The sequence below is a fragment of the Hemiscyllium ocellatum genome, chromosome 45 (assembly GCF_020745735.1).
Source record: "Hemiscyllium ocellatum isolate sHemOce1 chromosome 45, sHemOce1.pat.X.cur, whole genome shotgun sequence".
Classification (NCBI taxonomy): Eukaryota; Metazoa; Chordata; class Chondrichthyes; order Orectolobiformes; family Hemiscylliidae; genus Hemiscyllium; species Hemiscyllium ocellatum.
This window is the reverse complement of record NC_083445.1, coordinates 21,450,468-21,551,716: the sequence shown is the minus strand read 5'-3', so window position 1 is coordinate 21,551,716 and position 101,249 is coordinate 21,450,468. Positions and strand designations below refer to the sequence as shown.

At 45.6% G+C, this 101,249-nt stretch overlaps 1 protein-coding gene across 1 annotated transcript; it reads right to left on the bottom strand.

Annotated features, from left to right (window-relative positions):
* Positions 1-23,938: 23,938 nt before the first annotated feature.
* samd1b (sterile alpha motif domain containing 1b) lies at positions 23,939-90,774 on the bottom strand. The gene is made up of 8 exons (XM_060855150.1): positions 90,289-90,774; positions 76,188-76,635; positions 72,311-72,396; positions 71,648-71,708; positions 46,398-46,547; positions 33,347-33,440; positions 30,669-30,780; positions 23,939-29,104 (listed from the first exon to the last, which is right to left on the bottom strand). The coding sequence occupies exons 1-8, from the start codon at positions 90,679-90,681 to the stop codon at positions 28,955-28,957; spliced, it is 1,494 nt and encodes a 497-aa protein (XP_060711133.1). The 5' UTR covers positions 90,682-90,774; the 3' UTR covers positions 23,939-28,954.
* Positions 90,775-101,249: the final 10,475 nt, after the last annotated feature.

The following is a 101,249-nucleotide window of genomic DNA, read 5'->3' as shown; positions in this document are numbered from 1 at the left end:
TTGATGTTGAGGCTGGCTAAAGTTGTTTCCATGTCGGAAGCATTGTGCAACCACCACCAGTACAGTTAACAAAAACTATATACATATTTACTGGGAGGATGAGAGAGGGGCACAGAAGTCCCTCGCCCTCACCAGGAGTGCTCCCAGGAAGTTCCTGACACGCTTTCGCTCGTTTGCGTCGAGCCCAGGCGCCTGGCATGCAGCGTGGGCCACCAGTAAACTCTTTCAAAGGAGCTCCAGTGGTCGAGCGCCAGTTGGGCTCTATCCCGGCGACTCCGAGTTTCCTCAACAAACTCCTGGAGTTCCTCGAGGGGGATGAGGGGGAGATCGGTGGGGGGCACCTGGGACTTGAAAATGCCGCTAGAGACAGATTCCGCGTCATCCCCAGTGTCCGCCACCGATCTAGAACCCTTCTCCGGGAGGTCGCCCTCGGTCACTGACCCCTCCCCCACCGAGAGGATGGGGGCTGGTCCGGCACCGCCAACTGGCCTCAAGCCTCCAGTGACTCCACCCCTAGGGTCACCAGCAGTACCTTCCTCAGCACACCCCTTCCCAGAAGGCCCCGAGTTCGGGTCGTCAGGCGGCAGAGGCTCGGGACACCCGGCTCCTCGGGGAAAAGGTCCTCCCCCAGGGCCAAGGCCCCCAGAAAAACAGTCTGTGAGGGAGGAGCAAGGATAACACCTTCCTCCCCTCCACCGCTTGACAACCCAGCAGAGAATATAACACCATTATCTGCACCACAGCCCGTGTAGTTATTAAAATCCTCCCCAGGGGCTGGAGGGGTTATGGCAGCGGACAGTCCCGCTATAGCCCCTGGGGTTTGGGTAGGTCGGGCCGCAGTACAGGACAGTCAAGATGCACCATTAGCTCTTCCCCTGGAGAGGGGCAGCACCATTGGCGCGCTGCTGGAATATCTCTTTCTTCTCCCCACCCCCCACCCCCCAAGGGCTGGTGTCTCTTCCCCAGAGAGACAGGGGGGAATTTATGGGCCTTCCCCTCCCTGCCCGCATTGGTGATCATGGGGCCCAAGGTCCCTCCCCCCATCCTTTCCCGGAATATGATTGGCTGGGGGAAGACAGGGGGCGTGGCTAGGGTGGGGCAGGTCAGCCGTGTCACTTCCTGCCCTGCCCCTGGTTTATCAGGTGATGACAGGCGGGACAGGGACCCAGAGACACAGTCGCTGCAGGAGGTAGGGCAGCGGTGGTTCCTCCAGGATAGTGCTAGGGTGTGGCTGGGCTCGGAGGCCTCCGGGCCAGGTGTTGTGGCTCCAGGGGCAGGCGTTGAAGCCCCAGGGGTTTCTGCAATGGGGCTTGGGCTTGGGCTTGGGGTCAGTGGGGCCAGGATCAGGTACAGGTACAGGTTTGGGGGTTCAGGGGTCAGGGTTCCCGCGCCAGGACAACGCTGGCACGGCCGCAGGGGCATTGTCGTGCCGGGGCGGGGTGGGTCATGGGCTAGGTGGAGGGGAAGGGGATGGGGATGGGGATGGGGATGGGGATAGGGTGGTCTCCCCATGGGTGGGCCTGATGCGTTGCATCTTCCTGGGCGCCTTCCATCCGGTTGGACGCTCATCCCTCTCCCTGCCAGAGGCTGAGGCATTGGGAGCCTCCGGCTTAGCCCCCGGTGCCGGGGCTTGTGGTGTTGACTTCGGGGGAGGGGGTGTGGGTGTGGGTGCGGCGGTGCCACCCCCCCGCCGTTGGTGTGGGCTGGGCAGCCTTCTGGGTGGGGCAGTTCTTCCTAATATGCCCCACCTCGCGGCACAGGTGGCACTGCACGCCGTCCGCCGTCCAGAAGGCGCTGTAGGCTTCGTCCTCGTGGAGGATAGTGAACGAGCCCTCCATGACCACCTCCCGGGCCAGGCAAATGAACACCTGGCATCGAAAGGAGTATATGTGCTGGAGGGCGGGGTCCTTAAGACCAAGCAGGAGCGGTTGGACACCTGACCGGATCTCCCCCAAGGTGGGGAGGTGGGGAAGAAGGAGCTCACTGGCAATGAAGGGCAGGACATTGGAGATCACGACCCTCTGGACCCTCACGTCCAAAGGGTCGACGGGCAGATGTGTCCCGCCCACAGTGAGCCCCCTCTCCACGGCCAGGTGGACCGCCTGCTCGGTCTTAAGGAAGAAAACGGCCTTCCCGTACATCCGGGCCGCAGCGACGATGGCCAGTGGGCCGACCACACTAGCCATGGCCTTGCTGCAGACCTCGATGGTCATATTGGGGTGGGGATAGGCTTTAACCCCCAGGCGTTTAATTAAGTGCCTGAAGGGGGTTGCAGTTGCGGCCGGGGTTGGGACGGCCGAGCCTAAGGCAGCGGCTACCCTGGCATAGGTCCGGCTGAGCCCTGCGACCTTCGGACTCGCCATACTCTGTAGGCCACTGGCGGCAGTGGTGGAGATGGGCCTCTGGCAGTAGCAGTGGTGGGTTCTTGGGGAGGTGCCCAAGGCGAGTCCCAGGCAGCGATGGTGGAGACTGGCCTCGGGCAATGGCAGTGGTGGAGGCAGGCCTCAGGCAAGTTCCAGGTAGGCCCTTGGTCACCAGTGGGGGCAGGCCTGTTGGGGAGGGTCCACAAGGCAAGTCCCAGGCAGCCCCAAAATTGAGTCCTGGGCAGCAGCAATGGAGGTGGGCCTCCAGCAGTGGCAGTGGTGGAGGTCCTGGGGAGGGGACGAGGCGAGTCCCAGGCAGCGGTGGTGGAGGCAGGCCTCAGCTTGGTAGGCAGGCCGTTGATTGCAGTGGTGGAGGCAAGCCTGTTGGGGAGGGTCCCCAAGGAAAGTCCCAAGCAACCCCAAAATTTAGTCCTGGGCAGCAGCAGTGGAGGTGGGCCTCAGGTCGCAGCAGTGGTGGAGGTTGTGGAGAGGGGCCTCAGGTGAGTCCCAGGCAGCGGTGGTGGATGCAGGCCTCAGGCTACAGCAGCAGTTGAGGCAGGCCTCTGGCGAGTCCCAGGCAGGCCCTCAGTCCCAGCGGTGGAGGCAGACCTGGTGGGGAGGGAGTCCTAGGCAGCGGCGGTGGAGGTGGGCCTCAGGTCGCAGCAGAGGTGGAGGTTGTGGGAAGGGGCCTCAGGCGAGTCCCAGGCAGCGGTGGTGGAGGCAGGCTCGGGCGGGGTCCCAGAGACCAGCAGTGGCAGTGGGCCCCAGGTCAGCTGAAACACTCACTTGACCTGGGCAAGGCCCAGGCTGCAGCTCCAAATCTAGGCCGGGGACTCAAAGCTCACACGTCCTTCCTCCTCCTCCTCCTTCTTCCTTCCTTCCTTCTTTCCTCTCTCTCTCGAAACGTGGGGCAGCTAGTTCCGGGATAGTCTCCTTCCCCTCTGACACCTTAGAGGAGGAGAGTCCTTGCACAGGTGTACACACTTGCACTGATCCAGCTCAAGTCTGGCAAAACACCCGAGTGGTCCAGTGACAAGCAGTGCCCTTTACATCAAAGGGCAATGCTGTGTGACCAAAACAGTGAAGGGGAGGGCAGGGACTAAATCAAAATAGAGTTGGAGGGGGAAATGATGCACTCCACTCCCTGCGGCGCCCACCTCTCCCTGAACAACTCCAGGGTGTTGGTGGACACCGCATGTTCCTTCTCCAAGGACACCCGGGCCCTAACGTAACCACGGAAGAGGGGCAGGCAGTCGGCCCTAACGACCCCCTCCACGGCCCGCTGCCTGGAACTGTTTATGGCCAGTTTGGCCAGGCCCAGGAGCAGACCCACGAGGAGGTCTTCAGACCTGCCCTCCCTCCGTACCGGGTGCCTGAAGATCAGGAGCGTGGTACTCCTGTTTATTTATTTATTTTTTTCTTAACCCCCACACTACCGCCTAACTGCAGTAGTGCTTATTTTTTCCCCAGCACCCATGTTATGTGTATGTGTGTAGGTGTGAGACACAGTGAGACACAAAGTGTACAAATCTTTATTCAATGTCTACCACCAGGAAAAATAGGAAAACACCCGAGTGGCCAGTGACAAGCAGTCCCTTCACATCAAAGGGCAATGCTGTGTGATCAAAACAGTGAAGGGGAGGGCAGGGACTAAATCAAAATAGAGTTGGAGGGGGAAATGATGCACTCCACTCCCTGCGGCACCCACCTCTCCCTGAACAACTCCAGAGTGTTGGTGGACACCGCGTGCTCCTTCTCCTAACAACCCCCTCCACGGCCCGCTGCCTGGACCTGTTTATGGCCAGTTTGGCCAGGCCCAGGAGCAGACCCACGAGGAGGTCTTCAGACCTGCCCTCCCTCCGTACCGGGTGCCCGAAGATCAGGAGCGTGGGACTGAAGTGCAACCAAAAGCAGGAGGAGGTTTTTCAGAAAATCAAAAAGGGAGTGCAAACGCCCACACCCAACATACACATGGTCCACAGACTACACAGCACCACAAAACAAGCAGTTTGGCTGGCAGTCCGTGAACCATCGCAATCTGCAGTTGCAGGGGACTGCTGCATGCAGCACCCTCCACCCCAGCTCCCCAAGAGAAACGGGGAGGACTCCTGCGTAGAGGGCCCTCCACTGGGGATCCCCATTGCCCGGTGGCAGATGGGCACGCCAGGGTGTGTCCGGACGGTGGATGAGGGAGAAGAGGTGGACGGTGTGAAGCAGCAGTTGATACAAGGCCCGCCTTTTCACCCCCTGAAAAGAAACAAAATTAAAATTCCGGAAGTGGCTCAGGTTGTGGGGCACAGGCTCCCGCGGGAAGTACAGGACCTTGGGGCCAATGTGAAATTCCGTCCGGGCTGGAGTGAGTGCGGACGGGATCCCACTGCACACCTGAGCGTCCTCCAACTGGTGCACTACGTCGGGTCCGAGCACTGCCGTTGAGAGGCGTCGGATGGCGGTGGCCACGTACCAGACGTCTACCACTGCCCTGCTCGCTATGTCTTGCGGCAACGTCCAGCCCAGGCCCCCGGCACCCAGCATGTCCCCAACCCTGGCCACCCTCGCCACCATGGCCCTCCCCTCCAACAGCCACTCGAACCCGCGAGCACGGAGGTGCGGATTCCTGAGCAACGGCTCCCTGACGACAGCCGCTAATCCTGCCGGAGGGTAGGCACGGCGCGATTCAATCATGTTCCAGACAGTGATCAGGTCCTGGTAAAAGACAGGCAGTATCTTGAGGGTGACCTCCAAACCGTTACGGTCGACGAACAGGAGCTGCGTGTCGTAGTTGAGGTTACGCACCTAGCGGAAAAAATATATCGCCAGGGCGCACCACCTAGGAGGATGTTTGACGTAAAAGGTATTGCTGCAAGGTCTGAAGGCGGAAGGTTGCGACCTGGGTGCGGACACACACCAGCGACTGACCCCCCTCCTCAATAGGGAGATTCAGAACCTGCGCAGCGACCCAGTGCATCTTTTTGTCCCAGAAGAAGTCGACCAATGTTCTCTGGATGTCAGCGACAAAGCCAGGAGGAGGGACCAAAGTGACCAGCCGGTACCACAGCATGGCGGCCACCAGCTGGTTTATGACCAGCACTCGGCTCCTGTACGATAGCACTCAGAGCAGTCCTGTCCAGTGGCCTAGGCGAGCTGAGACTTTGGCCTCCAGCTCCTGCCAGTTGGCCGGCCAGGATTCCTCAGTTGGGCTGAGGTAGACCCCCAGGTAGAGGAGATAGGTGGTACTCCAGCTGAACCCCCGAAACTCCTCCGGCAGGGAGTCCACCCGCCACGGACCCACCAGTAGCCCGGAGCATTTGGCCCAGTTAATCCTGGCGGAAGAAGCTGCCGAATACAGGGCCTGACACTCGCGCATCCTCCCCAGGTCAGTTAAAGTGAGGAGCATGTTGTCGGCGTAGGCCCACGACGCGCAGAACCAGCCCTGACAACAAGAGGCGCAGGAAAGGCTCCACGCACAGGGAATGCAGCTGGCTGGACAGGGGGCAGCCTTGACGCACTCCTCTCCCGAAGCGAAGGGGCGCCGTCAGGGACCTGTTAGCTTTAACCAGGCACTCTGCGGCGGCGTACAAGAGTCGGATCCGGGCGACGAACTGCGTCCCGAACCCGAATGCCCGCAGAGTCCCAAGCAGGTACTCGTGATTGACCCTGTTGAACGCCTTCTCCTGGTCGAGAGACAGGAAGGCGCTCGGCAGACCAGCCCGTCGACAGAAACGGATCAGGTCCTGGACCAGGTGGACGTTGTCGTGTATCCTCCGGCCCGGGACTGTGTAGGACTGGTCTGGGTGAATCGTGTGGGCCAGCACGGAAGCCAGGCAAGAAGACAACACCCTGGCGAAGATTTTGTAGTCCATGCTGAGGAGGGAGACCGGACGCCAGTTCTTCAAAGAACGAAGGTCCCCCTTCTTTGGCAGCAGGACAATGTCCGCCCTGCGCCAAGAAAGGGGCAGCTCGCCGGCATTTAGACAGTCCCCCAGGACCTGTGCGTAGTCGCTCCCCAGGACGTCCCAGAATGCCCTGAAGAACTCCACAGTCAGCCCGTCCAGCCCCGGGGATTTGCCCCTCGAGAGCCGGTCGAGGGCGCCGGTCAGCTCCTCTAAAGTGACGGGAGCGTCGAGCCTTCCGGCGTCCTCTGGGCCGAGCTGCGGCAGGTCCTCCCACAGAACTCTGCGAGCGTCCTCGCTGGACGGATCTGGAGAGAACAGAGCCATGTAATAAGTTCGGACGTGGGCCCTGATACCCTCCGGATCCGAGACTAGGGACCCGTCGTCGGCCAGCAGCACAAGGAGCTGCTGATGGGTGCCACGCTTTTTTTCCAGCGAGTAGAAGAAGGGGGAGCCGCGGTCCAGGTCCTGGAAGACCTGAATCCGCGACCTCACGTATGCTCCCGGAGCGCGGCCTTCTTTTCTTTGTACACCCCGCGCAGGGCCGGGTCCGCATCGGGCTGACCGAGGCGTGACTCCGGGTCGAGCGTCACCCTCTCCAACTCCCCGATCCTGGATTTCCGCCTCTTCGCGACCCCCTCGCATACTCCTGACAGAAGACACGGATGTGAGCCTTGCCCACATCCCACTTCCTTCTCCAGCCGGCCCAGAAACGACGAAACGAGTCCCGGAACCGCTCGTCCTCCAGCAGCAGGTTGTTAAAGTGCCAGTACGCGGAGCCGAGCCTGGTGCTGAACGGAAGGAGTTCCGCCCACACCAGGTGATGGTCCGTGTATGACACCTGCCGCATGGAGGCCTTTGGAAAACAGGAGGCGTATGCCCGAGAAACGTACAGGCGGTTGATTCTGGACGCTCCGACCCCAGGCCTCACGAAGGTGAAGGCGATGCAGTCAGGATGGAGATTCCGCCAGACGTCCACCAAGTCGAAGAACTTGACCAAGTCCCCCAACCTCCTCCCTGACGCTGAACTCGTGCGGGCACTGCCGTGGTCCCTGTCCTCGAGGACGCAGTTAAAATCTCCCCCGAGGACGACGCACTGGTTCTCATCGATGGAAGCGAGATGAGTGGACACTTCTTCGAAGAAGCTCGCTTGCCTCGGCCTGGCCAGGGGAGTGTAGACATTCCCCAAGTGAAGCACTGCGCCCCCCAGCCAAACCGTCAGGTGAAGCAAACGGCCTGGCACTGGCTCCCTGACCCCCAAGATCTCCAGCTGAAAATGCGGGGCCAACAAGATAGCCACCTCGCCAGATCTGCGGGTGAGGTGACTCATGTAGACCCTCCCTCCCCCCTCGCCACTCCAGGAGCCAGGTGGCTTCGTCTTCCGCGGTAGCGTGGGTTTCTTGCAGGAAGCACACCGCATACCTCCCATCCCGAAGGACCGAGGGGGTCTGGAATCTGCGCTGTGACTCCCTGCTGCCGTTGATGTTGAGGCTGGCTAAAGTTGTCTCCATGTCGGAAGCATAGTGCAACCACCACCAGTACAATTAACAAAAACTATATACATATTTACTGGGAGGACAAGAGAGGGGTACAGAACTCCCTCGCCCTCACCAGGAGTGCTCCCAGGAAGTTCCTGACTCACTGTCGTTCGTTCACGTCAAGCCCAGGCGCCTGGCGCGCAGCATGGGCTGACCAGTAAATTTTTTCAAAGGAGCTCCAGTGGTCGAGCGCCAGTTGGGCTCTATCCCGGCGACTCCGAGTTTCCTCGACAAACTCCCGGAGTTCCTCGAGGGGGATGAGGGGGAGTTCGGTGGGGGGCACCTGGGACTCAAAAATGTCGCTGGAGATGGACTCCGCGTCGTCCCCAGTGTCCGCCACCGATCCAGAACCCTCCTCCAGGAGGTCACCCTTGGTCACTGACCCCTCACCCACCGAGAGGATGGGGGCTGGTCCGGCACCGCCAACTGGCCTCAAACTCCAGTGACCCCACCCCCATGGACACCGGTGGTACCTTCCTCGGCGCACCCCTTCCCAGAAGGCCCCGAGTTCAGGTCATCGGGCAGCAGAGGGTCCCGCTCCTCTCCCAACACCGGGACACCCGGCTCCTTGGGGAAAAGGTCCTCCCCCAGGGCCAAGACCCCCAGAAAAACACAGTCTGGGAGGTAGGAGTGAGGATAGCACCTTCCTCGCCTCCACCGCTCGACGACTCAGCAGAGAGTGCACCACGGCCCGTGTAGTTATTAAAATCCTCCCCAAGGGCTGGAGGAGTTATGGCGGTGGAAGGCCCGGCTGTCGCCCCTGGGGGTTTGGGCATGTCAGGCCATGGTGCAGGACAGCAAGGAGGCACCGTCAGCTCATCCCCTGGGAGAGGGGCAGCACACTGCTAGATATCTCTCTCCTCCGAGAGCCAGTGCCTCTTCCCCAGAGAGACAGGGGGGACTTTATGGGTCTTCCCCTCCCAGCCCGCCTTGGTGGTCATGGGGCCCGAGGTCCCTACCCCCAGCCTTTCCGGAATACGATTGGCTGGGGGAAGACAGGGGGCGTGGCCAGGGTGGGGAGGGTCAGCCGTGTCACTTCCTTCCTGCCCCTGGTTTATCAGGTGATGGCGGGCAGGGCAGGGCAGGGGTCCAGTTCCCTCTCCGGGGCCCAGAGAAGTGGTCGCTGCAGGAGGTAGGGCAGCGGCGGTTCCCCCCAGGTTAGTGCCAGGGGTGGGCTGGGCTGGGGCTCAGGCCCTCCATGACCTCCTCCCGGGCCAGGCAAATGAATACCTGGCGTTGGAAGGAGTCTATGTGCCGGAGGGTGGGGTCCTTAAGACCGAGCAGGAGCGGTTGGACACCTGACCGGATCTCCCCCCAAGGTGGGCAAGAAGGAGCTCACTGGCAATGAAGGGCGGGATGTTGGAGATCACGACCCTCTGGGCCGTGACCTCCAAAGGATCGACGGGTAGATATGTCCCACCCACAGTGAGCCCCCTCTCCATGGCCAGGTGGACCGCCTGCTCGGTCTTAAGAAAGAAAACAGCCTTCCTGTACATCTGGGCCGCAGCAACGATGGCCAGTGGGCTGACCACACTAGCCATGGCCTTGCTGCAGGCCTCGATGGTCATATTGGGGTGGGGATAGGCTTTGACCCCCAGGTGTTTAGTCAAGTGCCTGAAGGGGGTTGCGGTTGCGGCCGGGGTTGGGACAGCCGAGCCTAAGCCAGCGGCTACCCTGGCATAGGAACGGGTGGGCCCTGCAACCTCGGGCTCACCATACTCTGTATGCCCCCGGCGGCAGTGGTGGAGTTGGGCCTCTGGCAGTAGCAGCAGTGGAGTTCTTGGGGAGGTGCCCAAGGCGAGTCACCCAAGGCAAGTCCCAGGCAGCGATGGTGGAGACCAGCCTCAGGCAATGGCAGCGGTGGAGACAGGCCTCGGGTGAGTCCCAGGTAGGCCCTTGGTCACCGGTGGGGGCAGGCCTGTTGGGGAGGGTCCCCAAGGCAAGTCCCAGGCAGCCCCAAAATGAGTTTCGGGCAGCAGCAGTGGAGGTGGGCCTCGGGTCGCAGCAGTGGTGGAGGTTGTGCCTCAGGCGAGTCCCAGGCAGCAGTGGTGGTGGCAGGTCTCAGGCGACAGCAGCAGTTGAGGCAGGCCTCTGGGGTTCCCAGGCAAGCCCTCAGTTGGGGAGGGACTCCCAGGCAAGTCCCAGGCAGCGGTGGTGGAGGCAGGCCTCAGGCGACAGCAGCAGTTGAGGCAGGCCTCTGGCAAGTCCCAGGCAGGCCTTCGGTCCCAATGGTGGAGGCAGACTTGTTGGGGAGGGACTCCCAGGCAAATCTCAGGCAGCGGCGGTGGAGTGGGCCGCAGGTCGCAGCATTGGTGGAGGTTGTGGGAAGGGGCGTCAGGTGAGTCCCAGGCAGTAGTGGTGGAGGCAGGCCCGGGTGGGGTCCCAGAGACCAGCAGTGGGAGTGGGCTCCAGGTCAGCTGAAACACTGACTTGACCTGGGCGAGGCCCAGGCTGCAGCTACAAAACTAGGCCCGGGACTCAAAGCTCTCACCACCTTCCACTTCCACCTCCTCTTCCTCCTTCTTCTCCTTCTTCCTTCTTTCTTCCTTCCTTCCTTCCTCTCTCACTCGAAATGTGGGGCAGCTAGTCCAGGGACAGTCCCCTTGCCCTCTGACTCCTTCGAGGAGGAGAGTCCTTGCACAAGTGCACACCCTCTCACTGATCCAGCTCAAGTCAAGGGAAAACACCTGAGTGGTCCAGTGACAAGCAGTGCCCTTCACATCAAAGGGCAATGCTGTGTGACCAAAACAGTGAAGGGGAGGGCAGGGACTAAATCAAAATAGAGTTGGAGGGGGAAATGATGCACTCCATTCCCTGCAGCGCCCACCTCTCCCTGAACAACTCCAGGGTGTTGGTGGACACCGCGTGCTCCTTCTCCAAGGACACCCGGGCTCTAACGTAATCACGGAAGAGGGGCAGGCAGTCGGCCCTAACGACCCCCTCCACCGCCCGCTGCCTGGACCTGTTTATGGCCAGTTTGGCCAGGCCCAGGAGCAGACCCACGAGGAGGTCTTCAGACCTGCCCTCCCTCCGTACCGGGTGCCCGAAGATCAGGACCGTGGTACTCCTGTTTATATCTGTCAGCCAGGACCCCCGATTGAACCAGTTTAACAGGTCCGATCAGGGAATTCTGAAGTCCATCTGGCTGACCTTGTTACAATCTGTACACAATACAGACGAATGCTAGCTAGTTTTGAATGTACACATCTGTGCAACAACAGCTTGTATTTGCTCAGTGCCTTTACATTTCTCAATACCATACTCACATGCTCTCCCAATGCCTCTTTCCCAACACCTTTAGTCTCACAAAACCCATCTATTTCTTTCTTTAAATTGTCTTAGCTGCCACAGCATTCTATGACAGAGAATTCTTTGAGTGAAGAAATTTCTTATCTCAGTCAGAAAGACTCGCGCCATATCATGAGTCCAAGCTCCTTGTTCTGGAACTCCAAGACCAGGGGAATCATCACTCTGTATCCAGCTCATCTAGCCCTGTTGGGGTTTTATACGTTTCAATGAGATATGCTCTTGGTCTTGTCAACTCCAGATCCAGATAAGCCAGCCTTATCTCGTACAACAAGCCTGCCATCCCAGGAATCAGTCTGGTGAGTATTCACTGCTCGCTGTTCATGGAAAGCATATCTTTTCTTAGGTAAGTAGACCAAAATTATTGCCTTATTGCAAATACCCCATGCATTTAGGTATAGCATCCTTAAACTTGTCGTCTTAACATTGTACACCACCAGTCCTTGTTTCCTGAAGCTTTCATTTTTGCTTTTGTCTTTTCTACCTTTCTTTTCCAAATTTGTTTCCCTCCTCCTTGTGTGCCTGCTTAGTTCCCAATCAGGTCAGCTGATCAAAACCTTGGTTAATGAAATTCAGTGGTATTATCATAGCTGAATCCCCCACTACCAGCATCCTGGGGGTTACCATTGACCAGAAACTGAATTGGACTCAACTTGTCACATACACTGTAACTACAAAAGCGGATCGGGGCTGGGTATCCTGTAGCGAGTAACTCACATCCTGACTCCCCAAAGCCAGTCCACCATCTACAAAGATTAGATTAGATTAGACTCCCTACAGTGTGGAAACATACCCTTCAGCCCAACAAGTCCACACCGACCCTCCGAAGAGTAACCCACCCCCCTCTGACTAATGCACCTAACACTATGGACAATTTAGCGTAGCCAATTCACCTGACCTGCACATCTTTGGACAATGGGAGGAAACCGGCGCACCTGGAGGGGACCCACGCAGACATGGGGAGTTTTTCCAAACTCCACACAGTTGCCCGAGGCTGGAATTGAACTGGGTCCCTGGTGCTGTGAGGCAGCAGTGCTAACCACTGAGCCACTGTGCCACCCTAAAGAGTTGATTAGATTACCTACAGTGTGGAAACAGGCCCTTCAGCCCAACAAGTCCACACCGATCCTCCGAAGAGTAACCACCCAAAACCATTTCTCTCTGACTAATGCACCTAACACAATGGACAATTTCTGATGAAGGGCTTTTGCCCGAAACGTCGATTTCGCTGCACTTTGGATGCTGCCTGAACTGCTGTGCTCTTCCAGCACCACCAATCCAGAATCTGGTTTCCAGCATCTGCAGTCATTTTTTACCTCTATGGACAACCCACGCAGACACAGGGAAAATGTGCGAACTCCATACAGACAGTTACCCGAGGTAGGAATTGAACCTGGGTCCCTGGTGCTGTGAGGCTGTAGTGCTAACTACTGAGCCACCATGTCACCCTATGAAGCAGTGTGATGTGAAGAGAGGCAATGGCCTAGCTACACTATTAATCCAGAGACACAGCTAATGTTCCACAGATCTGGGTTCAAAACCCACCATGGCAGAGGATGAAGTTTGAACTGAAAAGGAGATTCCAGAATTAAGAGTCTAATAATAACCATGAAACTATTATTGTCAGGAAAAGCCTGTTATACAGGACAAAGCTGTCTGCTTAACTAGAACAACTCTCTCCACCTCTGACACTCAGTAATAGCAGTGTGTAAAGATGCAGTGCAGAAATTCACCAAGGCTCCTTAAACAGCACCTTCCTAACCTGTGGCCTCTGCCAGTTAGAAAAAGAATGGCAACAGATACATGGGAACACCACCACCGTCACCCTCTGAGCCACTCACCACATATACTTGGAAATATACTGCTGTTCCTTCACTGTCACTGGGTCCAAATCCTGGAACTCCCTCCCTAACAGGATTGTGGGTTTACTTGGAGACAGGCACAGAAATCACAGCTCTGGTGTTGTTCCTGGCCTGAAATCCTCAGCTTGGCCTCTAGCACCATGGCACCGACCACAGCCAAAGCTCACCAGTGCTGCACCCCCTCCCCCAACCCCCCCACCAGCACAGTGGCTTTGCCCTTGTGACCTGTGGGTAATTGCCCTGGTTCCCTTGACCCCAGTACAGCAGGCCTCTGCTTGTTGGGCCCTATTTTCCCCCCGTACCAGATGATGGGTTTACACCCCATGGACTGCAATGGTTAAGAAGGTTGCTCACAACCACCTGCTCAAAGGTAATTAGGGATAGGCAAATACATGACATGCAGCTAACACTGCTCACCTCCTGTGAATGAACTTTAGAGTGGTACGATGGCTCATTGATTAACACAGCTACCTTACAGTTCCAGGGACCTGGGTTTGATTCCAAACTCGGTTGACTATCTGTGTGGAGTTTGCACATTCTCCCTGTGTCTGTTTGGGGAGGATTGAATGATTGGTGGAGCTGGAACCTGTAGAGAGAGAGAGAAAACAGCAGTTGGGCAGACAAAGGCATAGATAATAGTGAGCAGGGGAGAAACTAGTGGGGCCCATGAGTTGGTGAAATGGCTTGACTGTCCTGACAGGATAATATTAAGCTGATGATCTGGAGGTGCTGGTGTTGGACTAGGGTGGAAAAAGTTAAAAATCTCACAACTCCAGGTTATAGTCTAACAGGTTTATTTGGAATCACTAGCCTTTGGAGTGCTGCTCCTTCATCAGGTGGTAATGGAGTATAAGATCGTGAGACACAGAATTTATAGCAAAAGTTTACAGTGTGATGTGACTAAAATTATATATTGAAAAATACCGGATTGTTTGTTTTTTAACTGACCATGTTGGTTTCAGTTCTTTCATATGTAAATCCCAGAACTTTTTAAAAAAGTTATATTCTCAAGTGTGCCTTAACAATAGATGCCATGTCGGCTCAAATAATGCATTGAAGGTGTGAGGTGTCTGTGCCCCAGTGTTCAGACTGATTCTATTTCTAAACTAGGGATTTACAGAACCTTAAATGAATTCATGCAATTCTTGAGCAAAATAAAATGTAATCCTCCAGTACAAATTCACCCCACAAACTTATACATGTGTGTGTTTGTGTCTGTTGGGTGGTTTGAGCATCTGTGAGCGTGTGTGTGAGTGAGATTGTTAAGGGGTATAAGTCTGTGAAATGGTGCTGGTGTGAGTGTGGGGGGTGTGTACATATGAGAGAGAGCTTGTGTATGAGAGAGCTTGTGTAGGAGTGTGTGTGTGTATTCATGCAGTTTGTATATTCATGTAGTTTGAGCGAAATGAAATGTAATTCGGCAAGTACAAATTCACCCCACAAACTTGTGTGCGCGAGCATGTGGATGGGTGTGTGTGGGGGTGTATGAGTGTCTCTGAGAAGGTAGCATATGTTAGTAGGAGTGTGTGTCTATGTGTGAGTATATGAGAGTGGGTCTGTTGGAGTGTGTGTGTGTGGTGCAGTGGGCTCACCTATAGTGTGACATGAACCCAAGGTCCCAGTTGAGGCCATCCCCATGGGTACCGAACTGGGCTATCAGCCTCTGCTCGGTCACTTTGCGTTGTTGCCTGTCCCAAAGTCAGCCTTGGAGGATGATCACCTGAAGGTCTGAGGTCGAATGTCCTGGACCGCTGAAGTGTTCTCCAACTGGAAGGGAACACTCCTATCTGTTGATTGTTGTGTGGTGTCCATCCATCTGGTGCTGTAGCCTCTGCTGGGTTTCCCCAATATACCATGCCTCAGGGCATCCTTGCCTACAGCATATGAAATTGGCAACGTTGGTCTCACACCCACCCACATGCGTGCGCACACACAAGTTTGTGGGGTGAATTTGTACTTGCCGAATTACATTTTATTTCACTCTCAAACTGCCTGAATCCATGTAAGATTCTGTAAATCCCTTTTTTTAGATTAGATTCAGTCTGAACACTGCGGTACAGAAAACCTCACACAGGGCACCTCACACCTTCAATACATTACCTGGGCCAACATGGCACCTGTTGTTAAAGTTCACTTGAGAATGTAACTTTAAAAAATGTTTGGGGATTTATATATGAAAGAACTGAAATAAACATGGTCGATTAAAAGACGAGAGTCATAACAAACAATCCAGGTCTTTTTCAATATATAATTGCATCACACTGTAAATTTTTGCTATAAATTTTGTGTCTCACATCCACCTGCTGAAGAAGCAGCGCTCCAAAAGCTAGTGCTTCCAAATAAACCTATTGGACAATAACCTGGTGTTGTGTGGTTTTTAACATTATTAAGCTGGAGAGGGTTCAGAAGAGATTTAGCAGTTTTGGAAGGTTTCAGTTATAAAGAACGCTGGATGAACTGGGACATTTTTCACTGGAGCATGGGTGGTTGAGAGATGATGACCTTATAGATGTTTATCAAATAATTAACTTTATCAATACTGTTCATGTCTTTTTTCCCAAGGATGGAGGCTTTCGCGATTAGGGGACATTTTTAAGGTGATAGGAGAGAGATTAAAAAAAGACATGAGGCAAATATTGTATACATATGGACTAAACCTCCTGAGGAATCAATGGATCTGGGCACAATTACAACATTTAAAAGACATTGAGATAAGTATATGAATAGGAAAGGTTTGGAGGGATATAGGCCAGGAGCAGGGATAATGTTTTCAGCATAGGTTTGGACCAAAGGTTCTGTTTCCATGCTGTATGACTCTATGATTCTATGAAAGTAGCTTATGTCATGTCAGGATGTGTGGGTGTTGGCTAAAGGACTTGGGAGGAGGTGCTCAGGCCCTAACGTTTTGAACTTGATATTGAGTCCTAGAGACTTGCATCTTGTGCTGAGCTTCACTCAAGCACTACAGCAAGCCTGAGACAGAGATATTGGCAAGGGAATATGGTGGTGTGATCAAGTGGCAGGCATTGGGAAGCTCAGGCTCTTCTTTGCGGACAGAACGTATGTGTCCTGCAATGCTGTCAACCAGTCTATGCTCCAAAGTATAGGAGCCCAGATTTTGAGCAGTGAATACAGTAGACTAGACTGAGTGATGTACAGATAAAGTGCTGCTTCACCTGGAAGGCATATTTGAGCTCTTGGATACTGAGGAGGGAGCAAGTATTCAGGCAAGTGTTACACCTTTTGTGATTGAAGGGGAAGGTGCCTGGGCTATGGGAGGAGGTGTTGGGAGTGAAGGAGGACTCAATCAGGGTGTTCCAGAGGAATGGTACCTGTGTAAGGATGAAAAGGGAGGGCAGACAAATATTGGTCTGTTGGGGGCATCCTGCTGGAGGTGATGGAAATGGCAGCTGATGACCCTTTGGATGTGGATGCTACTGGGATGGTAGGTGAGGACAAGGGATGAGGGCAGAAGACGGAGAGAATGGTTGGAAACAGTTGAGGACCCTGTCCGGCATGTGATGGGGAATCCTCTGCTGAGGAAGCGAGTGGAGATTTCTGAGCAGCTCCTCTGAATGGGTGCAATGGAGACAGAAAAACTGGGAGAATGGAAAGGAGTCTTTACTGGAAGCAGGGCGTGATGTATAGTTAAGGTAAGACAGCAATTGTAAAGTGTGTGGGTGCCATTCCAACTGGCAATCTTTGCACATTCTTTAGCATACGCTCAACATTTGATTGACTCTAGGTTAGATTCCCTACAATATGGAAACAGGTCCAACAATTCAACAGCGAACCTCCAAAGAGAACCCACCCAGACTCATTCCCTACCCTTTATTTACCACTAACTAATGCACCTAACACTATGGGCAATTTAGCATGGTCAATTCACCTAACCTGCACATCTTTGGACTGTCGGACGAAACCTGAGCACCCGGAGGAAACCCATGCAGACACTAGGAGAATGTGCAAACTCCACACAGTTGCCCGAGGCAGGAATCAAACCCAGGTCCCTGGCACCATTAGGCAGCAGTGTTAACTATTGAACCATTGCACCACCCTAGACCACCACAAAGCTGTTGCATTTTGTTCCTGACAAGTCGGAGAGAACATATGCGTAAATCAATAATTAGGGGTTAATGATAAATGATTAGGACACGTTCCATAAACAAAGCATGTGTTTATAAGGCTGGGAGTGATCTACCTGAAGTCTTTAAAAGAATAAAGAGATTTAAATGGCATAGACACATGGAGACTTTTTCCTCTCACGGGTCAGACCAGAAGAATGGGGAAGAAACTTAAAATTAGAGTTACATCATTTGGCTTAAGGCAGAAGAAAAGATATTTTGCAATCTGCAATCCCTTTCCCAAGAGCACAAACAACTGAAACTTTCAACACAGGGTTTGAGCTATTGTTGCTAGTTAAGTGGGTATGCAGCAGTGTGATTTTGATTTGCAAATCAACCACTAAATGGTAGAGCACATTTGATAGCCTGAATGGCCTTCATCTTTTCCTACGTCCCTCACTGTCAGACTTTCATTTTCATTTTATCTGAGGCGTGAGGCTGTTTAACTGAAATGGGCCAGATGCCATACATTCTTGGCAAAATATTCAAATGCAGCTAGACGTGGACAGCATCCAGCTGATAAGTTTTTTTTATTCATTCATAGGATGTGGGCATCGCTGGCTGGACCAGCATTTATTGCCCATCCCTAATTGGCTAGAGGGCATTTAAGATTCAACCCCATTGGTGTGGGTATAAAGTTACATATAGACCAAACCAAGTAAAGATGGCAGTTTCCTTCCCAAAATGACATTAGTGAACCAGATTTTTTTTTTACAACAATCGACAATGGATTCATGGGCGTCATGAGACTCTTAATTCCAGATTTTTTTTATTGATTTCAAATCCCACCATCCGTCGTTGAGGGATTTGAACACTACCTCAAAGCAAGTAACATTCATGCCGTCCACATGCCAGACAATGACCATGTCTAGCTAGAGAGAATCCAATCACCTTCCCTTCACACTCAATTCCATTATCATAACTAAATGCCTCCTAAATATCAATATTAAATTCACTTGGCCTATCTGAGACAGCTCTCTCCCCTTTCTTGACCTCTTTGTTTCCATCTCCAGTGACAGTCTCCAGACTATAACCCCCACAGACTCCCATAGCTACCTGGACTACACCTTCTCCCACCTGGCACCCTGCAAGAACTCCATCCCATTTTCCCAATTCCTCTGCCTCCACTGCATCTGCTCAGATGAGGAGACATTCCACTCCCAAGCATCGCAGATTGAACAACATGCTTTTTCCTCCCTCCGTCATCCAGACAGCCCTCCCCTGCATCTCCTCCATTCCCCGCTCCACTGCTCTAATTCATGCTCCCTCTCCAAACGCAATAAAGACATGGTCGCCCTGATCCTCACCAGTCTTTGCATCCAATGTATCATCCTTAAACACTTCCTCCAACTCCAATTAGACCACACCACCAAGAACATCTTCACGTCCCCACCCCTCCCTGTGTTCTGCAAAGACCATTCCCAACTAATCCTTAGTTCGTGCCACTCTCTCCACCAACTCCCTGGCACTTTCCCCTGCAACCGTAAAAGATGCAAATCTGCCAGTACACCACCCCTCTCACCTCCATCCAAGGCCCCAAACAGTCCTTCCAGGTGAGATAGAGGTTCACCTGCCTCTTCTCCAAACTAGTTTACTGTATCTGGTCTTATCTACAAACATAAACTTGGGGCATGTTTCACCAAGCATCTCAGCTGGGTCCACAGGGGCTGACTGGACGTCCCAGTCACTGCCCATTTGAATTCTCTGCCTTCTCCATTGCCACAGTGAATCAGACTGCAAATTGGAAGAACAACCTCTCAGCTTCTGCCAGGGCAGCCTATTGCCTAGAGGACTCAACATCACATTCTCCAATTTCAAATAGCCTTTCTTCCCATCCCCAACTCCCTTCCAGCCCCTCCCCTCCCTTCCATTCCTCTGACTGACCCTTTCTTCCACCTACCAACTGGATTCATTTCTCCCATCGACCAACCAGGCTGTACCCTCTGCCTGTGTTCACCTAAGCCTATCTCACCGCCCCGCCCCCCTCTACCCAAAACTCTCCTCCTCCCCACCCCCTTTATCTGCAGCTCCCCTTACACCCATCCCAATCCTGAAGAAGGGTTACACCCGGAACATTGACTTCCTCACCTCCTGATGCTGCCTCGCTTGCTATTTTCTTCCAGCTGCCTTGTCTATCCTAAATATCAGCATCATATTTGCCATTGACCAGAAACTGAAATGGACTTGCCATATAAATATGCAATTGATGGAGTAGATCAGATGTTGGGAGTTCTGTGGAAGTAACTCACTGCCTGACTCCCCAGAGACTATCCAAACTAAGGCACAATTCAGGCCTTTCTAACTGGATAAGATCTCCAATAACACATTCTCTGCTCTATTACACAAGATTTGGTTGGAAACTGCCAAATGGATAACTGCTCATTTTGGAGAGCTATGTTTGTTTTCTCAGTTATGAATTCTGTGTGTTCTCAACTGCCAAATAGAAAGCACAGGTTCCTAAGCCAATTGCAACTTGCTCTGTATTTACATTTTGCTGCATCTTTAGCTGTTCTTGGCAGCTTCAGCCCATATGAGTACTTCTTCCAGCTAATGATTAATAATCAGGAATCCAATTATCCCTCTTTCAGAATACTCTGAAATCTACTTTGGGCTTAAAGGGCATGTCACAAAGGAAAATACAGACTTGTTCCAGCAAAACTACAGAATTAATATAGTTCTAGTGTATTGCCATTTTAGACACTGTAAAGTGAGTTTTGTATTGAACATTTAGTGCTGTAAGAGTATCAAATGGAAGGTGCACTCAAACATGTGTTTCTTGTTCAAAAATAAGCCACAAATTGCTGGGAAAACTTAGCAGGTCTGGCAGCATCTTTGGAGAGAGAAACACCGTTAACATTGACTCTGTTTTTGTTTCTGATTTCCAGATCCACATTTCGTTGCATTTTCTTTGTTTGGTGTGATTCATGTCAGCCATTGTTACAAAGACACATAACATAAATATTACTTGGAGGACTTAAGTTATGAAGGCTTGTGGAAAATGGAATAATTTCAAATATCTGGGGTGATGTCTTTAAAGGAGGTAATTCAAAGCTCAAGTGGGCAATGAAAGTGTATTTTTTTAATTTGCAAGGCTTCCTGTAAATTCCATGATTGATGATATCTGCTTGTTTTGCACACTTCCCTGCTGGAGCTGCTATGAATATCAACTGGATCAGAGAGGTGATTATTTCATTTCATTCAATTGGAGGAAAGCCTGCTAAGAACAAGCTGTCCAGCTGATATCTCCTTTCTGAAAAGTCCAGGGTAAAACCTATTTGTTCTTTTGAAAGAGTGACCTGGCCACACCAGCTAGAACATTTGTGTGGTACACTCCAGAACATTTCACACTTTATCCTTTTGCCTTTAAGAATAACTTATTGGCCAGTGTTTATTTCCCCTACTCGACCAACATTAGCGGAGAAACCTGTTGTTTATTTCTCTTTTCCTGATGAATGTGTGCGTGAGAGTGTGTGTGTGTGTGTTTGTGTGCTTTTGAGTGTGGGTATATGTGTAGGTTTGTGTGTCTGTTTCTTTTCATCCATTCATGAGGTGAGGCATCAATGGCTGGGCCAGTGTTTATTGCCCATCACTAGCTCCAGTGGAGAAAGGAGAATGTGGTGACCTGCCTCTTGAAACACTGCTGTTGATTTAATGCAGGGACACCCACAATGGGTATATGAATAGGAAGGGTTTAGAGGGATGTGGGCCGAATGCTGGCAAATGGGACTAGACTAATTTAGGATATCTGGTTATCATGGACAAGTTGGACTGAAGGAACTGTTTCTATGCTGTACAGCTGTGACTCCATGATGCATGGTATTCTCAATGTGAAAGTGGATCTTTGTCTTCAGAAAGGTTGTACAGTGGTCATTCTTCCTGATACTGTCATAAATAGATATATCTGTAGACGGCAGATTGGTGAGGATGAAGTCAAGTATATTTTTTCCTTTTGGTCCCTCCCCAATTGTTGCAAACCCAGTCTGGCTCTTATATCCTTTCGAAGCCAACCAACTTAGTCAGCTATCAAGCCACTCTTGGTGGCGGTTATTGAAGATTTCCCCAACCACATTGCATTCCATGATCTTGCCACCCTCAGTGCTTTCTCCAAGTGATGCAATAGATGATCTTGGTGATGGCATGGATGTGACAAATGACTCCATATTTGTAAGTTTGGAACAGTGATGAGGGAATGGTCTATGCAATGCACTGATTCAAACTATTTGCAAGAAATACCATATGAGAACAATACTTACATTGTATGACAAGAGAATGCTGATAGTATATCTCAATAGCTGTATCTCTAGTTAATGATGGCTGACAGTTAACTACAAGCTTTTAAAATCTTAAACCAGGAATGTTGACACTGATTAGTCAAGAAATTGCCCAAAAATAAACCAAGGAATAGCTGTCATCTAATTTATGGAGTTGAAACACGCATCTTTCTTTCAATTTGCAAACAACTGGTTCCTGTGTATTAACATGTGCAGCTTTGGTACACAAAGTCTGTGAGCTTCACTTATCATCTGAAACTGGTTGTGTCAATGTAATGTTTCACACATTCAGGATTGTTTAGCATACATTAGAAATGTTGTTTTCCCTTTATTATTCCTTGTGAACTATCCTGATGAGCGCAAGATGAAAAGCCTCAACAGAATGTGTCTTTTCTTTTCAATATTAAATGTCAACATTAAAGACAGATGATATGGGAATAGGGTTGGGTGGGCACATATTCAAAATGCTTGAAGATGATAGGGCAGGTACAACAATGTTGCTATTTCATCAGGAGGTTAGGGAAATTTGGTGTATCCATTAAGATGCTCACCAATGTTTACAGATGTGCCATAGAAAGTATTCTAGGAGAAAGTGAGGATTGCAGATGCTGGAGATCAGAGCTGAAAATGTGTTGCTGGAAAACCGCAACAGGTCAGGCAGCATCCAGATAGAAAGTATTCTATCTGGATGCATGACAGCTTGGTGTGGCAACTGCTCTGCCCAGGACTGCAAGAAACTACAGAGAGTTGTGAATACAGCTCAAGCCAACCTTCTATCCATTGACTCCGTCTATAATTCTTGTTGCCATGGGAAAGTAGCCAACATCCTCAAAGACTCCTCCCGCCCCGGTTATACTCTCTTCCAATGGGCAGAATATGCAAAAGCTTAAATGTACGTACCAACAGGTTTAAGAACAGCTTCTTTCCCTCTGTTATTAGACTGCTGAATAGACCTCTCAATGTCGATCTTGCTTTTTGAGCACCTTCTCTGCGGCTGTAACATTGTATTCGTTGCCCTGTTCTATCATCCTATCAACTTTGCACTGTGTGACCTGACTGTGTTGCAGACAAAAAGAACTTTGCTGTCCCTGCAAAGGTACAGTGAAATGGCATAGTAGTATTATTGCTAGACTGTTAATCCAGAGACCCAAGTAATGTTCTGGAGACGAGGTTCGAATCCCACCACGGCAGATGGTGTAATTTGAACTCAGTAAAATCTGAAATTAGGAGTCTAATGATGATCATGAGTTGATTGTTGGGAAAAACCCATCTGGTTCACTAATGTCTTTCAGGGAAGGAAACTGCTATCCATATCCAGTCTGGCCTACGTGTGACTCCAGGGCCATAGCAATGTGCTTGAATCTTTACTGCCCTCTGGGCAATTGGGGATGGGCAATAAATGCTGGCTGAGCCAGTGCTGCTCTCATCCTATGAATGAATTAAAAAAATGACAATAATAAATCAAATCAAAACAAGCTAATTTTCAGTCAAAAAAGTGTATCCAAAGCACTTTGCAAATGGGGACTGTGAATATAAAATAAAGGGAATTAAGTGAAAACTTTACACTTCACTAGTTAAGGGAAACCTCTCCACCCAAACAGCAGTGAGACTCTGGAACCCAGGAGTGTTTGAAGTGAATGATCCAAATGTATTTAAGGAGAAATAAAACAAGCACAAGGCAGAAGGGCCATTGGGCTGCAATCGTAGATTTAGTTGAGAAATAGCTGGAGGAGACTCGAGTGGAACACAGAACAATAAGGATTGGTTAGGCTAAATGGCCTGATTCTGTACTTTATATCCTATGAATTTCTATGTAAACCTTTCATCTGAGCATTGCAATCAATTCTGGGCTCCAAATTTTAGTAAGAATGTCAAGGCCTTGGGAAAAGTACAGAAGAGCTACCGGGGATAAGGGAGTTTGGTTCCCTGGAGAAACTGGGGAAGTTGTGGTAGTTCACCCTGGTATTAAACAAGTTAAAGGGAGCTCTCAGAGGTATTCCAAAAGAGGAGCAGGAACCACATAAATAAGAGAATAAGCATAGAAATAAGAATAAATATTTTCACATAGAAATCTGAAAAACTCTCTGAAAAAAAATGGGGAGTCTGGTTCTTTCAGAATTTTCAAAAGGGATAGGTATTTGAAGAGAACAAATTTTAATTTCAATCTTTCAAAAAGAGGAGGGACGAACTGAGTGGCCTTCCGTGCAACCATCTCTGGTTGAATCTTCCAGACAAATTACATGCTCGTAGGTTGGGAACCATTTCCAAGTCCTGGCCTCACAAATCACAGCCACGTGCACTTAGCAGTGTGTTCTGGGAGGTGGTAAATTAACACACTCTCTGCCTAGTTTGGAATGGTGGGATAGTCACCAGGTCAGCCAGATACTAAAATGGACCTTCACTGCCTTTATAGTTTATTTCCTGCCCTCCCATCAATACCTGTCCCATTTCACAGAGCTCAGTGCTGGAGTTTAAAAGGGATTCTCTGAAGCATTTTGAAACATTATGTAATGCTATATTCAATGTGAGTTCTGTTCCAAAATGAACATGCAAAGCCATGCCAAGAAGCTGACCAGAATCGTTTTGAATCAACAAGTTTATTAAACACTTTTCATTTCAACATTGTTACTTATTGCTGGATAACATCTCGTTTAGCAAGAACAAGCTCTAAAAACCTATATCATTCATTTTGTGCATTCGATTCAAAACACATGGCTTTTAGTTACTCCTTTATAATAAAATAATTCAATTTAAACACACAAAATATTCTGTAAAGCGCATTGACAGCTGCTGTTTGCAGGGCTCAGTGTCTCAGCACCAGCCTGGAATGCCATCCCTACACAAAGGGAACAGTAGCCGTGGAAGATTCCACAAAGGTCCAGGGGGCCATGTGGAAAGCCATTGTTGCAGGCGTGTACCTTACTGCTCCCGCCTGCAGCACTCCTGAGCAATGAAGTTCAGCATGAAAGGACATACCTGTGTGAGCACCTGGGATAGAGCCCTGCTACCATAGGAATTCAAGTATGGCAGTTGAGAGCAACAATTCTGAAAACAGCACAGCACACGTGGAGTGCAAATGGAAAGCTGATCTTTCTCCAGCTAGACAAGACTTTAATGCACAGGAATAAATGCAGCAAACTTTTCATTTTGAATCCCTTTTAATAATTCCTAAAATATGAGTGCAGTTTTTCAACTTGCCCTCCTACCTTTAAAACCCTCACCTCCAGCCTGGGTCCTAACTTTGGGTCAGACTGCCCTCATTGATAAAAGTCATGACCACCATGACTACATTCTCTGCTGGCGAATGTCCAGAACAAGGGATTTTGTTAATATCAGAGTGGTGACGTTGAGAAGTAACTCTTCAGACAAAGGGTGGTATAAATTTGGAACTTGCTCCCTCAAAAAGCTCACTGGAGACTGAGACTAAGGAGACATTTGTTGATTAAAATTATAAAGTGATGTGGAACCATGTTGGGTAGATGGGGGTCAAAATACAGATCCATTGTCATTTAATCGCACAGCGTTCTCCTGTTCCAATGCCGTCTGACTAATGAGATATTAGCTGTCCCATGAACCCACCAACAAATAGCCCCTAGTTTAGCCATACATTGCGTCACATCTTCATGTGCTGTACAAGCAGAGTGCTTGCTGCCATAAAGATGCTAAACGGTGTGTGTACCTGAACCCAGTTGGATTACTTTCAAGTCAAGATCTTCCCTGCTCCATCCAACTCCATGAATTCTGCAAATGTACTGTAAGATAACCTGTGGCCCTGACACCACAAATTGGTTTCCCATTTCTGTAGCTTTAAAGAAGCAATTCTCACATAGGACAATTAATGAACAGTAGCCAGTTAAATCGAAAGTAACAAAATACCCTGTAACCTTCAACTTTTACAAGCTTAACTAGCAAAGGCACCTTCTGGTTTAGTAATTTTCAAACCTATTCCTCGGATCTGCAAATGAACCACCGCCGGAGGTAACAGCCTGTGAAAGGGTTCCTGCTGCAAGGCAAGTAGAGAATAAGCCAAAACATGTGGAAAGACTGATGGGGAAAATCAGTGGAAGGTCACAGGATAACCTGTTTAACTCAAGCGTTTAACTAAACAGAAAAAGTCTAAAAAAAAGTCACACTTTCAACTGATCATCTCAACATAGGATAGAAATCCTGCACATGAACAGAACCACTTTGAAGTCAAATTTTGCTCAGGCATAGTATAAAATTTAAAATGGCTCCTCACGCCAAAAATAGACTGACAAGAAATTAATCCGCTAAAAACAATGAAGTGGCTATATCAGTTACTTTCCCAGAGCAAAACTGAATTCAAGTTCATCCACGAGATAACACAAGAACTTAGTTTTCGGTTTCAAACTGAGCAGGATGAGAGTCTAGGAGAAAGTGAGGACTGCAGATGCTGGACATCAGAGTCAAGAGTGTGGTGTTGGAAAAACACAGCATCCGAGGAGCAGGAGAATTGATGTTTTGGACATAAGATCTTCATCACTTGTGGGCTGGGGGGCTGGGTTGAGAGATAAATTGGGGGTGGGGGGGGGGTGCTGTGGAGCATGCAATAGGCAAATGAAGATGGGGGAGAAGGTGATAAGTCGGAGAGGAGGGTCGAATGGATAGATGGGAAAGACGATGGACAGGCCAAGAGGGTGGTGCCGAGGTGGAAGCTTGGGACTGGGATAAGGTTGGTAGAGGGAAATGAGGAAACTGTTGAAATCCACATTAATCCCATGTGGTTGCAAGGGGGAAGTTGAGGCAGTCTTCCTCCAAGTGTTGGGAGGTTAGAGTTTGGCAATGGAGGAGGCCCAGAACCTCTATGTCCTTAGTGGAGTGGAAGGGGAGTTGAAATGTTCAGTCACAGGATGTGGGGTTGGTTGGTGCGGGTGTCCCAGAGATGCTCTCTGAAACGACCTGCAAGTTGGCATCTGGTCTCCCCGGTGTAAAGGAGACCACATCGGTCTCAACAGATACAGTAGATGACATTTGCGGAGGTACAAGTGAATTTCTGTTGGATGTGAAAGGATCCTTTGGGGCCTTGGACGGAGGTGAGGGGGGGAGGTGTGGGCGAATGTTTTGCACTTCCTGCAGCGGCAGGGGAAGGGGTCAGATGTGGGGTGTGGAATGGTGGGGGATGTGGATCTGACAAGGGAATTGCAGAGGGAATAGTCTCTCTGGAATGCTGATAGGGGAAGGGAGGGAAATATCTGCCAGATGAGGAAGGATCCTCTGCAGTCTTGGATGGGGGTGAAGGGGGAGGTGTGGGCGAACGTTTTGCACTTCCTGGAGTGGCAGGGGAAGGTGTCAGGAGTGGGGTGTGGAATAGTGGGGGATGTGGGCGGCACGGTGGCACAGTGGTTAGCACTGCTGTCTCAAAGCGCCTGAGACCCGCGTTCAATTCCCGACTCAGGCGACTGTGTGCAGTTTGCACGTTCTCCCTGTGTCTGCGTGGGTTTCCTTCGGGTGCTCCGGTTTCCTCACACAGTCCAAAGATGTGCTGGTCAGGTGAATTGGCCATGCTAAATTCCCCGTAGTGTTAGGTCAGGGGTAAATGTAGGGGTATGGGTGGGTTGCGCTTCGGCGGGTCGGTGTGGACTTGTTGGGCCGAAGGGCCTGTTTCCACACTGTAAGTAATCTAATCTAATCTAATGTGGATCTGACAAGGGAATTGCGGAGGGAACAGTCTCTCCGGAATACTGATAGGGGAGGGGAGGGAAATATCTGCCGGATGAGGAAGGATCCTTTGCGGCCTTGGATGGGGGTGAGGGGGGATGGTGTGGGCACAGGTTTTGCACTTCCCACCGCCTCATGTTGAACACTTTAACTCTCCCTCCCACTCCAAGGACATGTAGGTCCTGGGCCTCCTCCATCCCCAAATCTTAACCACCAGACACCTGGAGGAAGAACGCCTCATCTTCCACCTTGGGACCCTGCAACCACACTGGATTAATGTAGATTTCACCAGTTTCCTCATTTCCCTTCCCCCTACTTTATCCTGGTCCAAGCCTCCAACTCGGCACCACCCTCTTGACCCGTCCACTGCCTTTCTCATCTACCCGCTCCACCCTCCTCTCCGACCTATCACTTACTCCCCCACCTTAATCTACCTATTGCATTCTCAGCTAACATTCCCCCCAGTCACAGTCCCCTCCTAATTATCTCTCAGCCCCCAGGTCCAGACGTCTCATTGCTGTGAAGGGCTTATGCGTGAAATGTCGATTCACCTCCTCCTTGGATGTTGCCTGACCAGCTGTGCTTTTTCAGCACCACAGGGTGAGCGTCTGGAGGATTAACAGGATCAGAGCACACAGAAGTTAATGTAGTCCCCAATTCAGAGGTATATCTTTTCTCTCTGTGAGGCAAACAGAGGGACAGATACCACGCGTGGACAATAAGTAGCGGGTCTAAGTAATGATTAGGAATCAGTAAAGGCTTAATGGGCTGAAGGGCCTGATCCTTTGCTGTATTTTATTGTATTATAAATTCTTATGCCCACATTTACAATGGAAACTGACTATGTAAACACGTCACATTGTCATCACATCTCCCTGCCAGTGGTGATGCTGCAACACAAGTGCACAAAATGTAACAAAATGATTGGATTACATTAGCCAGGATTCTCTGAAAGCACGGACAAAAGAATTTTTGAATGTAAAAGTTGACCTGAAGTGCAAAGTCCTGAATTAAATAGTCTTTTTTGTTCTGCAGATTCATTTGCCAATATACGAAGTCCTGCAAGTGTGAGCAAGCAGTTAGAACTCCAGCTCACAGGATTACAAGTTAAGGCTTTTGTTGCATCTTGGAACATACAAATAATGTCTCATATAATAAAACTTTTAAAGTATACAACACTCCTAGCACCAGTAACAACTACAGCAAAACTCCCACGAGATTAATTCAAGAGGGTGTAATTGTAATAAGACAGAGCATGGGGACAACGTTTATAACAATCCAACTGTTCCATAAGCTATAGGCCCAACAAAGAGATGACTGGTCACCTTAGGAAGCTACAACTGAACTGCCAGTTACCACCCGATTGCACGGAGCTTTTCAAAAACCTTTGCTTCTTAGTTTCCAATCCTCTGGATGCGTGCAAGAAAAATACATATTCCCTCTTCGTGTGAACCATGGCGCTTCTTGTATCCTGTCAAACAGGATGACGGGCGAGTTTTGCTGACAGCCCCACTCCTATGTTTGAGCAGCACTTCAGTCCCATTGCAGCATGGCACACTCGCGTCACACTGGGGAGCAAGGTCATTTCTTTCTGTCAGACAAGGTGACAAGATCCTGGAATAAGCCCGGCACTCAGAGCTCAGCTACACCAGGGGGGAAGGGAGATTTGAGTGCAGTGTGGGTCAGACAGTGGTAGAAAGGCTTCAAACATGCCCCAGCCCTACTTTATACAAGACCAACACTTTTACTTCTTAAACAAACATCTCATTCCAGCTGGCATTCCTCCGTTCATAATAAAAAAATAAAAAATCAAATGAATTCAATTTGGGAATATGTTAAAGTGAGGCTGCAGTGGAATGTGTGCAGATGGAAGCTGGGTGTGCAGGACATATAATCTGCTACCAAAGGCAGTCACTCATCAGGACGAAGGAGCTTCATTGTTAAAATGCTGTAACTGCAGCACCTTGATGTGATATTCATATATCTTTAGTGCAGGGCCCAGTTTAATCGCCAGTCCCGTCAAAACATCATTCCTCTTCATCAGGAGCAGAGACTTGCCATCAATCTCCTGGAATATGGAAGATGAAGGATTTTCCATTAATTGACATTATTAGTTCACTGGAATCAGCTGCTCACTAACTTCCCCAGGCTTAGTGTACGTTTGCTCTCAGTTATAGCATCAAACTGTTTCAGGATTCCTGAAATGTATGTGCAAAGAGAAGTTGGAGATCCTTTCAGTGGAATTCTGACATCTACTGTTGGGGTACCAGATTCCTCCAATTTCCCAAAAAAAATGGTCAGTAAAAAATATCATACTTGGAAATCAATGTACTGGATCATCATTTTGAGGTAAGCATGGCAACTCGGACCTGCATGCATTATTCACAAGTCTTACTTTTGCTTCCTTCCAGATCGGGAAGCCTACATTCACTTCTGGGAGTATCAGACCCCTCTGAAAAAGTGGTCCAATGGTTACTGACAGTGCCTAGAGTCCAGATGGTGGCCCTGTTTGGTTTACTGTACTACCACCTAGCTTGCACATCTGTGAGCACTATGGGCAATTTAGCATGGCCATTTCACCTAATCTGCACATCTTTGGACTCTGGGAGTAAACTGGAGCAGCCTGAGGAAACTTACGCAGAAATGGGGAGAATGTGCAAACTCCCCACAAACAGTCGCCTGAGGCTGGAATCCAATCTAGTTCCCTGGCACTGAGGCAGCAGTGCTAACCACTGAGCCACCATTCCATCCTGTCAGCTTTTGCTAGGTTCAACATGCTGCTCTGTTTCTATTTGACCCAGCAAGTGTTATTTACCACAAAGGGGTCAGTTAGCTCAGTGGTTGGATAGCTGGCTTGTAATGCATCGTGATGCTGACAGCGTGGGTTCAATCCCACACCAGCCAAGGTTACCATGACGGACTTTCCCCCTGAACCTTTCCTCTCACCTGAGGAGTGGTGACCCTCAAGTTAAACAACCACCAGTCATTTCTCTCAGTCTTCCTCTCGCTAATGAAAGAGCAGTCCAGCAGAAAGATGCCTACTTTACTTTTTACCAACCACAGAAAAATAATTGATTTATTTCTGACATATGGTCCCTTGGCCAAGTAAGGCAGTGCTGAGACAATGAGTCAAAAACCAATTAAAAACTTGGGCAAGTTCAGACAGTCAGCCGGAGCTGGATGGAATCCTGACTACATTTACCAAGAGCCAGCTCCCAAGAAAAGCCATTTTGTTAACTTTGTCTTTATAAACGCTATCTTTAGAGTATGCAGCAGGTTAGCTCCTGGAATTCCTTGCAGCTACATGGGATCCACAATCAGAACCAGTGGCTCAAATCCTGGAAGTAGAGATTACTGAAAGCTGGAACCCTTCGTTCTGGAGCTTGGCTTGCAGGAAATCATTGTCCCAAACAATGCCACATAGAGACAGTATTCCACTGTTCACTAGTCCAGAATCCCACTGGAGTTAGTGCCAAATGTGGGACATGTACTTTATTGTTAAAGCTATTTCAAATACCCATTTTTAAAAGTATGCTCTTCCACATTACAGAGCTTGGATTCAGAAATGTAAGCTTAATTAAAATCAAAATGATGTGCAGGAATATAAGGCACCAGAGTGGTTCCACACTCACCTGATCCTCGAAAGCAGCAGCCTGCTCTGGGAATCCTGCCTCTTTAAAATAATTCACCACATCAGCAATGCTCCATTCAGTCGGATCGACAGGCTTCCCATTCTCTTCCAAGCTGTTAGCAAAGACACACCATCATTCCCTCCTCAAGCTGTTAACAAGCACACACTATCATCCCCTCCTCAAACTGTGAACAAATACACACCACCATGGAAATTACAGACCAGTCAGTTTTATGTCTGTGATAAGCAAGGTACTGGAAAGGACTCTGAAAGATAGGATTTATGACTATTTGAATAAAAATAGTTTGATTAAAGATAGTCAGCATGGCTTTGTGCGGGGCTGGTCATGTCTCACGAGCTTTATTGAGTTCTTTGAGGATGTGACAAGACAATTTGACGAAGGTCGAGCAGTGGATGTGGTGTATATGGATTTCAGTAAGGCATTTGATAAGGTCTCCTATGGTAGGCTCATTTGGAAAGTTCGGAGGTATGGGATATAGAATTTGGCTGTCTGGATACAGAATTACCTGACTGAAAGAAGACTGTGAATGGTAGTGGATGGAAAGTCACCTGGAGCTCGGTGACCAGTGATGTTCCACAGAGATCTGATCTTGGGCATCTCCTCTTTGTTGTTTTTATAAATGACTTGGATGAAGAAGTGGGAAAGGTGGGTTGGTAAATTTGCCAATGACACAAAGGTTGGTGGTGTTGTAGATAGTGTTGCAGGACATTGACAAGATGCAGAGCTGGGCTGACAAGTGGCAGATGGAGTTCAACTGGATAAATACGAAGTGATTCATTTCGGAAGGTCGAAGTTGAATGGTGGATACAGGGTTAAAGACAGGATTCTTGGCAGTGTGGAGGAACAGTGGGATCTTGGGGTCCACATACATAGATCGCTTAAAGTTGTTATTCATGTTGATAGGGTTGTTAAGAAAGGGCATGGTGTTTTGGCTTTGGTTAACAGAGGGATTGAGTTTTAGAGCCACAAGGTTTTGCTGCAGCTCTATAAAACCCTGGTTAGACCACACTTGGAATATTGTTGTCTAGTTCTGGTCACCTCATCATAGGAAGGATGCAGATGCTTTAGAGAGGGTGCAGAGGAGCTTTACCAGCATGCTGCCTGAATTGGACAGCTTGTCTTATGAAGAGAGGTTGAGTGAGATAGGGCTTTTCACACTGGAGAGAAGGAGGAAGAGAGGTGACTTAACAGAGGTGTACAAGGTAATGAGAGGAATAGATAGAGTAGATAGTCATGACTGTTCCCCAGGGCAGAAATGGCTGTCACGAGGGGTCATAATTTTAAGGAGGAAGGCATGGGCAGATGTCAGAGTTAGGCTCTTTATGCCGAGAGTGGTGGGTGGAATGCGCTGCCAGTGGTGGAAGTAGAGTCAGAGACATTAGGGACATTTAAGTGATTGCTGGACAAGCACATGGACGGCAGTAAGTTGAGGAATGCGTAGGTTAGGTTAATCTTAGATTAAAATAAATTGTAGGTCGAAACATTCCTGGAGAAGGGCTTATGCCCGAAACATCGATTCTACTGCTCCTCGGATGCTGCCTGGTCTGCTGTGTTTTTCCAGCACCACATTTTTCAACTCTGGTACTCCAGCATCTGCAGTCCTCACTTTCTCCCCGAAGGGCCTGTACTGTGCTGTACTGTTTTACGTTCTATCATTCCCTCCTCAAGCTGTTAAGAAAGATACACCGTGGCGACATGGTGGCACAGTGGTTAGCACTGCTGCCTCACAGCGCCAGAGACCCGGGTTCAATTCCCGCCTCAGGCGACTGTCTGTGTGGAGTTTGCACATTCTCCCCGTGTCTGCGTGGGTTTCCTTTGGGTGCTCCAGTTTCCTCTCACAATCCAAAAATGTGCAGGTTAGGTGAATTGGCCATGTTAGTGTAGTGTTAGGTGAAGGGGTAAATGTAAGGGAATGGGTCTGGGTGGGTTACACTTCGGCGGGTCAGTGTGGACTTGTTGGGCCGAAGGGCCTGTTTCCACACTGTAAGTAATCTAATCTAATCACTCTCTCCTCAAGCTGTTAACCAAGACACTATAATTTCCTCTTCAAGGTGTTGAAATATAATGGCTGCACTTCCTTCAGCACTAGGCAGTCAGTTAAAATGTAAAGAGGAAGGATTGCTGGGTAGGGAGTGGGAAAAAAAGGGTAGAGCAACTGTCTTTGTGATGATTGTGATTTTGAAGGAGAGTGGTTTTAATTAGTATATTTTTCTGAACTGAAAGAATCAAGCTCAAGGTGTTGGTACACAGTAAGCAAGTCAAACTATTTTATAATAAGTGCATTTTACAGATGCTCGGTATTGATGTGCCACTGCAGTGCAGTTGTGTTCTTGTGACATATCCCTTTAACAATAACTTTAGATGTTCGTTGGTGTTGAAGAAATAAGTTTGAAAGCTGCTTGTAAACTCCTGGCTGTGGGTCAGAGGAAATCAGCTTGGTTTGCTCTGAGTTTTCATGTTGATTATAATTAAGTTGGGGTATCTGCTGGAGCCACTGTAGATTTCTTGATGTTGTGTTGGAATCGTCACCTTTAAGGAGAAGGAAGATCGGAAGGCAGAGCAGAACATGCAGTGAACAGGAAGCTTCTGGACCAGGTTATGAGGGATCAAGCACAGAAATGGAGGGACATTGTGGACAATCCAAGTCAGGTACTTACAGGCTTCGGTCTGTGGGGCCATGCTCTTCAGGGACCATGTCTATTGGTGATGCTGACGGTGTTAGAAGACACGAGGCTCCACTAACCTCAGGAACTGTTCAGCAAGAGTAAAATACACATATCATACACTTACAGCCACAGGACAATGATAAAACACAAAACTTACACCTGGTAGAGACATTCTTTCAGGCAGCAACTTATGATCTGGATAGCACTGCCTGAAAGGGTGGTGAAAACTCATTCAAAAGTTGTTTTTTTATAAGGAAGTGGGACAAATACTGGAAGATGAAAAACCTGCATGGCAATGAGGAGAGTAAGGAAATGCAACTAATTCAGAGCTGGACTGAGTGGTTGTTTTCTGTGCTGTTCCTTTTCACAGCCTCAGAAAAATGATTTGCAGGAGCTGTTGTTGGACTGGGGTGTACAAAGTTAAAGATCACACAGCACCAGTTATAGTCCAACAGGTTTAATTGGAAACACACTAGCTTTCGGAGCATCGCTCCTTCATCAGGTGATAGTGGAGGGCTCAATCCTAACACACAGAATTTATAGCAAAAATCTACAGTGTGATGTTACTGAAATTATACATTGAAAAATTGATTATCTGTTAAGTCTTTCATCTGTTTGAACACTATGATAGTTTCACTTCTTTCATGTGTAAATCACAAAACATTCTTTTAAAAGGTTGCATTCCCAGGGTACCTGTGATAGCTAGACAAGATGTTGAAGGTGTTAGCCCCCTGTGTTCTCTGTCTATGCCATGATGTTTAGATTGATTCTAATCTAAAAAAGTGAGATAACGGAGTTCTACATCTATGCATGCAGTTTTTGAGCAAAGTACAATGTAACCCTGCAAGTACAAATTCACCCCACAAATTATATATAGCTAAGTTCGGTACCCATAGAGAGGGCCTCAACCGGCACATTGGGTTCATGTCACATTACAGGTAATCACCAGTGCACTATATATATATATATATATATATATATATACACACACACACACTCACACTCACACTCACACTCACACTCACACTCACACTCACAACTTCCAACTCAGATAGACACACACACACATGCAGACAGACAAAGACCCACATGCGCACACATATTTTGTGGGATGAATTTGTACTTGCAGATTTACATTGTACTTTGCTCAAAAACTGTATGCATTCATGTAGAACTCTGAGCTAGTGTGCTTCCAATTAAATCTGTTGGACTATAACCGAGTGTTGTGTGATTTTTAACTCAGAAAAATGGTACTGGATTTCAATAAAACCAGATTAGATGGGGTAAAAATACTTTCAATCTCCACTCTCTCCTGTTGATTTTTAAACTGCTTACTATGAGGAGTGAACATTGCTGGCAAAGTCAGTATTTGTTGAAGCTGGTGGTGTTGGTGATGGTGGACTTCATTCTTGAACCAATACAGTCTGTCTGGTACAAATCAAGTCTGGTACACTGAGCCATTTCAATGTATAGCTAAGAGTAACCAGACCAGGAAAGGACAGCAGATTTCCTTCCTGAAAGGACTGTAATAAGAGCAGGATGAGGGCATTTGGCCCACTGAGTCAGCTCCGCCATTCGATCATGCCTGATGTGTTTCTCAACCCCATTCTCCTGCCTTCTCCCTGTAACCCTTGGTGCCTTCACTAATTAAGAATCAAGGACATTAGTGAACAAGATGGGTTTTATGATTATCAATGGTCATGGCAATCAATTTGCTTATAGCAAGCCTCTTGAAACAGCAATGAGAAAATGATCAGAATATCTTATTTTTAAAAAGTGAGGTCGTATTTAACAAGGTGATACAGAGTGAGGGGTATATAACGGCCAAAGTGAACTCTTTTGCTTTTCTTCAAACATTACCATGTAGTCTTTCACACTCACCCAGAGGGGAAGCGAACTCTCCGTCTAATATCTCATTGAAAAGTGACACTTCTGACAGTGTTCCCTCAGGGTAACCCTAGTACTGGAGTGTCAGCCTAGGTTTTGTGCTCCTGTCTGTAAAGTGGGATTGAACCCACAACCTCAGATGTGAATGCACCACCTCCTGTGTCGAGGCTGACACCATCGAAGTGTGAAGAGTAAGTCTGGCATGTGTCAGCAACCAAGCAAGTTCTTAATCTCAACCACACTCCAATGGCAAACAAAATACTAAAGGTAAATCAGAAACACAGGGGAAATCACACTGGGCTTTTTTGTATCAGTTCACAGGCTGGAGTCAATGTTGGTGACATCAATTATGTCCACCCCTATTTACCCTCAAACAGTCAGCCACATTGCTGCGGTTCTACAGTCATAGACACGCCTCAATGGGATGGGATACCAGACTTACCTTCCACTGACTAGGTTTTTATGACAATCTGGATAGTTTTGTGGTGACTGATGCTGAAAGGATGTCTCTCCTTTGTGGAAGAGACTAGAACTAGGAGAAGCTTTAGAAATAAGGGGTCTCCTACTTCACATGAAAATGGAACAGAATTGAACATTGCAGATCCATGGCGATTAACAACAACAACTTTGTGTCAACATAGTACCGTGAATCGAATGAAATGCTTCAAAGCAAACTTTAACAATGAGTCATGTAAAGGTAGATTTATAAGAATCTTTGTCAAAGAACACACTTTTACTTCTTTAACAGCGCAAGAAAGAGCAAACACTTGCAGGCCCATGGCTAAGGAAAGACTGTTATCTTTACTTTTTCAACTTCATATTAAGAAGAACTATAATGTTTAACTTTTAACTTATTTCTTTATTTTTCTATATTGTACCTAAGATTTTGTACCTTGATACCTTTGTAGCTAAGAATGGCAACAGGAATTGCGACTTTGTACTTTTCACTGTACTCCTGTCTCCCTGTACTTGAGTACATGTGACTATAAACATAATTCCAGTTCTTTTTCTTTCAAGGTGTGTGGAATTTCTTTTCCCCAGACTGCAGGGTCATGGAATATTTTTAACACTGAAGTAAATAGATTTTTGACCAATGAGGGAGTCAAAGGGTAATGGATGTCAGGCAGGAAAGTAGACTTGAAGCCACCATCAAATCTGCCATGGCCTTACTGACTGGTGGGGCAAGCCCAAGGGGCTGAACGACCTACTCCTAATGCTCCCAAGGATAGGCAAAGGCCTGGTGGCATTATCCCAGAGACCCAGGAAACATTCTGGGGATCCAGGTTCGAATCCTGGTGAAATCTAAATTCAATAAAAAACCTGAAATTAGGAGTCTTGTGACCATCATAAATCCATTGCTGATTGTTAGGAAAATCCCATCTGGTTCACTAATATCCTTTAGGGAAGGAAACTACCATCCTTACATGGTTTGGCCTACACATGACTCCAGCCTCTCAGTAATGTGGTTGATTCTTAACTGCCCTCTGGACAATTAGGAATGGGCAATAAATGCTGGCCCAGCCAGTGATGTTCCTCATTCTGTGAATGAATAAAATAAAGTTCATACTCCAGATTCCTTTAATGAACTGAATTTAAATTGGGGAGCTGCTCTGATGGAATTGGAACTCACAGATCCTGATCCATTAGTCCAGGTTTCCAGATTACTAGGCCTTTGACATAACCACTGTGCTGCCTTACTGGTTCCTGTATGACCATCAGTGGAAGGTCACACTCAGGCCACAGATTAGGCCACTAGGTGACTGTTTCAGGCGGTGAGAACTTTGGGGAAGGTGAAGGCAGGCCCAAGGAGCAAGGCAATAATTAAAAGCATTGAATTGAATTGAATTTATTGAATAGAATGCACAAATTGAATAACCTGAGCTCAAAGTGCCAACCTACACAGATATTAAATCCCAGTTCTTAAAAATGTATAATTCGGCTCAGAAGTTAATGAAATTTTGCACGACATCTGTTGGAAAAATCAAGCACTTTCAGTTGAATACTGCCTTCCAATTCTCCTGCAGCATCGGCTTCCTAACACCAGTGTAATAAACATATCACTTCTTGCTCTACAGTGGGTGACAGGCCATTTGGACCACATTTAAAACTACCAAGAGAAGTAGTAAAGAGAAATGTTTGTCACTTACACAGTCTGCTATAGAAACACAGCTTTATTTTAATCTGCTCTAAAGCTATCATTATTAATCAGAGACAAATACGCCAGATACGGCAAGACAGAAGTAGAAGAAACGATGACCGTCTTTGCTCAAGAAAGCTGTGTATATGGTTGGTTTTATATCATATTCAATTATCATCAAGTAATGGGATCAGAAAGGAAGCTCAGCTAAAGAGAAAGGCACAAGAGGTGACTAACTACAGAATATACAACAACAATGATAACAACCTCTTTCTCAATGTCAGCAAAACAAAAGAACTGATCATTGCCTTTAGGAAGAAAGGAGGAGAAACACACTCCTATCTTCATCAGTGGAGCTGAGGTGGAGAATAGTCGAGAGCATTAAGTTTAAGGAGTGACAATAACTGACTACCTGTCTGGACCATCCATGTTGATATAATGGTCAAGAAGGCACAACAACACCTCTTCTTCCTCAGGAGGCTTAGGAAACTCGATATGCCCATGAAGACTGTTACCAACTTTTAATACATGCATCATAGAAAGCATTCCACTTAGGTGCATAATGGTCTAATATGGCAATTGAGTAAAAAGTGAGGTCTGCAGATGCTGGAGATCACAGCTGAAAATGTGTTGCTGGTTAAAGCACAGCAGGTCAGGCAGCATCCAAGGAACAGGAGATTCTACGTTTCGAAACGTCGAATCTCCTGTTCCTTAATATGGCAATTGCTCTTCCCAGGACCGTAAGAAACTGCAATAAGTTGTGTGCACAGCCCAGACCATCGCAGAAGCCAACCTCCCATCCACAGACTCCATTTACACTTCTCATTGTTGTGGAAAGGCTGCCAATTTCATCAAAGGCCCCTCCCACCCTGGTAATGCTTTCTTCCAACCTCTTCTGTCAGACAGAAGATACAGAAGCTTGAACACATGTACCATCAGGTTCAAAAACAACTTCTCCTCTGCTGTTATTAGACTGCTGAATTGATCTCTCTAATTTCACATCTAATGTTGACCTTGTTTTGTGCAGCTCCTGTGCAACTGTAACCTGTGTGCCTCGCTGTCTCAGCACCCTGTGATCTGTATGTGCTTGTTTACTATGATCTGCCTGCACTGCTCACAAAACAAAGCTTTTCACTGTACTTAGGTAATGTGACAACAATAAATCAAATTTTAAAAATAACTTGCATTTACAAAGTAATCCAAATTTTGTGATGGCAGCACGGTGGCTCAGTGGTTAGCACTGCTACCTCCCAGCGGCAGGGACCCGGGTTCGATTCCAGCCTCAGGCGACTGTCTGTGTGGAGTCTGCACATTCTACCTGTGTCTGTGTGGGTTTCCTCTGGGTGCTCCGGTTTCCTCCCACAATCCAAAGATGCGCAGGTTAGATGAATTAGCCATGCTAAATTGCCCAGTGTTCAGGGATGTGTAGGCTAGGTGCATTAGTCAGGGAAAATGTAGTGTAAGAGAGTAGGGGATTGGGTCTGTGTGGGATACTCTTTGGAGGATCGGTGTGGACTTGTTTCCACACTGTAGGGATTCCATGACTCTTATACTGCATTGAAACATCTCAAGGTACTTTACAAGAGAGTGTTCTATCAAAATGTGACACTGAACCACATATTATTATAGTTGATCAAAAGCATGGTCAAAATGCTAGGTAGTGTATTAAAGAGAGAAAGAAAAGTGGGGTGGGGGTGGATTCCAAAGATTACGATCTTGGCAGTTGAAGGCATGGCAGCCACTGAGAACAGATAAATGCCAGAATTGAGATTGCGCATTGATTTTGGAACAGTGTAGGGCTGGAAGAGATGACAGCATGGGAGGAGGTGTGATAACAAGATGATAAGTGAGGCACCTGTTCCACCCCCAGCAACAATCTGGCATAGGATTAATATTTCCAAGCATAGTGCATCATCAAATGAACTGATAAGTGAATTCAGTAGCCTGCTCAGTCAGGTATATCCCTACTGAAGCATAACACTGAGCAACACTGTCTACACAAGTTTGTTCAATACTGTTCCCCCACAGGTTATGGTACAGGGCAATCCATAGTCTGAGGCTGCAATGCTGATTTGTGGGAAAGACCGGTTGCATGCTAGCAACACTGGGATGGACAATATATAAAGAATGCCGACTGATTGGCAAACTTGGTTGGGGAATGGGGAACGGCTGATTTATGTCCTTGCTACATAGTCCATTATCAGAAAAGTCAGTCAAGGTAAAGTTACCCTGCCTGCACAAGTGGCTGTATATTTGATTGTGATCGCCAAATATGAAGGGCAAGCTGAAAATTGTAAAAATGCAAATGGTCTGCGGAGACTAGAGTGATCGCTCTCTCTTCTGAATATCTGGGAGAATATACATCCTCCAGCTCTGTGCCACTATGGAACAGTCGAGCATTGACTTATCACCTCTTCCTTTCTGGACTGAATTAAGATTCACAGAATTTCTTGACCATAGTTGGTCAAGTTCAGCATGCAGAGGGATTCTGAGCAAAGCCCTCTGAAGAGGTGCAGGTGGAAACACTGCCGTATAAACTCATTAAGGGAGCAGGTTGCAGAGACAAAGCCTCCAAAGCCGTTCTTAATAGGAAAGATGGCATCAATTTTCTCTTTGGATGTTGAAGTTCTAAACAAGCAGATGTGGGAGTTCCTTCAGCTGCCTCAGTACATTCCAGACCTTCACAAATTGTTACATAGAATGTTTATTTTCCTGTATTACTTTTGCTTCTTTCACCATTCACATTAAAATGATGCCTTCTCATTGTTAATCCTTTCAAGAGCGGGAACAATTTCACCTTACACATTCTGTCTGACCCAAGAGAGGGAGAGAAATGAGAGAAAGAAAGAAAGGCAGGCAGCCAGAAAGCAAGTGAGGAGGACAGCACAGTTATAAAATGCCTATCACCTCAGGACATCATAAGCATTTTATAACTAATGAAGCATACCTCTGAAACGTGGTCACTGCTGTAATGAAGGAAACAGCCAGTTTGTACACATCAAGCCCTCACAAACAGGAAAGTGGTAAATAAGCAGATAATCCCTTCCTTAGCAATGTTGATTGAGAGATAATGAGTCAAGATACTGGAAACATTTCCTGTTTTTCTTGCTGTGGAGTATTTTACGTGCACCTGATTTGCCAAATAAAGCATTAGTTTAACAGCCCTTCACATGACAGTGCACCGCTCTTTCAGTACAATTGTAGGCTCAGGTCTTTGGAGTGGGACCTGGATTTGAATAGCTGGATATTTAAAATGACAAATTAACGTATGCTATTATTGGTTCCATGTTTGAATCTCTTACTAGGGTAGACCAGGAACAACTTAAATTGATATTGTACCTTATTATAATGAAATGTCCCAAAGAGTATTATAAAGCAAAATATGGCACTGTGCGGCATAAAGAGATATTAGGTTACATGGTTGAAAGTTCAGTCAAAGAATTAGGTTTTAAATTCTAAAGGAAGAATACAGGTGGACTCTCCTGAAAACTCACTAAGCTATGGGCTAAATGACCTGATAATCCCTTCACCTCAGTGTCAACACCCTTCTGCACAGAACTTTGAATGCTTCATTGCATAAAAAGGCACTTTATAAATGCAAGTGGTTGTTGTTGACCATTCACAATTTCTTTCCAACAGTCCATCTATAAAAGTACTGCGACTGGACTTTTCTGCTGAATTTAAATCTGTCAGCTGCTAAGGCTGACGTTCATCATTCACACAGCTGTACCAATAGATGCTTTAAATCCAGCAACAGGGAAATGTCACATAGTGACAGCGTGGATTACTGAGCAAAGGTAACTAAAATACAAATTTATGAATTATGAGAAAAAGTAGTCCATTGGGCTCTTCATTCCTGCTCCACCACTCAATAAGTTGGTGACTGACCTGCTTGTGCTCCAAATTCCAGTCTGGGGAATCTTTGATTCTGCTGCTTTACAAGAATCTCTCACCTCTGCCTTCAAAATATGCAATGATCCTATTTCCACTGCCTGCTAAGGCAGAGAAGTCCAAAGTTGTATTGCACTGAAAGGAACAAAGATTCCCACATCTCTTTCCTAAAAGGGCAATCCTTAATTTTAAAACAATATCTCTTAGTTCCGGCTCACTTACATCCTCATCTACCTTATCAATGCCATTCAGGCCCTTATAAACCCCAACCAAATCACCCCTTCTTATGAACTCTGATGAAAACAAAGCCAGCCTGTCCAAACATTCCTCATAAATTGACCTGTTCGTTCCAGGCATTAATTCAGTAAACCTTCCCTGAACCATCTCTTATGCATTTACATCTTTTGTTAAATAAGGAGACCAAAACTGCACACAAGTGTACAAGATGTTGTCTCACCAATGCTCTGGTTAATGTTTCTTTCATTCAAGAGATGTAGACTTCGATTTGATTTGATTTAACTTGATTTATTACTGTCATATGTCCAGGTACAATGAAAAGTTTTGTTTTGCATACAGTGCAGATAGATCATACCACAGATCATCGCAAAGGGTAACAGAGCAAGGAATATAATGAATATGGCTGCTGAGAAGGTGTACAAAGAGCGAGATCAACATCAAATTTAAAGTTTGAGAGAATACTGGGGGCACCAATATTTACTGCATTTTTAAAATTATTATTATTGAAAAGGTGGTGGTGATCTGCCTTCTCAAAATGCTAAACTCCACTTGTCTTAGGCACACCAATAATGCAATTAGGGAGGGAGGTCTAGGAGTTTGACCCAGCGACACTAAAAGAACGGCAATATACTTCCAAATCAGGATGGTGAGTGGCTTAGAGGGAACTGAGAGAAATAGCATTCCCATGGATCTGCTATCCTTGTCCTTCTAGATGCTAATGTCTGTAAGTTTGAAAGGTACTGTCAAAGGAACCTTGGTGGATTTCTGCAGTGCATTCTGTAAATAGTACACACTGCCACTAATGTTGGAAACAGTGAAGGTGTATGGATGTTGTTGTGTTAAAATTGGCTGCCCTCCTGCCAGAAAGCCGTAAGCTAGTCACCTGACTCTCCATTCGGGTGATGAGATGGTGGTGGCACAAATGGGTATTTCACTCACTTCCTGTTACCCCTCCTTTTCCCCACAGGACACAGTAACACGCAGTACTAAAAGCAACTCACCAGCAATGTGCCTGAAACACTAACCAGAGGTAATACAGCTGTTTCCAAAAGATATGATACAAAGACAAGATATGGATTCTCATATTAAACAGTGTGGAATTTACCATTTTATTTGTAATTAAAAATGAGAAATCGCTTTTGATTCTAGATCAGATTTATGCATCCATATTGCCAATCCTCATATCAGCTTGGGTTGCCTTTGTCCAAAGCGAAGGTCTTGTTAAACATTAGCTATTCATCTCAGAAAAGATGGACAAATTGGTTCTTGGAAAAGAAAAGAACGAGTGGGATTGCCTGCACCTGAAATCTGTTGAGATCTACACTTAAATGCAGTAATTCAGATATTTCAACCAAATAAATTCATTTATGAATGTAGTGATTATCAAGTTCCTTTAAATGCTTATCTCTAAGGGAAATAAAGGATCAAATTCCACTTTCCGAGATTATATTAGAATCCTGGAACACCCTTTGGCCGGTTAGCCGAAAAGCTAATTTTGCAACAACCACACAACCTACATTCATGTAGCACCTTTAATACAGTAAACTGGCCCAAAGCACTTCATAGGAACCCAAACAAACTTTGTTCAAAGTAGAGGGCTCTCAAATATATAAAATGTATGAACAGATGTAGGCCATTCAGCCCACTGAATCTGCTCCCCATTCAATTGCCGGCCTGCTGATCCTCAACTCCACTTTGCTACCTTTCCCCAAACCCATGATTCCCTTACTGATTAAAGATCAGCCTTTCTCAAATTTGAATATTGACTTAATGACCCAGCTTCTACAGTTGTTTGCAGTAAAAAAAATTCCAGAGAGTCAGTACGCTCTGAAAGAAACCTTCCTCACCTCACTCGGAGATAAAACCCTCTGGCTCTAGACTTTCCCTTTCCACAATGACCAGGCAAGTGCCCTAAGGTGTGTGTGTGTGTGTGTGTGTGTGTGTGTGTGTGTGAGATATTGTGTGTATGTCTGTATGATCACCTCTCATTCATTTAAATTCCAGTGAATACAGGCCCAACCTACTCGGCCTGGGGCAGCACTTTAGTTCAGTGGTTAGCACTGTTGCCTCACAGCGCCAGGGACCCAGACTCAGTTCCAGCCTCGGGCAATTGTCTGTGTGGAGTTTGCATATTCTCCTTGTCTCTACATAGGTTTCTTCCATGTGCTCCAGTTTCCTCCCACAGTCCAAAGATGTGCAAGTTAGTTGGATTAGCCATAGGTTATGCAGGGTTACAGGGATAGGGTAAGGGGGGGGGGGGGGGAAGAGTGGTGCGTCTGGGTGGGATGCTTTTCAGAGAGTTGGTGCAGACTTGATGGACCTGCTTGCACATTGTAGGAATTCTATGTTAACCTTTCCATGTACCTGGCATCAACTTAGTGAACCTTCTCTGGACTGCCTCCATTATAGTGCTTCAGATTCCTCACAGCAACTGACAAGGTTCCACAAAGATCAATGAAATGGCAGGCCAGTGGATCTGAACCTTTGCCAAAAGGAATGAGAGAGCAATATTGGCAGGAATCTTGGAAAATTCTCTTCTTTGAGCAGTATCACTTGAAATTTTTACGTGCACCTACACAGGCACATTTGATTCACTTCAAGGACTTATCCAAAAGATTTCGCAGGGGATGGTGGTGTTGTGTAACATGATGAGTAATCCAGAAGCCCAGACTAAAGCTTTAGGGAACATGGGATCCAATCTTACCACAGCAGCTGGTGGAAATTAAACTTAATTCATTTTAAAAATCTGGAATTGAAAGCTCATTAATAATGACCATGAAACCACTGTCAATTGTGGTAAAAATTCATCTGGTTTACTAAGTATCTTTTAAGGAAAGAAATCTGCAGTCTTTATCCAGTCTGGCTTAAGTGAAACTTTGGTGGCACTATCTAAACCCACAACCTCTAACTTTTCACTGTACTCCTGTACTGGAGTACACATGACAATAAGCTTCACCCACCAGTGGAAACAACCTCCCTGCTTATTCTTTATCCATTCCTCCCTCATTCTTCAAAATTCCATTCCAATCCTTCCTGTTATCATTTATAATAAATCAGAATGTGGTAGGAACAACATGCTTTGTGAATCATAATGCATGATGCTACTTCTAGAAAAAATTTCATGCCGCTCTTTAAGACCTTAGATTGGTGCAAAGAGGTAGATCTCTATGTTTTAAGAACAATACAAGAGGTAATTTCATACCTTGGTGCATCAATTCCAAAGAACAGAGAATTAAAACTAAGCTGTTAATCCAAGAGTCCAGCAATGGAGAATGTGCAGCTTCTGACTTGCAATGGACAAAGTTTAATTTCAGGAAATGCTATAAAATCCAGGGAAGAATGGAATGCAGTGGGGGAAAAAAATCAGCCTTGCTTAATGCGTTGAAGTCTGGAGATAACATTGTGGGATTTTTTTCTCACGAGCCAATCAATCTCACATTCCATCTGAAATGCAAGTTGAACTTATAAACCTGTGTTAGTCTTTGGCTAAGGCAGCTTTAGTTTTGCAGCTTTGTTTCTTTTAGTAAATCCCAAGTCAAAGGGTCATAGGTTCTATTCCACATCAGGACTCATGCACAAAAATCTAGATTGATTCTAGTCCAGTATGGATGGAGTGGCCCAATGTGGAGGCGCTGTCTTTTGGATGAGAAAATAAGTGAAGGTTCTGTCTACCTTATGAGGTAGAGGTAAAAGATCCTGTGGCACTACTTTGAAGAGGAGCAGGTGAGATCTACCTGGTATGATGGCCAAATATTTATCCTTTAATAAACACCAAAGAAACAGATTATAAAGTCAAATCACATTGCTGTTGGTGGGATCTAGCTGTGCACAAATTTGCTGCCATTTTTCCTACAACACAATAATGACTGCACCTCGAAAGTACAGGATTGTCTGTGAAGTGGTCGTCAACATCTTTGAAAAGGTGCTATATAAATGAAAGTCTTTCCTTTCTTTCTCTTTGGACAATGACCTCACCATGCTGGTAATTATTACAACGTGAAACCTGCAGTTTCAATCCACAAACCATTGATATTTGACATGAGCCTCCAGCCACCCTTCTTTATCAAACCGCATCAATTTATCCCATACCCCTTGCTCTCTAAGGTGTTTATCTAGCTTCTCATTAAAAACATTTGCCTTAACAATGTCATCTTGGTTCACATTATTGCCACTCAAACTGGGAAAGATTTTCTCCTGGAATTCACAATTGGGGTTATTACCTTAAACCCTCAAGTTTGGATTACCCCAAGATGGTAGCATTTTCTCTTATGTGTTCCCCAACAAAACCCTCCTTAACAACTTCAACTTTTCTTTTCTGTAGAAAACTGCTTCAGCTTGTTCATGTATTCCAAATAAGTATAAGTGTTGTTTCTCAGTTCTGGCACCAACCTTGTAAATCTTATATACTTCCTCTTCTGTGCTTCTATATCCTTGTTATACCCCAAACGTAGATTAACCAAGGTTGCAAGTTCAATATAATCTCTCTGCTTTTCAACTCTAACTCTCTAGAAATGAATTTCAGCTCTTGGTTTATTTACAAAAGGCCTAAATAAACAGTGTTCAGGTCACACTTTGAACATCCTTTCCATTTGTCCTCACACATCGCAGCCATGTTGCAATATTTTCTAAAATTATCTCAGATCGTGAGCATATTCTTTGTTTTCCAGCCTCAAGATGGCAAGAGTTGCAACATCCAGAAAACGAAATACTGACCACAGAAAAAACACATTCCAAAGAAGAGTCATATCAGACTCGAAACATTAACTGTGCTTCTCTCCCTATGGACACTGCCAGTTTTGCTGAATTTCTCCAGCACTTTCTGCTTTTATTTCAAATATCCCAGCATCTACAGCTGCTAATTCGTTGTCAGAATGGAGTTTTTAAACTTACCCGAGTCTCTGGGGTCAGCGCTTAAATCTACCACATTCTCCACTGTTTCATGTTTCAGGTTTGGATTGACTGCAGGAGTCTGGTCTAGCAGCATACTGTCCAAGCAATTGTCTGCGTTGGTGGAACTGCAGTCTTTGGACAGCGAAGGATCTGGGCAGAGACATATATCATAGATCAGTTAATATGTGCATGATATTTGGAAATCTAGCTCTTTAAAAGCAGCTCAGGCTATCTATAAAGAGCAGTAGGCTATGTAGCTCCTTCTAGTCTGTTCTGCAAATAAATATGGTTGAACCTCCGCCTCAACTCCACTTTCCCCACCTCCTTTGCCTTCTCCCTCAGATCCCTAGGAGATCAAAAACTTTGACCCTGCCTTGAATATACTGAACAGAAGAGTAATCACACAAAATAAATCACACAGTCAATGATAGGGCCTGGGGAGTGTTATAGAACAGACGTCAAGGAGTACAGGTTTATAGCTCCTTGAAAGTACAGTCACAGGTATACAAGGTGGTGAAGAAGGTTTTTGGTATGTTAGCTTTCATCGGTCAGAGCACTGAGTATAGGGGTTGAGGTGTCTTATTGCAGCTGTACATGACATTAGTGAGGTTGTATTTGGACTACGGGTTGCAGTTCTAGTCGCCCTAATATAGAAATTATTAAACTACAAAGAGTGCAGAAAAGATTTACTAAGATGCTACCTGGACTGGAAGGTTTGAATTCTAAGGAGAGGTTTGATAGGCTGGGACATTTTTTTCACTGGAGTGTAGGAGACTGAGGGGTGACCTTGTAGAGGTCTATAAAATCATGAGCGGCATAGATAATGTAGATAGCTAACAGCTTTTCCCCATGGCTGGGGAGTCTAAAACTAGAGGGGATGGGTCTAAGGTGAGAGGGGAGAGCTACAAAAAAGTCCAGAGGAGCAATTTTTTCACACAAAGAGTGGTGAATGTCTGGAACGGGCTGCCAGAGATAGTGGTGGAGGAGAGTAAAATTTTGTCATTTAGATAGGTACATGGATGGGATAGGTATAGAGGAAAATAGATCAAACATAGGCAAATAGGACTAGTTTAAAACTGTGAGAACTGGGCAGTATGGGGAAGTTGGGCCGAAGGGCCTTTTTCCATGCTAAATCAGAAAAATTATTTCTCGCGTTTACAAATGTGTAAGCTTCAAAAGACAGTCAGTATGCAAAAAGATTAAGGTGTTCCATTTTGTTTCTGGGGTGAGAAAGTTCCAAAGATTCATAACTCTCCGAGTGAGGAAATGTTGTCTAATTTCAGCCCTAAATAATTGGCCCCATTTCCTGAGGCTGTGTCCCAAGTCCCAGGCTCCTCACACAGGGGGAAACAAACTCACAACAAGCTTTTCAGAATCTTGCACAGTTTAATGAGATCATGCTGAGCTCCAGAAGATATCGGATGTGGCTATTTAACCCCTCATCATAAGCCAAGCTTGAATTCCAGGAACCAATTTAGTGAATTTTCTGAATGTGTTCTCGAGACCAAAACTGCACACTACTGCAGGTGTGATCTCACCATCCTCCGATGTGATTATACCAAGATTATGTGCACACACGTATATATGACTGAATGAATGAAAACAGCTATTATAATCTACCTTTCACACCCTCAGTATTTCCCAAAATGCTTCAGAGCCACTGAAGTACTTTTTGAAATATGCACACACAAACAACAATGAGGTAAACAACACGTAATTCTTTTTTATTCATCGTGGCAAATGGGCGTTGCTGCTGGGCCAATATTTGTTGTTCATCCCTCATTGCCCTTGAGAAGGTGGTGGTGAGCTGCTTTCTAGCACCACTGCAGTCTATGAACTGTAGGCAAATTCACAATGCTGTTGAGGAGGAGGATTTTGACTCCTTGACAAGAGAAACGGCAATATATTTCCAAGGCAGGATATTGAGTGACTTGGAGGGAACTTGCAAGTAGTGGCAATCCCATGTATGTATTGCCACTTGTCCTTCTAGATAGTAGTGGTCATGTGCTTGGAAGATACTGCTTAAGGAACTTGTTAAGTTTCTCCATCTTGTAGATGGCACATTCTGCTGCTACCGAGCATTGACGATGGAGGGGGGGGGGGGGGAGAAGGGGTGTACATGCTTGTGGATGTGTTGACAATCAAGTGGGCTGCTTTGTTCTGGATGGTGTCAAGTTCTCGAGTGTTATTACAGCTGCACTCATCCAGGCAAATGGGGAGTATTGTTTCACACGTCTGATATGCACCTTGTATGATGGACAGACTTGGGGAAGTCAAGAGGTGAGTTATTCACTGGATATACTGGGGGAGACTGAATTTTCATCTGATCGGTTCTTGCAACCATTGTATTTATGCAGCTATTCTGGTTCAGTTTCTGGTCAGTGATAATTTCCAGGGTGTTGCTAGTGGAGGACTTGGTGATGGCAAGGCCATTGAATGTCAAGTCTGATGGTGAGATTGTTTCTTATTGAGAGAGTCATTGCCTGGCATTTATGTGGTGCTAATGTTACTTGCCACTTGTTCAGCCCCAAGTCTAGGTCTTGTTGCATTTTCACACGTACTGTTTCAGCATTTAAGGAATCGCAAATGGTGCCGAAAATTATTGCACAATAATCAGAGAATGTGCCCACTTCTGACCTTATGATGGAGAGAAGCAGCTTAAGATTGAAGGTAGGACACTATTATTTCACTTGTCAGGAAAACCAGAAGTAAAGGCCACAATTGTAAAGACAATCATTAATAATTTCAATGGGGAAGTCAAAAGGAACTTAATTTGGGGGCGGCACAGTGGCAGTGGTTAGCACTGCTGCCTCACAGCGCCAGAGACCCAGGTTCAATTGCCTCAGGCAATTGTCTGTGTGGAGTTTGCACATCCTTCCAGTGTCTGTGTGGGTTTCCTCTGGGTGCTCCGGTTACCTCCCAAAGTCCAAAGATGTGCAGGTTAGGTGAACTGGCCATGCTAAATTGCCCATCGTGTTAGACGAACGGGTATGTGTAGGGGAATGGGTGTGGGTGGGTTGCTCTTCGGAGGGTCGGTGTGGACTTGTTGGGCCGAAGGGCCTGTTTGCACAATGTAAGTAAGTAATTTAATATACCCAGCAATCGGAGGCAGCAAGGAACTTGCTACCATAGGGAGAAATAGAGTGCTCACGGGGAAGTCTGACAAGACAAGGAGAGAGGAAGAATTACAGGTTTACATGGATAAGGCATGTCTGGAGACAGCATGCGTGGAGGATAAACCACTAGATCCGGTGGCTTGACTTATCTCTCTCTGTACCGCATGCTCAGCATATTTGTGGGAAATGGTGGTGCACAGTTAATGTCATGGGACGAAACCAGGGGACAAGGAATCTTTGGAAACAGGGTTCATATTTCACTGGGCAGCTGGGTATATTGGGGAGACAGAATTTTCAGCCAGTTGGAATCAGAAACATGTATCAATCTTCTGCTGATACCCAGCTCATTAGATATTTGTTTGAATGGTTCAAGGAGGCAGTCCACCACTATCAGGGATGATTAGGGATGAGCAATAAATGCTGCCCAGCCAGCAGCACCACACCTTGAGATGGAATTCTTTAAAGACGCAACTGCTATTAAAAACAAATCGCGGATGTCACGAAGCGAACAATACTGTTGGGGGAGTCCTCCTTGAACAATACTGTTGGGGGAGTCCTCCTTCTTCTGCTGTGGCACTTCAGCACCATTTAATCCCAATCTTAAACCCAACCTTTTAATTCCAAAGGCAGCCTTGCAAATCCCTAGACAGTGTACAGTCATATAAGCACAGAAATAGACCCTTCAACTCCAACCAGTCTGTGCTGATCATGTTCCCACCTGACTGCATTTGACCCAAATCCCTCCAAGCATTCATGTACTTATCTAAATGTCAGTTAAACATTATAACTGTACCTGCATCCACCACTTCCTCTGGAATCATAGAAGCCCTACAGTGTGGAAACAGACCTTTTGGCCCAACAAGTCCACATTGTCCCTCCGAAGAGGAATCCATCCAGACCCATTCCCCAACCCTATTATCCTATATTTACCCTTGTCTAATACACTTAACCTACACACCCCTGAACACTATGGGCAATTTATCAGATCCACCTAAGCTGCGCATTATGGGAAGAAACTGGAGAACCGGAGGAAAGCCACGCAGACACAGGGAGAATGTCTGTGTGGAGTTTGCACAGCCGCCAGAGGCTGGAATCGAATCCGGGTCAATAGACAATAGGTGCAGGAGTAGGCCATGCTGCCCTTCTAGCCTTTTCAATATGATCATGGCTGATCATCCTTAATCAATATCTTGTTCCTGCCTTATCTCCATAACGCTTGATTCCACAATCCTCGAGAGCTCTATCCAACTCTTTCTTAAATGAATCCAGAGACTGGGCCTCCACTGCCCTCTGGGGCAGAGCATTCCATGCAGCCACCACTCTATGGCTGAAGAAGTTTCTCCTCATCTCTGTCCTAAATGGTCTACCCGGTATTTTTAAGCTGTGTCCTCTAGTTTGGCACTCACCCATCAGCGAAAACATGTTTCCTGCCTCCAGATTGTCCAATCCTTTAATAATCTTATATGTCTCAATCAGATCCCCTCTCAGTCTTCTAAACTCAAGGGTATACAAGCCCAGTCGCTCCAGTCTTTCAGTGTAAGGTAATCCCGCCATTCCAGGAATTGACCTCGTGAACCTATGCTGCACTACCTCAATAGCCAGAATGTCTTTCCTCAAATTTGGAGACCAGAACTGCACACGATACTCCAGGTGTGGTCTCACCAGGGCCCTGTACAGCTGCAGAAGTACCTCTGCTTCTATACTCAATCCCTCTTGTTATGAAGGCCAGCATGCTATTAGCCTTCTTCACTACCATGCTTACTTTCATTGACTGGATTAGATTAGATTAGATTAGATTAGATTAGATTAGATTAGATTAGATTAGGCCTGTTTCCACTGTTTCGGCCCAACAAGTCCACACTGACCCGCCGAAGCGCAACCCACCCATACCCCTACATTTACCCCTTACCTAACACTACGGGCAATTTAGCATGGCCAACTCACCTGACCCGCACATCTTTGGACTGTGGGAGGAAACCGGAGCACCCGGAGGAAACCCACGCAGACACGGGGAGAGTGTGCAAATTCCACACAGTCAGTCGCCTGAGTCGGGAATTGAACCCGGGTCTCAGGCGCTGTGAGGCAGTAGTGCTAACCACTGTGCCACCGTGCCACCCACTGGTGCACAAGAACACCCAGATCTCTCTGTACTGCCCCTTTACCTAAATTGATTCCATTTAGGTAGTAATCTGCCTTTCTGTTCTTGCCACCAAAGTGGATAATTATACATTTATCCACATTAAACTGCATCTGCCATGCATCTGCCCACTCACCTAACTTGTCCAGGTCGCTCTGTAATCTCCTAACATCCTCATCACATTTCACCCTGCCACCCAGCTTAGTATCATCAGCAAATTTGCTAATGTTATTGTTAATATCATTTTCTATATCATTAACATATATTGTAAAAAGCTGCGGGCCCAGTACTGATCCCTGCAGTACCATTTATCACTACTCTTTGTTTCCTATCAGCCAACCAACTTTCAATCCAAGTTAGTACTTTGCCCCCAATACCATTCACCCTAATTTTGCTCACTAACCTCCTATGTGGGACTTTATCAAAAGCTTTCTGAAAGTCCAGTTACACTACATCTACTGGATCTTCCTTTCCATCTTCAGAGTTACATCCTCAAAAAATTTCAGAAGATTAGTCGAGCATAATTTCCCCTTCATAAATCCATGCTGACTCTGACCTATCCTGTTACTACTATCCAGATGTGTCATAATTTCATCCTTTATAATAGACTCCAGCATCTTTCCCACCACTGAGGTCAGACTAACTGGTCTATAATTATCTGTTTTCTCTCTCCCACCTTTCTTAAAAGTGGTACAACATTAGCCACCCTCCAATCCGCAGGAACTGATCCCGAACCTATTGATCTCTGGAAAATAATCACCAACGCATCCATGATTTCTTGAGCCACCTTCTTCAGTACCGTGGGATGTAGACCGTCAGGCCCCGGGGACTTATCAACCTTTAGACCTAACAGTCTCTCCAACACCAATTCCAGGCAAATATAAATTCCCTTAAGTTCAGATCCTTCAGCACTGTTACCTCAGGGAGATTGCTTGTGTCTTCCCAGTGAACACAGAGCTGAAGTACCAATTCAATTCTTCTGCCATTTCTTTGTTCCCTGTTTCTGTCTTCAAGGGCCCAATTTTAGTCTTAACCATTTTTTTGCCTTTCACATACCTAAAAAAACTTTTACTATCCTTTACTAGAGGATTGGGGAGACAGGCCGCCTACTTGCGGAACGTTCCAGAGTGGCCTCCTCTATATTGGGGAGACAGGCTGCCTACTTGCGGAACGTTTCAGAGAACACCTCTGGGACACCCGGACCAACCAACCCGTGGCTCAACACTTCAACTCCCCCTCCCACTCCACCAAGGACGTGCAGGTCCTTGGACTCCTCCATCGCCAGACTATAACAACACGACGGTTGGAGGAAGAGCACCTCATCTTCCGCCTAGGAACCCTCCAACCACAAGGGATGAACTCAGATTTCTCCAGTTTCTTCATTTCCCCTCCCCCCACCTTGTCTCAGTCAAATCCCTCGAACTCAGCACCGCATTCCTAACCTGCAATCTTCTTCCTGACCTCTCCGCCCCCACCCCACTCCGGCCTATCACCCTCACCTTGACCTCCTTCCACCTATCGCATCTCCAACGCCCCTCCCCCAAGTCCCTCCTCCCTACCTTTTATCTTAGTCTGCTGGACACACTTTCCTCATTCCTGAAGAAGGGCTTATGCCCGAAACGTCGAATCTCCTGTTCCTTGGATGCTGCCTGACCTGCTGCGCTTTTCCAGCAACACATTTTCAGCTCCTTTATATTATTGGCCAGTTTACCTTCGTACCTCATATTTTCTCTGCATATTTCCTTCTTGGTAATCCTCTGTTGTTCTTTAAAAGCTTCCCAGTCCTCCGTTTTCCCACTTATCTTTGCTATGTTATACTTTTTCTCTTTCAACTTCATATGTTTCTTAACTTCCCTCGTCAGCCACGACCACCCATGCCTCCTCCTAGGATCTTTCTTCCTTTTTGGAACGAATTGATCCTGCAACTTCTGCATTATACACAGAAATATCTGCCATTGTTCCTCCACTGTCATCCTTGCTAAGGAATTGCACCATTGAACTTTGGCCAGCTCCTCTCTCATAACTCCATAGTTCCCTTTATTCAACAGAAATATTGTCACTTCCGATTGTACCCTCTCCCTCTCAAATTGCAGATTGAAGCTTATTGTATTATGGTCACTACTTCCCAATGGCTCCTTCACTTCGAGGTCCCTGACCAATTCTGGTTCGTTGCACAATACCAGATCCAGAATTGCCTTCTCCCTGGTCGGCTCCAGCACCAGCTGTTCTAAGAAGCCATCTTTGAGGCACTCCACAAAGTCTCTTTCTTAAGGTCCAATACCAGCCTGATTCTCCCAGTCTACCTGCATGTTGAAATCCCCCATAACATCTGTAGTAACATCTTTGTGACCGGCCAATTTTAGCTCCTGATTTAACTTACATCTGACATCCAGACTACTGTTTGGGGGCCTGTAGATAACTCCTAAGAGGGTCTTTTTACCCTTAGTATTTCTCAGTTCTTTCCACACTGACTCTACATCCCCTGATTCCAGGTCCCCCGCGCAAGGGACTGAATATTATCCCTTACCAACATGGCCACCCCACCCCCTCTGCTCGTCCGTCTGTCCTTACGATAGCACGTGTAGCCTTGAATATTCATTTCCCAGGCCCTGTCCACTTGAAGCCACGTCTCAGTTATCCCCACAATATCGTATCTGCCAATTTCCAAAAGAGCCTCAAGCTCATCCATCTTATTTCTAATGCTTTGTGCATTCATGTATAATATTTTTAATTTGTTACTGCCCTCACCCTTCCAGCATGATCCCTTTCTGAGTTTTCTGCCTCATTGATACAGTTGTCTTCCTGGACTTCCCTTGTTCTAACTTTCCCTCCAATTTCCTTCTTAAACATCCAGTTTGTCCCATCTCCCCAAAACTTAGTTTAAACGTAGCTGGGTTGCAGTAGCAAACCTGCCTGCCAGAATGCTGGTCCCTAACCTATTCAGGTGCAAACCGTCTCTCTTGTAGAATTTATGCTTACCACAAAACATACCCCAGTGATCCAAGAATTTAAATCCTTGCTTCCTGCACCAGTTCCCCAGCCACACGTTCAAGTCCACTTTTTCCCTGTTTCTGGCCTCACCAGCCCGAGGAACTGGAAGCAAACCGGAGATAACCACCTTGGACGTCCTGCTTTTCAGCCTTCTTCCTAATTCTCCAAACTCCCACTGTAGTATGTTCCTCCTTTTCTTCCCGACATCATTTGTGCCGACATGTACCACCACCTCTGGCTCTTCACCCTCGTCCTTGAGGATTTCCTGCACTCTGTCTGTCATGTCTTTAACCTTGGCACCAGGAAGGCAACACACCATCAAGTCCCGTCTGCTGCCACAAAAACCCCGGTCAGTTCCTCTCACTACGGAGTCCCCTATTACCACGGCTCTGTGCGATGTCCAACTCTTCCACTCTGTCTCCACGCCAACTTTAGATTAACAGACCTGGCCGCTTCACGGACTGGCAGTGTCACCTATCTCTACTTTTCCCAAAGATTCAACTTGTTCCTGACAGGTACTTCCCCCGGGTCTCTTGCACCTGTCTCCTCTCTGCCTTCCTCATCGTCTGCACTCTTCTGCTACGATTGGTGTAATACCATCGGGTTCTCTCGGATGAGCCTAAAGTCCTCGAGTTCTTTCATCAGTGCTGCAATATGCTCTGTCAGTAGTTGAACGTGCACACACTTTCCACACTTATATGAGCCAGACACACCAGAGTAGTTGACCTCCCACATCAAGCACGTAGCATACTGAACCAGCTTGGCAGTCATGTCTTCAACCTCTTCAACTGTGGCGCTGTGAGGCAGTGAACGCCTCATCTTCCACCTCGGAACACTTCAACCCCAGGGCATCAATGTGGACTTCACCAGTTTCCTCATTTCCCCTCCCCCACTTTACCTCAGTGCTGAGCTGGAAGGTTGGAACTATATTCATGACCTGTCCTACATGCCAATCTTCTTCCCACCTATCCGCTCCCCCCTCCCTTCTGATCTATCACGTCCATCCCCACCCCCTTCACCTATTGTATTCTTTGCTACCTTCCTCCACCCTCCTCTCTGACCTATCGCCTCCATCCCCCCTTCATTCACCAATTGTATTCTTTTCCAGCACCACTCTGATCTAAACTCTGGTTTCCAGCATTTACAGTCCTCACCTTAACCACCCTGTCTACACATGATGCAAACTTCAAAGAATTATGTACCTGAAACCTTGGGTCTCTCTGTTCCATACTTTGGAGTATGTTTTTGCACTACAACAACTTGTGCCTTTGGGGTCCAGTGAGTTGTCAGAGATTTTGACTCAAGCACTGGGAACCATTAAATCGTGTCAGAGGTTGGTGGAAATGGCACTGCCAGGACTGTTTACTTGGCATAATTCTTTGAAAAAGTATGAACTCTTTCAAAGTCATTCTCGCAACAAGTGTGCTTTCTGCTAGAGGGGTACTTCAGTTTTGAAGGGCAGGTAGTTGAGAGCTCTCAGGGGGGCATCAACCAAGCCACGAACCCATTTTCTGACAAAGCAATATAGAACATTACAACACAAGGATAATATTTCAATTGATTCTTTAAATAGCACCACAACAGACTCAAAGTGGAATTTAAATCCAGCCAATTACAGGGAATTGGCTCCTGCAAGCACCAAACTGCTTGGGAAATTCACACGCCAAAGAAACACTGCCCTTGTACGTCGAATGGAAGAAGCAGTGAGGAGTCACAAGCTGCTTTGCTCCTGAACTTGCTGCTGAGCCTATTAACAGCAAATCGGAGAAAGGAACAGTCTGTAACTGGAGGCGCACTGAAGAAAGGCATCACAGAAGTCGTCAGGTGTGTCAGCGTCTTTATTTGGAGGCTGGGAACTGAGGTTCCTGGAGGCACTAGAGCTGGAGTGGGGAACAGAGAACTTTCAGAGTACCAAACAGTCTAGAAGTTTACAGAGAGGAATCTGGGAGTTTATGGAGAAGTGTCTGCATATACGAGACAGACTGAGGTCACAGAGCTGCCACTGGACAGGGCCACGAGGAGTTCCATCTGTTGGCCCCAGGAAGGAGTACAATCCCACCACCCTGTGGCCAACCACCGTGCCGCACTAGTTTTAAAGGATCATTAAATAAAACATCCCTTTATCAGGATAAGGAATTGATACTGACCATTAATGTGGGCATAGCATGCTATGGCTGAAAACAGATTCCCCCTACACACAGTCTATTCCAAGTGAAATAAAATATAAATGGCTACTGTACTGGTCACACCAGACATATATTTTCAAGTACCCAAATGGGAGCAGAATGTCATTTGCCAGCTTCATTGTTTACATAAAAGGAAAAACCAATTTCTGAGGGCAGATAAATAGGGTTGCCAGTGTGATGTATGCGTTACGATTTATGGTAACCCCCAGCTGGAATCCTTCAAACACATCAAAAAACATGCAGCAGCTATTTGAGATTGTGCACATTCAATATAAATTATTGTCCTCAAGATCCACTCTGGCATGCACAAAAACCCTTGTTAACAGCTGTGTGGAGAATAATCAGTGCCTGGACTACAAGATGTTATTATGACTATCAGGGATCGAGCTAAGCAAATTCAGCTGAGGTGTAAATGATAATGAAGCTTCGAGCTATGGAAGCAGGATAGATAAGCATCAGGCAGAGAGATAGCAACCTTCGATTAGATACAAGACACCTGATCCATCTTCGATTCCCAAGGACAGAGCACAAGGTTAATGGGGGTATCCTGAACAGGGGTGAATTAATTTGGCGCAGACCAAGTATTTAATCTTCAGATGTCTACGGGGTGCTGTTACACCAAGTGTTGCTACTCCGCCTTGGATAGACCACTGGTAGAAGCTTATTCTGTAACTAAATGCTCCTAAGCTCCAAAAAGAATCTAAACCATGAAACATAAGCCATAAAGACTTGTATTAATAAAACACCTTTTATCACCTTGGGCTGTACCAGGGCTTTTTTTAAACAGACAATTATATATTAATTTATTGAATATAGTCATGATTGTACCATAGGAAACCAAATGATCAGTTTGTATATTGTTAGGCCCCACAAACAGCAAAGTTATAATGAGCAGATACAAAAACAGAAGTTTTTGGTTTAGTTTAGCAGTCTGGCAACACCTGGGAAAAGAAAATCGAAGTTAATGTTTCGGGTCCGGTGATCCTTCATCAGAACGAGCAGATAATCTGTTTCCGCAACGTGGAATAAATGTGGCCATAAAAGGCGATAGAGTGGTGAAGTAGGCATTTGGTATGCTTGTCTGTATTGTTTGGAGCATTGAGTACAAGAGTCAGGACATGATATTGCAGCTTTGAATAACTTTGGTTCTGCCACACTTACAGAATTGCAATCCATTCCGGTCGTCACATGACAGAAAGGATGTGGAGTCTTTGGAGGGTGCGCAGAATAGGTTTAACCAGGATGCTGCCTGGATTAGAGGGTATGAACTATAAGGAGAGGTTAGAAAGTCCAGGGTTTTCTTCTCTGGAGTGACAGAAGCTGAGAGGAGACCTGATAGAAGCTTATAAAATAATGAGCGGCATAGATAGGTTGACAGTCAGAATAGTATTTCCCAAGAGTTGAGAAACTAGGGATGTGTATTTAAGTTAAGAGGGGAAAGTTCAAATGAAATGTCAGGGGCAATTTTTTTTTAAACCAGAGAGTGGTAGTGCCTGTGGTGGTGACGGGCAGATGCGATAGGGACATTTAAGCTAAGCCTTTTTAATAAGAACACAAATAAGCAAGGAATGGAGGGATATGGACCATGGGCAGGAAAAAGGGCTTAGTTTAACTTTGCAACATTTTCAGCACAACACTGTGGGCCAAAGGACCTGTTCCTGTCCTTGTTCTAAAGCACCATATGAAAATCCCAGGTGAGAGGTAAGATTAGTACTTTATCTGCGCTTTGGTCAATGCAATGCTTCCCAATAAGTCACCAGCTCCATCAGCCTGGATCACGTCTCCGTCACAGGATGGGACCTGCACCTTTCTGATTCGGACTGAGCCAGGTGGGCGAGTTACTAAAACAACTCAACTAAAACCATGGAAAGCTGGTTATTACCACACTGTCATGGGGAGGGATGGTGCTGTGCAGAAACCAATTGCCACACTTGTGCAGTAAAACATTGACGATTGCAATTTTAAATAACTAATTGGCTTTGGAAGTCATAGGGTTATTCAATTTGGAATGGAGTCTGCTGCGAGTGTTATTTGCTTCTTCTGGGGCTTCAGTGTATGACGGGGAGTCAGAACAGGTCAGGGATAATGTGTGACCAACCTCCAGTGCCAGTCTCTTCAGTACAAAACCCTTATGCATTTGTGGAGAGATGGAAGCAACATGGCACTTTATAAAATAATGCCTCTCCACAGATGAGAGACTCAGATAAAAACAATGACTACAGATGCTGGAAACCAGATTCTGGATCAGTAGTGCTGGAAGAGCACAGCAGTTCAGGCAGCATCGAAAAGCCCTTCATCAGGAATAAAGGCAGTGAGCCTGAAGCGTGGAGAGATAAGCTAGAGGAGGGTGGGGGTGGGAAGAATGTAGCATAGAGTACAATGGGTGAGTGGGGGAGGGGATTAAGGTGATAGGTCAGGGAAGAGAGGGTGGAGTGGATAGGTGAAAAAGGAGATAGGCAGGTGGGACAAGTCATGGGGACAGTGCTGAGCTGGAAGTTTGGAACTGCAGTGAGGTGGGGGAAAGGGGAAATGAGGAAACTGTTGAAGTCCACACTGATGCCCTGGGGTTGAAGTGTTCTGAGGCGGAAGAGGAGGCGTTCTTCCTCCAGGCGTCTGGTGGTGAGGGAGTGGCGGTGAAGGAGGCCCAGGACCTTCATGTCCTCGGCTGAGTGGGAAAGGGAGTTGAAACGTTGGGCCACGGGGCGGTGTTGTTGATTGGTGCGGGTGTCCCAGAGAAGTTCCCTAAAGCACTCTGCTAGGAGGCGCCTAGTCTCCGCAATGTGGAGAGAACTGCATCGGGAGCAATGGATACAATAAGTGATATCAGTGGATGTGCAAGTAAAACTTTGATGGATGTAGAAGGCTCTTTTAGGACCTTGGATAGAGGTGAGGGAGGAGGTGTGGGCACAGGTTTTACAGTTCCTGCGGTGGCAGGGGAAAGTGCCAGGATGGGAGGGTGGGTTGTAGAGGGGGGGGCGTGGACCTGACCAGGTAGTCACGGAGGGAACAGTCTTTGCGGAAGGCGGAAAGGGGTGGGGAGGGAAATATCTCCCTGGTGGTGGGGTCTTTTTGGAGGTGGCGGAAATGCTGGCAGATGATTTGGTTTATGCGAAGGTTTGTAGGATGGAAGGTGAGCACCAGGGGCGTTGTCCTTGTTACGGTTGGAGGGATGGGGTCTGAGGGCGGAGGTGTGGGATGTGGACGAGAAGCGTTGGAGGGCATCTTTAACCACGTGGGAAGGGAAATTGTGGTCTCTAAAGGAGGCCATCTGGTGTGTTCTGTGGTGGAACTGGTCCTCCTGGGAGTAGATACGGCGGAGGCAGAGGAATTGGGAATATGGGATGGCATTTTTGCAAGAGGTAGGGTGGGAAGCACGCTTCAGGCTCACTGCCTTTATTCCTGATGAAGGGCTTTTGCCCGAAACGTCGATTTCGCTGCATTTTGGATGCTGCCTGAACTGCTGTGCTCTTCCAGCACCATTAATCCAGATGAGAGACTCAGTCATACAGCCTAGAGACAGACCTTTTGGCCCAACTGGTCAATGCTGGCCATGTTCCCAAGCCAAACTAATCCTACATGCCTGTGTATAGCCCATACCCCATCAAATCTTTCCTACTGATGTACTTTTAAAATGTTGCACCTGCAGCGACATCCATCACTTCCTCTGGCAATTCATTCCACACATGAACCACTGTGTAAAAACAGATTTTTAAAGTGAGTGGAGAAAGCTTTAAAGACATGTCCTCTAGTTTTGAACCTCTCCAACCTAAACCTCAACTTCCTATATACCAGTGAAAAAGTCCCAGACTACTTTTATAACTCAAACCCTGCAGTCCTGCCAACATCCTGATAAATCTTTTCTGAACCCTCTCCTTCCTGGGAGACCAGAAGTAGACATGGTACTCTGGAAGAGGGCCCACCAACACCCTGTACAACCTCATCATGACATTCCAACACCGATACTTAAAAGGTTTGAGCAATGGAGGCAAACATGCTTCTTAAAACACTATCTACCTATGATGCAAATTCCAAAGAATTACATACCTGAACCCGTAGGACTCTGTTCTACAACACTACCCAGAGCACTACCATTAATTGTATAAGTCCTGCCCTGGTTTGTGTTATCAAAATGCAAAATTCTCTCATTTATCCAAAATAAACTCCACCTGCCACTCCTCAGGCCATTGACCCAATTGATCAAATTCAAGTGACAACAATGGCACAGTAGTATTATTGCTCGACTGTTAATTCAGAGACCCAAGTAATGTTTTTGGGACCAGATTCGAATCCCACCATGGGAAATGGTGTAATTTGAACTCTAAAATCTGGAATTAGAAGTCTAATGATGATCGAGAATCCCTTGTTGATTGCTGGAAAAACCCATCTGGTTCGCTAATATTTTTTCAGGAAGGAAATGGCTATTCCTACCCGGTCTGGCCTACAAGTGACTTCAGACCCATAGCAATGTGTTTGAATCTTTACTGTCCTCTGGGCAATTAGGGATGGTCAGCCCAGCCAGCGCTGCTCTCATCCCATGAATGAATAAAAAATGTGACAATAATAAAAATCAATTTTACCGGGCGGCCTGGTGACTCAGTAGTTAGCACTGCTGCCTCGGGTTCAGTTCCCACCTCGGGCAACTGTGTGTGTGGAGTTTGCACATTCCTCCAGTGTCTGTGTGGGCTTCCTCCCACAGTCCAAAGATGTGCAGGTTAGTGAATTGGCCATGCTAAATTGCCCATAGTGTTACAGGCATTAGTCAGGGGTAAGTGTAGGGGAATGCTACTGGGTGGGTTGCTCTTTGGAGGGTCGGTGTGGACTTGTTGGGCTGAAGGGGCTGTTTCCACACTGCAAGGGAATCTAATCTAATCAAATCAAAAACACACTAATTGGTCAGTCAAAAAAATGTATCCAAAGCACTTGCAAATGGGGACCGTGAATATCAAATTGATCAAGTTCACTTTGTACACTTAGATAACCATCTTCACTGTCTACTATACCCACCAACTTTGGCGTCATCCACAAACTTACTAACCATGACTTCTTTATTCTCATTCAAATCATTTTTGTAAATGACAAACAAAAAAGTGGACCTAGTACCGATCCCTATGGAATATCACTGGTCACAGGCCTCCAGTCCGAGAAACAACCCTCCACATCACCCTCTGTCCCCTCCCCGTCAAGACAATTGTGTGTCCAATTGGCAAACTTATTGTGAATCCTATGTGATCTAACTTTAAAACTTAGTCTATGATCTGTGACATTTAACTTATTAAAACATGGGGTATTTTTAGGGGCAAACAAAAACACAAATTGCTGGAAAAGCAATTCAGGATACTTAGGGGACTTGATTTGCCTTTGTGGAAAAGTCTAGGACCAGAGGGCATCATCTCAGTGTAAGAGATCACCCATTTAAGTCTTCTCTTGAACAGTAAATTTATGAAAGTCTTTACCACGGGGAGCTACAGAGCCTGGGGCCTTGATAAATTTGAAGGCTGAGATAGACTTAATTTTAAATCCGTAAGTAGTCTATGGAAGTAAGACAGGAAAGTGGAATCAAGGATCATCAGATCAGCATTAATCTCAAAATGAATGGTAGAGCAGACCTGAATGGCTTCAAGGCCTATTTTTGCTCTACACACCTTATGGTCTAATTCAGCAAGTGGGGGTAGGATGCTTACTCCAAGGAATTTGCATTTGAAGAATCTGACATGGTGTGCTAGAGCAGCATGGTGGCTCAGTGGTTAGCACTGCTGCCTCAAAAGCACCACAGACCCGGATTTAATTCCAACATCAGGCAACTGTCTGTGTGGAGCCTGCATCGTCCAAGTGGGTTTCCTCTGGGTGCTCCAGTTTCCTCCACAATCCAAAAGACGTGCAGGTCAGGTGACTTGGCTGTTCTAAATTGCTCAGTGTTCAGGGGTGTGCAGGTTAAATGTAGAGTAAATCAGGAAAGGGAATGGGTCTGGGTGGTTTACTCTTTGGAGATCGGTCTGGACTTGTTGGGCCAAATGGTCTGTTTCCACACTGTGGGGTTTCTATGATATAAAATCAATTGCCATAAATGACTCTGGGGGTTTGGTGAGCAAAAAGGTATGGAGTGTTTGACCTGGTTTGATGTACTGACTGGCTTACTCCCGTACATAGGATTTTCTGGTTTAAGTCTGATATTAACCAATATGGAGGAGAATGTGAGGGCTGTAGATACTGGAGACAGAGTATGTATTGCTGGGAAAGCACCGCAGCATTCAAGGAACAGTAGAATTAACATCAGGAATGGCTTATGCCCAAAACGTCGATGCTCCTGATGCTGTCTGACACGCTGTGCTTTCCCAGCAACACACTCAATGCCCACAACACTCCAGGTACAGCAATGCGTTTAACCCCGCCTACTGGAAATGCCCGCCACATTGGACACGTTGCTCCGCCCACCGACACTTTACTGCCCGTCAGTCAACAACGCGCCCTTTCATTGGTTGTACGGGCTATTCATTAATTCGTCATCCCATGGATTGATTGGTCTCTCGAACTGCCCATCAAGCTGTTCACCGCCTTGATTGGTCACCGAAGCTATCATTTGTCTGACAACCCATCCGTATAGACCACCCGAGCTGTTCATCAATCCATCTGCTACCCGATTAGAGCACGGTCTGTCAATCAGACAACCCTCATCCCCAATTGGCCATCTGGGCTATCCATCACTCCATTAGGGGCCGGTCAACCATCATGAACCCACCCTCAACACGTTCCCGGCTCTCCGCCACTTCCCGGTCGCTCAGCAGCCGCGCTGATAATACCCCCCGACAGGCCACCGCCGGCATTTCACCTTTACCGGAATGGCGCCCGGTCACCCTCCAGCGTCAGTGCGTCCCCGCTTGCAGCCGGGGAAATGGACACCGCCCCCAACCGTTACTTTCCCCTCCCCTCACTTCCCTGGCTACCCGGCACACTGCGCGGCGGGCCCTCGCGCGCATGCGTGCCCCCTCAGCGCCTGTGGATGCTCCATCCAAATATGATGGGAGCAAGCACTCCCCCAAAGGTTGTAGCCGGTATTACATTCTCACTGAAAGGAAGAAAAAGACCCAAACATTACATCTTTTTCATCTGTCATCTTGGTATCACTAGCCAAGTCAACATTTATTACCCATACATAATTACCTCGAAGAGCCATCACCATTGCTATGGATCTGGAGTCACATATAACCCAGATTAGGTAAAAGAGGTCACAGAACACCACCAGATTTCACCTGATGAAGGAGCAGCTCTCAAAGCTTGTGATTTCAAATAAACCTGTTTATAGTATAAATTAGTATGATGTGACCTCTGACTTTGCGCTACCCCCAGTCCAACACTAGCACCTCACCTCAGATCAGAAGGATGAAAGATTTCCTTCCATACATAACATAGTGAATCAGAGGAGAGTACTGAGGCAGAAAATGAATCAATTCTCCAGCATCAACTTAGTCTCCTTCAATTTGCATTCTATACTTAAAGTCATATACTGGAAACTATTGCTTTAAGCACTCCAGGTGTCCCTACTTCTGAGCCGGGGGGTTAAGTTGAAATCCCACCTGTTTCCAAGGTATGTCACGATGTGACCCTTAGGATCGCACTTTTTCCTTACTTCTGGACTGAAAAAGGCTATTTAAAAAGAGGCAAATTTCTCATCCACTCCGCTGGTACTTTTAAAGAAAGATCAGGCCATCCTCAAGGAGAACGTACAACTAATTTGTTGTTCCATTCATCTCCACAAAAACTGCTGGCCACAAGCTGGACAGTGGTTACTGCTTTGGAATAGAGAACGGTCAGCCTGTTTTTGTTAGTGATCTTTCTAAAGAACAGTTCAAGTGTACATCAAGGATCCTCATTTTGGACTTTGACCCAGATTGGGTCAAAGGAACAATATCGGAGCAGTATTGCTTTAAAAAAAAACCTCTAAAAACGTTTTATATTGCGTTCATCAGGACACTTTGCATGACTATAAATTCAAGTGGCGAACCAACATTTATACTACACAAGATGGTAGTGCTGATTGGTTGGCAAGTGGACTCTGATTAGTAGCAGTGCTACAGAGAATGTAGTAAATAGTATTGACAATATTTTTAACGGCTTTGTTTAAATTTTGTGTGCATACTTCATGGCATTGCTATGAACAATGCCAACCAATCAACATATTACTCAGTAGTATAAATAAATGTTTGTTTATTCTTTAAATTATTCTTATAAAACCTCCTGATGGGTACAAGATGAAAAGCTTCAAAATCTCCATTTTCAAGTCGTACTCAACTTCTGTACAATCAAAATGGCTATCAAAACACATTGAAGTCAAGCGTGTTCCTCCACTATTCTCTTATGTATAATGACAGGCATGGGAGTATTTCAAAATTTGCAGATGATACAAAAATAGAGCGGTTGTGACTGTGAGAAGTCTAGAACTTCAAAACAACAGACAGGTTAGTGGAATGGGTGAAAAACAAAATGGGGCAAATGAAATTTGATGCAGAGGATTGCAAAACATGGTCATAAGAAATAGAAACAGGAGTAAGCTATCCAGTTTAAAATACAGTTTGATCCAATATTCAATAGGATTATGGCTGATCTGACATTCCTCATGTTCACTTCCCTCCCCCTTTCCCCATAACCACTGACCAAGATCTATCTCGACCTTAAAAATAAACAAGGACTCTGTCCCCGTAGCTCTGTGGTAAGGAGTTCCAACTCTCAACCCTCAAGAAATTCGTCATTTCAGTCTTAAACTGTTTTGGAAAATGTAGGGGGTGGTGGACACTCAGGGGTACGTAGCACAAACGGCCAAGTTTCTGATATTGAGACTGGCTCTAATGCAACAAGGGGTACGTCGGGTTCCTAGCAATTGATTGTGTTAGGGGATGCTCCAGTGCGAGGTACAGACCGATGTTTCTGTGGCCAGTGGTGAAAAATCAGAATGGTGTGTTGCTTCCCTGGTGCCAGGATCAAGAATGTCTCAGAGGGTGCAGAATGTTCTCAAGGGGGAGAGGGACCAGCAGGAGGTCATTGGTTCCAATGTGTACAACGACATAGGAAGGGAAAAGGTTAAGATTCTGAAGGGACATTACAGCAATTTAGGCAGGAATTTAAAAAGGAGGTCCTCAAGAGTAGTAATATGTGGATTATGTACGGTGCTACAAGATAGTGAAGGCTGGAGTAAGAGAATAGAGCAGATGAATGCATGGCTGAGGAGCTGGCATACAGGAAAAGGATTCACATCTTTGGATCATTGAAAGCAGTTTCAGGGTAGACGTGGCCTATACAAGGACATATTGCATCTAAATTGGAAGGGTACTAATATACTGGTAGGGAGATTTGCTACAGCTGTTCAGGAGGATTTAAACTAGTGAGGGGTGGGTGGGACTCAGTGAGGAACGATTTCAATCAGACTGGTACAATTGAGAACAGAGGAGAGTCAGTCAGGGCAGGCAGAGAAAGCTGAAAGTGCGTTGCTGGAAAAGCGCAGCAGGTAAGGCAGCATCCAAGGAGACAGAGAGCAGGCAGAGACAAAGCAGAGAATGAGATAGGACTGACAAATTAAACTGCATTTATTTCAATGCAAGAAGCCTAACAGGGAAGGCAGATGAACTCAGGGGTCGGTTAGGAACATGGGACTGGGATATCATAGCAATTACAGAAATGTGGCTCAGGGATGGGCAGGACTGGCAGCTGAATGAACCAGGATACAAATACTACAGGAAGGACAGAAAGGGAGGAAAGAGTGTGGACAGGGAGTGGCATTTCTGATAAGGGATAGCATTACAGCTGTACTTAGGGAGGATATTCCCAGAAATACATCCAGGAAAGTTATTTGGGTGGAACTGAGAAATAAGAAAGTGATGATCACCTTACTGGGATTGTATTATAGACCCACTAATAGTCAGGAAAATCGAGAAACAAATTTGTAAGGAGATCGCAGCTATCTCCTCATTTCCCCTTCCCCCACCTCAGCACTGTCCCCTTGACTTGTCCTACCTGTCTATCTTCTTTTCCAACTATCCACTCCACCCTTCTCCACCCCCACCCCCCGAATGATCACCTTCATCCCCTCCCCCACTCACCTATTGTGCTCTATGCAACTTTCTCCCCACCCCTACCCTCCCTTCACTTACCTCTCCACGCTTCAGGCTCTCTGCCTGTATTCCTGATGAAGGGCTTTTGCCTGAAACATCGATTTTACTGCTCCTTGGACGCTGCCTGAACTGCAGTGTTCTTCCAGCACCACTAATCCAGAATCTGGTTTCCAGCATCTGCAGTCATTGTTTTTACCAGAGTCATACAGCATGGAAACAGGCCTTTCAGTCCAACCAGCCCATGCCAACCATGATCCTAAACTAAACTAGATCCACGTACCTGCATTTGGCCCAAACCTTTCCTATTCATGTACTTCAAAACTGGTCATGGCCAGTAACAGGATCAACAACTGCATCAAAAGATAAGATCTTAAGTTTGAAGAAGTCCTTCCTGCACAGTACAGCCAATAGCAACATTATTTGACCTGGTTGGGTATGTACACATCACAGGGACGCAGGATTACATTATTCTTGATTACTTGACTATCTTTAAAGAGGGCAAGATTCATTATTGACATGTCCATACCCAGAAGATGGACATGGAAGGAGTCATGTTCCTATGTTTATTTATATTCCATAATTTCCAGTCAGTGTTCGAGTAGCAACTGAGCATGTAGTGTCATCAGTCAATTCTTGCCTCAGCTACTTGGGCTTTGCCTATAGTGTTCAGCTTGGATTGAATAGACCAGTGAGCAACACACTAATACTTTGAAAATCTAACATAACATAACTGATCTAGATCAGTTTCAAAAATATAGTGAGACAGAGTCATAGAGATGTACAGCATGGAAACAGAATCTTTGGTCCAACCCGTCCATGCTGACCAGATATCCCAACCCAATCTAGTCCCACCTGCCAGCACCCAGCCCATATCCCTCCAAACCCTTCCTATTCATATATCCATCCAAATGCCTCTTAAATGTTGCAATTGTACCAGCCTCCAAAACATCCTCTGGCAGCCATTCCATACACGTACCACCCTCTGCGTGAAAAGGTTGCCCTTAGGTCTCTTTTATATCTTTCCCCTCTCATCCTAAACCTATGTCCTCTAGTTCTGGACTCCCCAACCCCAGGAAAAAGACTTTGTTTATTTATCCTATCCATGCCCCTCAATTTTGTAAGCCTCAATAAGGTCATCCCTCAGCCTCCGACACTCCAGGGAAAACAGCCCCAGCCTGTTCAGCCTCTCCCTGTAGTTCAGATCCTCCAACTCTGGCAACATCCTTGTAAATCTTTACTGGACCCTTTCAAGTTTCACAACATCTTTCCGACAGGAAGGAGACCAGAATTGCATGCAATATTCCAACAGTGGGCTAACTAATGTCCTGTACAGCCGCAACATGACCTCCCAACTCCTGTACTCAATATTCTGACCAATAAAGGAAAGCATACCAAACGCCACCTTCACGATCCTATCTACCTGCGACTCCACTTTCAAGGGGCTCTAAACCTGCACTCCGAGGTCTCCTTGTTCAGCAACACTCCCCAAGGCCTTACCATTAAGTGTATAAGTCCTGCTAAGATTTGCTTTCCCAAAATGCAGCACCTCGCATTTATCAGAATTAAACTCCACCTGCCACTTCTCAGCCCATTGGCCCATCTGGTCAAGATCCTGTTGTATTCGGAGGTAACCCTCTTCGCTGTCCACTACACCTCTAATTTTGGTGTCATCTGCAAACTTACTAACTGTACCTCTTATGCTCGCATCCAAATCATTTACGTAAATGACAAAAAGTAGAGGGCCCAGCACCGAACCTTGTGGCACTCCACTGGTCACAGTCTTAAAAACAACCCTCCACCACCACCCTCTGCCTTCTATCTTTGAGCCAGTTCTGTATCCAAATGGCTAGTTCTCCCTGTATTCCATGAGATCTAACCTTGCTAATCAGTCTCCCATGGGGAACCTTGTCGAATGCCTTACTGAAGTCCATAGAGATCACATCTACTGCCCTCATCAATCTTCTTTGTTACTTCATCAAAAAGCTCAATCAAGTTTGTGAGACATGATTTCCCACGCACAAAGCCATGTTGACTATCCCGAATCAGTCCTTGCCTTTCCAAATACATGAACATCCTGTCCCTCAGGATTCCCTCCAACAGCTTGCCTACCACTGAGGTCAGGCTCACTGGTCCATAGTTCCCTGGCTTGTCCTTACCACCCTTCTTAAACAGTGGCACTGCGTTGCCAACCTCCAGTCTTCCTGCACCTCACCTATGATTATCGATGATACAAATATCTCAACAAGGTGCCCAGCAATCACTTCTCTAGCTTCCCACAGAGTTCTAGGGTACACCTGATCAGGTCCTGGGGATTTATCCACCATTAACCATTTTGAGACATCCAGCACTTCCTCCTCTGTAATCTGGACATTTTGCAAGATGTCACCATCTATTTCCCTACAGTCTATATCTTCCATATCCTTTTCCACAGTAAATACTGATGCAAGATATACATTTAATATCTCCCCCATTTTCTGTGGCTCCACACAAAGGCCACATTGCTGATCTTCGAGGTGTCCTATTCTCTCCCTAGTTACGTTTTGTCCTTAATATATTTGTAAAAACCCTTTGGATTCTCCTTAATTCTATTTGCCAAAGCTATCTCATGTCCCTGTTTTGCCCTCCTGATTTCCTTCTTAAATATACTCCTACTTTCTTTATACTCAGGGTTCACTCGATCTAAAATATCTGTACCTGACATAAACTTCCCTCTTTTTCTTAACCAAACCCTCAATTTAGAACATAGAAAAATACAACACAGTACAGGCCCTTTGGCCCTCGATGTTGCGCTGATCCAAGCCCACCTAACCTACACTAGCCCACCATCCTCCATATGCCTATCCAATGCCCGTTTAAATGCCCATTAAGAGGGAGAGTCCATCACTGCTACTGGCAGGGCATTCCATGAACTCACGACTTGCTGAGTAAAGAATCTACCCCTAACATCTGTCCGATACCCACCTTCCCTTAATTTAAAGCTATGCCCCCTCGTAATAGTTGACTCCATACGTGGAAAAAAGGTTCTCATGGTCAACTCTATCTAAACCCCTAATCATCTTGTAAATCATCTTCTTTAGTCATCCAGCATTCCCTATAGTTACCAGCCTTCCCTTTCACCCCGACAGGAATATACTTTCTCTGGATTCTTGTTACCTCATTTCTGAAGGCTTCCCATTTTCCAGCCGTCCCTTTACCTGCGAACATCTGCCTCCAATCAGCTTTTGAAAGTTCTTGCCTAATATTGTCAAAATTGGCCTTTCTCCAATTTAGAACTTCGACTTTTAGATCTGGTCTATCCTTTTCCATCTCTATTTTCAAAAAAACTTAGGCCTTTTATGAAGTCGATGGCCTCAGGAGTCCTAATGTTGGGATATCTCTGGTCTCCAATGTTTAAAACTGTGTTAGATCAAAGGGAATGGTCTCGGCCCCACCCCTTCAGGAGTTCCCATGTGAACTTGTCAACTTTGGTAGGAAGAACAGAAAAGTAAGATGTCCTTTAGAAGGAGATCGGCTGAAGAAGCTAGGTACAGAAAATCCTGGTGTCATGGAAAATGAATCTCAAAAGTTAAATCTGCAGACATAACTGATTGTGAAGGCCATCAGAATGTTGTTTATTATAAGAGGAATGGAATATAAAAAAGGTAAGAAAGTTTATTGTAGTGTTACCAATATAGGGAGTATAGAGTACAGTTTTGGCCTTCTTAGTTGAAAGACTGCAGTTCTGAGAAAGTTCACTTGATTCATTCTGAGCTGAGCAGGGTTAAACCTTTGAGGCTGCACCCACTGGAGTTAAGAAGGAGGTGCAATTTTACTGAAATTGCAGAGATTGAGTGAACTGGATAGCTTCCGAGATGGAAGATGTATCTTCTTGGTGACTAGAACAAGGGAACGCAGTTTCAGAATAAGATAAACAGAGGAGAAAAATGTCTTCTTTTAGAGGGTTGTTAGCCTGTGGGATTCTTTTTGTGAGAAACTAGTTGGACCAGTGGGTCATTGAGTATATCTAAGGTCGAGTTGGGTTGATTTTTAATAGATAGGCAGTCAAGGGTTACAAGGCGGTGGTTCAGAGAGAATAGTACAATTAAGACCCCAATCAGATCAGCCAAGCCTTTAAAATAGTGTGGTGGATTCAAAAGGCCAAAGAGCCTAATCCTTCTCCAAAATCTTCAGAAGTTATAAAATCAGTGGTTAGAACTGTTGCCTCACTGCACCAGGCACTCTGATTCTATTCCAGCCTCGGAGGATTGTCTGTGCAGACATTCTAGTGTCTGCGTGTGTTTACTCCAGGTGCTCCAGCTTACTCCCACAATCCAAGGGTGTCCAGGTTAGGTGGATTGGCTATGCCAAATTGCCCAGGGATGTGTAGATTAAATGGACTGGCCTTGGGAAAGTCGGGGTTTAAGGGACAGGGTAGTATAAAGTAAGCTGCTCTTCAGAGGGTTGGCCTGCTTCAACTCTGTAGAAATTCTGTGATTCTAAGTTCCCAAACAGACTGAAAACCAATGGGAACACTGTTGGGAGGAAGTCATCCTTTTGCTAATACCCTTTAGAATCAGTGGGGAAGCATGGAAAGGCACCCCTTGGAATATTGGAGATTTAGTGGAGGAACTGACTGGCTGATGGACTGATATCCATGGAGTTCCACATCTGGGTGCAAAGCAAGTGTTAAAGTGTTTCACCAAAGGTCAGGTTAATGGATATGGAGTGGAACAATTCCTACCTTCAGTCATTTTGGCTACTCCCTGCAGGCAGGTCAGTTGGTCACATTCATTGTGGTGTCTCTGAAAAGGAGAAATATGTCAAAGCAGCTTAGCACCATCACTGCAGAGAGAGAGCTGATCTTATGTTTCCTTAGATACTCAGATGGACCTGACCTCTGATATCTGTGGCTATTTTCCATCCACTAACCTGACTTCAATCCTCTTCAGTGTCTACCCTCTTTGGACTCAAGGGTTGGGAATTCTTGAGAGGGAAGGCAAAAATCAAGGCCACTTTGGAAGAGGCAGACAGAGGGGGAATGATCATGTTTCAGAGGAAAAGAACAATGGGTTCTCGTGCCTCACTAGCACCTAGTTACCCACATTCACCTCCCCACAAAACTCCCACCTCCCTGAAACTTCCATCCACTGGAACACCTGTACCATTCACATCTCCCTCCTGTGCTCAATCCACCTGATCCATCTGTCCATCCATGCCATATATTCCCTCAACTCTATCTCAAACGACTCCATCCAGTGCTTTGCCCAAATGTCCATCTCATTTAGTGAACCGTCTCCTATGGGTGGACAGGGGTAAGCAGAATTATAGGAAATAGTGAAAAGACCCCACCATTCACTCCCAGCCAAGTTACAAGTGAATCACAAATCAGTGAACCAGTACTCACATCCTCCATCTGCTGTGACCCCTCACCAGAATTAGAGAGCTCAGGTCTCAGTTGTTCACTTGGCACAGGCTCAAGTTCAGGTTCCCCTGTGACGTGAAAGAAAAGAAAACAAAACGTAAGATACAGAACGTGGACCCTTGATTTTACAGCACAACCGAGTGTTGACTCACGGCAACACGTGTTTCCAGGCACAGAAAGGTCAGTCAGGAACACATGGAATGGATCAAATCCCGACTGCTCAGGCCTGTGAGGGAGGAAGGTGGATCGTACATTTGGACTGTAGCGCTTTTGTTCAAAACTTCCAGGGGAGTTCCACAGAACACTGTTGCCCTTCCCTTTGTAAGGAGGTGGTTAGAGAATTAGAATACTTCCAGATTGACAGGTCATTCAACCCACATTAACCTTCTCCCACTTTAATTCACTTCATCCACAAATCCTATTGTTTTCCCCTTCCCCAGTATTGTTAAGGTTTGCATCATTTTATCACCCATCCCTAGCTTCCCTTCAGGTGATGGTGTGGAGTTGAGATTTTTTTTCAGTATTGCTGGGCCAAGATCCTAGAATTTCATTCTTAACAGTACAGTGTCCTTATGGCACATGGACTTCAGTGATATAGTTTCAGGTCAGTAAGGAGCAAGGCTGGGAGGGAAACTATGTAGAATCCCAACAGTATGGAAAGAAGTCATTCGACCCTCTCTGGAGCATCTCAACCAGACCCAAACCTCTACCCTATTCCTGTAACCCTGCACTTCCTATGGTTAATCTGCACATCTTTGGACAGATGGAGGAAACTGGATCATCTGGAAGAAACCCACACAGGCACTGGGAGAATGTGCAATCTCCACATGGAGAATTGCTGGAGGGTCATGGTCCCTGATAAAGGAACAGCGCTCTGAAAGCTAGTGCTTCCAAATAAACTTGTTTGATAAGAACCTGGTGTTGTGCCATTTTTAAAACGTTGCTGGAATCAAACCCAGATCACTGGCGCTGTGAGGCAGCAGTGCTAACTACTGAGCCACTCTGCCACCCCATGACCTCAGGATGCCACAAACAATTTTACATAGTCAGCACTTGATTGAAATGTATTAATTACAGGGCAAACAGCAGTCAATTTACATACAAGGTCTCACAAATGGCAACAGCTAGTCTGTTTTACTATTGTTTAAGGGATAAGTGTCAGCCAGGAAAATGAACAGTATTCTCATAAGAACAGCACCAGGTGACAGAGTTCTTTAAGCTTGCTAGGTCACTTAATAAAGATTGTAAAACTTCAGTAATGACCTTAAATCTCAAAAGGTTGTTCTGAGAAATTACCCTACACTCCTGGATAATTAATCTGAACTTCAAATGTATTTCCCAGTTGAGGCACATGGGTCTGAAATCAATGAATTCCTGACCTGTCCAATCTGCTGCTAATTCACTCATTTAAAAGCTTGACATGAAGTGGGGGTTTAAGAGATTGTAAGCCAAACAGCCAATTTAACAACAGGGTGTAAACTTTGTTCTGTTATTTAAAAATAAAACCGGTCTGGTTTTTTGAAGCTTGACAGCATTAACTCACTTTGCCTGCCATCCTGCCTTTAGTTATTGTAACCCTTACTTTCAGGTATGTTGGAGTTCAAGTTCAGCAATCAGCTTAAATTTGCTGAGACACCAAGCCTGTGAGGGGCTCTGGGGAGGGAATCAGAATTTGGAGCAAGTAATTTGGCAGAATGCCTCATCGCCAGAACTTTCCGGTGAACACCATCCATTGCTTGGCTGGTGAGATTCTTCATCTCCGATGTCTTTGCAAAAAGGAAGCAGAGAAATGCAGTGGTTTGTGTCAAGATTCACCCCAAACAGCTCCAGGTTGCAGGACTCTTTCAACACACAGACAAACATCAGGGCAGCATGGTGGCTCAGTGGTTAGCACTACTGCCTCAGTACCATAGACAGAGGTTCAATTCCAGCCTTGGGTGACTGTCTGAAGTTTGCACATTCTCCCTGTGTCTACGTGGGTTTCCTCCAGGTGCTCCAGTTTCCTCCCACAGTCCAAAGATGTGCAGGTTAGGTGAATTGGCCACATTAAAATTGCCCATATAGTTTTCAGGGATGTGTAGGTCAGGAGAAATGTATCTTGAATCACAGAATCCCTATAGTGTGGAAACAGGCTATTTGGCCCAACAAATCCACACCGACCTTCTAAAGAGTAACCTGCACCGACGCAATGCTTTAGACTACAATTCCCCTGACTAATGCACCTAACCTACACGTCCCTGAACACTATGGCCTGTTTCCACACTGTATGCATGAAAGACCATTAACCCAGTGAAAGTCGTTCTCTGGTCTGCCCAAAACTTGGTCTTGCAGAGCAAGGAGTTGACCCTGATGGAGTTTTGCAGACTGGCACATTCCAAGGTTCAGGGCTATGTACTAAAGCTTAGGGCAGCTACTGCCAAGGCACAGTGGGAAAAGACCACTGTCTGACATCCTTCTGCCAAAGTATAATGGGGTCCATTCCGTTGACAGACTCTCTTGGTGCCTCACAATGAACATTATTAGGTTACCAATAGAAGCAGGAAATACTTTTGGTTTTTTGCAACTGTAGAGAAGTTAGAGAAATTTCAAAATTCCAATGTTTGTTTTTTTTCTTCTGCAAACACCGTACAGACAGTATTTAGAACACATACATTATAAAAATCATCTATAAATACATATGTTTTAATTTTTGAGTCAAAGCCATATCTGACTCAGGAGCAACCTCAGGACATTCCAGTCCAGCATGATCCAGTGTGGGAATGGGTATGTCGTCACTTCAGATTTGAGAGGGCCTTACCCAACATAGCACATGTCCCTGCTCTTTGCACATTGGTATTAACATTCAAATGGAATTCGCGAGTTGTGGAATGAATTTTAACTTTGTATGAGGTTGAGCTGGGTTCAAGACCTAAGAATTAGGAGGAGTAGGTCATTTAGCCCTGCAAGCCTGCTCTACCTTTCAATGAGATCATGCAGAATCTTCCACTTCAAATCTTTCCCTCCACTCTCTTGATATTTTTAATATTTGAAAATCGATATACTTCAAATCTTAAAAGTACTCAATGACTGAAGTTCCACAGCCCAGTGAAGCACACAGAGTGAATTTAGTCTCATACCTAGTCAGAGCACAGAACCAAACCTTTCAATCCAACCAGTCCACACCAGCCATAATCCCACCAGCTTAGGCTTGGCCGATATCCCTCCAAACACTTCTTAGTCATGTACCTGCCCAAATATCTTTTAAACATTGTAACTGTAATCCACCACTTCCTCTGGAAGTTCATTCCACAGACAAAGCACTGAATGTTGCCTGTGACTTTTTAAAAAAAGTTTCTCCACTCACCTTAAAAATAAATGCCCCCTAGTTTTGAACTCCCTATCCTAGGGAAAGGACCATTGCTATTCATCTTATCTATACCCCACATGATTTTAGAAACCTTTGAGGTCACTCCTCAACTTCTTACAATTCAGCAAAAAAAAAATTAGCCTCTGTTGATAACTCAAACCTTCCATTCCAGATAACGTCTCCTCTGAACCCTCTCCAGCTTAATAATATTTTCCATTAAGAGGACAACCAAAATTGGAGACAACCCCAGAAAAGGCCTCACCCGATGTCCTGTACCACCTCGATATGACATCCCAATTCCTCTGAGGCAGAGTCAAGATTAGAGCAGTGCTCGAAAAGCCCTTCATCAGGAATGGCCCTTTTATACTGAAGCATCTGAGCAATGAAGGCAAGCATGCTAAGCACCTTAACCACCCTTTCTACCTGTAATGCAAACTTCAAAATCCAAGTGGTCTGCCTCTTACTCAGATTGCATGGTTATATTACATCTGAACAATGCTAAGCCCAAGTTACCTCGAATAGTGTAAGTTTCTTGGGAGCGTTCTTCACTGTAGTTCTCCTCTATAGCAGCTGGCTCTTCAGAAGAGACAGTATCTCTGGCATCATCTGAAGAGAGTCGCTTTTGCATAGTATTGAGATCCTCAGCATTGAGCATCATCTCAGCATCAATAACATCCTTGCACTCAATGGTGGGATGATACGAAGGGCTCTGCTCCACATCCAAAGAAGTTTCAGCCAGTTTGCCAGTGGATAGTTCCTTAGCGATCTCTTCAGTGGGACAACCTTGAGGCAATTTGTCAGGAGTCTCTTTGGCATTATGGTCTTCACTCACAGAGTCAGCGATAGACTGTTCCATGTTGGGACCATCAAAAGCTTGGTCCCAGAGTTCCTGATCCTCCATGGAAGCATCGTCATCAGTCCCATCATCTGTCAAATCAGCTTCTTTGGATCTCCTGGTCTTCTGTTAAGATACAAAGCAACAAGCATTCAGAGGATTCAGTCTGGACACCCAATTCACTCTTCAATGCCTGTCACTGGATATATGGTGTGGCTTCAGTGACTAATGATTAAAGAGTAATTTAAATTAAAGGTATGAGAGAGGATTGAAGGATTTGACAAGGCGGATGGGTGAAATGATTTCCTCTAATAGGAGTCCAGAATAAGAGGACAGAAATGCTAAAATTAGAGTCTTAGAGGCTATGTCAACAAGCACTTGGTCATACAAAGAACATTTACAGCTTAGGAACAAGTACTTCGGCCCTCCAAGCCTGTGTGGATCCAAATCCACTGTCTAAACTTACCGCCCAATTCCTAAACATCTGTATCTCTCTGCTCCCCACCTACTCATTCATCTGTCCAGACACTCCTTAAATGAATCTACTGTGCCTGTCTTCTACTACCTCTGCTGGCAATACGTTCCAGACACCTATTACCCTCTGTGTCAAGTACTTTCCGCATGTATCCCCCTTAAACATTTTGCCTCTCACTTTGAACGTGTGACCTTTCATTATTGAATCCCTCACCCTGGGGAAAAAAGCCTGTCTCTATCCACCCTGTCTATACCCTTCATGATTTTTATAGACCTCAATCAGGTCCACCCCTTAATCTCCTTTTTTCTACTGAAAACAATCCTAACTTACTCAACCTCTTTTCGTAGCTAGCACCTTCCATCCCAGGCAACATCCTCTTAAACCTTCTCTGCACCCACGTCCTTTAGGTAATGTGGTGACCAGAACTGTACACAGTATTCTAAATGTGGCTAAACCAATGTCTTGTACAATTTTAACATGACCTGCCAGCTTTTATACTCAAGACCCCATCCAATGAAGGCAAGCACGCCATGCCTTCTTGACCACTATCCATCTGTGCAGCAACCTTCAGGGTACCTGAACTCCCAGGTCTCTGTCCATCAACTTTTTCCAAGGCTCTTCTGTTTACAGTATAGTTCACTCTAGAATTAGGTCTTCCAAAATGCATCACCTCACATTTGCCTGGATTGAACTCCATCTGCTACTTCTCTGCCTAACCCCCAGTCTATATTCTCCTGTATTCTTTGACAATCCCCTATGCTTTCTGCTACTCCACCAATCTTTGTATCATCTGCAAACCTAACTGATGAGACCAATGCCCTCTTCCAGATCATTTAAGTATATCACAAACAACAGTGGCTCAGCACTGATCCCTGTGGAACACCACTGGTCACCTTTCTCCATTGAGAAACTCCCTTCAACTACTACTGTCTCCTGTTGCTCAACCAGTTCTATATCCACCTAGCTAGAACACCTTGCACACCATGTGACTTCACTTTCTCCATTAGCTTACCATGGAGAACCTGATCAAACACCTTACTAAAGTCCAAGTGAGATGATAGTTACAGCCCTTCCTTTGTCTATCAACTTGGTCACTTCCTCAAAATTAAGTTGGTAAGGCATGATCTAACCCACACAAAATCATGTTGCCTATCACGGATAAGCCCATTCTCTTCCAAATGGAAAAATATCCTATCCCTCAGTACCTTCTCCAGCAGCTTTCCCACCACTGATATCAGGCTTACCCATCTGTATTTACCTGGAATATCCCTACTACCCTTCTTGAAAAGGGGGACAACATACGCAACTCTCCAGTCCTCTTGTGTTTAAGGATGCTACAAAGATATCAGGGCCCCAGCTATTTCCTCTCTTATCTCCTTCAGCAACTTATGACAGATCTCATCCAGTCCTGGGGATTTGTCCACCTTAATATCCTTTAGTCTACCTAACACATCAACATCAACGTGGTCCAGACTAAACAAACTCCTATCTCTAATCTCAACATTCATCATATCCCTTTCCTCCATGAACACCCATGCAAAGTAATCATCGAGAATCTCACCCATTTTCTCAGATTCGACACACAACCTTTCTTTTCTTATTCTTTAGTCGACCAACCCTTTCTCCGGTTACCCTCTTGCTTCATATGAATAAAAGGCCTTTGGATTCTCCTTAATTCTGCTCACTAAAGTTATTTCATGACCCCTTTAGCCCGCTTGATTCTTTGTTGAAGATTGGTTCTACTCTCCCTGCATTCCTCCAAGGTCCATTCTGTTCTTAGCTGCCTGGACCTTATATACACTTCTTTTCCTCTTGGTTAGTCGTACAATTTCTCCTGTCATCCAGGGATCACGAATCTTGCCTTTCCTATCCCTTGATTTCAATCTTTGAATGCCTCCCACATATCAAATGTGGACTTCCCTTAAAAATAGCTGTCCCCAATCCACATTTCCTAGCTCCTGCCAAATTTTGATATAAATTATCCTTGGCCCAGTTTAGTATTCTTCCCCGAGGACCACTCATCTTTATCTACGAGTATTCTAAAACTTTCAGAAAAATTGTGGTCACTATTCCCAAAGAAATCTCCCACTGCAATTTCTACCATCTGGTCTGGCTCATTCCCCAACACCAGGTCCAAAATAGCCCCTTCCCTACTTTGATATTGACATACTGCTCTAGAAAACTTTCCTGGATGCTCCTTACAAATTCTATCCCTTTCAGACCTCTGACACCAAGTGTATCTCAGTCAATGTTGGGAAAATTAAAATCTCCCATCACCACCACCCTGTTGTCTCTACATCTTCCCATAATCTGTTTACCTATTTGTTCTTCTACCACGCATTCATTGTCGTGAGGCCTGTAGTACAGCCCCAACACTAACTGCACCCTTATTTAATCGGCTCTACCCATACTACCTCACTGCTCAAGCCCTCCATAGTGTCCTCCTTTGGCACAGCCATGATATTATCCCTGACCAGCAATGCAACTCCTTCCCCCCACCCCACCCCAACTTCCTCCCTGCCTTTTGCTTCCCTCCCTGTCCTGTCTGAAGCATCTACATCCTGGAACATTTAGTTGCCAATCATGCCCTTCAACCAAATTTCTGTGATTGCAATAATGTCATACTCCCAGGCATCAATCCAATCCTTATCCACTATACTCCTTCCATTAAAGCATATGCACTTCAGTTTCTGTGTGTTCATCTGCTCTCTACCTACTTTTCCCAAAATGTCATGGAAATCTGGAACTCTCTCTTCTCCTAAAAACCTGCTTGGGCAGTGATGGTGAAGGACTGGTTGAGTGGGCCTCAAGTGAAAATTTCCAAGTGTAGATAGAGACAGTTTTATTGGGTAAGGTGGTGAACCCAAGGAAGGTAGATAGATAAAAGATAGCCATGATCTAAACTTCAGGCTTAAACAGGCTTGAATACCCAATAGTTACTGCATTCATACAGAGAAGGATTTCTTTACAAAATTTAGTTGACCACTGACAACAAATCGATCCAAACTTAGTTAAACATCACTTTTCTCATTGCCAGCCAATCACTATTAAAAGAAAAAAATTGCAGATGCTGGTGACCTGAAATAAAAGCTGGAAGCACTGGAGGAACTCGGGCCTGGTGGCTTCTGTGGAGAACGAAAGAGTTAATGTTTCGAATCCAGTAATCCAAAGAAGAGCCAAATTTAATATTTGAAGTCAAATATGTCTAACTTCCTTCCTCTTCTCTGAAACATAGTCACAGTATTAGAGTAGTACAGCACAGAAACAGACCTTTCAGTTCAATTCATCTGTACTGACCAGATATTCTAAATTAATCTAGTCCCATACAGGCCAGCATTTGGCCCATATCCTTCTAAGCCTTCCTATTCATAAACCCATCCAGATAACTTTTAATTGTACCAGCCTCCACCACTTCCTCTGACAGCTCATTCCATACACGCACCACCTTCTGTGTGAAAAAGTTGCCCCTCAAGTCGCTTTTAAAAATCTTTCCCCTCACCTTAAACCCATGACCACTAGTTTTGGGTTCCCCTACCTGGAGGAAAAAAGACATGTCTATTTACCTTATCCATGCTCTTTATGATTTTAGAAACCTCAAAAAAGGTCACCCCTCAGTCCAGGGAAACTAGCCCCAACCTATTCAGCCTCTTTCTATAGCATAAACTCTCCAACATCTTAGTAAATCTTTTGAGCCCTTTTAAGTTTCATAACATCATTTCTGCAACAGGGAGACCACAATTGAATGCAATATTCCAAAAGTGGCCTAACCAATGTCCTTAGCATCCAGAATATGACATCCCAACTGCAATACTCAATGCACCGACCAATAAAGGCAAGTGTACCAAACACCTTCTTCAGTATCCTGTCTACCCACAATTCAACTTTCAAGGCAATATGAACCTAGGTCTTTTTGGTGAGCGATAGTGTCTTTGGTTACTTCCACATCCACTTGAGGGGACAGGCAAATTTACTGTCTTACTAGATGGACACATCAAGAGGCTTCATGGAATCAATCAGCAAACAGAATTCAACACCAAACCACACAGGATACTGGAACAAGTGACAAAAAGCTTGATGAAACAGGTCAATTTTAGGAACAGTCATAAAAGGAGGAAGGAAAGGGAAAGATGATCTTAGGGCAGCAATTTCAAAGCATGAGATACAGCCACAAGATATGGTGTCTAAGAGGGTTTGTGTTTGGCTGAAGCTACAAAGGCAGTGAAAGTCCAGGCTAGGAAGGAATTTGTTAACAAGGATGAGCATTTTAAAAACAAGATGTTGATGGCCTGAAGCCAATGCTGGTTGCTGTGCACAGGGACAATCAGTGGATGGAACTTAGTGAAAGCAAGGACAAAGAGGAGAGATTTGGGTGAGTTCAAGTTTATGAATGGTGAAGGGTAGCTGGCGGCAAGAAAACAATTTGAATAAAACACATTGAAGGCTAAAAATAGCATGAAAGAGTTTCAACAGGAGGAAAGCCGAGGTGGAGTATCGAACTGCAATGACAAGTGAAAAGGACAGTCTTTGTGATGAAACAAAAATTGCTGGAAAAGCTCAGCTAATCTGGCAGCACACACAGAAATCAGAGTTAACGTTTTGGGTCCAGTGATCTGAGGAAGGGTTCCCAGACCCAAAAGGTTAATTCTGATTTCTCTTCACAGGTGCTGCTAGACCTGCTGAGATTTTGCAGCAGTTTCGGTTTCTGATTTCCTGCATCCACAGTTCTTTCAGTTTTTGTGGTGATTTCATCATAAGCTCAACTCAAAGACAGGGAAGCCAGTTTGCAGACAGTCTTATTCTGCTTCAATGGTGAGGGAGAGCAATGGAGTTATTGGTGGGGACCGAATGGGTCCAGACTGAATGGGTCCATTGGACAAGCACATTTTTAAAAAATTATTTCATCAGATGTGGGTGGAGTCACTGGCTCCTTCCTTCATTGCCATTAAAAATGATTGGCTTCTAGGCCATTTCAGATGGCACACTCATGGGGATCTGGAGTCACATGTACCAGAGATCCAGATAAACATGGCAAATTCCCTGCTCTAAATCTCTATGACTATGACTCTATTAGTGAAACAGATGAGTTTTTACAACAATTGCTACATAAACTCTCCATAATGGTTACCAGTCCTTTACATTCCAAATTCATTAGTTGAATTTAAATTCTACCACAGAGTATTTGTACCAATGTTCATGTGATATTAGGATTACTGGTCAGTTAATAGTTTGTCATAGACTTCGACAGACTTGCAGGCTATTTGAAGTCAAATCTTTACTTAGATACAGCCTTCTGTTACTAGCAAGCATCGTCTGGCACTAATCTTTAGTTAGCTAAAAAGAGACACTATCTATGGGGATCTAGCTAGTTAGTTGAACTGCAATATCTAATATGCTCAATGCAACATCAAGTCTGTTCAATATAGTCTGACATCAACCATTACTTAAGTAACCACTAGCTTGCTAGGTTTAAAAAAAAAGCAGCATTTTCCATTGTAGGCCATTTAAGAGATAATATTTATTAAAAATTTAAGTGCAGTAAGGACCTGTAATTTGGATAACCCCACTATAGGGAATGGGTGGAGGGGATTAAAACAGGACAAACTGAATTATTCTTACACTAGGAAGTCCAACACTAATCATTAGTTGAGCCCAAATGTTTAAACAGAGTCTGCCAATGTCATAATGTCCCTCCTTTTCAGAGTCAGATTTGGCATCCGCTGTTAGATAGTCCTACGTTGACTAGATGATATAGATCGGCACAAATCATGAGAAGTGATCACACATTAAATGAATGTAACACTTTGATGTTAATCAATAGGAGGTTTTGATAGTTTTGAGAAGGGATAGCATCACACCTGTACGGAGGGAGGATATTCCTGGAAATGCATCCAGGGAAGTTATTTGGGGGGAACCGAGAAATAGGAAAGGGATGATCACTTTACTGGGATTGTATTATAGACCTGAAAATGTGTTGCTGGAAAAGCGCAGCAGGTCAGGCGGCATCCAAGGAGCAGGAGAATCAACGTTTCGGGCATGAGCCCAAAGAAGGGCTTCCTGAAAAAGGGCTCATGCCCGAAACATCGCCTCTCCTGCTCCTTGGATGCTGCCTGACCTGCACTTTTCCAGCAACACATTTTCAGCTCTGATCTCCAATCCTGACTTTCTCCTTGTTTTATAGACCCCCTAATGTCAGAGGGAAATTGAGAAAGAAATTTGTAAGGAGATCTCAGTTACCTGTAAGAATAATAGGCTAGTTATGGTAGGGGATTTTAACTTTCCAAATATAAACTATGACTGCCACAGTGTCAAGGGTTTAGATGGAGAGGAATTTCTTAAGTGTGTACAAGACAATTTTCTGATTCAGTATGTGGATGTACCTACTAGAGAAGGTGCAAAACTTGACCTACTCTTGGAAACAAGGCAGGGTAGGTGATTGAGGTGTCAGTGGGGGAGCACTTTGGGGCCAGTGACCATAATTCTATTAGCTTTAAAATAGTGATGGAAAAGAATAGACCAGATCTAAAAGTTGAAGTTCTAAATTGGAGAAAGGCCAATTTTGATGGTATTAGGCAAGAACTTTCAAAAACTGACTGTGGGCAGATGTTTGCAGGTAAAGCAACGGCTGAAAATGGGAAGCCTTCAGAAATGAGATAACAAGAATCCAGAGACACTAAATTCCTGTTAGGGTGAAAGGAAAGGCTGGTAGGTGTAGGGAATGCTGGATGACTGAATAAATAGAGGGTTTGGTTAAGAAAAAGAAGGAAGCTTATGTCAGGTATAGAAAGGATAGATCGAGTAAATCCTTAGAATATAAAGGGAGGAGGAGTATACATAAGAGGGAAATCAGGAGGATAAAAAGGGGACATAAGATAGTTTTGGCAAATAGAATTAAGGGAAACCCAAAGAGTTTTTACAAATTCATTAAAGACAAAAGGGTAACTAGGGAGAGAATAGGACCCCTCAAAGATCAGCAAGGTGGCCTTTGTGTGGAGCTGCAGGAGATGGTGGTGGGGTGAAAAGATACTAAATGAGTATTTTCCAACAATGTTTTCTGTGGAAAAGGACACGGAAGATAGGGTGTAGGGAAATAGATGGTGACATCTTGAAAAAAAATGTCCATATTACGGAGGAGGAAGTGCTGGATGTCATGAAACACAAGAGTGGATATATCCCCAGGACCTGATCAGGTGTACCCTAGAACTCTGTGGGAAGCTAGAGAAGGGATTGCTGGGCCCCTTACTAAGATATTTATATCATCGATAGTCCCAGGTGAGGTGCTGGAGGACTGGAGTTTGGCTAATGTAGTGCCACTGTTTAAGAAAGGTGGTAAGGACAAGTCAGGGAACTATAGACCAGTGAGCCTAACATTGCTGGTGGGCAAGTTGTTAGAGGGCATCCTGAGGGACGAGATGTACATGGCAAGGATTAATTAGGAATAATCAACATGGCTTTGTGTGGGAGAAATCATGTCCCACAAACTTGGAGTTTTTTGAAGTAGTAACAAAGAGGATTGATGAGGGCAGAGCAGAGATGTGATCTATATGCACTTCAGTAAGGGTTCAACAAAGGTTCCCCATGGGAGACTGATTAGCAAGGTTAAATCTCACGGAACACAGGGAGAACTAGCCATTTGGATACAGAACTTGCTCAAAAGGTAGAATTCAGATGGTGGTGGTAGAGGGCTGTTTTTCAGACTGGAGGCCTGTGACCAGTGGAGTGCCACATGGATTAGGTGCTGGGCCCACTACTTTCCATCATTTATATAAATGAATTGAATGTAAAACATAAGAGGTATAGTTAGTAAGTTTGCAGATGACACCAAAATTGGAGGTGTAGTGGATAGCGAAGAAGGTTACCTCAGATTACAATGGGATCTTGATCAGATGGGTCAATGGGCTGAGAAGTAGCAGATGGAGTTTAATTTAGCTAAATGTGAGGTGCTGCATTTTGGGAAAGCAAATCTTAGCAGGATTTATACACTTAATAGTAAGGTCCTTGGGAGTGTTGTTGAACAGACACACCTTGGAGTGCAGGTTCATAGATCCTTGGAAGTAGAATTGCAGGTAGATAAGATAGTGAAGGCAGCGTTTGGTATGCGTTCCTGTATTGAGTACAGGAGTTGGGAGGTCATGTTGCAGCTGTACAGGACATTGGTTAGGCCACTGTTAGAATATTGCATGCAATTCTGGTCTCCTTCCTATCGAAAAGATGTTGTGAAACTCGAAAGGGTTCAGAAAAGATTTACAAGGATATTGCCAAGGTTGGAGGATTTGAGCTACAGGGAGAGGTTGAATAGGCTAGGCTGTTTTCCCTGGAGGAAGTCCAGAACTAGAGGACATTGGTTTAAGAGTGAGAGGGGAAAGATATAAAAGAGACCTATAGAGCAACTTTCTCACAGAGGGTGGTACATGTATAGAATAAGCTGCCAGAGGAAGTGGAGGAGGCAGGTACAACTGCAACATTTAAGAGGCATTTGGATGGGTATACGAATAGAAAGGGTTTGGAGGGATATGGGCAGGTGGGACTAGATTGGGTTGAAATATCTGGTCGGCATGGATGAGTTGGACTGAAGGGTCTGTTTCCGTGCAGTACATCTCTATGACTACGACTCTAATAATAAGGTTCCCTCCATCACTGACAGTCCAACACCAAGCTCTGAACAGATGCAGCATGATACTAACTGGTGCCACAATCCAGTCGGAACCAGTGTTTGGCTAGAATCCAATATTAATGATTCATTAAATATGGACTAATACAAATACATAGAATCTGACATTAGCTAGATTAGACAGTGACATGCTAACTATCAGGTGAAGTTCAACAATAACCATTCGTTATATATTGACTAATTGGCAGTGTTTGATACCGAACAACAGACACAATCTGACATTAGCTAATGGGCAAAGTCCAACTGAACCACTGGTTAGACATATACCAACATTAACTATCTGGGTCCAGTATGGCACCAACCACTAGTTATAGTCTTACCACTACCCATAAAAGTAGATACAGTTCTGCACTAGACATTACTTGGACGCAGACTGACACTGACTATGGACAAAGTCTTTGACTACTGAGCCAGGATGATATCAAACATTGTTTAGGCATGTACTGGCACGAATTAGACAATTAGGTCTAATGGATAGGTACAGATGGTCCTTTACTAATTACTGGGCCAATGCTAGACAGTGTCCAAATCTAACAGGACAGAGTCTAATACTATCCATTGATTAGGCTCAGTCCTGCTGTAACCATTAGGTAAGTACAACCAGAAATTAACCAACAATTTGTTATACATGGTCTGAATACAAAATAGTAGTTAAGTATAAGTGCAGGGAATTGGGATTAACACACTTAGTGGTAGTTACGCCGGTGCAGACTTGATGGGCTGAATGATTCATTTGGCGCAGAAAAGGCCAATGTTCCAGTCTAACCAACAGTTAAAACACTGACCAACTGGTGGGTATGCATCAACAGCCACCAGGAAACATGTTCCAATACCCACTTGCACACAAATCAGTAACAGGCTCCACTCTAAAACCAACTGGAGGCCAGAATTTAATTTTACTGGTTATGGTTCTAAACCAGTGGGCATGGCCTGAACAATCCCTGACAAACTAATGGCCGAATCTAACTAGTTAACTGTCACACAACAGGGAGACACTGACACTAGTGGGCATTGTCTGACATTAACTAGTTGACAATCCTTCACTCCTTGTGGGCAAGGACTGACTAACTTGTTGGCATTGTCAGACTAACCAGTATTCGTGTTGCAAAATCAACTAAAAGGCACTCACGCTAGCATAGGGCTTATCTTGAAATAAAGTAATGGTGCCCCACACTAACTAGCAGTCAATGGTATGACATGGAGCAGCTGGGAACAGTTTAACACATGCCAGATAGCATTCCTGTAAAAAGGAAAATGGACTCAATATAACCTGAACCATCTGTCATTCCCAGAGCAAAGTCAGTGGGCATAGTCTGATGCCAACTGGCATTGATTAACCTGTGGGCATGTCTGACACTAACCAGCTGGTCCTTCAACACTATCTCTTAAGCTCTGAAGCTATCCATATAGGTCTCCAAGAGTGACTGCTAACCGATGCTCACTAGCTGGCCTGGTACAACATTGGTGAGCATGGCACTGACCCTAACTATTTGGCACTCCTTGACTAGCTGGCAAGTATGAGACAAGTAGGTGTACTCTGATGCTATCTACTGGCACTGCCACATTAATATTATTATTTGGAGATGCCGGTGTTGGACTGGGGTGTACAAAAGTTAAAAATCACGACACCAGGTTATAGTCCAACAGGTTTAATTGGAACCACACTAGCTTTCGGAGCATCACTCCTTCATCAGGTGGTAGTGGAGGGCTCAATCCTAACAAAATTTATAGCCAAAATTTAGTGATGTAACTGAAATTATACATCGAAAAATTGATTGTCTGTTAAGCCTTAGATCACGGAGTTTTACATGAATTCATGCAGTTTTTGAGCAAAGTACAATGTAACCCTCCAAGTACAAAATGTGTGTATGTGAGTGGCAGAGTGTCTTAAGTCTGTGAGGGGGTGCATGTGAGAGTGTGGGAGTGTGTGCGTCTGTGTGTGCGGGTCAGAGTATCTGTGTGCATATAGTGCAATGGTGGTCACCTGTAATGTGACACGAACCCAAGGTCCCGGTTGAGGCCCTCCCTATGGGTACCGAACTTAGCTATCAGCCTCTGCTCGGCCACTTTTCACTGCTGCCTGTCACACATGCACCCCTTCGCAGACTTAAGACACTCTGCACTCACTACACAAACTTTCTCACACTCAACCCCTAACCCAGACAGACAGACAGACAGACTTTGTGGGGTGCATTTGTACTTGCAGGGTTACATTGTACTTTGCTCAAAAACTGCACGAATTCATGTAAAACTCCGTTATCTCACTTTTTGGATTAGAATCAATCTCAACATCATGGCATAGACAGAGAACACAGGGGGCTAACACCTCAACAGATTGTCTAGCTATCACCATTGTTAACAGCTAACCTGAGAATGCAACTTTTTAAAATAGGTTTTGTGATTTACACATGAAAGTGAAATATCATGGTATTCTAACAGATGAAAGGCTTAACAATCATTTTTTCAGTGTATAATTTCAGTTACATCACACTGTAAATGTTTGCTATAAATTCTGTGTTGGGATTGAGCCCTCCACTAGCACCTGATGAAGGAGCGACGCTCTGAAAGCTAGTGAGCTTCCAATTAAACCTGTTGGACTATAACCTGGTGTTGTGATTTTTAACATTACAATTAGGCACAGTCTGACACTTCATTTTCACACTTACACCAACTGGTGGATATATTCTCACACTACCCAGGTGAACACAGTTCTACAAAACTGGCACAGCCCAACACTAAATGGCTAAAACTAACTCAAGACCATTAACCAGTCAGCTGTCCAACAAGCTATTAGCATGATCCAATATTCAGCAGATTGCAATCCCATGTTGACTAGTAAGCAGGATCTGACATTAACTTGCTGAAATTGGTCATTCGAGGGCTCAAAGACTACATTGCGGGCACAATCCAAATCTGGATAGCATTTGCACATTAATTGGAGAGTGTGGTTCGGTGGGTGGCACAGTGGCTAGCACTGCTGCCTCACAGCACCAGAGACCCGGGTTCAATTCCCACTTCAGGTGACTGACTGTGTGGAGTCTTCCCAGTGTCTGCATGGGTTTCCTCCGGGTGCTCCGGTTTCCTCCCGCAGTCCAAAAATGTCAGGTCAGGTGAATTAGCAATGCTAAATTGCCAGTGTTAGGTGAAGGGGTAAATGTTGGTGAATGGGTCTGGGTGGGTTGCGCTTCGGCGAATCGGTGTGGACTTGTTGGGCCGAAGGGCCTGATTCCACACTAAGTAATCTAATCTAATACAAGCCACCCAACGGTAACTAGTTAAGACTCCCACACTAATGAGTGAGAATAATTCAACACTAACTAGACAGTACTCAACAGTCTGACAGTGAGGTTGTCCAGGTGTTTAGTCCAATTTTAGTGGGAACATGCGGCACTATGTTCAATAGTTTGTTTGGATTGGTGTTGAACTGTCCTCTCTCTAGTTAGAGAGTATACAAACATATGCACATTACTTTGAGAGTGCTATCTATTCAGCTTCAGACTATACCAGCTAGTAAGTCGGAGTGACACTAACTGGGCAATTCTCATTCTAACTACTGTGCACAATATGATACTAACCAGCTGGCCCTGTTGCTTTAGCCAACAACACTAACCAGTCACTCCTTGGTTGACTACAGGGCATGTTCTAACATCAACTAGCTAGCATTCCCACTTTAACTAACAGCTGAAGTTAAACACAAAGCATCACACATTACAGTAACTAGTGAGCACAATCAGACAGTATTTTGTGACTTCCAAAGTAACTAGCTTTTTCCTCACTGATTAACTAGCTGTCACACCCAAAACAATGAGTTATTACTCCCTGATCAACTAGTTGTCACTTCTAATGTGAAAGTTTAACTCTCAGTAACCACCGAGTGCAGTTTGACATTGTCACTCCATAGTAAGTTATTGCTTGCTGATTAACCCGTTATATCCAAGATGACTAGTTGTCACTGATTAACTTTCACAGTAACTAATTATTCCCTAATCAAGTGTCACACCCAAGTAATTAGTTGTCACTCAGAAAACTACCTAACTAGATGTCACTCGCATAACTAGATAATTATCTCTATCACTAGGTATTATTCAGTGAATAACCAGCTGTACACCCACAGTAACTAGTCATTACTCCATGATTAAGCAGTTGTCACTCCCATTTTAACCAGTTAACTTGCTATCACAGTATCTAGTAATTACTCAGAATAACCAATTATCAGGTTCACAATAACTAGTCATTATTCCATGATTGAGCACTCGTCACTGACAGGTAGTTATTAACTTTGTCACAGTAACTAGTAAATAACCAGTTGTCAGGCCCACAGTATGAAGTCACTCCCACTGGAACTAGTTATTAATTCACTCACCAGTGACACTCACTCACTGACATGATTAGCCAGTTGTCAGGCCCACAGTAACTAGATCACCCCAACAGTAAGTGGTTATGAACTCACTCCCACAGTAACTAGTCATTACTGCGATTAACCAGCTGTCAGGCCCGTAGTAACTAGTAAAGAGGCATTACTGTGATTAACCAGTTGTCAGGCCCACAGTGACTAGGTCACTGACAGTAACTGGTGATTATCTCCCTCAGTAAGTAAGGGAGACGCTCTGACAGTCTCTGGTTGTCACTAACTCGCCTTGCGCTCGGAGCTGGTGCCTGTCTCCGGGACCACCCTCCTCCTGCCCGCGGGCCGGCGGAGCTGTTGCTGCTCACGGGCTCCCCGGAGCCGGGCTCGGGTCAGCACGGTGCGGGGCTGCGGCTGCTCCTGCTCCTGTTTCCGCTCCCGGCTGTGCCCGGCCCCGGGCTGCCATTGCGCGGCGATGCGGTAAGAGTGGGAGCCCTTGTAGCTGACTCGGAGCACGGTGCGGGAGCGGAGCAGCCGGTCCAGCTGGCGCCGGGTACGGCTCGGAGCCAGCCCGTGTCTCCGCTGTACCATCTTACAGATCCGTTCCAGGTCCGGCCGAGCCTTACGGCTCCGCAGAGAGTCAATAGTGTCCAGGATCCACTGCCTGCACTCGGCCTCCGACATCCCCGGGGACAGACAGACAGAGACAGAGCTGCCTCCTCTCCGTATCCCCCACACTCTTCACCACCGCTAACATAAAGGCGGAAGCGCCGCTCCCTGGCAGCCGACCCGCCCGGAGCGGGCGGAGCTCCCCGCATGGGACAGCCTGCGGTGGGTTAGGGGGTGGAGGGGACAGATAACATCCTGTCCCGGAGCCCCGGGAGCAGGCAGCCTCTTCTTACCCAGCGCTGGGCAAATGTTCACCCCAAACAGGTGGAATATTAACCGCAGATGGCAAAATATTCGTCTCAACCGGAGGGATGTTAACTCCAAATACTGACCGGAAACAAGAAAACTATAAAACCCCTGATATTAATCGTAAATCGGAGAAATATTAATTCCGAATATTGACCCTAAACGGGCGAAGTACTAACCTCAAATACTTACCCTAAATGGGAAACCACTCGTCTCAGCCGGGGGGGGGGAGGGGGTGATTAACTCCAAATACAGACCCCGAAAGGACAAAGCATTCGAATCAAACAGGGGAAATGTTAACACCAATACAGACCCTAAATAGGAAAACATTAATCTCAAATTGGGATATATTAACCCCAAATATTGACCAAAATAATAAAACATTAGTCTTAAATAGGAGGAATATTAAACCTAAATAAGAAAATATTAACTCCTAGATATTGACCCTACATAGGAAAACATAGGCATAGAGTCATACAGCATGGAAACAGACCCTTCAGTTCAAACAGTCCATTCCAATCATAATCCCATACTAAACTAATCCCACCTAACTGCTCTTGGCCCATAATCTCGAATACAGGGAATGTTAACCCTAAATATTGATGATGACTAGCAGAAACATTGACTTCAAATAGAAATTGACTCAGTGATTAGTACTGCTGCCTCACAATGCCATGGACCCAGGTTTGATTCCAGCTTGGGCAACTGCCTGTGTAGAGTTTGGACATTCTCCCTGTGTCTGCGTGGGTTTCCTCCAGATGCTCTGGTCACCTTCCATAATTGAAAGATGTGAATTGTCCATTCTAAATTGCCCATAATGTTAGGTGCATTAGTTAGAGGGAAATATGTTTGGGTGGGTTACTGATCAGAGGGTCGCTGTGGACTTGTTGGGCTGAAGGGCCTGTTTCCATACTGTAAGGAATCTAAAACAAAAATTAGGACCAGGAGTAGGCCATTCAGCCCTTCGAGCCTGCTCTCCCATTCAGTACGATCATGGCTGATCCTCTGTCTCACAGTCACATTCCCAGTTTCTCTCCACAACCGTTTATGTCTTTAAAATATCAACATTTATTTATCTCTATTTGAATATATTCAATGACTTGGCCTCCCCAGCTGTGTGTAGTAGAAAATTCCACAGGTTTACCACAAGTTTCCACATCTCAGTCCTAAATGGCCTTCCCCAAAACTATGTCACTTTTTCTAGACCCCTTAACCATGGGGAGCACCCTCCCCGTATATAGTAGGAGGGAACATTAACCCCCAAACACATGAAATGTTAAAGGTAGCACCTGAAGCACAACTACTGACGTCCAATTAGAAGAACCATTAGTTTCAGAAAAAGGAACCATTAACTGCAAAGATTGAACTTAAATGGGAGAAACATTAGTCTTGAATAGGGGGAAGCTATCAATCTCAAAATATTAATTCATTTTCTGTCCTCAGATGCTGCTAACTTTCTCCATTTCACTTTTCCAGCATCCACAGTATTTTCCCTTCAGTATTCTACTCCTAGTTGCCTGTTGTTGGCCCGTGCTCCTCCTGTAATGACTTAACCTCCACCTTGTCATCTCAGAAATGCCCCTAAGCTCAGTCCTTGGACTATTCCCACACTTTAAACCTTGGGAATGGTATCCATTGAAATGAGGCTAGGTTCCAGGTCAATGGTAGGTTAAACCATGTGATTCCCTGACCACCACTGTGCGGTCTGACAATAATTCAGGAATGAGTTATAACCTTCCTCCACCTAATGCATCACTAGATAGATTGGTCATACTTTTTGGCACAAACCTTCATGATAGTATGCAGGGATGACAGAGCAGTATGTGCTGTTGCTGTTGTTTCCAATGTCTTGGATGATTCCAGCTAGAACCCTAAGACCCACTAGTGACCTCTGACTGATGCTGGTACAATACTAGTGAGCATGACACTGACTAACTATTTGCCACTCCTTGACTAGCTGGTGAATATGAGACAAGTAGGTGCATTGTGATGCTGACAATTGGCACTCCAACACTAATATTAGGCACAGTCTGACACTTAACTGTCACTCTTACACCAACTGATGGGTACATTCCAACACTACCCTGGTGAACACAGTTCTACAAAACTGGCTAAAACTAACTCATGGCCATTAACTGATCTGATGTTCCACAAGCTGTTCGCATGATCCAATATTTGGGCAGATTGCAATCCCACATGAACTAGTAAACAAGTCTTATATTAACTAAGTGAAATTGGTAATTAGAGCACTCAAAGACTAATTAGTGAGTACTGTCCTAAACTAAGTAGCACTTGCACATGAACTGGAGAGTGTGGTTCGAAACAAACTAGCCCAACAGTAACTAGTTAAGACTCCCTTACCACCATTTAAGAAGGACACTTTGCACCTGAATTGCAAACAGACTGATATCCTGGCAGAGAGATTTACTAGAGCTCCTAATGATGCTTTAAACTAGATAAAGGGGGGCATGGTTGGGGTGCAAAGAGATAGTGAGAGAAGAGATCAGTCTGAGACTGGTGTAGTTGTGAAAAGAACAAGTCAGACAGGCAAGAGCAAGTCAGAGAATGAGATAGGACTGATAAACTAAACTGCGCTTATTTCAACGCAAGAGGCCTGACAGATAAGACAGATGAATGCAGAACATTGTTGGGAACATGGAACTGGGATATTGTAGCTATTACAGAAATGTGGCTTGGGGAAGGGCAGAACTGGCAGCCCAATGACCCAGGGTATAGAAAAAATGATGGTGAGTGATGTTTTTGGTTAGGGATAACATTATGACTGTGCTTATGGAGGATATTCTTGGGGGTATGCCGAGGGATGATATTTGGGTGGAACTGAGAAATATGAAAAGGATAATCACCTTATTGGGATTATGCTATAATAGTCAGTAGGAAATTGAGAAGCAAATTTGTAAGGAGATCTCAGAAACCTGTAAGAATGATAGGGTTGTCATAGTAGGGGATTTTAACTTCCCAATCATAGACTGGGACTGCCAATGTGTTCAGGGCTTGGATGGATGGAATTTGCTAAGTATATACAAGAAAGGTTTCTTATTCAAAATGTGGATGTATCTACCAGAGAAGAAACAAAATTTGACCTTCTCTTGGGAAATAAAGCAGGGCAAGTGATTGAGATGACGGGGGGGAGCACTTTGGAGCCAATGACTATAAATCTGTTAGTTTTAAAATAGTGCTAGAAATGGATAGAGCTGATCTAAAAGTTAAAATTTTAAATTGGAGTAAGGCCAATTTTGATGTTATCATCCAAGAACTTTCCAAAATTGATTGGGAGAGGCTATTCGCATGAAAAAGACAGTTGGAAAGTGGTAGGGTGTATGGAATAAGCTGCCAGAGGAAATGGTGGAGGCTGGTACAATTACAACATTTAAAAGGCATCTCGGTGGATATATGAATAGGAAGTGTTTAGAGAGGCATGGGCCAGACATTGGTAAAAGGAACCAGATTAATTTAGGATATCTGGTTGGCATGGACGAGTGGTGAGGATTTCCTCTCTTCTTATCAGACTTTGTCGTAGTATGTGGTTTCTTACTCTACTATGAGAATTAACAAGCCAACTACATTGGATTTGGTGTGAAATGTCAGCCAGACCAGGTAAGAATGGCTGATTTCCTTTCCTAAAGAATTAGGTAGGGTTTTATTAATGGTAATCAATTTGTGGTCACCATTATTTCATTGCAGATTTATTCATTGAATTGAATTCAAATATCATCAGCTGGGATTTGAACCCATGTCCTATTAAAGCCGTTAAAGTCTAAATCTCTGGATTGCTAGTTCAGTGACAATATGTCTCCAATCCATTGAATGTCCAGGAGAATTGGTTCAATTCTCTCTTGTTGGAAATGGTCATTACCCTGGACTTGATCTGGTGTGCATGGTATTTGCCACTTCTCAGCCAATGCCTGGATACTGTCTAAATCCTGCTTTACAGACACAGTATCTTTCAGTTTCTGAGGAGTTGTGAATGGTGCTGAACACTGTGAAATCACCAGCGAATGTCTCCACTCCTAATCTTCAGATGAGGGAAAGTGAAATCAGATGAAGCAGCTGGAAGTGGGTGAGCCTGGAAGAATTTCTAGGATATTGCTCCAACATTTTTCTTTGTGCTAGGAGTGACCCCAACCGTAAGACAGCTTTCCCCTGATTCCCATTGACTGAAAATTTGTTCGGGTTCCTTGATGCCACACATCAATCAGATGCAGCTTTGACATTAAGGGCCATTCCTCTTGCCTCATCAATGACATTCAGCCCTTTTGTTCATGTTTGGATCCAAGCTGTAATTAATCCTGGATCTGGATTTGGGTGGCATGGTGGCTCAGTGGTTAACACTGCTGCCTCACAGTACCAGGAATTCAGGTTTGATTCCCATCTTGGGTGACTGTCTGCGTGGAGTTTGCATTTCTCCCATTTCTGCAATGGGTTTTCTCCCACAATCCAAAAGATGTGCAGGTCAGGTGAATTGGCCATGCTTACTTGCCCATAGTGTTAGGTGCATTAGTCAGGCAGAGGAATGGTTCTGGGTGGGTTGCTCTTCGGAGGGTCGGTGCGGACTTGTTGGGCCGAAGGGCCTCTTTCTATAATCTAATCTAATTTGAGTGACCCTGACACAACCCAATCTGCACATCAGTGATGAGCTTATCGCTAAGCAAGTGCTATTTGCGTGTACCTTCTCTCATTATTGTTTTTTTTTGAGACTAGGCTAGTAAAGCTGTAATTGGCTGGATTGAGCTTGTTATTGTGGGCAGGAGATATCCAGGCAATTTTTCACATTGTTGGATAGGTACCAGTTTTGTACTGAGCATCTGTTTCAATGTTTCCAGCATATACAGTTAGGATGTTGTCAGGGCCCATAGCCTTTTCAGCATCCAGTGCCATCAGCTCGGTATCAACAGGGAGTGAATTTAATTGACTGAAGATTGGTATCTGTAATGCTGTGGACTGCAAGAGGAGGCTGAATGGATTGTTCTCTTGGCACTTCTGAGTTAAATTAAGGTTTTGCACAAAGGATAATGAAATCTCTCACCCTCTCATAGAACACAGAACATAGAACAATACATCGCAATACATCCCTTTGGGCCTCGATGTTGCACTGACCTGTGATCTCTTCTCAGCTCGTTTCCCCCTACACTAACCCACCATCGTCCATGTGCTTATCCAAGGATTGTTTAAATCTCCCTAATGTGGCTGAGTTGACTACATTCGCAGGTAGGGCATTCCACGCCCGTACCACTCTGAGTAAAGAACCTGCCTCTGACATCTGTCTTAAATCTATCACCCCTCAATTTGTAGTTATGCCCCCTTGTACAAGCTGACATCATCATCCTAGGAAAAAGACTTTCACTGTCTATTCTATCTAATCCTCTGATCATCTTGTATGTCTCTATCAAATCCCCTCTTAGCCTTCTTCTCTCCAATGAGAACAGACCGAAGCCTCTTGGTCTTTCCTCAAAAGACCTTTCCTCCAGACCAGGCAACATCCTGGTAAATCTCCTCTGCACTTTTTCCAATGCTTTCACATCCTTCCCGAAATATAGTGACCAGAACTCTACACAATATTCCAAGTGTGGCTGCACCAGCATTTTGTATAGTTGTAGCATGATATTGTGGCTCCGGAACTCAATCCCTCTGTGAATGAAACCTAACACACCATAACAACCTAACAGCCTTAACAACGCTATCAACCTAGATGACAACTTTCAGGGATCTATGTACATGGACTCCAAGATCCCTTGCATATCCACGTTACCAAGAATATTTCCATTGAATCAGTAGTCTGCCTTCCTGTTATTCTTCCCAAAGTGCATCACCTCACATTTCCCACCACTGAACTCCATTTGCCACCTCTCAGCCCAATTTGGCAGTTTATCCAAGTTCCCCTGCAACCTGTAACATTCTTCCAAACTGTCCACTACTCCACTGACGTTAGTGTCATCTGTAAATTTACTAAACCATTCTTATCAAAGGCTTTCCTGAAGTCCATGTATATCACGTCAACTGCCCTACACTCATCTACATGCTTGGTAACCTTCTCAAAAACTCGATCAGGTTTGTGAGACATGACCTGCCCTTGACAAAACCATGTTGACTAACTGAAATCAAATTGTTGCTTGCTAGATGATTATAAATCTTATCTCTTATAATCCTTTCCAAAACCTTTCCTATAGCAGAAGTAAGGCTAACTGGTCTATAATTACCTGGGTCATCTCTACTGCCCTTCTTGAACAAGGGCACAACATTTTGCAATCCTCCAGTCCTCTGGTACTAAACCTGTAGACAATGATGACTCAAATATCAAAGCCAAAGGCTCTGCTATCTCCTTCCCAGCTTCCCGGAGAATCCTCAGATAGATCCCATCTGGCCCAGGGGACTTATTTACTTTCACTCCTTCTAGAATTAATAACACTTGTCCCTCTAGTTGCTGTAAATGCTAACTGAATTGAAATTTCAATCTGAGACTGAGAAGATTTTTATTAACTAAAGCTATAAAGGGATAAGGATTGAGGGTGGGAAAAGGATGATTTGACCATGGGTTATCCATGATCTAAAAGAAGTGTGGAATGGCCTTGAGTGGCTGATTGGCTTCCTTTGCTTACTTGAGTTAAGGCACTGGAAACTCAACAAGGGACAACTGTTGAAGGAATCTGCCTCATAGGTGAAGCAGCCCACGGTGGTCACTTGGATAGAACCTACCTCCAGTCCAATCTTCTAACACTGAGATGGAACGTCATTGCCTGTGGCTTCTCCACCAAGCTGCTGTGTCATTATCTCTGGATCAAATCCTAAAATTCTCATTTACACAGAGTTGTGAGAGCATGGAATGTGTTGCCAGCAGCAGTTGTGGAGGCAGGTCATTGGGGACATTAAAGAGACTCCTGGACATGCATATGGTTACAGAAATTTGAGGGTGCATACATGAGGATCAGTGGTCGGCACAACATCGTGGGCTGAAGGGCCTGTTCTGTGCTGTACTGTTCTATGTTCTATGTTCTCAACCTAATATCATCACCTCAAAGACTCAAGGAGTCACCAGTATCTCAGTGTCATCCCAATTCTGAGAGCATTCATAGGTGGAGCAAATTGGTGCTTTTTCTTTCAATGGAGCATTACATTGAGAATATTATAAGTATCTGAATCATAGGAAATGCATAAAATATAACCAAGCAATAAAATAGGCCCTTTAGGAGCCAAGAAAGTACACTCTAAATGAACCAAAGGTACACTGTAACAAGTATATTAGATTACTTACAGTGTGGAAACAGGCCCTTCGGCCCAACAAGTTGGCACCACACCAACCCGCCGAAGCACAACCCACCCATACATTTACCCCTTACCTAACACTAAGGGCAATTTAGCATAGCCAATTCACCTAACCCGCACGTCTTTGGACTGTGGGAGGAAACCGGAGCACGGGGAGGAAACCCACATAGACATGGGGAGAACGTGCAAACTCCACACAGTCAGTCACCTGAGTCGGGAATTGAACCCGGGTCTCAGGCGCTGTGAGGCAGCAGTGCTAACCACTGTGCCACCATGCCGCCCAAGTATAGAAGGCCATAATTAGAGCTTAACACAAGAACATAAGAATGAGTAAGCCATCTGGCCCCTCGAGCCTGCTCTGCCATTCAATAAGATCATGGCTGATCTTTTCATGGACTCCGCTCCACTTACCGTCTGCTCGCCATAACCCTTAATTCCTTTACTGTTCAAAAATCTATCTATCTTTGCCTTAAAAACATTCAATGAAGTAGCCTCAACTGCTTCACTGGACAGGGAATTTCACAGATTCACAACCGTTTGGGTGAAGAAGTTCCTCCTCAATTCAGTCCTAAATCTGCTCCCCCTTATTTTGAGGCTGTGTCCCCTAGCCCTAATTTCACCCACCAGAAGAAACAACCTCCCTCCTATCTATTCCATTCATAATTTTATATATTTCTATAATATCCCCCCTTCTAAATTCCAAACTCTCCTCATAAGCCAACCCTCTCAACTCCAGCATCAACCGTGTGAACCTACTCTGCACTCCCTCCAATGCCAGTACATCCTTTCTCAAGTAAGGAGACCAAATCTGTACACAGCTGTGAGTTATTATTTTAGGTTTACATTAGATTAGATTAGATTTCCTACTGTGTGGAAACAGGCCCTTCGGCCCAACTAGTCCACACCGACCCTCTGAAGATCAACCCACCCAGACCCACCTCCCTCTGACTAATGCACCTAACACTATGGGCAATCTAACATGGCCAATCCACCTGACCTGCACATCTTTGGATTGTGGGAAGAAACCGGAGCACCCGGAGGAAACCCATGCAGATACGAGGAGAATGTGCAAACTCCACACAGATAGTCGCCCAAGGCTGGAATCGAGCCTGGGTCTCTGGCGCTGTGAGGCACAGGATGCTGAGACCTCAAAGGACATTGTCTATGTTCACAAGGGTGCTGCCTGTGGTATGACCAAGTTAAAAACCACACAACAGGGAATCCAAGATGGCAGCGATCTAGGAAGATCACGTTGCAGAGCTCCGCACCGCAGGACAAAGTCCTAGCCCACTGTACCCAGGCCACTGCAATATCCTGGGACTCCAGAGTCCCAGGAAATGGTTAGAAAGCAACTTACCTTGTTTTTCACCATCCAGGGATGCCGAAGAAGGGAGGAGATAAGTCCAAGGCCGGGCCCACAGCCCAGTCTGCAGGATTCTTGGACTCGATTTCTTACGTGGTCCTGAAGAAGGAGCTCGCAAAATCTCGCGAGATGTTGGTCAAGCAGATAGAGGAGAAGCTGGTCCTGATCTCTATTATGCTACAAAAGCATGAACAGCAGCTGGGAGACCTGGGGAAAAGGATGGATGAGGTAGAAGACAGAGTCACGGTGGTGGAAGCTGATATCGATTCATTCAAGGATAGGATCCAGGCCCTGGCGACACAGGTCCGTAATTTGCTTGACCAGCTTAAGACCTCAAGAACAGGGGCAGGAGAAAAAATATTTGCATCGTCGATCTGCCGGAGGGTAAGGAAAGTGAATGGCTGGTGGAACTTATTGAGGACTGGTTGCCAAAATTCCTTAACCTGCAGGCTGGAATGTGAGGCTCGAAGATTCACCAGGTCATGGCACAGAGGTCAGGTCTGGACCAGCATCCTCGCCCTCTCTTGGTGCGGTTTCATCACTGTAGAGATAAGGCGAGAATCATGGAAGCTTCCAAAATCCAGGGGAAGGATCCAAAGGCCCTATTTTACAAGGGCTCTAAGGTCATGTTCTTCCAGGACTTTTCAGCGGCAATGATCTGGAAAAGAAAATGCTATGATGGCATAAAGAGAAGACTGAGGGAGCTTGGGATCCAGTGGTGCTCCGACTCACCTTAGATGGATCTGTACATCTCTTTGACATGTTAGAGAAGGCAAGAGACTTTGTGGACAAATTAACTTAATCTGAACAATTTAGTATGTACAAACAGTAGTGTTGTTTGTGTATGCCTATGTTTCTCTTTTTTAAAAAAAAAGGAAGTCCAGTCAGGGCTTTCTTTTCCTTTTCTTTTATTGGTAATAATCCGGTCTAAACTATGCTCAGGGACAGTTAGGATGTGTACTTTCGATTTCTAAGTTAAGTTATCCCAAAGGATGGGTGACATACTTACCCTTTTTTTTCAAAATTTTTTTGTTCACATGGTTATTTCATGGTGTATGTTCTTTTCTGCTTTCGTTTGTGGTGTGGCTCTAGCTAGAGACAGTAAAATGGTTGGGATGGCTCCATGCCTACTTACGGGCAATTTATGTCAGGTTCAGGTATTTAAATGCCTTGGCTGTTGTATTGGCAGCGGGATGGGAAGTTGGGTCCTGGGATGTGTAGATGCCCCCTTTGGGCAGGAGGTGTGTTCCCCTATTCAGCGCTACTGGTGCTTTATAGGTTGGTTTGTTTTTTGTTGTTGTACATAGTCTTTGATAGCTTTATTGGTTTGTTAACTGTAGTGGGTTTAGTTTATGTAGTTTTAAAAAAAAATTCGCTGGATCATGTGACACTAAGGCTCAACGATATGTAATTCAAGTCCCTCCTCTCTGGAATCTAAATGTTACTGCAGAAGGTTATGGCTAATAACTTGTTTAAATGGTGTATCTGGAACATCAAGGGGAGTCACTTACCAATTAAGAGGAAGAAGGTACTTTTGTGTCTTAGAAAGGAAAACATGGCTAATGCTTTGTTGCAGGAGACACACTTGGATGATAAGGAGCATTTGAAACTATAGCAGAATGGCTTTGTTTGGGTTTACTTTTCATATTTTAACACCAGAAGTATGGGAGTGGCTATATTGGTGGCCATTGATGGA

Excerpts from the sequence above, each read along its gene's own strand:
- samd1b (XM_060855150.1), bottom strand. The coding sequence starts at position 90,681 with ATGTCGGAGGCCGAGTGCAGGCAGTGGATCCTGGACACTATTGACTCT. Across the intron at positions 76,636-90,288 it reads GCACCAGCTCCGAGCGCAAG|AAGACCAGGAGATCCAAAGA; the intron begins GCGAGTTAGTGA and ends GTATCTTAACAG. Across the intron at positions 33,441-46,397 it reads CGCTGACCCCAGAGACTCGG|TTCCTGAGGTTAGTGGAGCC; the intron begins GTAAGTTTAAAA and ends CTTGCTGAACAG.